The sequence below is a fragment of the Vulpes vulpes genome, chromosome 10 (genome assembly GCF_048418805.1).
Source record: "Vulpes vulpes isolate BD-2025 chromosome 10, VulVul3, whole genome shotgun sequence".
Taxonomy (NCBI): Eukaryota; Metazoa; Chordata; class Mammalia; order Carnivora; family Canidae; genus Vulpes; species Vulpes vulpes.
The window spans coordinates 83323747-83455496 of record NC_132789.1 but is presented as its reverse complement, the minus strand read 5'-3'; the positions used below and the strand labels follow the sequence as shown (position 1 = coordinate 83455496).

Genomic DNA, 131750 nt, shown 5'->3' with positions numbered 1-131750 from the left:
TGGGTCAGGTCGTGATCCTGGGGTCCTGGGATCAAGTCCTACAAGTAGGCTCCCTACAGGGAGCCTATTTCTCCTGCTCTCTCTCTGTCTCTCTCTATGTGTCTCTCAAGAATAAAAAATAAAATCTTTAAAAAAAATCAGGAAATGGTACAGTTTGGTGATATTTGTAGTTTTGTGTATGGTTTTTGCTTATGAATTCTCCCTATGAGCACCTGCCACAACAAAGGCTGTGCTATGGGCAACTAGTGTTGCCCAAAACCCAGCAATATGGTCTAGACAAGAATTCCTTTGCTCCTTTCTCCTCTACTACTTCCTTTCCCTTCCTCTGCCCCAGGAGATGATCTAGCAGCAGGAAGAAAGGATAAGTGAAAGAGCAAGATCATTCTGCCTTTCTTCACTGCTGCTCTGGGCTGAGCCAGGCCTGAACTGGAGAAGGGGGAAAAACTTTAATTAAGATGGATGAGGAGTGAAAATTTTGGTTTAAACTGGAGTAACATTTCAACATCTGAAAACAAAGCTTTTCTAATAAATATGGCTGGAAAGCCATGAGATCCATTTGGGATATTGGTTAAAGTATAAAGAGGGCAAATCTGATGAAACATAACTTTTAGATTGCTTGTAGGTTTCATTATTATTCAGATATAGCAAGGCAAACAGATCAAGAGGTGATTGCCATTGAAAAGATAATTTGTTATACTTACAGACCTGAGGAAGAGAGACCCTGCAGCACTGTGGGGGAGAACATAGAGAACCCAGGATCCATCAGGAGGCAGAGGGAGGGGGGAAAATGTGGGTAGAGCCTTTATTGTGGTGTCTGTGGGAAGGAAAGGGGGAGGAATGATAAGTAGGTTTAGAATTGGCTAGTTTAAATAATTTCTTTTATTTTTCAGTTATTGAGATATAATTGACACATTATGTAGGTTTAAGGTATAAAATGTGAGGATTTGATACACTTACATATTTTGAAATGGTTACCACAATAGGGTTAAATAATACTTCCAAACTCACTTCACATAATTACACTTCTTTTTTTGTGGTAAGAGCCTTTGAGATCTATACTCTCAGCAAATTTCAAGTATATAATACAATATTGTTAACTATAGTCACCATGCTGTACACCTGATCCCCAGAACTTATTCATCTTATAACTGGAAGTTTGTACCCTTTTACTGACATCACCTCATTTCCCCCAGCCTTCAACCTCTGGTCACTACCATCCTGCTGTTTCTGTAAATTTGATGTTTTTAGATTATACATGTGAGTGAGGTTGTATAGTACTTATCTTCTTCTGAGATATTTCACTTAGCACAATGTCTTCAAGGTTCATCACTGTCACAAATGGCAGGATTTTCTTCTTCCTCAGGCCTGGATAATAAGCCAATGTATATATATACTGCATCTTCTTAACCTACTCATCTGTTGATATACCCTTAGGTTGTTTCCATTTTTTTGACTATTGTGAATATGGGAGTGCAGATATCTCCTCCTATTTGGGTCCTCCCTATTTTAATTAGGGCTATTTGGGTCCTCCCTATTTTAATTAGGGTTATTTGGGTTTTGGCTATTGAGCCAGGAGTTCCTTATGTACTTGGGATTTTAACCCCTTAACAGGTATATGGCTTGGAAATATGTTTTCCCATTTCATAGTTTGCCTTTTCCTTTTGTTGATCATTTCTTTTGCTGTAAGAAGCTTTATAGTTTGGTCTAGTCCCACTCGTTTATTTTTGCTTTTGTTGTATGTGCTTTTGGAGACATATCCAAAAATGTTATTGCCAAGATCAGTATCAAGAACATTTTTACAATTTTTTTCTAGGAGTTTTGTGGTTTCAGGTGTTATGTTTAAGTCTAATTCATTTCAAATTAATTTTTGTGAGTGATATAAGATTGGGGTTCAATTTCATTCTTTTGCATGTGATTAACCAGTTTTCCCAACACTGTTTATTGAAGGGAGTATCATTTTGCCATTGAGTGTACTTGGTTCCTTTGTCAAACAATAGTTGACCATATATGTAAGGGTTTATTTCTAGGTTTTCAATTCTATTCGATTGGTCTATATGTTCATTTTTATACCATTACCATCCTGTTTTAATTACTATAGCTTTGTGATATACTTTGAAATCAGAAAGTGTGATGCCTCCAGCTTTGTTCATGCCTCCAGCTTTGTTCTCTCTTCAGGGTGGTTTTGGCTATTTGGAGTCCTTTTTTGGTTCCATATAAATTAAAAAATATTTTTTTCCATTTCTGTGAAAAATACCATTAAAATTATTATAGGGATCATACTGAATCTAGAGCGGCTTTGGGGAGTATGGACATGTTAACAATATTAATTCTTCTAATCCATGAGCATAAGATATTTTTCCATTTATTTGTGTCTTCATTAATTTCTCTAGTTAAAGTTTTACAGTTTTCAGTGTACAGGTCTTTCATCTTCTTGATTGAATTTATTAAGTATTTTTTTATGCTGTTGTGGATGGTACTGTTTCCTTTATTTCTTTTTCAGATATTTCATTGTAAGTATAAGTATAAAGTAACAAAATTGATTTCTATACGTTGATTTTGTATCCTGCAACTCATAGCATAGGGTTGGGTGTAGGATGTGGCAAGACTCCTAGATCCCTTAGCATATGGTCCTGAGTCCTGCAGCTCCCACAAAGGCAATTTTGGGAGCCATAGACACTGTGTATGGATGCCAGATTGTTGAGGTTGAGGAGATGCTAGTGGGGATGTCTTATTGGGTTATCTCTCTGGTATCACTCCTAATTTGAATAATTTTGAGAAGCTCTGGGGCGGAGGGACTGTGCCTCATTGTTTGGCACCTGGCCCTGGAGTGATTAGGGCAGGGGGATAGTGGCCCTAAGTGTGACAGTTGGATAAAGGAGGTAGTTGGGGTATGTGCTATGGATTCATTGGTTTGCTTATGAAACGTGCACTTGCAGACTAGTTGGCTATTTTAGGAATTAGCTAACCCTGAGAAGGGCAGTCCAAACGTGTTTGAAAGCAGTAGAAGAATAAAAAAACTATTCTCTTATTTTGCCCAATTAGATTTATTCTATTTAGTAAGTTGATGAATTCATATGGTGTCTTTGGATGCTGGGCCTTGGTTTGGGAAAGAAGATAGACTTTAATTTTTCCTTTTACATTTTTATAATTATTATCATATTTATATACTCCTTTTATAAATCAGCAAGTATCATATCCAGGGGAAAGAAAATCCTAAGAATAAGTATAAGAAAGAAAAGTAAAAGTTGCAGACCACATATTTTTGGGTTTCACAACACAAAATACTACAAAAATTGCTGCTGCATGTACTTAATGAAAATTTTGCATTTACTCTTTCACTACTGTTTAATTTAGTACTGATCAGTGTTTCTCCAGGGTGGCGAATAGATTTTCTTCCTTCTTTCTTTCTCTTGTCTGTTATTTCTCACATAAGCAGATTTTCAATGATCTGAGTACAACTGGAAGTAGATCTATCATAACTACAGTGATAATTAGGGTTATCATCTTAACCCTAGGGAAATGTGAAATGTGAATGTGAAAGTGAGCACTACTATAATCACACTGGGACAACAAGCATGAACTGGAATAGTCTTGGTCAAACTGGGAAACTTGCTCACCCCAAGCAAAGCTCTTCTTTACTAGATCCCCCTTACTTGAGGGATACATGTCAAATTCTTCAGAAAGGCGCCCAGCCGTATATGATCGGAACCCAGGCTACCTCTCATAGAACCCCATGCTCCATTGTATACTTGGGCCATATGTAACTGCTTGTAGAGTCACCCCCTCCCGCAAGCTACACTCAACTCTATGCTTGCTTTTAGGACTTTGTCCATGCTGCTCTCCACCTGGAATAAGCTCTTTTCCCCACAGATGATGCTTGCTTATCCCTACTTTAAGATTTTAAAATTTTCCTTCATAAAGCCTTGCATGTCCTCTTATGTAATCTTGTGCTATCATGTGCTTATTTTTATTACCCTCTGCCACTTTGTTATACTTACTAACTTAGTTCCTGGTCCTTCCACTAGAGTATGAGCTCTTCCAAGGAGCAAGAGCTGCCTTTGTCTGCTTCTGACATACTAGCAGACACTTAGATATTTGTGGAATGAATGAGCAAATGAGCAAATAATGCACTTCAGATATACCTTCTTAAAAGTACAGAGAGTCTTTAGATGATAAAATGACTTATTCTTGGGCAGAAATTCACTGTATCTACCTAGAACATCCTTTTTACTTTTTCTTTTGATCTTAATGATATCATTAATGTAGAAAATGCTAGTCAGATTAAAGAATTATTTTGGGATGATGGATTTTGGAAGCATTGTGTGTTTGAGACTTAGTTTTGAAGATCAGTTCTTTCTCTTATATTTCTGTATTCTTTACTGGTTTCATTTTTTTCTGAAACCCCTTTAGACTGGGTGACTCAGGTCTGGAGTTTTTAGTTTTAGTTTTTTTTTGTTTTGTTTTGTTTTTTTTTTCCTGACATCTAGCAGTTGGAGTTGCGGTCTGCTACCCAGAAGTTGAGTTAGCTATATATAGATTGTGGACACTTCCTGGATTTAGTAATTTTACTGATTCTAGAAATGCTTATGGAAGATGTGAAGACAGGAAATGAATTATCATAAGAATGATAGAAATAAATTCTATCAGTCTATAGTAGAAGAATAAAGCCAGATTGCCCAGTTTTTAATTTTATTACTCAAAGGGAATTTAGAAATGTGATTTGATAGAGTACATAGTCTCTAGAAAGGGAAATATCCATCAGTAAGGTGCTAGCTAAATAAATTATAGCAGATCCATATAGAAGAATATAATGTAGCCATTAAAATTAATAATCTAGACCTATAAATGCTGACTTGGAAATAGGTACCAAATATATTAAGTGGAAAAATGTAGGATAATATGTAAGGTATTAAGATTTTTTTGTTAAAAATAAATAAGCATGATAAGTTACAAACATTCAAGTTTTGAATTATTTTTTTAACTTTTCATTTTTAGATAACTGTGGAGTCTCATGTAAGAAATAATGTAGAGAGGGATACCTGGGTGGCTCAGTGGTTGAGCATCTGCCTTTGGCTCAGGGCCTGATCCCAGATTCCCGAGGTCGAGTCCTGTATCAGGCTCCTTGCATGGAGCCTGCTTCTCCTCCCTCTGCCTGTGTCTCTGCCTCTCTTTCTGTGTCTTTCATGAATTAATAAATAAAATCTTAAAAAAAAGAAATAATATAGAGAGACCCCCTCATATGCCCTTTATTCAGTTTTGCCCAAGGATAACATTTTGTATAATTATAATGCAATATTGCAACCATGAACTTGACCTCAGTATAATCCATTGAACTTCTTCAGGTCAAATTATTTTATTTTATTTTAATTTTTTAAAAAGGTATTATTTATTTATTCATTCAGAGAGAGAGGCAGAGAGGAGAAGCCTGCTCCCCATGGGGAGCCTGATGCAGGACTCAATGCCAGGACCCTGGGATCATGACCTGAGCTAAAGGCAGATACTCAACCACTGAGCCACCCAGGTGACTGTGGGTCAAACTATTTTAATTAATTTTTATTTTTATGAAAATTATGTATATACATATTAAGAATTTAGTACCAAAGACTTATTACTCTTGAAGACTAAAAGACTTAGTTTCCACTTATCTACTGCTGTATAACAAAGTACTCCAATATGTGGTGGCTTAAACCAACAATAATTTTATGTCACAAGATTTTCTAGGTCAGGAATTCAAGCAGGGCATGGCTGGGTGATTGTTCTGTTCCATACAGCACTAACTAGGTATATTTGGCTGGTCTGATGATTCAAAAACAGCTTCATTCCCATGTCTTCTGTCTTGGTGAGGTGGCTAGAAGGTTGGTCTCAGTTGGTATTTCTCTTTAATGCAGTCTAAAGGCCTCTCCATGTGGTCTCTCAAGGGAGGTGGTTGGTATTCTTACATGTTGGTTCAGGAATTCATGAGACCACAGTGGAAGCTTCTAAACCTCTAAAAAGCTAGAACTGGAAATAGTAGAATGTCACATCCATTGGTATATTATTTGTGAGCAGTTACAGGTCAACCCAAACTTGTTCATGAGCAAGGAAAATAGAGCCTCTGTGGGGAGTGTCAAAGAATTTATGGTTATCTTTAATTTACTATAGCTAATAATGAGAAAAGGAAGTCTCTTTCCTTTACCTTTCCTGATATCTGTTCTCCAGAGGCTAGCACTTTCAACTTTTAGGTTTTAACTTTTAGGTATTTAACTTTTCTGGGTAAATAAAGTCTTACCTCTTTCTCCTTCTCTTTCTCTCCCTCTCCTTCTCTCTCTCTCTCACACACACACACACACACACAGACATTTTCTCTTCTTTGATTACCCCATTGGAACAATGTCACAATTTTGACAGTATTAAATACTCCACTAATTCTATCTCAATATTCCCCTGCAGACAAACTCTTCTTTCTCAAGCTTTCTTTTCTCCTGCTTCTAGTTGCACTGGTTGCTCTAGGCCTGCTGCTGTTCCTTATTATTCTGGGGAATTTCTTTGCCTCTCTCTTGTGTTAGAGCCTCCATTTTAATTGGATCCTACATTTTCTGTTTTTTGGTTAGCCACCTTTTTTTACTTGAGTCAGTCACTTTGTCCCCAAAATTCATTTTGGGTTTGTCTTTTCTTTTTGGCATTTGTGTAAGTCATTTATCTTATGGGAATAGGAGGAAAGTAGTAATGAATATTTGGGCAACCTTCTCCAGCATGGAAAACAAAGCTCTTTTTTCCCCTTTTATGGGTGGGAGATCTGGAAATATATTTCTGGAGAAAGGTTTTCCTGCTCTTGAGGAAAAGGAACCAATGCCATGGGATAATGGTTTAATGGATAATCTTGGATCTACCTATCATCTCTTCTTAACAGCTACTTAGAAAAAGAGAAAACAGAACTTTTTTTGGTAGTGACAACAGAAGAGGTACATAGGTTTAATTGGGAGAGGTTGAGAGGGCAGGGGAAGTAGTGTATATCGGAATGTAGAGGTCAACACAAAGAGAGAATGATCACTTCCAGAGAAGTTCAAAGTCACATCATTGCTTGTCCAGGTTTTTACTAGGAGTTTTGTATTATTAGCTTCAAGTGTCCTGCCAATAAATCATATAGTCACTGTAGGTATGGAAGCAATACCTACTACCTAAGTTTTTTTTCTTTGGCTTGAAGGCAAATAGAGGAAGGTACTCTCTTACTTGTACCCTACCTTTGCCTCTAGGACAACTATAAGACCAAAGGTATCCTTGGATACTCAGGTTTGTCAATTGAACTGAGTGTACTTGAGCATCTCAAACACAATAGAAGTGGACACTTAAGTAATACAAAACAGAGTAGGATCAAAATTGAAACAATCTTAAGTATGTATTTCTGTAACTGACCTCATGTTCCTTGTGATTGTAGAAAATTCCTGGTGATTGTAGAAAATCATTATTTAAAGCTTATTATTAAAAGGTAATTTCATCTATTCTAGTGTATAGCTTCATTTTTATGGTTGTTTATGTTCAAGGAATTTAAAATTCATAAGATAAGCCCCACCAGAGTTGTTTCTCTTCTACAGAATCTCCCTTCCTTTTCCTTATGCCCAAGATGGCACCTGTGTGCAGGGAGAAGCTTATTTATCCTTATAGGTTTGGGAAAGGGTTTCTTGACCAGATGATATCATTCTCTGTTTTTCTGTTGATCACCAGTTGGATACATTCACACCTCTCCAGTGAGTGACTTTTGTCCTCACTGCATCCACTGCTGAAAAGTATAGTCTTGTCCTCGATTGGCTCTCTGCCCTACCTGTCTAGCCTATGGCCTTTGGTGTCATCTCACCTTTCTCTATAGTAACCCAAAGGCAAGCTCTCTGGATCTTAACTCTTGGCTGGCTTCCATGACCTTCTCCAGGAGCTGGTAGGAACATCTATATCTCTTCCACATTGCACGGAAAAGTATAGAAGGCTTGAGGATAGCCAATACAATTCTCCCTCTCTAACAATTTGTTCTTGTTTCTCAGTAGCTGCAGACACCCATATTAGTTTAGGTCAGCAGATGCTCCGTGAGATGGTCTGCTCATGTGTTACAAATAGAAACTGCAGTGTTCAAACCTTTTTCTACACAGGGCACAGTTTACCAGCCTGAGGTTTGTCTCTCTTTTCTACCTGATTTCTGTTTCCACAATCAACCCTTCCACTGGCTAAATCTTAGGGGTACAGGGTGTGAGCAGTGAAACCCAAGAGAACCTAGGTGATATGTGCATATTATTCCTTCTTAAACTTTCCCACTGCTCAGTAGGAAAGCATGTATTTTTCCTAATCTGGTGGAACTTCTCTTGTCATGTTTTCACTGGGAACTTTTATTTTAGTTGTTATCAGCTATTCTCTTCTCTTGGGTGGGTAAGCCTTAATGGTGGAAGGAGCTTCAAGGAAGAACAATTCTGGGTTACTGAAAAGGAACATGTTCTGGAAGCAGTGATTTCTCTCATTACCTCTTTGAAAATGATTTTTCTCATTACTTCTTTTAAACCCACTCTGTGGGTCCAGTCCTGTACCTGTTCTGTTGAAATCTTGGGCCAATCCCATAATTTTTTGGGTCATTCTTCAATAGTTATAAAGCCCTTTCTTCACAAGAACAGTCTCATATCAACAATAAAAATGTTCAGGCCAGTGTAATAGTCAAAACCTTATACTCTTTTCTAATTGTCATACAGATTTTGGCTCAAAAATCATCTCCTGGAAAGACTTTCTTTGACCATCCTATATTAAAAGTAGCTTCAAGGTAGCCTTTTAGCCATTTTTTTTCTATCGTATTGCCTTGATGTAATTAATTTAACATATTGAGGGCTAAGTATGTGCCATCCAACATTATTCCAGGCACTGGAAATATTACAAAAAACAAGATAGACCAGGTCCTTTATCTAATGGGAAGGGGCAGGCAGTAGACAAATAAACTTAAGTAAGTAAAATAAGTATCTCTTAGTAATACGCGTTGTGCAGAGAATTAAAACAGAATGATATGGTAGAGTGACTGGGTGACTAATTTACATTGTGTGGTCAGGAAAGGTCTCTCTGAGGATGTGACATTTAAGCTGAAATCAGAGTAAAAACCTTTTACTTGTTGCATACTGTGTAATCAACAGAGGCAAGAGCTTGTAAGATTGTGCATCATGCAACATAATTCCTAGATGAGAGTACTCGAGCGTAACCACGCACTGTTCCCTGGAGTCCTGGGACAACCTGGTGGAATGCTATGTGATCCCAAGCATGGTTAGAAATTACACCATTTTTTTTTTCCCTGAACCAATTCGTGGTTCAGTAGCATATTAAGTTCCCATGACCCTTCTACTTTTTGATTGAAAGAGATTCTGGATGCTGGGATGATGACAAAAGTGGATGACTATACCAGTAACCAAGCCCAAGGAGTTGTGCAATTTGTAGTGCATTTGCTGAATATCTGCAGATGATGTAGAATCTGAGAAACAGAGGGTCAACACGGAGGAAGTAATGAACTCAGGCTCCCTTCTTCCTGATAGATTTTAGGCCTAGGTATTTTTGGAAATGGAGCACTCAGTGGAAGGGGATGAGTTGGGAAACAGTCTACCATTTTATAGAATCTTTATGGAGACACAGAGGAAGGGAAGGGACACATGTTGGAGTGCTTCAGGGTTTACTCTCCACCAGTTAGCCTGCCTGAGAGATTTGAAACAGTGAGAAAGACTCTTTAATCTGGAACTGCTATGAGACTGGGAGATAAAATAAAGGCTTTAAGGCATAGTTATGTAGATGGTATGCATCTCCAGCTTATTGGAAATTTATTTTCCCCTCATAGGTTCTTTAAGAAAATACAAACATGTAATGAACTGATTTTGGTTTTTCTTCTGTAATTATTGTATAACTGTGATGATTAATTTTATGTGTCAATTTTGTTTTCACTTTTCTGGGCTAAGAGATACTCAGCTGATAAAACATTTCTGGGTGTGTCTATGAGACTGATTCTGGAAGAGATTAGCAATTTTAAAAAAAGGTTTTATTTATTTATTCCTGAGAGACAAAGAGAGAGGCAGAGACATAGGCAGAAGGAGAAGCAGGCTCCCTGCAGGGAGCCTGATGCGGGACTCTATTCCAGGACCCCCAGATCATGCTCTGAGCCAAAGGCAGACACTCCACCACTGAGCCACCCAGGTGTCCCACAGATTAGCATTTGAATGATAAAGAAGATTGCTCTCCCCATTGCAGTTGAACATCACCCAATTGTTGAGGGCTTGGAAAGCAAAAGAAAGTAGAAAGTAGACAAAGGGTGAATTTGTTCTCTCTGCTTGAGCTGAGAAATCTATCTTCTGCTCTTGACCATTAAAACTTCTGGTTCTCAGGTCTTCACCAGCAGACCAGGACTAGTGCAATTGGCCCCCTGATTCTAGGGTCTATTGACTTGGAGTGAGTGATCTCATTACCTTTCTTGGTTCTCTAGTCTGCAGATAGCAGATTGTGGGACTTCTCAGCCTCCATAATCATGTGAAGCAATTCCTGCAATAAATCTCTTACATATGACTAGATATGTGCTTTCTATTGGTTCTGTTTCTCTGGAGAACCCATTAACTAATTGTTAAACTAAAGAAGGTTTAACACTATCATCACAAAAAATCAAAGATAAGTTTTCTCTTTTTATGGATGTACTATTTCTACAGAGCAAGTTACATATGTTCACTACAAAAAAAATTGTGCAGGTATGGTTTTCACTGGCACCTATAGATAGCCTAAAGAGTGTGGATGAGATCCCTCTGACTCTAGCTAGAAGTCGTCTTCTCTGAGTCCCTCTAGCTAGGAGCTGACCAAAGTAAAGAGTTCATTCATATAGGTACACTTGGTATCTTTCCAGGATGTTCTTGTAAGGTCTAATTTATTTTTTATTATTATTTTTTTTTTTGTAAGGTCTAATTTAAAAATGACACTCTTCTACCCCATTGCGCAGGCGCCAAACCGCTGCGCCACCCAGGGATCCCTCCCTTCGCCTTTCTAAGGCATGTGGGTTTTCCTTTGGGAAGTTACCCTACCCTCCATCCCAGCCCATTTGACCCTGTTTTTCCTGAACTGGTCAGCAAAAATCCATCCCTCCCAACCAGGTGTTGATTGTAAATGAAGAACAGTGATCCAGGTCTAACTCCATTAGGTTTCATAAAGTAAAGACTGGATCTGAGAGACCAGTTTTTCATTATACATTAAAAAAATACATTTACGCACATGTTCCCTTCACCTGATCATATTCAGTAGATTTTCTCATTTCAAGATAATAAAAAAAAACCCAGAAGTATTTAACTGTAGTTAATCTCAATTGTCACACTTTGAGAGAACTAGAGCTGACATTCATAGAGAAATGGCTTTATTCTGTAAAAATTGCCTAAGTGGAGTAAGTCAGAGCTGTGCCCTTGGGCACTGGGGCCTGTGATTTGGCTGACCATATCAGACTGCTACGCAGTCCGGGCAGCAGACATTACTACATACTGTCTCCCTTCTGGGACAAATCTGTCACACAGCACCAAGTAGACAATTGTATCCATCATAGAATCAAGTTAAAATGAAAGATGGTAAGTTCCATGTAGATAAATTAAGAGAGGACTGTGGTTTAAGGCCAAAAAGGAAAAAATTGTGGAATACTCTATGTTCCCTCAGGAGATTCCATGATTCTTCTTCTTATACCTAGGTTTGGCAATGTTGTTCCTAATTTATTACCTATGAGGAAGAAACAAAGAAATCTACCAAATAACATTGATGCTAAAAGCTCGGGCGGGGGAAAGTATGGAATGTTAGGACTTCTAGCTTCATCAAATCAAAAGTGATCCATGCTAGTTTGCTTTATGGGGAAAGCCTAGCTTTCCAGTTACAGTGTTATTTTTGGTTCTCGATTATTCCCTGGTTCTAGGAACTGTGGCCTCTCCTTTCAGTTTTGGAAACAAAAAAAGTCAGAGTATCAGTGCTGACCAAATATAGACACTAGCTTGTCTTTGTAACTACTTAGAGGAAAGTGTGACAGAAGCTTCTCCAAAATGTAAGATTACTAAAAAACAAAACAAAACAAAACAAAAACAAACAAAAAAACCCCCCAAAACACAAAAAAACATGGAATGGTTTTCAATATGAAGACCCCACTGGAATTTCAGAGACAACTGCATATGGTGGACTTGTGCCCTGATTTAACTTTGCTTTTTTGAGATATAGAGAAAAAACGATAAATAGAGTGCTGTACTTGATTATGTTACAAATGAAGGAATCATAGTTTCAGAATTTCAGGCCTAGAGAGGCTTGGGAATACTGGTAGTATTGTATACTGGTATATATTGTTTAATACTATATTATAGACTAGTAATATCATTAAAAATAATGATATAGATAATAGGCTAGCAAAGACTCATATTTGTCTTGGCTATTTCCTGGCTTAATCTCCAATTTGTTTCATTACCTTAATAATTTTAAATGCACTGATATTAGGTTTATTTTTGAATGGAGAATAACATGTGTTTATAGGCTTAAACAAGTTCATAAGGTAGAGTCAATAGTATATTGCTTTTTATTATGCCATTCTCCAGGCAGTGACATATTTTTGCGTTAAAATAAGAATTGTAGAAGCAAGAACCGTCACACTGTGTTTGTTTACTAATGTCACCAGCTGAAGTTGAAAGAATTTTGACTACTTTGTCTTTGTGCCTTTATTGGCCCCTACGCTGACATCTACTGAGTCATCACTAAGCACTTCAGAGCATTTATTTATTTATACATCTTGTATTGTATTCCCAGCAACTCACACAGCATAATAATGGAGGATGTTCACTATATTTATATTGGGTGAAGAGATGAACCAAGAGGGAGAAGGAAGGAGGAAAGAAAAGGTAGAGCACAAGGGATTTTTAGGGCAGTGAAACTACTCTGAATGATGCTATAATGGTGGATAACTGTCACTATACATTTATCAAAATCCATACAATGTACAACACAGTGAACCCCAATGTAAACTATGCACTTTATTTAGTAATACTGTATGAATCCTGGTTCATCACATATATCACACTAACACAAAAGGGAAATAATAGGGAGAACTCTCTCTCTCTTTTAAAGATTTTATTTGGGTATTTGAGAGAGAGAGTGTGAGGAAGAGAAAGAATGTGAGCAAGAGGGCACAAACAGCGGGGAGGGGCAGAGGGAGAGGGAGAAGCAGACTCCCCATTGAGCAGGGAGCTCAATGGCGGGGCTCCATTCCAGACCCTGGGATCATGACCACAGCTCAAGGCAGATGCTTAATCAACTGAGCCACCCAGCAGCCCTGGAGAACTCTTTGTAGGGAAAGGGAAAATGAGGGCATATGGGAATTTTCTGTACTTTCCACTCAACTCTCATGAATAAATAAACTAAAACTCTAAAAAACATAAAGTCTCTTAATTTAAGCAACAAGGAAAGATAAATCAAGATAGTTTAGATGAGATGTTCTTAGAATGTATGTATTGGAAGCAATGAAAAACCAAGTTTAATTAGCATAGGAAGAAAGGTAAATATGTTAGTTCGCTTACTCAAACCATGGAATGCATCAGGGAAAACTGGCACCAGGAACTTATATGCCCTTTTCCATCTTTGTAACACTCTAGGTTTACTTTCCTCATAGTGGCCAAACCATGGTGGCCAACAGCTCCCACACTCATGTCCTACCCAGTGTGCCACAGTGGGAAAGGGCTCTTTCCTACTTTAGTTGTTATTGGAAAACTCCCCAGGAGAGCTGGTCAAGCTAGTTTGGAAATGTGAATACCTTTAGACCATTTATGGGGGTCAAGGGACAGGCTTCAAATTAGAGTATAGTATTTACAAGGCTGGAAACAAGTAGGCATAATAGAAGCCTATTGTGGTTATTCTGGCAAGAGGTGTTGGTAGCTCAGAATAGGGAGAGGTAGAGGCAGAGAGAGAGAAATGGTCAAATTAGGAATCTATTTTGGGGATCCCTGGGTGGCTCAGTGGTTTAGCATCTGTCTTTGGCTCAGGGTGTGATCCTGGAGTCCCGGGATTGAGTCTTGCATCGGACTCCCTGCGTGGAGCCTGCTTCTCCCTCTGCCTATGTCTCTGCCTCTCTCTCTGTGTCTCTCATGAATGAATAAATAAAATCTTAAAAAAAATTAGGAATCTATTTTGAAGACAGGGCTTTCAGGATATATTGAGGCATTGATTATAGGATATAAGAGAAAGAATGGACAATGACTTCAAGGGTTTTTTTTTTTTTTTTTAAGATTTTATTTATTCATGAGAGACAGAGAGAGGCAGAAACATAGGCAGAGGGAGAAACAGGCTCCTAACAGGGAGCCTGATGTGAGACTTGGTCCCAGATCCTGGGACCATGGCCTAAGCCGAAGGCAGACGTTCAACCACTGAGCCACCTGGGTGCCCCTCAAGGTTTTCATCTGGACAGCTCAAAGGATGGAGCTGTCTTTAACTGAACTTTGATGGTTAACGTTATGTGTCAACTTGACTGGCCCAAGAGACACCCAGAAAGAATGCTAGTAAGATATTACTTCTGGGTATGCCTATGAGGGTATTTCCAGAAGAGATTAACATTTGAATCAGGAGGCTGAGTAAAGCAAATCTATTCGGCATCATCTATTTATAGAGGGCCTGAAAAGAACAAAAGGGTGGAGAAAGGGTGACTTCTCTGTCTTTTCCTGACTTGTGACATCCATCTTTTCCTGCCCTTGGACTTTGGTGCTCCTAGTTCTTGGGCCTTTGGACTCTGGGACTTTACCAGCAGGCTGCTCCATGGTTCTCAGGATTTTGGCTTCAGACTGGGAGTTATACCATTGATTCCCCTGTTTTTCTCAAGTCTTTGGACTTGAACTGAATTATATCACTGTCTTTCCTGGTTCTCCAGCTTATAGATGGCAACTCATGGGATATTTTACCTCCATAATCATGTGAGCCAATTCCCATAATAAACTTCCTCTTCTTTCTATCTAGCCATCTAGCAAGCTAGCTACCATCTATCTATCTATATGTCCTGTTGGTTCTGCTTCTCTGGAGAACCTTGACTAATACACGAGCAGAGGAATAGTAGGGCAGTGCAGGTTAGAGAGATATGAGTAGCTTAGTTTTAGATATAGTATGTCTGTTAGCCATTCAGTTGGAGATGTCAAATAAGCACTTGGATATATATGAGTCTCTTCCTCCAGGTATCCACCTGATGCATTGTTTATTATCCAGCTCCCTCCTCTAGACTGCCAGCTCCATGAGAGCAGGAACTTTGCCTGTTTTGTTCATTGCTGTGTCCCCAATACCTAGAAGAATGGTGCAAAGCAGATGCTTAGTAAAATATACTGGAAAGGTGAATTAAGGAATGAATGAAAGCGTTAAGTGTTCAGTATAACAAAGTAGGTTGAGAATAGAATACAGTTAGGAAGTATCTGTTTGAAAGTAAAATTGCTTGCTGGGCTCTTACTAGGGAGAGGTTAGCAATAGGCATCACGTAATCAACATTTCCTGTGTAGAACTATGTAAAAATGAAGAGACACTTGCAAGGCTTCTGTAAACTTTTATTTCATACTTATGGGCCACTGCCAATGCAGGGGCCTTGGCTTCTGGCTCACTTCTACAGATTTACTTGGAAAGATGTGATAAAGGCAGAAATTGGAAATAATCCTTTTATAAACCATGGCTACTTACTGGTCCATAAACAAAATGTGCATTGAAGCCTGTGTGTTATTCAGAAACCTATGGCTTTCTGAACTTGTAAAATGCATTTTTCATATGCAGGAGACAAACTATCTTAAAAAAGAAGACAATTGTCTAAACAAAATGATGTGAACTATGGCTTAATATTATAGGTATATATCATTGTACGTGATGCACCAGTTAAGTTATGGTATTCAACTGCTAACACGTAAAGGAGCCCTGCAATTGGATCAACTGGAACCTGATATCACTTATATGTGACCATGCTAAAATATAGCCTAACAAATCAGCTTAGCTAATGTATCATTAGCAATCTTTCTGGTGAAGTCTGATAGGAAACATCAGACCTCTTGTCAGTCTCGTCAGCATATTGAGTTGAGGGACCAGGACAATATAATACTTCAACATTTAATGACTTTTGCTCTAGCACAGGAAAAAGTACAACCCCAAATGCTGTTTTATCAGACCAACCAACCAACCAGCTAAATAAACACTATTGTTAACCCATGGCTTATCCCATTCATGTTGCCTCCCATAGTCCATTTGTAATGGTGACATGTTCACAAGAATTATGAACACAGATTAAAACTGACTAAGGCCAGTTGTCCTGATAAACAACCACTTTAGAGTGTATGCTGTGGTATGACTACAGGGCATTATTATTAGATTATATTAAGTCCATACATACCATCACACCCATGCATCTATCACACACACAGGTACATTCCATAAAGACAATTACAGAAAAATTGGTTAAAAGAAATGTACAGTTGTTTATATATATTTATATACACACAGTTAAAGGTTTTCTGCTGTACTCACAGTCTGTAAACATCTTGGAACATGCCCAGCAAAAGTCATTGTGGGCCCTTTGAAATGGAGACCATGTGAGGAGTGGGGGTGGGAGAGGTGCTTAGAGTCATACTGGAAACCCAGAGAAGTGAAGAACTGTAAATTCATAGTGGCATTTGGGAGTAATTTTATCTCACTGACATGATAAACTCAGCTGGCCACTTTGAAATTGTTTCTTATATGGAAAAGGAAATGACCAAAAAAGTCTTAACGACAGCTAACATTTTAAGAGAAATCAAAAGAATATGAAATGATATGTATAACGTATATATGTGTGTACATATATACATACATGTATTTGTACATATATATATGCATATACACACATACATGTTAGTATTACAAAAAAAAAAACTCAATGAAAATTTCCAAATCTAGAAAGTATTTAGTCTTTTTATACTAGGTGTAAGTTACATGTCAATACATTCCACTGAAGTCTTGGGTATAGGTGAATGATACTTACATTTAAATTTTGGTGCCTGATACTGATTTTACATAAAATATCTAACTACATTAAAAAAGATTGGGCTTGTGAAAAATAGAACTATCTGATTCAAGCATTATTTTAAAATTTAACATAAAAATATGTTCCAGATCTCTATAATGAAACACTATTACAAAAGAAAATACAGGTTCTTAAAAATTCTTTGAATGGCAGCTATTAAACTGCCACATGTGGATATGAGTATGTTCTTTAAGTGCCTGTATTTGTTGCAGCTTGAGAACTGATGTTTTAAAAATAAAGTGACATGAAAAACATTAACGTAATTGCTCATGCTACCGTGTCTGGCCAATAAAAAAACATAGAAAACCTTGTCATAATCCCTAAATTTTCATGGTGACCAGTTCCCGTTGAACATTCTACAGAACTGCCATGGAAGCTGTTATGTACTCAAAGACTCTATTTTCATCCAAAACTAGTAAATATCCTTCTGATTTAATCGACCAGTCTTCTTTCCCTTACCAACTCCCACCATTTTTTAGTGTTGAATATAACATGAAGACTATGTAAATTAGATAAATTAAAGTAGTAAGATTCATTGAATTTGTGACTATAAACTGGTCCACCCTCCGATGTTTTGGAAAGAATTTTTCTGGGGTAGGGGTTGAGTCACGGGAGGACTGGAGAAAAGATTTCTGGAAACACAGTTGCTGTGTAAATTTTTTCTCCAATAGAATTTGAAGGAATATTGATTAATGTTTCTTAAGATGTCTAGTTTATACTGTCCTTATGGCTGCTCCTCTCTGTGTTGTGGTTGTTTTGTTCATGGTTCTTCCATTGTATGCTTGTTCCATTCATGGGGACCGAGGTCATCAGACTTTTGGACTGGTAACAGCAACAGCAGAGGCAAGACTGGAAGAAGGAACAGATTCTAAATAAAGGAGCCTACCAACCCATTTGGCTCCTGCCAACAAAATCTGAGGACAGAATGTGAACCTGAATGGTAATCTAAAGTATGGAGCCTGTATTCTCTAGGTAGAAGTTAAACTGTCCATTCTAGTGATGAGAAATAGATGCCTTATTTCTTGTTTAATTTATTCACCAAATCAAAGTAGAAGGGAAGGCACTGTTGGCCCAAGGGAGCATGTCCTATAACTTGGGGTGGTCATGCGTGGAGAAGGGTCCAGAGGGGCCTGGCATTTCTGCAGTGTGCATCAACTATGTGGCTCTCTGCATTGGGCAGCTCATCTGATGCTCGTTAGGTGGTAGGTGCTATTTTCCTCATTTTATTAATGAGGACAGAAAGTCTTAGAGGGCAAATAGGCAAAATTGGAATTAGATTCCAGGACCCTCTAGATTAAGCTCTGTTCTCCTGCATATGCTGCCTTTGAATGAAGATCAAAAGATATGTTTAATTTCTGAGAGTTTGTACCTTGATTTTCCCTTCCCCTGTAATTAATATGTAAATTAAATAAAATGATATTAACTCCAGATTATATGATTATGACCGGCATTTTAGTCAACCCTTCTTTGGGCAGAATCTTTGTTAGAGCACATCATGACTTGTAAACATTATCACGTAGACTTCAAAAGGGTAACAACTATAACTTCCATACCAAGATTCATCGATTTGTAAGATTTTTAGCTAATATACTGTCTCCTTCTAGATAGTCAGTTCCATGAGGGCAGCCACTGTGTTTTTCCTCTATTCTCTATCCCTCATAATAATAATAGTAAACTCATACTGAGAGCTTAGTATTGTCTCAAGTGCTTAACATACATTAACCCATTGAATCCTACCTATTACATACAGTGATTGTCTGATCTTACAGATGATCAAACTGAGGAGCCTGGAGGGGTACCAACTGGACCCGGGTTAGGCAGTGAGTACAGAGCTGTGATGTAAATCAAGATTGTTTGCTTCTAGATCCTGCATCCTTGACCTCTATACTATAATTCCTATTATGTGCCGTAAATTGAAGTGAAACATCCTGGCCAAAGATAACAAAATCCAGTTAGGATTAACTCCATAATCATCCCAGGAACTGGAGAGTTGATACTTCAGGAAGAAGTACATGGAGCTTCTAAGGGACATGGGTTGGTTTAGCTGTAAGGAAGTTTGAAGAACAGAAGGAAACTGATTTTAAATGAAAATACATTATTTCAGATTGCCAGGGCTATCAGCATTTACTTTCCTTGAAGAGGCTATTATTAAATATACTATTGTTTAGAAAGATCTCTTTTTAATGACACACTTTATGTTTTGTTGAGGCTGTGGTTAAAGTCTAAGATAATGTGAGGCATGACCAGGTTGTATGTATTCTCTGGAGCCTGGACTCCATAGTTGAGCACTTCTTTTTAAAGCAGCGTACTAAATGAACATAGTTCTTTTTATTGAACCTCTGAATATTGTGTTGTCTGAATTGGTATTGCTTTTCTGACATTTTTTTCTCATAATATAGCTTTATGCTGACAATCTGACCCTCTTTCTGGGTAACAAAATATGATTTTCACTTCTCTACTAGAATTAGCCATGCTCGTTGCCTACTTAATATATTCACTTGGTTGTCCTTAAAAAATATGTGCAAAGCAGTCTTACCTGGAAACAGTTTTTAAATTTCTTGCTTACAAAGTAGAGAGCTATTGGGTTTATACATGAATTCATGGTTGCCAAGTTAATACCGATGTAATCCATGAGCAGCAAGAAACTAGAACAAAAGAAAAGTGTGGAATAATTAGAAGACAATGTTTTTAAATCTGCTAACTAGCATTTATCCCTAGAAGAAGCATTTTACTTGCCCGGGAGCCATTTCTTATAGGTGGCAGTCAGAATTTTTTTAAAGTGCTTGTTTAAGTGGCAGTTTCACTTCTGCAGAACATTTACTGATATTCTTGCCACTTGGTTAGCTCAAACCATCATGCACAGCCTCAGGAGGGGAGCCACAAAATTACAGATAGGGCTTGCACAAACTTTAGGATCAGTCACGGGCTATGTCAGCTAAAGAAAAATAATCAACTTTGCAGTTTTAATTTTCAGGCCTAACGAGACTGTAGACTTAGGTGGTTTTGTAAAAGTAGTATCAGTATGACAATCAGAGAAACTCTGATGTCCTAACAAGTATACAGGACCGTACCTAAGTAATTCACATCGGTTCTTGTCCATCTCATCGTACACGGTTTTCTTCAAAATACGGCTTAAGTGAAGCGGGAACCAGCAAAGAGCAAAAATTACAACCAAGCAGAAAACTGTTTTTGCCACTTCTCGACGCTAAAGGAAAGTGAGAGGGGAAAAAAGTACAGTAAGTTTAGTGTTTTTCTACTAGAGGAAAGAACTATACAAAGGAAGTCGTAGATAGCAGAGAAAGAATTACTTTATAAAGAGCCAGAGCAGCATGCCTCATGGTGCCTCCATCTCTTCACAATTTGGAGTCCAACTTTCTAATCAAGGAGTTGCTAATGATTCTTTTGGGCAGCTGCCAGGAAGGATGGTGGCCTCAAGCTGGTAATTAGGGTCAGGACAGAAGTTCGAAGTCAGGAAAATGGGAACTGGCTGTTGCTGAGCCAACACTGGGGCTGAGTGTGTGTGTGTGTGTGTGTGTGTGTGTGTGTGTGTGTGTAAGGAGGAAAGGGGTAGCTAAAAGCCTCAATAATGCATAACTAGCATTAATGACAGCATGGCAGTCAAGGTGACTGAACCTAGCATAATAAAGAATGAACAAATCCACAAAGGTATTTGGAAAACAGAAGTAGAAAATAGAAGAGAAAAAGTCAATAGAATGTGTTTTCTCCATTTCTTGATGTTGAAGAAAGCTAGCATTGGGAGTTTTTTGCTTTTAAAATTCCTTTACTAATGACATGTAGCTTCCAAAGACATCTTGTTTGCAAACAGAGGGATGAGAGTAAAGCATTATCAGCAATGATGATTAGAAGAACTGGGACATGTTGACCCTGGACTGACTTCCATTTGAAGGTTTACATGCTTGAGAGTTTGTGTAGGACCAGAAAAATCATAGGTTAGGAATTATCTGCAACCAGACCAGTCATTTGTGTGCATCATGCTTGACTACTACAATGCATGCATTTGAAAGCCTAACTAGGAACATAAAATGCAACTTATCTGTAACTGGGATCAGTTAATGTCAAAATAAAATTGATTGAAAACAGGATTTGGAAGGGAAATGCTGGTTCAACCCAAAGCATATAGCATTAAGTATGGGAAGCCTGCAATAAACCCACATGATTAATAGAGCCATTTAAAAAGATTTCAAGGCAGTTGTCACAAATTGCCGCTCTAGCCCCAAGGACTGGATTTTTTATTTTAATCTTTCAGAGTTATTGGGTGGGATAGCTGGGCTATGGCTTCAGAGAACATACAAGCTGAGCAATGATTGAGAAAATAAAAAGTTCCAATCTGTAGGAACAGAGGATCATTTTAAAGGGTCCTTTTGTGCTGAAAGACACTGAAAAGACAATATGACCAGAAAAAGAGAAAAGGAGGGGACTGGGGGAGAGGTGATTCCCCTTGAGTACATCCTCAAAGAGGATGATCCTTCAAAAAGTAATATTAATATGTTGCCATGGTGGTCTGGTATTTGCCTAACCAATATCTATTCTCCTGTTTTCCTTACTATCAGTCAGATCCTTGATTTTGTTACTGCAGCAGGGGAGTTTAGGCTAATCATCTGTGCATGGCCACCTGACAGTCTGACCACTGAGATCAAGCAGAAATTGTTGTGTGAGGTTTCTGGAAAAGCTACTAAACAGTGGAGGATATTCCTCTGATGCACATACACTAATGTGTTCTATATTCTTTCCCTTTTTGCTGCCTGGAAATCTGATATAAAGGTAGAGCTGTAGCTTCTGTCTTCCAAAATTAAAGGACAAGTCAGCAAAACAGCAGAGCCCTAGCTTCTGGGTCCCTTGAGCACTGAACCAGTGACATCTGATTTTTTTTTGCTGTGAGAGAGAGAAGAAACCTCTACTTGTTTTACTCAATGTTATTTTGGGTTTTCCACTACCAGTATCCAAACACAAACCCTAACTGATAAAAGTTGTTGTCAGAATAATGAAGAGAAATTTGAGATAACCACTCAGAAAGCAAAACGGAGAGCCATATATATAGTCCACATAGAGCTGTATATAGTCCATATATGGTCCATATATACCATATATAGTCCATATATAGTCCATATAGAGCCATATAGTCCAAGGGTGGCAGGGCCTTTCCCTGTGAGCTTAAGTCCCCACAGCCCCAATGGAAGGCCATCCAGCCAGGCTTGCTCTCCTGCTGTTAGAATCTGTTACAGCTTTGGGTGTGACACTAGGCAATGCCTCATAGGATGAAGACTTCGGTTTTAATCTCCATTTCGATAATCAACTGTATAGGGACGCCTGTCCTGTCTATAAGACAGGGTACTTGGAGGAATCAAATAAGCAGATGATATGCTCTTCAGAGACTTAAAAAATGCAATGTAAATGTGAAGCAGCATCCTGTTATTATCGCGACCAGTCCCTATTTAATTATTTTCAGAGCAGGCAACTTTTATAGCTTAAACAGGCTCAATCATGGTACTAATGAAAAATTCAACACTGAAAAACATTAGTTTTATTTTTTGCAAATCTATTCTGACTAATTACCTCCCCTTTAGGAGAGGCAATAATTGCTTGATATATTTCACATCTGGAGCACTTGAAACATTCATGCCTGGACAAAGTCATACTAAATTTTCTCAGTATGATTTTTCAGTTAAATTTTAATAAAAGATAATAGCTATGATTTGTATGGCATGTTAGATTTTACAAAGTACACGTATGCACTTAATTCCTTTATTTCTGTGGTAATATCAATTCATATACTATTATGCCCAATTTACAGATAAGAAGCTGAAGCTCAGAAAAATTAGTACAGTATCTGAGAGGAGTCATGATGAAGAATGGTGCTTGTGTATGGCAATTGTATAGGGCAGATTTACAGGTGCCATCAACAACTCATTAACTTTTGGTGTGGTCGTGTGTTCTTATATACTCTGCTGAGACTGAGAACTTACCTGTAGTTCTAGTTTTACTCTTTGAATTCATACACGTCAAATATTTTCTGGGTACTTACTATGAGTTGGGCTCTAGGCACTAGAGGCACTGTACATGCATTAAGTAATTGGCTTGATGTATTATTTTATACATTTAATTTTGTAAGACTTAAAATTGAACCAATATTTGTACAGAAAGATGCAGGCATTATTATAGACATTTTATGAAGAACTAGAGAGAGAGATTCAGAGAGATTCAGAGAGATTCAGAGAGGTTCAGAGAGATTAAGCAATTTGCCCAACATCACAGAGCCAGCAAGTATAAGTGTAAAGATTTTTCCTCTAAAGCCACGGGTGTATCTGTTCTGTTTGCTACTTGGGAGGGGGGTGTGGGAACCAAGATCAGCTTCCTACTGATATGTACAATTTGGGGACTCTCCAAAATTTGACCTCTTTTTCTGTAGTCAATCCCATTTCCTATCATAAGTCTTACCTTAGATGTTTCTCTAATGAGTTTGATCTCTTTTTCCCACTCCCCAAATGCATGGTGCCTATGCCATGTCCTAACTGGACTCTTGTCCACCTGAAATGCCCTGTCTTCTTCTTCCCCATCAAACCCATTTATCCTTTATGAACAGTTCAGTCTCTCTGACAAGTGTCTCTGTGACTTTGTGTTACATTTTCCTTGGTTTTCCACGACATAGGCTACTGTTACCATACCCTGTGATTCTGTTTTCCAATTGTTTCATGTTCGTATTTTATTTGCACAGCAAGACTGCAAAGCCTGCTTGGGGAGAAAGTCATATGCCTCCTTGTATTATGGCACAGTTCCAAGCCCAATTCAATTCACAGACACACAAACACACATGTTTAATATACTCTTGGCAAACTAAGAGAATAGTTGATCTCTATTTAGCCCTGCCTCCAGGGCCACCTGTTAAACAAGCAGGCTCTCCACATTCATAAAAGAAATTTCTAATATTATAACTATAAAGAAAATGGTTATAAGACACTATTTTTATTTTTATTTTTATTTTTAGGAAACCACACTAAATCTGCCAAACCCAGTATTTAATATGGGCTTTCTGTTGTCTGGGACAAATCAGTCATGGCCAAATTTTCACGATCTTACTAGGTTTACCTGTTTAAGGTGTTCACTGAGTGCAATTCTCAAGCTGCCATTTCTTCTATTTAACATCTCACAGGTCATAAGGGTGTAGAAGATTGCAGTGCACACCAAAGGCATACAGAAATAGAACCCAAAGAGCCACCAGTCCTTTACATCTTGGTAAAACTGTAGGTGAAGAAAAGGGAGAGAAAAGAGGGGCATTAAAATCTAAATTTACTGGGCAGTGCCTCTAGTAGCTTCAAAATCTTCATGCTTGCAGGTCTGTTTCTATGTTCACGCTCTCTGGTTGTAGCAAAGGGTTTGCGGGTGATGCTCAAAACTCAGTTAATCTGGAAGCTCCAAAAATTATCCTGGATTTGTAAAAGCACCCAAAGGCATTGCACTTAAAAATAAATTATCCCGACAAAGATACTTTTTATAAACCAAAGCTGGTTTTAATTATACAATGGAAGAGCCCTAATCAAGAAAGAGAATTCCCTTCTAAAACTCATAAAGCAGGATTTTGAGATACACAGAATATGTATTTATCTTTTCTTATTGATGAGCCTCAAAATCTTGCTAGTGCCTGGTTTCCTTTGGACTCTTGTGGTTAAGCGTACTTTCTGTGAATTTTGTTTGGCAATAGCGAAGGTTATGAATGGCTTATCTGTGTAGCTTTGGTAACTGGGAGTTAACCCTTTGCCTGGTATGCCTGCTATGTGACCTCACACCCAGCCAGTTTGAGCCATCAATAACCATGCCCTTTCTCACTCTTTGAATACTTACCACCTGGAAACTATTGAAGCAGAGTATCTTATCTGCAGGCATAGTTAGCATTATCTCCCTGTGGGCAGGATTTGTAAATAGGAGGATTATTCAGTTTTATGTCTTTTTAAAGGAGAAAATTTAGTGCCCTATAAAAATGGAAATTATATCTACATTCTTCCTCCTGCTAAATTAATCACCAACTTAGAAATGCTTTCCTTATGCTTTTTCTCCAGATTGTTTATTTACGAAGGATAATGCAGTCTCCTGTATCATCTCAGTTCCCACAGTAAAAAATAATCATGCTGCTCTGTGAAAAACTGGACAGTTGCTGAATATAGAAAGAGGCCCAGTAGGCTACATTTGTAACATGTCTATTAAAATAATCTATAAATGGTTCCTGAAGAAAAAAAGTTCTAGGCAGAGGTTCTTAACTGCTCTTATGCCATGGATCCCTTTGGATGTCTGGACTGTAATCCTTCCTGCGAATAACACTTCTCTACGCATAAGATAAAATAAGATTACAGTGGTAACCAATTACACTGAAACACAGCTATTGAAATATTAAAAAGAAAATTCTGATATGGTAATATAGGTGTTTATTAACAAATTAAATTAAAAATTTAATGGAGGTTCTAATAACCATCATAAGTTGAAACAATGATGACCATAAATGATATTTCAAGATTATCCGATTTTTGTGATATGAAAATGTCTATTATTTCTATTAGTGGAAACAAAATGGTCCTGTTAAATATGATTGTGGTTTGTTGCCTACATTCATAATAGGAGGAAATGATAAATTTCAGTCAGAAGTTAATGAAAATAAATATGTAATTTCTTTTCCATTTAAGTTCATAGACCCCTGAATTCTATTCTAAGGTTAGTGCAGACTACTAAGGGAGTTGGTTTACTCAGATGTGTTCATATAAATTTCCCCCTCTCCGCATCACACTATAGAAAGATTTTAGTACTGAAGTCAAAAACTAAAAACCAAAAAACAGACAAAACCCAACTCTTTCTTTAAGTGCACACAAACACTCCTTTGAGCACTCCCTTCACTTGTACCCCTGTCTTCCAGATGCACTGCTGACCTGGTGTGAATGCCCCAGAAGCAGCTGCAGAGGGCCTGGAAGCTGACCCCCGAGGGGTCTTGCTGGAGTCCCCTGCCCCCTCCACGGCAGAGGCCTGTAGAGAAAGGGGTCACACATTTCTTTTGAACTAATGTCATCAGCCAGGGTATGGAGGGACCTCCCTCTCGTCTAAAGCTAGAGCAAAGCTGAGGAGGAAAGAATGGAACACAAACTGGGGAATAAAATGAGGGGAAAAAAAAGAACAGGAGGAGAAAAAGAATCTTAAAATTTCTGACTTGAAACTGAGTATAGAAAGTGATCAGTTTAAACTCACACCTTTTACTGAAACCGCCCACAGTAGCCAGCCCGCCTTTGCTTGCCCGCTCTGTAAGGGAGACTCAGTTTGCGAAAGAGCCCATTTCAGTTCATCTAGTTTGAATGATTAGTAAGCTCCTTTCCATATTGAGCCTCTTCTCTCCAACACTTCATTTAGTCAGGAGTATCCAGATTGATTATTCTCACTGTCCAAATTCTAATAATCTCCTATTATCTACTTTGTTTTTTTCACTATGGAGATTGACTTAATAAAAAGGTCAGTAGATAAACAGAATACCTTAATTTTAACATTGCCAGTGTGGCAGTTTTCATGAGCACTTTAAATTTTATTTTATTTTTTTAAAAGATTTTATTTATTTTTTCATGAGATAGAGAGAAAGAGAGAGAGAGAGAGAGAGGCAGAGACACAGACAGAGACGCAGGCTCCATGCAGGAAGCCCAATGTGGGACTCGACCCCATGACTCCAGGATCACGCCTTGAACTGAAGGCAGATGCACTTAACTACTAAGCCGCCAAGCCACCCAGGCATCCCAGCACTTTAAATTTTAAAATACGAATTTCCAAATAGGAAAACTGGTCAAATGTAAAACCACTAATTTTGTGAATTTTCCAAGTTAGGAAAACATACCTGAAAATGTCTGTAAATGATTAAATGTGGAATCTGAGCTGCATGAAACCTACATCAAAGCACTAAATTATGCTGATTTAAGAGAAGTAGTTATCCATTTGGTTTTTCTCCTCAGTCCACATTTGACTAGTTTGGCAAAGGAAATATGCATTTTCAACATGTTTTCCAATACACTTAGTTATATAATTAAACTTTACAGAGAAACATTAAGGTGATCCGGTGTATTAAACAATAACTGAGTTTTTAAAATTTATTTATTCATAGAGACAGAGAGAGAGGGAGAGAGAGAGAGAGAGAGAGAGAGCAGGCACCATGCAGAGAGCCTGACGTGGGACTGGAACCAGGGTCTCCAGGATCATGCCCTGGGCTGCAGGCAGCGCTAAACCGCTGTGCCACTGGGGCTGCCCAAACAATAGCTGATTTTGTTAAACTAAAACACCTTTTAAAAAGTTCTGCAAATTTATATTATTTGTATATTACATGTAGAATTTGTACTACTATAAGTACATATAATTATGGCTTCCTACTTAAAGTTAATAAATCTATCTTCTAAAAAAATGTGAGCAATGTGCATTTCACCAAGTAACATAAAATACATATCAGCATACCTGCCAGATGGAAATTGTTGTGCTTATTTATTTATTTATTTAAATTTAATTTTATTTAAAAAAAATTTTTTACAGATTTTATTTATTTATTCACGATAGACATAAAGAGAGAGAGAGAGAGAGAGAGAGAGGCAGAGACACAGGCAGAGCCCGACGCGTGACTCGATCCTGGGACTCCAGGATTGTGCCCTGGGCCAAAGGCAGGCGCCAAACTGCTGAGCCACCCAGGGATCCCCTGTATTATTTATTATAAAAACAAATAGCACATCTATCTTTTTTTCTGAGTAAGTTTGTTTCAGTATATGTGCTATTGAAGTGAACACTGAGTAGCTTGTTTCAGATTCTGAGTTGTTTGATGTAGAACAACAATTGTGTCTACAATTGTGCTATAAAAGTGAAAAATAGTTTTCTTTTTTTAAAGATATTATCTATTTATCCATAAGAGACAAACAGAGAGACGCAGAGACAGGCAGGGGGAGAAGCAGGCTTTCTGCAGGGAGTGTGATGCAGAACTCGATCCTGGGACCCTGTGATGACGACCTGAGCCAGAGGCAGATGCCGAACCACTGAGCCACCCAGTGGGGTCTTGTTTTATTCAAGAAGCTAAACTCTCCTGTAACATGTACTTTTCATGCAGCTAAAGATTACGTGCCTCAATTAAGAGGAGTAAACCCCATTGGGCATTGTCGAAATATCAAGTCTTGGTGATGGTAAAGTATAAATGAAGACCTCCTCTTCCCGCCATTTAATTCCCTTTATACTTTCCGTACCTCCATGAATTTTGATGTGGCATTGAGCATACAGGTTTTGTGCTGTTCACCCTTATATTCAAAGGGCACCATGACGAAACCGATAGCTTCAGGGATGGCCAGGATAAAAGAAAGGATCCAGATGGAGACTATCTCAATAGCAGTGATCAAGGGAATCCCAATTCCCTGGACACGACTCCAGGAGGCAACTGCTCTGTACCTGGAAAAAAAAAAAAAAGGATTGTGGTGGTGGAACACAGTCATTAGGAAATTTAAAATTTATTTCAATTAAAGAAATTAGAAATGCTGGGAAGATCTTCCCCTTGGGCAGTGACAAATCATTGGCTTTTTAGGAACTTTCTTTGAGTTCTGATATGAAAAATAAGTGGAACCGTTAAGAATTCTACCCCTTTGAGAATCAGTTGCCCAGCAGGCCTAAGTTTGGATCTTCAGTTGGAGTTCAGCAAAATCTGGTGACAGTTTATAATGTTGTAGTATCAGAGAGATTTGCTCGCGGTTTTTTTTTTTTTTTTTTTTTAAGCTGGGGGAAAAAACTGAATGATTGAAAGAGTAGTGAAAGCTTCTGTTACTTGTTAAAGTAATATCTTATTCTTCCTTTATATATTAAAAAGGAAACTTGAGGGAAGTAGATGGGGGATGGGCTAGATGGGTGATGGGTATTAAGAAGGGCACTTTTTGTGATGAGCACTGGATGTTGTACGTAAGTGATGAACCACTGAGTTCTACTCCAGAAACAACATTGCACTGTATGTACGTTAACTAACTAGAATTTAAATAAAAAAAAAAGAAAACTTGAAACATTATCTATGAGGTGGATCTAGATATCTTTAAGTGTATAGTAAGCATAGGTAACCCGTCATCTTCTCTTTTTTTCTACTCTCACTGTATACCTGGCAGAGTGGGCTTGTACCAGGTGACAGTTTTAGTAGGTAAATATTTCTGGTAAACATCAAAGAATGACTATATCTCTTCCATTATGGTCCTGTGCTAGAATAGATAAAATGGAGTTAAAGATACTTTGATTCCTAATCTTTAAGGTTTACAACCTAATAGAGAAGAACAGTTCATACAAAAATATAAAACATAAATGTAACAGAACAATTAGATCAAAAAACAAACTGGTTTAAGAAATTGTTTATTTTTTACTTCAATATTTTTGTGATACTAATCACATTTTGATGTTAAGTCTAAGTAAAGTTTGGTTTCAGAAATTCTGCTTTGACCTGATGTTATGGTCTGGTGCTAACTACTTTTAGATCTACTATTAAGATGGGACCTGTGACGTGGTATGGTATTTTTGTGGCTTCATTCTTGGAATGTTTTTTGCTGTTGTAATGGAAAGGAAACATTCTCCTTTTATAGCTTTCATTAGATAGTGCCAGAAGAAGACTGTAAAATAGACCAAGGTAGCGGGGAAAGGTGCACATGGGTTTGTAGGATGTGTGACTTAGTGTCAAAGATTTGTCAGGACAAAGCCAGGACAAGCTGTCCCTATCACTTCTATTTAGTGTTCGGTCTCAGTAAACCTATTAAAACACAAGTCTTAGGAATTATGCTACCTTGTTCTTTACTATAGGTTAGAACCTATAGTTTTGGTATGCACGATGATGCCACAGGGCATAGATATAGCATGATTTTCTGGAGAAATGTTTTTTGCAAAAGATTTTTAGGGTAAATAAGATTGTACAATAAGAATCTTTTTTTTTTTTACAATAAGAATCTTTAAAAAGAGTCCAGATGAGTTCAGAATAGAATAAAATACAGCTATGCAAACAGACCAAGAAAATCCTTTCACAATATACCCAAGGTTGCATTTGTAGATTTATGGTTATTTCCAGTGGGATAAAGATTGCTATTTATTTTGCTTTTCATTTCTGTTTACTTTTCTTTGTTGCCTTATTAGAATGGCAGCCTGATGTCCAGTAAAAGCTAAAAGGAATGGAGACAGGATGTCTATATCCTGAGGCTGTCAGTGAATTATATCTATTTCTTTTCCCTCTTCTCTTAGATCAACTATTAGGAAAGGTGATTTAAATAAAATGCTTTATCTCCTAAGGAAGTAAGAAAGCCAGATTTCTTAGGCAGGCCTGGAATAGATGGTGGTTTGAGTAAGAAAATGTGGTCAACATGTTCTTATAATGAATACATTCACAGAGCAGCTTCATTTTACAATGTGCCACGAGTTGCCAGAATACTACATATCTATAATCTAATGTAAATTAAACATTTCTAAATAAATAGAAGTGATTTTTAGTGTGTTGTATAGCAAACCCATATGACCGAGAATTATATTATTTTTCATTTGTAAGCACATTGATTTTGATAACATTTCCATGAGATGAGACAACAACCAAAAGAGCAATTAGAAACAATCATTTGTGATGATGGAGGTGGGGAAATGTATGGAAAATAAGAAATACTGGAATGTTCCAAAAATGATTTCTATTTCGAATATTATGATACAACACACATATATGCAAATATGTTATCCTTACTAGGTGTGATTAGAAACATCCTTCAATGGAGTTGGTGTATACATATGACATCCTCACTTGCCATAGAAATTCTGCAAGTGCAGAATCAACCACTAACAAATGATATTCCAGAAATGATGTCTCCTTTTTGAAATGCATTCTTCACTTGGCTTCTACTACATTCTCCTGGATTTTCTTCAGCTGATAAGACTGGCCACTCCATCTCATCTCCTTGGCTGGATCCTGCTCAAGTCTCAAATTCTTAGCATTGGATTGGATCTCTGGATTGGATTTATTTTGGATCTCTTTTCCATTCTATTGACACAGTTTCTTTTAGTGATCCATCCAGTCCATGGCTTCAGTATCATTTAAATTTTCTATATACCGATAATTAATTCCCAAATTTGTAACTCTAGTCTTGAACCTCATCTCTAGTTCCAGACTTGTCTATTCAACTGCTTAACTGAGGTGGCCACTTGATATCCAGTAGGCATTGGGACTCACCCAAGGCAGACTCCTGGTCCTCTTCCATGACCCCCTCTATCCTACCGTCTCTCCTGTCTTTACCATCTCAGACCCAGAATTTGAAGTTAGCTTTCACTCCTCTTTTTCTCTTCACTACCACAAATCCAATTCTTTAGCAAACCCTGTAACTTCTTCCTTTCACCATACATCCAAATGCAGCCACCTCTCACCATCTCTCCTGTGACCCTCCCACCTGGATTATTATAGTAGCTTCCTACTGGTCTCCCTGCATCCACGTTGTCCTACTGTACTCTACCCTAAACACAGCAGCCGGAGTGAGCCTGTTAGCTCGTTAAGTCCATCATGTCATCCCTCTGTTCAAATATCTCGGTGGCTTCCCACCACAGTGGGGATGCCTACTGGTGTCCTCAGAGCTGCTTCCTCGTCTCCTTCTTTGTTCAGTTATATCTTTCCACAGGGTCTTCCCTGAATGTGCTATTTGAAATTGCCAGAATCCCCTCCACTCTTACTTTGACCTGCTCACTCCAATTTATTTTTCTCCATAGTACTTACTACCATGTGACCAATAGAATATTTTATTTGTTTTGTTTATTGCCTATGTCCACCCTTTCTTTACAATGGAAGCTCCATGAGGGCAGATGTTTTACATGTTGGTCATAATACATAGAACAATAGGTGCCAAATCAGTATTTGTTGAAGTAAGTGTCTCTGCTTCCTGGCCCTGCATCGTTCAAGCATTATCTTATAGTTCAAGCTATCCCTGACTAGGCAACAGATAAAAAGCTAATACTTTTAGAATCCTGGCATCAAATAATTAAAAAAACATTGAGGGATCCTTGGGTGGCTCTTTCTCCCCTTCATGTTCTACTAGTTGGGAGCCTGATGATTGGAGTCGTACTTCTCAAATAAATAAATAAATCATTTAAAAAATGCCCTTATGCTTCTATAGAAGCATGGCATTTATTAACTTAATAGCTACACAATATAACTGGATATTGATATAGTTAACTTAAGTATTTCTCCTAAATTCACATCAATTCTAGGGTTTCAAGGATGTGAATAACACATCTATAAATATGTTTGTACACATAGTTTTTTTCTTTTTTTAAATGATTTTCCTAGAATAATTATCTTGAGTGGGATTATCGAATCAAGAGAACAAAAAGGTAACTGAAGTACTTTAAAAAAGTTTCTGTCAAGTGTCTACCAATACTTGCCTACATTGGAATTTATTATTTTTCCTTCAATTATGCCATTTCCATTAAGCAAAGCTGCTTGTATCCTTACCTATACACATTTTTAACTAACAGGAGATGCAATCATTTATAGTGTTTGTTTATGTCTCTTATGTGATAGACAAACCAACTGCCATACAGAGGTTTGGAAGCAAAATGCCAGCAGGAAGAATTTTACAGAGAAAGCAGGCATGGTGGATTGAAAGACAGTAGCGAGTCCCTTCACATTTCTTCAACTGAGTCTTTCAATTGGGCTGGCCTGTGACTACTTGGACCGACTCAGTAGAGCTGGAAAGACGCTTTATGGGTTTCAGTCCTGGCCTCTGAGCAGAGCGGCAGCTCCACCCTGGAGCCTTACGCCTGCCTCAGACAACATGTTGAGAGGTGCTAGACTCCAGAAGAGGGAGTTAGGCTCCGCAGAGCTCAGACTTACCGCTGTTCTTGCCAGTGGGATAGTCACGTGTCTTGGACTCAAGAGCCAAGCTTAGCCACCAGCTGAAATCCACCAAAACACCCACTCGAAGTGACAAGCTGCAGAAGAATTGCCCAAATTCCTACCCTACCATATGGTAAGATAATAAAATGGTGGTTGTTTTAAGCTGCTAAGTTTTGGGGTAGATTGGTATCAAAGAAAAATAAGGTAGCGAAATTAACCAGTCGCTTGATCTTGTCAATGGAATTAAGATAAAAGAACAGGTAACTATGTGCAATGGAGCACAGACCCCAAATGAGATCCCGAGTTGCCCTACAGTCATCAGCGTTTGGCTTTGTCTCTGTCCTGTCCCTGGGCTCTCTTTTCTGGCTCCGCTATTCTTTCATGTCTTCCTTATTGTCATGCAGCAAAAGGAAATCCTAACACTGGGAGAATAAGGAGAAACCAAGTCTGACTCTAAAAATGAAGTTTTCCAGAAAACCACTGTCATGTCTCTGGATTTAGGATAAACCTTTGAGAACATCGTTAGAGACCACTGAGCAATTATTTGAAATGCTGGGATGAACTGATACTGGCTTTTGAGTCTGAGGCTTATCAAACAAAACTGTCTTTTTAATGGGTCTCTGCAACTTTTCCAGGTATCTGATTATACATCATTGCTGGAGCAGTTGTTAAAAGAGTTTTATCTTTTTATAGCCTCCTTCCCCAGGCAGTTTTTAACTACAAGTTAGATCTGTACTCAGACCTTTTTTTTTTTTTACTGGTCTGACCCCGTCATTTTCCACTTTAAACATGACAGTTAACTTTACAAAGAACAGCACTGAATTCCCCTCCCATTCTGCCCCTTCTTTTTTTTTTTCCCCCCAAGAAAACCTAAAGTAACGTGAAGTGTGTCACTTATGGCATGCAAAAATAAGTATTTTAATTGTTGGTAATAGCGGATTATTCCTATTTTATTGGGAAAAATTCTTTATGTTAGAAGTGTATTGCTTTAGCATTTAAAAAAATGTCACTGATGAAGCTGAAATTTCACTGAATAGGGATCAAAATTGTTTATAAATTTCCTCAGTCTTTTCTGAAATTCCTGTTTTATCTTTTTCTTTCTCAAAGATTTTATTTATTTGAGACAGAGAGAGAGAGAGAGAGAGAGAACGCGTAGAGCAGAGGGAGAGTGAGAAGCAGACTCCCCTCGGAGCAGGGAGCCTGATCTGATGCAGGGCTCCATCCCAGGACCCCGGGATCATGACCTGAGCAGAAGGTAGACGCTTAACTGACTGAGCCACCCAGGTGCCCTGTTTTATTTTTTCCTTAAGTGACGATGCCGAGTCAAAAATCAGTAAAAGTTAGATTTGAGGAGGAATCAGTGAGAAGATAGAGCAGAGGCAGGTCCATAGTTGATTTAACAATGAAAGCTCCTTTTTTCCAGGACAAGTCATGGGCATCCTATTACTCTCTTGTTAACCTTATTCAGATTAAAAGCTGAAATGGGACAGTTAGATTTTTTGTTTCATTTTTCAGTATTCCATATTCATTGAATAACCAATAAAGTAATAAAGAAATTATATAGAACTTGGATATATAGTTTCTCTCATTATTTTCTCTTGAAAGTAACAACTCTGAAATGAGAGATAATTATATTTAAAATATATTTTAAAAAAATCATGGGAACTCTTCCTGAACCGTATTGATTCATCCAGCTCAGAAGAGGAAGGCAGGGATTCCCAAACTGCAAATTGTTTTGTAACAGGCTCCAATTTCCCTCTTTTTACTTCTTGTTTATTTTTATTTTTTTAAAGACTGGATTTTCTAAAATAAATAAGTAAATAAATAAAGAGGGATTGTCTTATTTTTAGTAGAATATAATGCAACCAAACCAAGACTCAAAGCAAATGGTATCTTATCTTCTGGAGTTAAGTGTTAATGATTCATTCTCTAGTGTGAAAGCTTTTTAAATAGAACTATGTCAAAATAGATTCCCTACATTCAGGTCCCAAAGTTCAGAGTCAGCACCAACTGAAATGTAAAAATAATAGAGAATGGACCCAGGCAACAAAGAATGTTGAGTTTATTACCAAGGAAAACCTTCTGAATTAAGGCAAATTTTTGTGGGAGTAGAATTTTAAAATGGCTCATCATCTTGATCTAAAACTGAGCCCAAGTCTTAATGAAATAGACACCTGATGCCATTTTTTCCTTTTTCAAAGGAAGAACATTTCATCAGATATATAACCGATAAATCATGATAAATCATGATTGAACATTTAGTTCATTTTTCTCCATGCATGAGACAGGAGTGGGGAGTGGTGGTGAGGTGAGGTGAGCATACACCTGACGTGGGAACCTATGACCAAATCCCTCCATCCCTTCCACGCCCAACCCACTCCATGACAGGTAGAGTTTCTACTGTGGAGAAATTGTGCAAAATGGTTCATTGAGATTCCTTCAAGGACGAAAGAGAGGGCAGAGGGTTTTGACAATTTAGATTATTTAGGAATCTCTAAATAGGTAGCCTAAATACCCTCATTATGTATTTCCTTCTCCCTTGTCCTCAGGTTGGTATCTTCACAAGTGTGAAGACTCCTAAGGGACAATAGCCAGGCCTAATTCTTAACATCTGTCCATCATCCCCTTCCTGCCTGAACCCCTGTGAAACTAAATTATGAATTATATTTCTCAATCTAGGGATAATTTATTATGAAGTATGTTACTAAGGAATAGGTGCCTTAAAATTTTTTTTGGCAAATAATTTAGTACATAGACTTATATAAAATATAAAAGGGACCACCATACCCAGGCCACACAATACAATTCACAAAATATATTCTGAATTTTGTAACAAGAAAATATATCACAAGGATGACAATTTGCCTACATTGCTTACCAAACCAAGCAAATTCTTTCTTCTCTCTTTTTAAAGCATTTATTTATTTATTTTTATTGGGGTATAATTGACACAAAACATTATATTAGTTTCAGGTGTACAACACAATGATTCAGTATTTGTGTATGTTGTGAAATGATCACCAAAATAATCATTAACATCCCTTACCACACATGGTTACAGAATTGTGTGTGTGATGAGGACTTTGGAGATTTACTTCCTTAGCAATTTTGAAATATGTATTACAGTATTAACTAGAGTCATCATGCTGTCCAACACATCCCATGACATTTATTTTAAAACTGGTAGTTTGTACCTTTTGACCTCCCCCACAGCCATTTTGCCCCCACCACCCTGCCTTTTGGCAACCACTAACCTGTATCTATGAGCTTGTTTTTTGCTTTGTTTTGCTTGTTTTGTTATTTAGATTCTACATATAAATGAGATCATAAGTATTTGTCTTTCTCTGTCTCACTACCTTAACATATGTCCTCAAAGACCATCCATGTTGTCACAAATGGCAAGATCCATTCTTTCTTACGCCTGAATAATATTCCATTGTTTATATATACCACATCTTCTCTATCCATTCATCCATGGATAGACACTTGAGTTTTTCCCACATTTTGGCTATTATGAATAATGCGGCAATAAACATAGGGCTGCATGTATCTTTTCAAATTAGTGTCTTCATTTTCTTTGGATAAATACCCAGAAGTGGGATGATTAGATCATATGGTAATTCTATTTTTAACTTTTTTGAGGAACTTTCTACTGTTTTCCACAGTGGCTACACCAGTTTGCATTCCCACCAACACTGCACAGGGTTCCTTTTTTTCTGCATCCTCGCCAATACCTGTTGTCTCTTGTTTTTTTGATACTAACCATCCTGACAGGTGTGAGGTGTTATTTCATCGTGGTTTTGATTTGCATTTCCCTGATGATGAGTTCTTTCTTCTCTTTTGGGTTCTCTTTTTATCAATGCCTCTCAGGGAATTATACTTGAATGTCTTAAAAATATTTTATTATTTATAGGGAACAAGAATTGTACTTGTCTCATTCTGTTTCTCATTCTTTTTTGTCATATCCTGATCTTACTTGGCTTATGGCTTTTGGCTGGATGTTTCCTCAGAGGTGTAATATTCTTTTAGGATGCTGGGTTCCTCTTTCCCAGAGCTCATTATCATCCTGGTTTTTAAAGCCTTTGGGCAAAGTTTAATTTTTTAATAAAGTGGTATTTTCTCAAATATGATGGTGTTATTGTAAAGGCAACAAAAGGGATAAGGGTAACTGTGGGCTGGGCATGTACATGTATTTCTCCATGTACACGAGCTTTTGTGCTCGTGTTTATGTGCCTGTATATGCCTGTGCTTTAGAGCTCCTGTCCATAGAAAATTAGTCTTGCTATGGAACACAGCTCATAGGAATGAGCTGCATAAATGAGAAAAATAAAATCTATAAAACGGCATAGAGTGAATAAGGAAAATGGTTAGTAGCTTAAAAAGGAAACATACTTTCAGAGTTTTTTTTTTCTACTCATAGGAGAACATTTTAAACACCCATCACCCCATCCCTAGATATAACTACTACTAATATTGGTCATGTTTCCTACAAGGAATTTTATATTCATATACCTACACATGTCAACTATATTTAACCTCCTGATCCACTGGCCTAATATGGGGCAATAATATTTTCCTATAAATAATCTTGTAAAGAACCTCTTTGTGCATGAAGTCTCTGTTCAAATTTTGGATTGTTTTCCTAGAATCAATCCTAAAAATTGTCATTACTGGGTCAGAAGGCAAAAAGCATTTGTAGCATTTTACCTTCCTGAAGGGCTGTTTAAATCTCTACTCCCACCAGATATTGAGAAACATGTTCTTAATTAGAATTTCTTTGATTATATGAACATCCTTCATATGTTAATTAGTCATTTAAATGTCTTCTTTGGTATTTTTATATTCATACTCTTTTTATGTGGAAGTCTTATGATTTTAATTATTATTTGTATGGCCTCTTTAATTACCAAGAATGTTAACATGTTGTAGCTTTTGTAACAGGTATTTGCTGCAAATATTTCCCCCAGCTTCTTACTTTATTTGTTTTTTTAAATTTATGAATGTTTGATCTTCATGTTTTAAAATATTATGTCCTGAAACCCTTTTATAATTATATTCAGAATTTCTATCATCCTTTTTAAGGATCACTTTTTAAGTGATCAAAGAGATATTAGTCTATTTTCTTCTAAATGGCTTGAGTTTTTACATGCTGGAGAATAGTGGTTTACAAGGCAGACCACTTACAATTGATTACTGGCTCCGACATTTGGTTGCCAAGTGGCCTTGGTTATCCTCTTCCAACCTTGGCTCCCTCATCTGTAAAACGAGGGTCATTACAGTACCATCACAAGGTGGTGTCATAAGGACTAAGGACAATAACTTCTGTAAAATATTTTTAACAGGGCTCAGTACATACTAAGACTCAATAAGTGGTAATTATTATAAATATTATTATTGATACTTAGTAAATGAAAAGACTTTAACATGCTTTTTCCCCAGATGGCTAAATGGCACTATTTATTGATGATCTTTCCTTTTCCCGTTATAGTCAAAGTGACTTGCCTATATTACATTCTCATATACTATAACACCTGTTTTTGGCTTTCCCATTTATTTCTCAGTATATTTATATGTATGTGCCATATATATATATATTTTTTTTCTTTAGATGAGGGAGAGGGAACAGAGAGAGGGGCAGAGGGAGAGAGAATCCCAAGCAGGCTCCATGCACTGCATAGAGCCCAGTGCAAGGCTCCACCCCATGAGATCATGACCTGAGCTGAAATCCAGAGTCAGGCACGTAACTGACTGAGCCACCCAGGTACCCCTGTGCCATACTGTTTAAAATACTATAGCTTTATAATATTTAACACTATTATATAGAAAGAGTATGCATTTAGGAAACATTTTTTTAACTATCATAATTATTTTATTTCTTTTCCCCACATGGATTTTAGAGTTATAATTAAAATTTTAATTGGATATTGTAATAAGAATACATAGCTACATCTCTAAATATACAACTTGATAAATACAGGAAAAATTTTACACATGGGACGCCTGGGTGGCTCAGTGGTATAGCGCCTACCTTTGGCCCAGGGCGAGATCCCAGGTCCTGGGATTGAGTCCCACATCGGGCTCCCGGCACGGAGCCTGCTTCTTCCTCTGCCTGTGTCTCTGCCTCTCACTCTGTCTTTCACGAATAAATAATAAAGTCTTTAAAAAAAAGTGTCTAAAAATTTTTACACATTATTAGTAATGTCACAGACATAATTTAAATGCTTTTTTTTTTTTTTTAAGATACTACAACACTTGAGTACATTTCCAAGATGAAATGGTGTTATTGGGATGCTGGGAATAAGAAGAGTAGAATGAGAATTCATTAGTGAATAAAATTCAGATTATAAATGCTTACTCAGTTTTTAAGGACATGTCCACAAGTAACATAGTCTATTATTTCATCAAATGGAAATGATAGTGGCCACTTACACTATGTAAGTGTGTTTAAACAGCATCCCTCACTGTCTGATATGATGCAGAAGAAAAGTATACAGACCACAGATTTTCCTTGGAACTACCGAGTATCCTACTACTAAGGGGGAAATGCTCTCTGATCTTTGTGTTTACCACTGCAGTGGCAGCATTTTTGTCAACAGTATCACTACATTTTAAACTGCTGAAGAAAGTTTTTGTGTGTTGTCATTTCAGCAATACACTTTTTTTTGCAATACACTTATTTTTAATAACACTGCTAAACATTTTGTTTTATGCTTCAGTTACTACAGGCATACATTCATGACAAGGATGCCATTATAATTTTCACCTACTAATGGAATGAATAGTTTTATGCTTTAACAATAACAATTTGGCTCCCAAATTATTTGCAGATGATAAATAACAGAATGTCTGTAAAGACTTCAATGTTCTTTAAGAAAGGGAGTCTTTTATTTCTATGATGATGGGACTCAGGTGTTTTGACAGAATGATTGCCAGAGTGTGAGAGAGAAAAGGGACACCTCTTCCAAAGGGTAGTAAATCAATTAAATAGGACATTAAAGAACAATTTGCATAGGACAATAGTCAATATAAAGGAACACCACAGAATGTGTTATAAAGATCCTAACTTCATTCTTTATAGTTCCTGCTGTCAAAGTTAGGAGGTGCAGAAAGTACCATCTAGAAGGACTCCTTTAGAGAAGACTTGACAGCCCTGTTGGGGGAGAATTCTAGAAAGACTTAGAGATACTTTTTTTTTTTTTTTTTTAAGATTTTATTTATTTGACGGAGAGAGAGCACAAGCAGAGGGAGTGGCAGAAGCAGGCTTCCCACTGAGCAGGGAGCCTGACATAGGGCTCGATCCTAAGACCCTGGGATCATGACCTGAGCTAAAGGCAGACGATTAACCGACTGAGCCACACAGGCACCCCAAAACTTAGTGATACTTGATGGGGTTTCCAGAATCTGATCAAGGAGTGCTTCTGTTGTTGCCTTCTTTTTAAAAATTATAAAAAGTTTCAGGCATTCAAAGACACATAGAGAAGAATATAACAATATTATATATTCACACTCAGTTCAGGTAATCAAGTATTATACATATAATTGAATGGTATTTTCTTTTTCCTAATGAGGAATCTATCATTGAAAATATAGGGCTTGCATGTCCTAAAATCTCCTTTTCCAAAGTTCTTTCCATCTAATATGTTCATTTTTCCTTTGTTGCCATTGGGTGCCAAATGGATATAACTGGCAAAATGCTCTAGATACAAATTACCTGAGCTAAAAGATGGTTGATGATTAGCAAATGTGTAAAGTGATTCTAAACAGAAGGGCTAGATTGTTAACATTTTAATTCACTTGAAACTAATTAACAACTGTCCTGGACACCAACTGTCCTGGACACCAACTCTCAAGGCTCCTTGACTTCTCTTTTTGAGAAAAATGCTTTTCTAAACCTAATAAGAGTAGAGGGAAAGAACCACGAGTTACCTGTCAACACTGAGAGCGCAGAGATTGAGGACGGTGATCCCCACCGAGGACTTTTGCAAAAAGGGGAACAGTTTGCAAAGAAATACGCCAAAGTCATTGTGATCAAAAGGCCAGCGCCCCGCCAGAAGCTGAAAAAAGGAGACATTGTGGTAAGAAACAACAGAGCTGGCATGGAATACATGGACACTTAAAATTCTAATTATCTTCTGAACTTCTAACTTGTTCATTATACTTTCCAGTTAGCATGGCAGCAATACAGCATTATTATCATTTTTAAAAATATTTTAAAGCCTTAGCAATTTTTTTTTAATCTGGAAAAATGTAAAGAATGATAAATATACTAACAGAAGAGATGAACCTTTGATCTTATGTGAAGTAGTGATACTGCCTACTTTTCAGAGAGCAGCAAAGGTTAGGGTTGGGGTGACAGCTTGACAGAGACACAGCAGTCATCTCTTATCTATTTTTACTAAACCATGAATAAAGCTAACTTTCAAGTAGCAGCATCAGAGGATTATATTATCTCCTGACAAGCAGCACAGGCTCTGAATGCGAGGTTATGATGAATCCTGGAAAAAGGAAGTGGTTTAGGAATGCACTGACTTAGGTGCTGAACATCCTAATTTTGAACTTAGCTTTTCCTCTGTGCATATGGGGCTGACTGCTTCACCAGGCGTGTCCTAAGTGGCCTTTCTTTATTTAGACTTAAACTTCCCTTTATCATACAGAAACATGGTTACTGTGTTCTGTTTGTAGCATTTGCAGGAAAATCTAGTCTTCCATGTTGATGATTTATAACCTTTACTGGAAGGAATGGATGGATACCCTCTAGTGGCTCCAGTAAGTAGCAGGAACACAAAGACCCCTGTGAGTTGCTGATATTTATCTAATTAGGTATTATACCTGGAGCATGGGCTTAAATAATAGCTCAGCTACCTAAAAGGGACATCCGTGCTGAATTCATAATGCCCTTTCAAGAGTAAAAATGGTATTGATTTCCTTTCTAAGTTTTGCTTAGTGACGAATTGAAACCTATTCCACTCAATAGGAAACACTATCCAACTAACTTGATGAACCTGTCTTTTTTTTCTTCTTCTGCAAAGTACCTATTGCCTGAGTAGATCTGAGTTGAGCTTTGAATTTCTGTTCTGACCTATCTAAAAGATTATGTGAGGTTTAATTTCATGGCTAATGTGGTCATCAACATAATACTCATTTTGAGAATTTAGTAGTGTAGGGCTCTCTAAAATTCTATTTTTATGGCTAAGACCTTGTATGGTTTATTTCAGAAATTCTCTTTGTAGTCTTCAGACATATTTCCCTTTGTTTTTTAAAAAAATGTTTACATTTAAATTCAATTTAATTAACATATAATGTATTATTCATTTCAGGGGTAGAATTTAGTGATTCATCAGCTGCAGACAAGATCCAGTGCTCATTCCAAGTGCTGTCTTTAATGCCGATCAGGCAATAACCCAATTCCTTACCCACCTCTCCTTTAGCAGCTTTCAGTTTGTTTCCTGTATATTTCCCATTCTTTTAAATAGTTTTCTGAAAGGACCTTTGAATTGAGGAATCCAGTTCTGCCTCTCATCTCTCTTTTTTTTTCCTTTGCACTCTGACGAGTCTTGGTTAGTATCTCCTCATAATTTCTGCATAAACTTTTGTCCAAGGACAATTGGTGGGTTTTTCACAGGAACCCTGCACTAAACTCCTGACAATTTTCATGAAACTAACAAATAATGATACCACTGCTGATTGCTGGTTGTTAATGCTTGATGCAAGTAAAGATATAAAACACTATTTCTGAGATGAATATCCCTCCATAAAGAGAAGAAAACCTGAAAACTACTTTTTATAGAATGAGAATTTAGTATTTTGTCCCACAAATGTAAGTTTCACAGAGAGGTGAATAAAATGCCTAAGGATTGTTGCAAGATATGCTTTGGAATGATTGAGCTGTTACAGTTGGTTCATTTCAGAAACAGAGGATCCTGAAATCCATGTGGATGGATTTCCTAATTCACACATACAATAATGAGAAAAAAAGATGTTTATTGCTTAATAAGGGAGACTCTGAAGTCTTATGAGGGTATAAATGACAAATGCTAAGAAAAATGATCCAGAAAAAACCACAACTGAGCATCTATTGTTTCAGGCCTTTCCAATTGCAATTGAATTTTTTTTTTCCTTTTTCATGCTTGCCAAAGCTTTCAACTAAGGTTAGATGTAGAGGAAGGACTAAAGGGAAAGATATCATAGAATTGGTGGGCACCAAAAAGATATTATGTAGAGTTTTGTTATTTTTTGACATAAGTAGAGTTTTGTTATTTTTCCTTTCCCCAGGAGCACGCATTGATTCTTCTTGGGAATTAAAGACAAAGGGAAAGGAAAGAAATCACTGGAGGGGCGTACCTGGGTGGCTCAGTTGGGGTTTTGAGATAAAGCCCTCAGTGGGGCTCCATACTCAGCACAGTCTACTTGAGATTCTCTCTCCTTGTCCCCTCTGCCCCTCCCACTGCTTGTATTCTCTGTTGCAAGTAAACAAATAAATCTTAAAAAAATAAAAAAATAAATCATTGGAGGAAATTTCTGGACAATCACAGTGAGACATTTCCAATCTATCCTCTTTATTTTGAAAGGATATATGGATAGTAACTGTCCTAATGCAGCCGGGGGAAATTAGGCCACTGCCTGGGGTAACTTCTTCCTAGCTCCCATCCAATCTCAGGTAGGTCCTGCTTGCTAATCTCTTTCTTCATAGAACCAGTGTAGGAGTAATTTTATATTCCAAGTCTCAGCATACTCCGTTTTAGCAATAAAACATATACAAAAGAAAGAGGGAATCAAAGAGGCATAGAGTGTTCACCTGTTTTTCTTTTATTTAGAAGAGATATTTTAGAACTTCTGAAAGACTACTGGGAATTCATCCTTTCTGTTCTTTACTAGCACTTAAAATTGAAAACAGTATTTAAAATGGTAAAAAATTAAGCTGTATAAAAACATATAATGAAAAGCAAATCTCCCTTCCAATCAAGGCCCCTAAACTCTCTTCCCAAAGGCAACCATTGTTAATTGTTAAATGTTTTCTTCCAGAAAACTTCCTTTGTACATAAAAGCATATGCCCTTAAAAAAAGTGGGAACATATGGAAATAATACCTTTTAACAGTCTTTTATGATCTTTTTTGCCTAGAGTACTTTTCTGGTAAGCAGTTCTAATGCCTAATTAAAAGGTTTTGATTTTTAAAGGCACATCAATGAAAGAATTTAGGCTGGCATAGGAAAAAATAAGGAGCTGTACAGGATAAATCTAGACCACAGCAAAGGAACTAGTTGATTTCATTAATGTTAACAAGCTACTATCAATTCAGTGAAAGAAAAACCAAACTACTCTGACAAACTGACAAGTTGGAATGGTTCAAAGGGTTAATCAGGCACCAGGTAATCATAGCTTCTTTTTGCCATAGAAGGCCCTATGCTATTATGAACCCTCATATTTATAACTTCCAAGGACATCACATGGTCCCTAGTACACAGTAGGTATTGAAAGAATTAATGATCCCAACTCATTAATTCAGGAAAATATTCTCATTTTGTGAATCATATACTGCCAATTTTGCCCTGAAAACACATTCATCTTGAAATTTACTTCTTATTTAAAAGTTGTTCATCAGTATCCCAGAGCAGTATTCCCATTTCCTATGTTGAAAGAAACCATGCACCTGCCAGTGGGTCATTTGACACAGTGAGAGAATACTGTTCTATTTAAGACGTCAGGTTAAAGAGGAGATGCCACACTCTTTGCTGTGAGACAGTCCAGCCTGGTAAGAACCACAGAGCGGACACTTGGCCATGATGCATGTTCTGTGGCCTAATCACATTCTCAAGTGGCTACAAGGAACAACACAGACTGCTTGCTGAGGCAGGAGAAGGCGATCTGCAGAGTACGGATTTTACTGAAGGATACTTTCCTTGATTCTAGACTAGGGGATTTCTCTATAGTTGAAATATAGTTCCTGATCATCACCTGAAAACTATGGTACCTCTAAATGGCAGAAATTAATGTAGAAATTATGTATGTGTGTGGCTGGTTTGGATTATGTCCAAACCAATATAAAATTGACAGGCTGCATTTTTTCACCTGTCAAGAGCAGAGTTAGTTACCTAAGGACTTTGTACTGCAGGGAACATTCATAAGCAACCTGTGTTTAGAATGACTGGATCCCAAAGCAGGATCTCTGACCACCACTATGTTTAGTACAAAGCAATGTCTACTTTTTGGAACCTTTCAGATATGTGCAGTGTACCTGGTTATGTCAGTTTTCTGGAACATAACAACCAGAAATAAGCAAAAATGTAATGAGCCAATCGTTGATGTAAAATTTCTGCCCCCAAGCTCATGTACTTTACTTAATGGGCAAACTACCTTAGTCTTCATCGCAGGATGACTTACTCTAACTTTACACCCAATGCTATAAAGTTGGGCCTTTAATTGTTTTTTTGGCCCGGTATACATCTGAAGCTGCTTGTTACTAGGAACCCTCCAGAGTCATAGCTCTCAGTCTTGCCTGTACATTGGAATGATTTAGGGAGCTTTTAAGAATCCCAGTCCCTGGGCCATGCCCCTACACTAGTACTTTTCATCTTGGGGCAATTTTGCTCCCAAGAGGACATTTCTCCAAATGCTTGGAGACATTTTTGGTTATTACATTTGGGTTAGGGGACAGAAGCTCTTAATGTCTAGCGGGTGGAGAGCAGGCCTCCCCAGTGAATAATTAGCAGCCCAGAATGTCTATAGCACTAAGGTTGAAAACCCTATAAGCCAGAATCTTTGGGGCTGGGATCCAAGCCTCACTAGTTTTTAAAGCTCTCAGGTGATTCCAAGGTACAGCCAAGGTTGAGAATCATTGCTCCATTGTTGTGGTTCTCAAGCTTTCCCAGCATCAGAATCACACGGAGGGTTCATGGAGCCAGATTGCTGGGCTACACTCCCAGAGTTTCTGATTTAGTAGATCTGAGGTGGGGGCTGTGAATTTATTTTATTATTGTATTAATTTTATTTATTTATCAAAGTAGAGTTTACACACAGCATTTGCATTTATAGGGAGTTCCCAGGTGATGCGGACAATGCTGGCTCATCAACTGTACCTGGAGAACCGCTGCTCTAGAAGCACCATGATCAACAAAATATGATAGCTGACAACCAGATAGTGCAGGAGGAGCAGAAATAGTGTGAAATATAGACATATGAAATAAAAAATCATAGTAGTTTAGGGCCTGCATCCCACAACCCCCTCGCCCCAGTAGTCCCTAAAGTCATCAGTACAGAAAAGTATAGTTAGATACTGGTTGACTTCACTGTTATGCAAGACCCAAATGTTATAGCCTAATGTGTCAGGCCTCACCAGCATGGCAGTACAGAACAAGACTGTTTTTCTCCCTAAATTCAACTTAGGTTGTGAACTCAGAAGACTAAGGTTGAAGTTACTATGTGACCTTGGGTAAATCTGTCTCATTTCTTTATTTGTTAAGTGGGGTGGTTCTCATACCTCCAACAATGGTATGATGACATTCTGGGGGGTTCAATCAGGAAAATGCATATGAAAGAGCTCTGCACACTGAATCTGTCCCACACAAGCATTAGTTATTTTGAACTGCTATAATTTGTAGTCATAAATGGAAATGTACCATTTATGTACAGCTTAAGGAAAATAAGATAATAGGAATGAATTTATCCCTCTTTATCTATTCCAGATGTCATCTTCTGCCATTTAATGCTATTACTTGGACATTACTTTTGTTATTGTCATGGCATCTTAATAATGGGATAAATAAAACCAGTGGCACATTTTTTGTGTGTGCTAATTTTCCTTCCAGCCCATCCGGTGCGGCTGAGGGATTCTTTTCCTTCCTTCATGCCACTCCACCCATCCTAGACAGGAATGAGGGATTTATGAATACAGTCTATAGTAGCTGTAAATCTCAGATTAAATGTTCTCCTCACCTCAACATTAATTATGGTAGTGTCACTTGGAATTGAAGATGATGGAACGGGTACCACTGTTCAAAAAGTGGGGTTCTAAGATTTTCTTTCTTGCTGACAGAAGGGCTGGGATGTAGAAGTTGAATAGTCAAATCAGTAGTAAACAAGAACAACTTCCAAAAGCACACATTGAGTTAATTATCATGCCTGTGATGCCCAGGACAGGCAGTTAATGAGAACATGCTCTCTGGCTATTGCAGATCTCAGATAGGATACAATAAAATAAATCACTGTGCGTGACTGAGAATGGATTTTGCTTTTATGTTTTAATTGCTTCAGGATTGAGGCAGAGTTTTAATAGAGATAAATGAAGTAAAAACCATGGCTTCTACTCTAGCCACACACATTTTCCTTCGACAGGCTCCTCTTGTCTCCTGACCAGCCCCAAATTTGGAGTGTATGACAAAAGGCAGAGCAGAAGCAGCAACCCCATAAATATTCTCAATTCTGGTACTGGGTGCCCTCAGTGACCCAGGGGGATGGAGAAGCACTTCTTTTTATTAAATCAAGTGGCTTGGCATGGCAGTTAATAGCTCTGCTATGTTTCTGTGTGATCTTGGCATGTTGATTAACCTCATTGCTTTTCAGTCCCCTCCTCCAGGAAATGAAGGCAGCTACCTCAGAGCAACAGATGAGAATAATCCTTCCAAACAGAAGGATTAGCAGAAGTAAGCATCTGGAAGAGTGAGCTATGTGTACAGCCTGTTGTTATCAGTCTCTACTTTTTGTCCTATTTTTCCATGAGAATGTGAAGGATGATCCCCCAGGTCAGGAGGTACAGGGCAGTAGAAGATGGCACAAACAATGAAAGGCCTCATTCCCAAGGAAATTGCTACCTGGAAGATGGATGACAGAACAGTTCCTAAAGAAGTTATAAGCAACGTACCACAGGAGTCAAAAGAAGGAGAGTGTGGTATGGTACAATGGCAAAGAGCATAGGATCCAGAATCACAGATGTCCATTGGCATAACTTAGACAGGTTAGCTGTACCTAAGAGAAAACTGGAGATGAAAAGAAACTCTATATCATATGGTGGATGCGGGTCTGAAGTGAATTAATCCATGCAAAGCACTTAGAACAGGGCCTAGCCCATCACAGACCTAAGTGTTAGCTCCTGTGGGGCACTGAACTCCCATGGGAAACATGGGATTGTTGCTACTTCTCGCTGTCTGTAGCTTACACTTTTGAATATTCAGTGTTTCAGTTTTTGCTTAGCTCTTAACTTTTTAAAATCTGAAATATATAGCTGTTAATAACAACCAAGTGGAGGACAGGGGGAAAAAAAGAGTAAAATAATTTTTGAAACCAGTGATCCAAAGCCAAGAAGGTTTCTTCCTTAGAAGAAAGATGGTTCACCCAAGATATGGGCTTATTATCCTCAACAGTCTCACTAACCTGAAGGCTGGGAATGGAAAACAACGTGTCTTTGGAGTAACTCTGTTTGCTGTAAGGATGCCAATCTAGAAGAAGGGTACCCGAGACTTTTTATTTTGCATGCATGAAACCAAAGGATCATTGAATGGAGAAGAAACATTAGAAGAACTCAATATTAAAATAACCAGGTCAGTGCCAAATATACATGTCAATACTTTAAGATTTCATTCCTAACAGAGAGAAGATCTATGTTGGAAAAATGAACCCTGGCTTTTCCCAGATGGAGAAAAGACTTTATATGTGTCATGACTGGAGACTTATATTTTCTTGTAACAAAGTGCAAGCATAGTTAATCAGAGAAAATAAGTGGTCTGACCTGGACACACAATAAGGCCCAAAACCTAATGAAAAAGTCTTATTGTTTCTTTTAATCAGCAGTTTATGGTAGTACATGCTGGTACTTATTCAAAAGAAACCTGTAGGCAAAACCAAAGCAGAACAAAGCAAAACAAAACAAACTGGTAGAAATTCCCCACATATAGATTTAGGGAGTAGCTACAAAAGACTTATCAAGAATTGTGATAAGTAGGCAAAAGGGAAATCCAATAGCATATTAGAAGGCATGCCACTTATTTAATGATTTAATACACAAAATCTTAAGAACTGGAGTTAGTTCCTCACTGTGAAGTATGTCATGAGGTCATAGGAAATTAATCATCCTATGTGTAATTATATAAAAAATAGTGAAAGGGAATAAATTGGAAAGGAGAAAAAAATGAGTGGGAAATATCAGAAAGGGAGACAGAATATGAAAGACTCCTAACTCTGGGAAACGAACTAGGGGTGGTGGAAGGGGAGGTGGGCGGGGGGTGGGGGTGACTGGGTGATGGGCACTGAGGTGGGCACTAAGGGGGGGGCACTTGATGGGATGAGCCCTGGGTGTTATTCTATATGTTGGCAAATTGAACACCAATAAAAAATAAATTTATATATAAAAAAAGAAACAATGACCCAACCAAGAAATGGTAGGCAGCATAAAGAAATGGTCCTGTATGTGTCTTGGTGGGGGAGGGGAGAATATAATTGATGCCGAAGCTGATGTATTATAGAACATAAGGTTGAGGTGATTTTGAATATTTAATAATAGAAAGTCATTAGACACTAAAACTTCAAGATTTCCAATAGTTGAGACATAAATTGAAATAAACAGACCTGATGTCTGAATTACCAGTCATGTAATGATACTTCACCTAAGAATGACATGCATTTTAACAATTTACCATGAAAGTTTTAGACTGGCTATCTTTTGGGGAAGTGCTATGTATGGTATACAGAGTATTAAAACCACAGAAGTTATAATTAATGGAAAGAGAGAAGAGTGGAACATCTTAAGGGGGAAGTTGGAAATCCTGACCTCCAGCTCCAGTCCTACCAGAAATCTTTGGGCCTTGCTTTCCTTCTCTAGTTCTGGCCCAGCATTTCTTATCTCTAAATTCTTTGCCAGCTCATAAATTACGTGATTTTTTTTTTCACATCAGAACTCCAGTCTATAACTGGTTTCTCTGAAACTATTATCAACTCCAATTATCCCTGATCTTACCTCAATCCTTCCCTTCATTTTATATGATTAATTTTTTCCAATTTCTTTTTTCCCATCTGTGACTGTTTTAGGTTTTTTTTTTTTTTTTTTTTTTTTTTTTGCGCTTTTTTCTACTCAAAAGGATTAAGGATGTCAAAACCTATGGAATCCCGTAGATTGAAGCATTGAGCCTATGAATTTACCTTGAATGAATCAACAGTATTTTATTACTCTCTAGGAAAAAGCTAAAATATTTAGTAAATTTGTCCAGTAAGTTATAAAGTATCATATTTAAAATGTAATCCTGACTATATATAAATGCAGGAAAAAAATAGTAGATAAGTAGCTATTTTAAGCTTCCAGTCAAGAGTCTGTTAGTATGATAGTGTAAAATTAAGGCCTTTAAAAGGATTTTGAAAAGGAGTTTGATATAACTTTGTCTTATTTTTGGTTATTTGGAAATGACATAACATTAAATTCTACTACTCAAGACATATACGTTACAACCTAGTTTTGCTTCTAAGCTTGATATTTGATATGTACCACATCTCTAGTGTAAGAATTTTGCTTATTTTTAGTGCAACCTAGAAAAGAAAACATACAAATTTGGAGTCTAATATAATTAGTCTACAGTGATGCCAGGGTTCCTTTTCTAGACACTCGATTACTTAGAGATACTTGTCCTTGCTAAGGAATATTAACTGCCATGAAAATCAGTCATTTAACCAAATATTATTAAGACAAGTTTGATAACCAATATTTACTTTAGATTTATAAAATCATATCATTTCAGATTTGGACAGGTGCTTAGAGATCTTCTAGATCTGTTTTTTTTTTTTTTTAAATTGCTGTCTGTGACTCCTGAGGATCCCTGAGAACCTTTCATGAGGTCTGCAAGATCAAGGTAATACTAGCAGATTACTGCCTTTTGCCCTGTTGTACAAAAGCAATGGTGGGTAAAACCACTGGTGCCTTAGCATGAATCAAACAGTGGCACCAAACTGTTTTAATAGTCATTGTATTCTTTACCATGGCACAATAGCAGAAAAAAATTGTTGCTGCAAGAGTAATGGTGAGGGGTTCAGCAGGGTCACAGGCTACAAGAGCAATATACAAATACCAGTTGCATTTCAATATATCAGCAATGGAAAATCCAAAAATCCAAAAATGAAGAGACAATTTTATTCAATATAGTGTCAAATATTTAGGAATACATTTGACACAATAATTGTATGATGTGTACTGAAAGGTACAAAATATTGGAGAAATCAGGTATTTAAATACATGTTTATGGATTGGAAGAATCAATACTGTTTAGATGACAGTTTTCTCCAAATTCATCTAAAGGGTCAATACAATTCCTGTCTAAAATCAAGGAAATGAATAAGTTCATCCTAAAGTTTATATATAAAGGTAAAGAACCTAGAATAAGCAAAACAATTTTGAAAAAAAGAACAAAGTATGACTTACAACATGTGTTTAAAAATTTACTATAAACTACAGTAAGTTATAAATATAGATAGGATGGCAGTGGAATAACAATAGACACATAGGTCAGAAAAGAAAGTCCAGAAATCATATCTTACATTGATCATCAAATGAGTTTTGACAAAGGTGCCAATGCAATTCAATGACAAGAGGGTAATCTTTTAAAAAATGGTGTTGGAACAATTGTATATGTCTATGCAAAAAAAAAAAATTGAACTTATATACTTACCTCATATCCTACACAAAAATTAATTGTGATCATACATCTAAATGTAAGAGCTAAAATGTAAAACTGTTAAAGAAAACATTGGATAATTTTTTGGGGATCTTGGCTTAGGAAATATTTCATAGATATGACACCAGAAACATGATCCATAAAAGAACATTTGATAAATTGTATTTAGTCAAAATTAAAAATGTTGTTCCTCAAAAGACACCATTAAGAAGATGAAGAGAAAAGCCAGAGAGTGGGAAAAATATTTGCAAATCATATATCTGATGAAGGTCTTCTGTCTAGAGTATATAAAAAACTCCTACAATTAAACCAATATAAAGACAAATAACAATTTAAGAGTGTAGGAGATTTAAATAGACATTTCGCCAAAGTAGATATACAAATAGCTAAGAAAACTAAAATGGAAAGTACTCATAATTATGAGTCTCTTAGGGAAACAGAAATTAAAACCACAATGAGATACCATTACACATCATTAGAATGACTACAATGAATAAGACTGATACTAAGTGTTGGTGAGCGTGTGGAGGAATTGGAACTGTTAGATAATGCTGGTGGGACTGTAAACTGGTACTACCATTTTTTATATTAATATGATCCAGAAATATTATTCATATTCCTCCAATGTTAGTAATTTGTTTATATTTAGTTCTACATAATTTTCTGATGTGTAGGTGTATATATCCATCACTAATCAAGATATGGAACAGGTCCTTCACCACAAGGATGCCTAATGACATTCTCTTATAACCACACTTCCTTTGCCTCCCCTTCCCCATTCCTAACTCCTAATTACCGCTGATCTGTCCTCAGTCTCTATTTCAAGAATGTTAGATAAATGGAATCATATAGTATATAATCTTTTGAGATTGGCTTTTTTCACTCAGCATGGTTCCTTTGCAGTTTATCCAAGTTGTTGTATATATCAATAGCTTGTTCCTTTTTAATCTTGAGTAGTATTTTATGAAATGTATGTACCATAGTTTGTTTAAACCACTCACCCACTGAACTATGTCTGAATTGTTTGTGGGTTCTGGTTATTACAAATAAGCTACTCTGAACATGCATGAAATAATTGCATGAACATAATTTCCATTTCTTTGGAATAAGTGCCCAAGGGTACAATTGCTGGATCTGACAGTAGTTGCATGTTTAGTTTTATAATAAATATCTAAACTCCTTGCTACAGTGATTCTACAATTCTTCATTCTCACCAGAAATGTATGTTTATTTTAGCCATTCTGATAGGTGTGTAGCGGTATCTCACTGTGGTTTCTATTTTGCATTTCCCTGATGGCTGATGATGTTGTACATCTTTTCATGTGTTTACTGGGTCATCGTATATGCTCTTCAGTAAAATTTCTGTTTATATCTTTTTCCCATTTTCTATTTCTGTTTTTTGTTGTTGAGTTTTGAGAGTTTTCTACATATTCTAGATATTAGCCTTTGTTGGATTTGTTGGTTGCAAATATTCTTTTCTGTTCTGTAGCTTTCTTTTCTTCCTCTTAAAAGGGTCCTTTACAGAGTAAAAGTTTTAAGTTTTGATGAAGTTATATTTATCAATTTTTTCTTTAATAGATTGTCCTTCAAGTACCAACTCTAAGAGCTCTTTACTTAGTCCTAGATCCCAAAGATTTTCTTTCTTTTGCCCCTAAAGTTTTATACTTTTACATTTTCATTTAGGTCCATAGTTTCAAACAAATTATTTTTAATAGTGGTAAAATATATATAAGATGAAATTTACCAAATTAGTCATTAGTTATGGGTCATGGATGTCTTTAGCAAAGAAGAAGTAGTTTCAACAGAATGAGGGGAGGCACTGAGGATCAAGGAACCTAACAAGGGATCTAGTGACAAATATTAAGCCCTAAGGCACTTACTTTCTCCACTCACTCATTTATCCAAAATTTCTGGCTAAGCAATAACAACTTATTAGATGTTATCAATTCTGTGCCAGCTTTGTTTTCTGGACCAATTCCACAACCTATTAAACGTTTATCATTTCATGAGAGTTAAGAGTTATTGAGTTAAGAGTTATAAGAGTTATTGCAAACAAGTAAAGAATATCAAAACCACAGTAGAGGTGGATCCTGGTCTATCAGCTGAGAGACTGCATGTATTATTTCAGCTTGAAAGCAGGACCAATTTGAATTAGCATCTCTGTAAGATTATAAATAGCTCAGTGTTCTGGTTCACACAATTGGAACTAAAGACGTTGACTCCTCACATTCTGAGAGTCTATGCTCCCTGCTTCTTTCCCTCCCTCCTTCCACCTCTTCTCTTCCTAAATATATATGAATTGTCTTCTGTGTACCTGATGAATTACACAGTACCTAAGAATTGAGTCCCAGGGATGAATGCATCATCCAACCCTGTCTTCTTTCTTCCATCCCCTGTAGCACCTCCTTCTTTCCCTCAACAACTGAGACATACACGAAAATATCTGATGCCACACAATTACATGTATACAAACACACACACACACACAGAGTGTATAAAAAATGAGCACAGTATTTCTTATCCTTTCCCCACTTCTCCTTTGTCTATGACATGGCCCTTTGGTCCACTATCAAAGAAACATTCCTTGAATTTTATAGCAGAGAGATAAAGAAATTCATTTATTTTAAATTATAACCATGTAATTTAATTGGCCTGTTGAAAAGATATAAAGTGTAGGGATTTTCTGATAAAATAATTTCAAATATGTAAAGGTTTTGTCTTTAAGAATTTTAGACAGTCCCCCCTTTTTTTTTCCCGTATGAAATTTTCCTGAAATAGATAGAAAAGTCTTATTTCTTCTTTTTCTTAACTGAAACATGAATGGCTGCCCAAAGATCTGGTCACCTTAATTGGTGAGCCAAAGATCTGGTCATCTTATTGCTCTTGTAATGCTATGACCATTTCTAATTTAAAACTTCTTCAATTTTAATCAGAAATGCATGATTTGTCTAATAGATTTTATGAATATCTGGTCACTAAGACCCTCAATGAGGCCAAAGTTCTGATGTGTGATAACTAAATGGCAAAGACAAAGAGACGGTAACAGCCCTTGGCTGTTCTTTTATTAGTAGTCACCTCAGGAACAAGCCTACTAGGTATCATTATGCCTAGTGGGACTTCATGAGCTGGAGGGCCCTTCATTATTTTTTCATATAAAAATAATGATTTGAGAGATCAAATGATTTTTTTTCAGGATCAGTCACAGACCATTTAAAAAAAAAGAAACATATTTTGATTTGTTGGGATTATGCCCATTTACTTTTTGGGGGTTGGAGGCCTAAGCCACTTAAAATAGCAAAGATTATGAAGATGCAGTAATATTTTTGAAGTTCAGGTCTTGAGCTTTGACTACTAGGGAACAAAATGAAGGAGAATGAGAGGCAGGGATGAAAAGTAGGTGCAGGGTAGTCAGTGAGATGCCACAAGGGTTGATAAACTTTTTTGGTAAATGGCCAGATAGCAAATATTTTAGCCTTGGCAGACCATATGGTGTCTGTCAAAACTATTTATGTAAGTAATGGGTATGGCTGCGTTCCAATAAAAGTTCATTTTTTTAAAAAAAGGCGTTGGGTCAGATTTGGCCCACTGGTTGTAGTTTTCCCACCCCAGGGTCAGACAATCAGTAGAAAGCAGAAGACTTGAGTACTCAGTGCTTGCAGATGAGGCCCTGGAATATCCCTTTTAGTGTATACTACTTCCAGATTCACTTTCCTTCCTTTATGATGGCCCAGGAGCTGGAGGCAATTTTAAGGTCACTCCATAACACCAATGAAAATATTATGTGAAGATAATTATTTCCTTGGAACAAAAGCAGGAAAAGTTTCAACAAATCACTAAGTTTAAATGCATATTCATAAGATTTCAAAACCCAGCGCTCACACATTTCATATACTTCTTGATCCCTTCTTAGAGTACATATTATATGCATTGTAAGACCACTGTAAGTTCCATTTGAAATTGAGCCAGTGGTTTTGATGAATAAAATTTCTTTTTAGGGATGTTCCACAAATTTTGTGGATGACATTAAGAAGGATTTTATTCTGTTTCAGAAGCAACCAACTTGGTAAATTTCTACAGCAACACTCCCTTACCAATCTTATTTTAGTATAAGGTAGTATATATAGTATATGTAGTATATATATATAATGTAGTAACCAGATTACAATTAAACCTCCAAGTTTTACCTAGCAACAAACACAAGGTATGTCATTTAACAAAATTAACCTCAGGGAGATTATGTGGAGAATTTCATCAATTCAACTTAAACTCTCATCACATTTACTGTCTGCAATCATGGTTTTTAAATCTGGTGTTTCATGGTGTATTTTAACATTTTAAAATAAATAACCATTTACTATAGCCATAATGGAAAATGCTGAAACCTAATTTTATTTATGTAGCTCTTGAAATTAATTTGAATAATTTTGTTTTAGCTGCATATATTATTTTGGGAGAAGGAGAAATGACAGTGTTTCTGTTTTCAAAGAAAATGTTAATGGGTGTTTCACATTCAAAATGTTTTTCATGTGTATGTGTTTGGTGCTCTCAAAAACTGCAACAAACACCAAAGTTTAAAATTACCCTGGCATTGGGCTAACTTGATTGTATATGTTTGTATTCTCAAACAGAATGTGTGCCACTCAAAGTCATGGTTATCCTAGACTCATGTTTTCTATAGACACTTAGCAAATGTATGAGTTGATTTGGGGATTATCCATTATGGAAGCAGTTAACAGATTTGCTTACAAGGCAAAGAATTACAATGAACAAAATTCACACATAATGCCACACAGGTCTTTACAGCATTTAGAATTAGAAAAAAATTCCTATTTAGGAAATCGTACTTAATTCCTAATACTGTGCCATGCCTTGGTAAATTGCCATGCCTCCAAAATTACTGATCAAAATTTATATTAAAGATTTATAATCAATATTCATGTTAGAATATATATTTTATAGATCTATGTTGATGTGTATTACATATATTTTATATACATATATAGGTCATATATGTATGTATATATATATTTCAGCATCTGTATGCATACAAAAATGTATATGAGAACATGCACTATTCTTATTAGCTCAAAATTAGAAACTATTTAAATGCCTACATACAGTAGAGTGGATAATAAATTGTGGCATATTCAGACAAGGAACTACTACACAATTATGAGAATGAATAAGGTACAACACAACAATGTGAGTTACTCTCACAAACATAATGTTGAGCAAAAGAAGCCATATGGAGAATATATATCATATGATTCCATTTATGTTAAATACAAAAATAGGCAAATTCATGCTATTAGGAGTCAGGAAAATGGTTGCCTTGGGATTTAGGGTGGTCAGTGACTGAGGGACTTCTGGGAGCAGGTAATCTTCTGTTTCTTGATTCTGGTTATACAGATGTGTTCATTTCGTGAAAGTTCATGGAGCTGACATGTACATTTTCCTGGATGTATATTATGTTTCAATAAAAATTTTAAAAACTTCACACAGTATTATGGCTCTTAAATTATGTAATATTCCCCTAATTTTCATAGGTTTTAGGTTTTAGGTTTTCCTAATTTTCAGAGGAAAAACAAATCTGGGAAAACAACAGAAATAAAACAGTGTTTATGACATAAATTACATTATTTTAAAGGAGAAATTTTGGAGTGTTCTAGACTTTTTTAATGGAATTAAGTTAAAGGTTCATAACAGTCAGAGATTTTTTTTTCTTTCTTGGTACAGACATTCTGCAGAATTGCTTCATGAGACAGAAAACCCATGTGGGATGAGACATAGTACAGTGTTCGGTATTTGGCAGAGATGTGTGCCCATTACCTTTCATACTTTGACAGGCAATGGTTGTGGACATTTTTAACATATTCAATAATTGCTTGCTTTACTTGTTGCTTTTATAATTAGGGGTATTAAAATTATTTACTTAAATAGTTACTTATTTGAGAGAGAGAGAGCACAAGAGAGCGGTGGGGAGAGGCAGAGGGAGAAGGAGAGACAGAATTTTTAGCAGGCTCCACATCCAGCTTGGAGTCCCAAGTGATGCTCCATCTCCCAACCCTGAGATCATGATCTGAGCTGAAATCAAGAGTTGGACGTTTAGCTGACTGAGCCCACCCAGGCGCCCCTATATAGTTTTACAGTCAATGGCATCAGTTCACAAAACATATAGTTCATATGTAAATTTTTAGAAATTGAGGATTTCTGACTTCTTTTTAAATATCATTTGAGGGCAGCCCAGGTGGCTCAGTGGTTTAGCGCTGCCTTCAGCCCAGGGCATGATCCTGGAGACCCGGGATTGAGTCCCATGTCGGGCTTCCTGCGTGGAGCCTGCTTCTCCCTCTGCCTGTGTCTCTGCCTCTCTCTCCCTCTATCTATCATCTATCTCTCCTCTCTGTGTATTCTCATAAATAAATAAATAAAAAAATAAATAAATAAATAAATATCAGTTGAGACATATTCCCAAATGTCCTCCATTGTGTTTCACACTCCCCTTCTAATTCTTGTGCACCCACTAAACTTAGGAAGGAAAGTCTAGGAATGCAGCATTTAGTTTCATCAATAAAATCTGATGTTTCCACGCCAAATAAAACTATGGGCTAGCCATAGACACTCATTTTCTGTCTCATGTTCACAGAAACATTGCCCAGCCTTCCCAGCAATAACTGAGTGCGACACCTATTTGGTAAAATGTGTCTCTCTGAGCAGGTAAGCAGATGCATGTTTCTAGGTAAGCAGTTCATCAGGAACTCAACCTTTCTTTTCAGTTTATTATTTTAGTCTCTGGCTCTTTTCTGTTGGTTGACCTCACTGACATGACAATGAGTATAGAATACAAAAGTCTGCTTACCAGATGTGCCAATGTAATCTGCAAGATTTACATCATAAATGCTATTCTGGAGAGCAATCTCTGTATTGCACACATTTTCCTTTATGATGTGTTACTTCTGTCTTAAATAAACAACTAAAGAAGCTGTTGAATTTAATGGGGGAGAGAAAAGGGTCTGACTTTATCTTTGAAGACAGTCTTTGAAAACATAGTTCTATACAAGGGATTGCATCTGGATGACTGCAAAGTTTGCCTTATGAGGTATATGAGATAGAAGCAGTATGGCTGTTTGTGTAACAGCATGGTCTCTGAGATCACAGTGGATCCAAATCCTGGCTCTGCCACTTGCCAGCTGTGTAACCCTGAGGAAATCCCTTAAACATCTCAGTTTCTTCATTTTTCAGGCCACAGCAGTGCTTCATAGGTTTATTGTGAGGATCGAATAAGTTAGCCTGGCACAAAGCAAACACTAGTTAAGCTGCAGGTAACACTATTCCTATGTTCTAATGTATTTTAAGATTTTATATTTTTCCCCTCGTTGATTCAGGACGTGCTACTCCATGCGTTAGCCAGAATGCCAAATCATGTCACTCATCTGTGCTTAACTGTCTAAAAGCTTTCCATTTCACTCAGAGGAAAAGGATAAGGGCTTTATAAAGATGTACAGGTAGGGTGACCATGTTCCCTGGTATTTTTAGGACAGTCTGGGTTTATGCCTGTTGTCCAGATGCAATGATTGACAGTATCTCCTTTCACTCTCAAAGTATCCTGGTTTGAAGGATATAATATATAGTTACCTTATTACTAGGCCCTATGTTATCTGCTTCCCCCCATCACATGCCCTACCTGCCTATCCCTGTGACCTCATGATACCACTTTCTCCCTTCTGCTTACCACAATAGCTTTCTTGCTGGGCCTTTAACCCTCCAGGCACTTTCCTGCCTCTGGGCCTTTGCACTTGCCATTTCCTCTGGCTGGAAGGCCCTTGCCTTAGACAGTGGCATAGTTTGGTCCTTTTAAGTTTTAGGTTTTTATTCAACTGTCACCTTGATTGAGGCATTCTTTAGCCACCCACTCTGAAATTAATATCTTCCCCCACTTCTTTCTATTTTTCTTTCCTATTTTAATTTTCTCTAGCAAGGGCAGCCCTGGTGACTAAGTGGTTTAGCGCCGCCTTCAGCCCAGGGTGTGATCCTGGAGACCCGGGGTCGAGTCCCATGTCAGGCTCCCTGCATGGAGCCTGTTTCTGTCTCTGCCTCTCACTCTCATAAATAAAAAAATAAAATCTTTAAAAATTTTCTCTAGCAGTTATCTCATATGCTGTATATTTACTTATTGCACTTGCTTATTGTCTTGTTCTTCTATTAGAATGTAAGCTCCATGAGGGCCAAGGATGATTTTCTTCATTGCTATTTTCTGAATGACTGGTATATAGTAGGAACTCAATAAATATCTATTGAATGAATAAAGGAAGAACATTTAAAGAAGAAAGATTTTTTTTTTTTTTGGAAGAAAGATCTGATGTCACTGAATAACCAACTGGCCAATCCACTGCCATCACCATTATCTTCTAGTATAAAATTTGATAAAAAAAATAATAGGGATCCTATGTTTAGGATTAGTGTTATGAGAAGCATGATCTGACCAACTTCCATTACTGATGCTCTCTTCTATAAGTAAATTGTTTTAAAAGTTGAGATGGCAAACATTGTCAACGAAACTCCTAGAGATATAAACTCTAAAAGTAACTTCTTTTTTGCACATAGAAGAATGGTATTAAATCTTCCTGAGGGCACACTTAATCTTTGCTTCCTGAGTCCAGGAACACTGGGGACTTCAAATCTTCCAAATTTAAGTAAACATGTCAGAGCACATGGTTTTATAAAATTTTTGATGTTCAAGCTTAAAAATAAGGCTACCAAAAATTAATACTGAGTGATATTTACATTTAGTCTTCTTACTGAATTCAATTTCAACCATTAACTTTATAATGTAGTAAAGTTTTTCCAAGAAAAGCTAGAGCTTGTTAAAAATAAAATTGTAGCTATAGAAAGCAGTTATTCTAACTCCCGGGAGAATATGGTAGCTCCAGAAAGCAGTTGTAGAATTTCTGGCAGTATATCACTTTTTTTTTCAGTATATCAAATTTATTTTGACAGAATTTCTTAGAACAGTCCTTACTTAAACACTCTAGTCTTAGAATCAACTTCAGAAACAGTAAAGTTGATTCCCCATCCTCTCATTTTAGTGCCCACACTGTTTCTACCAACTATATAAGCTTGTATGATAATAAAGAAATAACATTCATATCCTAGCAACTCATGAGATGAAGACACCATAGAAATATTTCAAAATGAAATCATCCAAATATCTTTTATCGATCCCAGTGCTTGAAGCTGTGCAACATTTACACATACACACAGATACACATAATTTATCATGTGAAAATTGTTTCTCAAAAGTAAAACTTTCATGCCTCCCTATTTTATGTTAAATTTAGAACACAGCAGCCTCTTCTATGAGCTGAAGTGTTTGATGGAGGAATATCATTGGCCATGATGCTTTACATCTCACCACCTTCCTAATGAGAACAGGACTGAAACCATCTCTCCTTCCTTAGCCATGGGAACAATCTTGCAGTTATGGATGGTTTCCATCTCCCATCCCCCTAAAGCAGGAATAACTGTGCTGTGAGCCAAATGCTGAGGGTTAGCAGGGTAACCTCACATGAGAATAATTACTTAATATGATCATGAGAGAAAGCAATGAGGTTCCCAGACACAGGAAACAAAAAGTCAGAATGGGAGGTAGAGTTGGAGAGGGCTCTGAAGCCTTTCCAGACAAGCAACTTCCTTGTAACAAACAGCAAATTGGGTAATAAATTTATCACTCTGTCATTTTATGTGTATGTACAGATACTCTAAAATCAGCTAGTTAGCATAACGAACTTTTGCAATGCACGTGTCTTAGCAATGCTATAAACTCAACCTATTTCCTGTTCTCTAAAGAGCGTAACATGAATGCTCATTTTGATATTCCAAATCACTTGTAGGTTTAATATTTCAATCCAAATCACAAATCCAAGTGTGCTCAAAGAATGCATATTGCTCAGAAACCTTGAAAAAAGACTTCAATTGATTGTATGTGCCAGACAGTGGAAGGTAAACAACACAATGTCCGGACAAAGGCAAAGTGGGAAAATGATCCTGTTGTTATGTGCTGCTCTGCTTTGCACACATTTCTCTCAGATTTATGGACACGAGACATTCCTGGTTTGTAGAAAAAAAGTAGAAATTCAATAAATTAAAGCTAGTCAGCTTTTAGATCTGGAATTGTATGGGAGGAAAAACATTCTCATAGAAGCAAGTAGTACATTTTCTTATTTTACTCATTCATCAAATACTTTTTAAGTTGGGTACAATGCTGGATACAGGAGATACAATGATAAATGAGAATGATGGCAGCTTGCCTCAACAGTCTTGCAGTCTCGTGGGGCAGACAGGCAAGTGAACTGGCAAAGACAGTGAAGTATATGTTAAATGCTCTTTCAGAGTTAATAGAAGGTGTCATGGGAGCACGTCAGAAAGGCAATAACCCAGTTTGGGTCATAGATACTTGCCAGACAAAGAGATAAACGTTTAGGTGGAGATCTGAAGAATCAAGTGGAATAAGTTGGAAGAGGCATGAGGAAAAATATGCCAGGTAGAAAGATCATCTTGGTATTTATTCTCAGACAGGCGAGGTTAAGCTAGAGTGAATGGAGGGAAAGTGTGCAGAGAAGTGCCAGGAGGGAAGGCAGGGTCAGAGCCACCCCATAGGAAATGTTTAGCTGGGATGCAATGCACCAGCAACGGGCAGAGATCTTAGTCAAGGGACACATTTTTCTTTTGCCAAATTCAGGGAATACAGTTTTTATTCCTAATTTTATGGTTATAGCACTATTACTGGAGTGCATGAGAAAGATCTGCTTTTATTTGTTTGATGAGGAGTAAAAGGAAAACACCACTGTTATCATATATGCAATAATTTGGTGAGTAATTTGATCAATTTGGGGGAATATTACCATGGGTAATATCCTGTATCTTGTACATAAATGGAGATTTCCTGTGACAAATTATCATCATCATCATCACCATCAATATTTTAACTTGAAGATCTCTGATAAATCTGATTAGAAGTTAATTTTAACAGTAAAGACCCTAATAAATCAAATCATATCAATAAGCACTTAATGAACAACTAACTACTTTGTTTGAGACACACAATCCATAAGTTGTGGCCATTTACTTTTGAGACAGGAGTTGCCTTGGTGATCTGATGTGTCAAGAAACAACTTTTGTATGGCTGCCCCAAAAAAGAATGGATTCCAGTTGCACAAGATGTCAAAGGCTGTGTGAACATGGAGATAACTGGCTCCAAGTGAACATCTCTGGTTTCCACATTGCTCAGATCCTCTGCCAGAGCAACATATTGAGTCTTGATTTTCCATTGCAAAATATTCCTGATAATTTCAAACAGAAATTGTATTTGTTTATTTTTCATTGTTGTCCTCAATAAGAGGTGGATTCTTAGAGTGGACCAAATTAGTAACCAACAATCATTTATTGGAGTCTGTCACTGGCTAGTTAGCTTTTACCCCACATTGAAATGGAGACCTCATTCACCTACAGTATTATCTACGACATCACTGGTTTCAACTCCCAGCTATGCACATCGGAGATTTCTATGCTAGCCTTTGGGCTTACCTTCTTCCCTCTTTCATGGGCCATCATTCTAACCTTCTCCAATCTACTTCTGTCATAAACATGTTTCCCCACATTCCTGTTCCTATTGATTGGGCTGAGGTACAGTGGTTTATGGGCATATCCATGTGCACGTATGGGTGAACTGTTATCCTAAAAGTACATGATGGCAAACTTTGGCTTACCCATGCACAAACATCATTTTTAGGGTTTTCACTGTATTCAAAATTATAATCCATCTTCCTATAGATAACACTCCAGGGCATTAACAGAATCTCATGAATCATTAAAGAGTACAGTTATTGGATTCTGTACTTCTAATATATTTTGGCATTTAGTAATTGGAGGTTGAGACCCTAAACACAGATACAATATTTGAATTGTTTTTGCCATTATAGTGAATGTAAACAACTTATATACAGATTAATTTACTGGCTAAGTTTGTGCATTTCTTGAAAATTCACGTATGAGATAATTCAACTTCTTGACAAATCAAATCCATCATCAGTTTAGGTTACAAGTGTGTATATTTGAAGGAGTCTGTAACTCCCTCCTCTCTCCTGTTTTTGTTAGTCTTCTCATATAATTACTGATGTTCTGCTTTTTGCATAACTAAAAATTAGAGTTAATCCTTTGATAAACTTAGCAATCTTTTCTTCAGCACTGCCATTTGGAAGGCCCTTGTATGCTCCAAAACCAACAAGGCAAGTGACATTTATTTGCTTCCTTTGATTCCTTCTGCTTTACATTTTATTGTCTCACACTTTCTGATTGTATTACCAGGGAGCTTACCTGTGTGTGCAGGTATAAGCCAGGGCCAGAGGAGTCTCTCTCTACTTTTTGGCTTATTTCTTCTCTCTGCAACGTATATATCTCCAGGCTCATTTTTTTTTCCCATTTAGGATCTATATATGCTTCAGCAGCAGTCATTCAGTGACTAGATGTAGCCTCTCTGAGAATGTTATTTACTTTGGGGTAGTGATGGCATTTTGACCAGAGCTGTGTATACATATTGGGAGCTGGTAAGAAGTAGGTGAAGTGTGGTCAGAGTAGGGAAGATCTTGAATACATGTGAACTTTTTGGTGTTTTTTATTAAAGCAACACTCAGTAGTAGGTGGAAGTGAAGACCAGTAGAGGCTGGTCTGAAGATAGATCAATTAGGAAACTTTTGGAAATCAGGTGTAGAATGACCCCTTCTTCCCTGTTCACAGACCATCAAGAGCCACTCAGTACCAAACAAAATGGTAAAGTGAGATGGATAGCTGCTACTTTGTCCTGCAACACAGGGCAGCTTGCCATGGTCAGAGGAATCCACAGGTCTGATATGTGAGGCTCCAAAGCATTAGAATCTTAAAGTAGGAGCAGCTGCCGACAAAAGGCATGAGGGCCCAGAGCTCATATTGCTTGGAAGGATTTCCCTGGACTGTCCTGGGCAGAAATCAGGGAAACTGCATCATCTTATGGTCTCCTAACTTAGAGAAGAGACTGATAGAATGAGTAGGAATAACCCCCCAATACTGTGAGGCTTTCTAGCTTACTCGCATGTTTTCTTCTTTTCCTCTGGAAGAAGATTAAAATAACTAAAGCTTATATATATATTTTTAACTCAAAAGATTTACTTCCTAAAATGAATATTGGTTAAATGACTCATTACATGAGTTTTAGAAAACCAGAAACTACACAAAATTACTCCTGTGGTGTAAAAACTGTCAAAGTGTCCACATTATTTAGAACTACCATAAAAATATATTAAGCATTGGATTCCCAAGAAGGAAGAATCATATGGTCAAATGAGGACGTCTAAGTTATTATCCATTGTTATATGAAGGTAAAACAAAGTTTTATTTGATTTTTTCACCAATTGGAGATATTCCAGATGATCTGATTTCAAATGTTGCTATGGAATACAAATGACATTTATTCTAGTGATTGGCAGGTGGCACCTCAAAGAGATAAGGAAGTCTCCTGCCCAGCAGTTGTAGATAATGAACTTTCCCAAAAGTTTCTTTGCAAATGGTCAAATGGGAATAGTTAATTCATAGTTAACTATTCTCCTGAGCCCTGCTGGGTTGGATAACTAGTGTATATGTGTGAATAATCAACATTTAATACTCTACAGTGTATATTTTGTATTTTTTGTATTTTATATTTTTGACTGGAGCCAAATTTTGAATAAGAGTCATATAAAGATTTTAAATCTATTATTAAAGAAAGATGTCATGAGGAAGTCAAGTATTTACATGTAATATTTCATAAAGAAAAAATGAATAACCTTCAAAAATTAAAGTTCTGTAGCATGTGCTAAACATTTTAAGTTACTTACACATTTTCATTTTGCATCATAGTTCAGTTCTAAAATCCCGTTTTAAGTTCAAATAGAAAATGTATGTTTTCGGGGCACCTGGGTGGCTCAGTGGTTGAGCATCTGCCTTTGGTTCAGGTTGTGATCCCAGGGTCCTGGGATTGAGTCCCACCTTGGGTTCCCCGCAGGGAGCCTGCCTCTCCCTCTGCCTGTGTCTCTTGCTCTTTCTGCATCTCTCATGAATAAATAAATACAATCTTAAAAAAAAAAAGGAAACAAAACATGTTTTCATGCTATTCTGTGAAAAGATATGGTATATTTTTTAAAATCATTTTTGTCTAACTTCCCCAATTTTGCAAACAGTATATTGGAGTAATTCTGGAATGTTTTTTATGTGTAATATTCAAGATTGTAATCATTGTTTTTGGCTATATGTTAGGACTTCATTGCATGGCTGCTTTTCCTGATAGGCAGGCAAGTATAATTTTGCCATTTAAGTGTAACTATTGGAAACTGCAAGACTTACTTAAAATTTATCAGGTCTTCAGACAAAATTTGCCATTTAAAGTCATATTGCAGAACATTATTGCTCAGAATAGCTTTGTTGTTATGGATAATACATAGAAGAAAAAAAAATAAAGGCTGGGCTTAGAATAAAGACATTTTGTAACATCTGGCACAGACCACATGATTTCATTTGAATTTTAGGTTATTTGGATTCCTACAACCATTTTCCCTCATAACCGCTAGACCAAATATGAAATACCTAACTCCTTCTGGCTTGAGTTTTTCTTTGATACTAAGCAGTCCCTGAAGTGAGGTGATCACAGCGACAGTGGGTTATCTACCTCTCCCGCTGAAGCCCCAACCTTGTCTTATTTGTCTCAGAATCCTTCCTTCCTCACTCAGGGTTGGACACACAGTGGTTCCTTCATAAAAACTGCATATACCAAAGAAAACGAAGGGGGTGACAATAAACAGATGCCTGTTTTAAAGAGCTTTAGTGACACTGTTCAACAAGGTTAGCACTAGCCCGCGAACATGTGGACCCCGTCGTCTCTAAGTCACCCAGGTAACTGAGGTAAGCTAGCATGACCTTTGGCTTCCATCATCAATCCAGATAGTCAAAAGAAAATAGGTACTTTTCACTTCAAGATGTATCATGGATATTTGGCTGCTGAATGGCAGCACCTTACAAAGGTAATGACAACTGAAGAGATACTCATTGTAAGTACTCCCTGGGCTCAGTAGATCTCACCCTGCAAACCAAATCTCAGAAAAATCCAGTTGCTTCCCAAGATTGCCCATCCACTCAGCAAGCTGAGGGCTGGCATAAGAATCTGCTTCATTAAAGACCATGACTTTGAATAGTCATCCCAGAAATTTTGTTAACTGAGTTACCAAGTGAATGTAACATTTAACGAATAATAAAAATTTCAAATGCCACAGAGTTTGAAGGTTGCAGAAATCATTTTCAGTAAAAACACGGACTAAAATTCCAAAGGTCTGCAGCAACTCTCTTACTGTGGAATCAGAGCATATGTTCAAACCTGCAAATATATTCATGGTTACTTCCTACCTTAAACACATTGATAGGGAGATCAATGACCACATAGATAAGGTCTCCAAGGGCAAGGCTGGCTATCAGTGCGTTGGGGCCATTCCTCATACACTTGTTCTGGTAAATGATCCTGAGCAGAGTTGCATTCCCCACCATTCCCACGATGAAAATAGTACAAGATATCACAGTGTTAATGTATTTGAAAGCTGAAGTAATCTTAGTCTGCTGTGGGCAATAGCTGTGCATTGAGCCATTGCTAGGTAGGGCCAAATTAGTGGGTCGATGAGTGGTGACCAGGAAGCTGAGTTCTGTCCCATGAAAAGTGGTGAAATCCACTGGAGTGCTTAGGTTTGTGCTGTAGCTCTCAGGATGATCACCGATTACATATCCAACCAGCGCTATCCAAAAGGTCACCTTGAGGCAAAAGGTTTCCATCGTGATGCAAATCTGAGGAAAGGGTTCTTATTGCCTTGCCTTTATACCCACACTTTTTTTTTCACCTGAAAAAGAAGGAGGAAAAATAATCTTGGTTACAAAATCCAGCTGCCAATAAAATTATAGTCAATGATTATTTACTACTTCAAGTAAAAAGTAGTATATATTTGGTAATTAAATAAAATAATCTGTGTCAGGTTATCTCATGGCAGGAAAAAAAAAATGAGAGAGAAGACAAAAGCTCCATTATGGCAAATTCTCTATCTCAGTCTCTGTCCCTCTGCCTCTCTGCCTTCTCCTCTTTCCCTCCCTCATCTCCATCCATAGCTATACTTTTATCTAGATTATGATATGGATGAGGATATGCCAGTTTTTCCTTTAGTAGATAAAAGTTACTTTTTTCTCTCTGTTTCAACTAGGCTGGTAAGAACCTGAGTTACAAAAATCTTCAAGAGTTACAAAATGTCACTTATTAATGGAAGAGAAAAGGCATTATTTGCCAAGTAGAAGGCACATGGTATTAAGACTAAAAATTAATCAATTCTGTAATTAACAATTTAATATTCCAAAATGTGTTCCGTTTGGCACATGATAATGAACGTGAGAATAAAATGTAGCACACGTAGCCAAGTTTAAAGTGTTATAAAATGCTCTATTAAAAATCAGAACTGTGGTTAACTCTATCAATACCTTTAACAATATCTTAGTTTCAATGAAAAATTACATAATTGACAAAGACAAGATATTTATTTTACTGAAAATCTTGGTGTTTGATGTGTATACTCCACCTCTCTGACTGGAACTTTTTTCCTTTTCCATTCCTCAGAGATTATTATCATGATATTTGCCAATGAGTGAAACTGGGAGTAATGGCTTTCTCAGGCCAGGTACAGTATTCGGCTTTCCAAGGGACATCTGTCCCATGCACTCTTTTAAACATCCTATACAGCTACATTTATAACTCCCACTGCACTGAGTGCTTCACATGCAAGATGCTCTCTAATGTATACCATGGTCCTGTGATACACGGTTAGTTCCCTTATAAACATTGGGAACCAGAGGCTCAGTAAAGGCAAGTAGCCTGTTAAGTCCACAGCTGGTAGTGGCAATGCTGATTATAAGGCAGGTTAGTCTGACTCTGATCCTGAGCATTTAGCCACTGGACCACACCATCACTCATTCTTAGCAGTCTTAGCGCCCAAAATGTTTCAGCGGAAGTTCCAGAGCTTTGATGAAGCAAGAGACTCGAGAGGGTGATTACATGTTTTCAAAAGATCATTTGTTGTTCCTGCTTAAGTGACTTGCAGAGAGCCAAGTAGCCCTTCTTGTTCAGAAAGTCTAGATTTCTACTTCAATCCTTAAAGTAAAGATGCTGGGGTAATTGAGGGAGTTGCTGGTCACATAGCAATCGAAGGTAAATTAAAAAAAAAATGGCTCTTCCCCTTTAAATATTTTGTGAATTTTCTTCTCTGTGAGTTTTTAATGATTCTTTAAATGAAGACCATAAGATCCTTAATGCAATGGCATGTGTCTATGATGTATATGCCCAGGCCATAATTTACTTTTTAAAAATTGTGTCCCATTTTTTGATCTATTTATGGTTGGTATTGACCACTTTTAAGAATTTGGACAATTATCTTGGGAAACCAACAGAGCTTAGGTTTCGACAATAAGTAGATGAAATAAGATTTATTCAGGTCGTACGGAATGTCTGAAGTAAGTACAAGGTGCAAATACCATATACTTTTGCCTTCCCCTGAGGTTTTTCAAAGGAACCTGAAACAATAATGACATCGTATGTATATTAATAGCTTATTATGTATGCACCTGTTATCTGACTTGAGCTTTACAACTCTAGGTAGGCAGGGGCAATATTCCCATTTTAACTGTGAGGAAAATGAGTCTTGAAGAAGTTATGGCTTCGTGATCAAGTAGTGGCAGGACAGGTATAATGCCTCTCTTTGCTCTGCCTAATTATAAGTAGTTTGCAGTTGTTTCCTGCTTTTTACAGTTTGGAGTAAATATCTGATTGAATGTTGTCAGACCTACCAAGTGCCACTACTTGCATTCCACAGTGGAGACCAGGACTCTAAGAACAAAGCATATCATCATTCTCTGTTTCAGATCACAGATATGGGAGAAAAATCCTTCAATACCTTGTGCTATTTGATGGCTAAAGCCTCCCAGTTTTCAGGTTGGAATGGACCCTTCAGCAATGTTTCCTTAAAAAATAAGAGAAAGAAGGCCTTTCCTGGAAACGAAGTGGCTCTTTGCCCAGCAGAGTCCACTAGGAGAGTATTTAGTGAACTGATCTGGCTATCATGGGCGGTATGACACTGCGGAAAGGTACTACTAGTGGTTGAACATTAGCATGCTGGTTTGCTTGGTCGGCTGCTGATGTAGGAGCTAAGGAGGCCAAGGCTGTGGGTTCTCATCAAGGTGTGAGGTGAGCTAGTGACCATCAAAACCATCAAAACCACTTTCCTTCCTTTGCGATCACATCATTTCTGATGACATCTCCATCAGCTCTCTACATGTATTTATTTTATTTTATTTTTTTTCATGATAGAGAGAGAGGAGAGAGGAGAGAGGCAGAGGGACAGGCGGAGGGACAAGTGGAGGGATTGTGCCCTGGGCCAAAGGCAGGCGCTAAACCGCTGAGCCACCCAGGGATTCCCCTCTACCTGTATTAAGCAGTAGGGCTAAGGGATACTTGGCAAAGATGCATGGATCATGTTATCATTGGGTGAAAAATACAACAAAATAAACAACAACAAAAAAGGCCTCTCAAATACATGTTACTCCAGGGATGAATCTGTAGCCCAACCCATGGATCTAAGTCATGCTGTGCTTGAAACCCTCAGTCACTAGACCCAGCTCTAGTGAAGCTTCTTAGGTTCAGCCCAAGGGCTGTAGATTCAGCCTTCTTCATATTGGGGGGCTAAGAATTTGGTGGAGTTCAAAAGCTGTTACTGAGGAAGAGGACTGAATCCTTACGCTTACACTGTAAGCATTTAACATCTTGGATTTTTAGGATTAAAGTTCGCCTGTAATTAGTAATTTGGAAATTCCGATCTTACCGAAATGGCATAAATTTAAATCAAGTAATTTACTGAAACGATTGCCAAGGTGTTTCTCCATAGTTAACGCGGGGGGGGGGGGGGGGGCTACGAGGTGGGGGGAAAGACGTGAACAGCAACACGAGGAGGGGGGGGGGAGGCAAACGAATAAACTAGGAACTTTTTACTAGTTTGCCGCGGGCTCTGCTCTGGCCTTCCTGGCGACGCCCGGCTTTGATATGCCCCCACCCCGCCGGCCGCCAACTCGGTCCGGGGACTCCCCCGGGGTGGTGTCAGCAGAGGCTGGTGGTCTACACGCAGCCCGGGGTTTCCGCACGTGAAACGCAACAAGTGCCCTGTGAAGGGGAGCGTCCCCCGACCTCGGCGGGCGGGCTTCCGAGCCGGGGCTCCCCCGACCTCCGCGCGCCCCTCCCCGCGCCCTCCTGCCCCCCTGCCCTCCCCGCGCCCTCCCCGCGCCCTCCTGTCCCCCTGCCCTCCCCACGCCCGCCTGCCCCCCTGCCCCCCCCACGCCCCCCTGCCCCCCTGCCCTCCCCACGCCCGCCTGCCCCCCTGCCCTCCCCACGCCCCCCTGCCCGCCTGCCCTCCCCACGCCCCCCTGCCCGCCTGCCCTCCCCACGCCCTCCCCGCGCCCTCCTGCCCCCCTGCCCTCCCCGCGCCCCCCTGCCCCCCTGCCCTCCCCACGCCCGCCTGCCCCCCTGCCCCCCCCACGCCCCCCTGCCCCCCTGCCCTCCCCGCGCCCCCCTGCCCCCCTGCCCTCCCCACGCCCCCCTGCCCGCCTGCCCTCCCCCTGCCCTCCCCACGCCCGCCTGCCCGCCTGCCCTCGGCGCGGAGCGAGCAAAGGCTCCGAGGGAGCCTCACCAGCCGCCGCGGGGCCGCCGCCGAGGGCGTGAGGTTGCTCAACGCTCTCGCAGCCTCGGGGACGGGGAGCCCCAGGCAGAGCCCTGAGGCCGAATCCCGCCTGCGGAGGCCGCCCCGCCGCGCGCCGCGGGCAGGTGGGGGGCAGCCCCGGGGCGGGGGCGCCAGGCTGCGGGGCGCCGGGCTGTCCTCCGGCAGGCCCCCCCGCTCCCCGACGGGAAGAGGTGCACCGACCGTGGGGCTCGGCGGGGCGACAGCCGCCCGGTCCGCGCGCCGCCGACGAAGCGCCGCCGAGCGCTGGTGCTGCACGGCCCGGCTCCCACGCCGCCCCGCTCCCGCGGGAGCTCCCGGAGCCGCAGCGGCCGCCGGCGGACCGAGCCTCTCGCCCGTGTGCGCGGCCGCCGGACCACGGGGACGACTGCGCGCGCGCCGAGCTCGCGGGAGACTCCAGGGGACACGCCCCCGCGCGGCCGGCCCCCTGCGCGCCGCGCTCCCGACGGTCGGCCCGGCCCCGGGGCTGCAGGAGCGCCCCCCCCCCCCCCCGCCTGCCCCCTAGACCGCCCCCTCCAGGCCCCGGGGCGAGAGTCTTAACTCTTTCGCTCCCGAAGACCCAGAGCCGAGGGAGGCCCTGCGGAAACCCTTCCCTTCCCGCGGGCGCAGGCCGGTTAGATCCGAGGGGGAAGGACTACAGATGGAGCCCGAGGGGAAGGGTGCTGCTGGGGGGGGGGGGGCCCTCCACGTCCCCGCCCCTTGGCTTGCCTTGTCTGCCCCCCTTCTTAAGCTTGTGGCAAGTGAAAGAGCCAACTTAGCAGTGGACTGATCAAGTGTTGCTTTGATCTCATTCCTAGAAGCCTGCACCCCAAGGCTCCACACCACTCCAGGGCAAGGCCGGAGAGTCTGTGGAAGGGTCCAGTGTGTGGCTCAGAGAAACTTTGGATTCCTCAAGAAATCCAAACACTGAGGGGTGCAGACACTGCAGAAGGTAGGTCTCAGAATCTTTCTATGATAGAGAGTTTTATCCTAAATTGCGGAGTGGGAGAGGCAGTGAGTGAGGGACAAAGGCCATGGCCCGTGACATTCGAGAAAAACTTGAGGGCTCCTTAGAGAAAGTTCTCCCTTGGAGTCACTTAATGTGCTGCTGGTATGAGACATATTATGGAAACGTGCGTTTGGAGTGCTGGTAACATTACATGCAGACTGTTCTGCTTATCTATTACAGCTAAAGAAAATCACCCCAAGACAGTAGTGGCTTCAGACAACAGCAGTCATTTACTTTACTCATCATTCTGCAATTTGAGCAGGGCTTGGCAGGGACAGCTCATCTTTGCTGGGGCTGGAGGCTCCAACTTGCAAGGCAGTTCACTCACTTGGTGATGAGTGTTGGTTTTCCTCCATGTTTGTGTCTCTACAAGGTGGTTCAGGCTTCCTCACAGCATGGTGGCCCGGTTCCAAGAAGGAGTGTCCAAAGAGTTGGGATGTGAAGCTGCCAGTTTCTTAAGGTCTGGCCTGGAAATTGGTACAGTGTCACTTCTGTAGAACTCTATTATGAAGCAGTCACTGGTCCCAGATTCAAGGTGAGGGGATATTGCCTCCACCTGTCAATGCAAGGCGTGCAAAGAAGTTTAAGAGGGGACCTTGTAAAATAATCAGAGAGATGCACAGAATATCATCATTGAATGAGGCCTTAACAGTCATGTAGTCCAACTGGACTAGGTATTATCCTGTGCATTAATCTATTCTATCTACAGCTTTCTCATGACAGAGGGGTCAGTCAGTCAAGGTAACTGATAGCTTCCATAAATGGATGCCTTAGTTTTCATGGAAAAAAAGGTACCCTTTCAAGCATATGGCTTGGCAAGCTGGCAGTATTTCCAGAGAAGAAAAAATTATTGCTTCCTTCCAGAAGAGGCAGTTCTACACCAGGGTTCACACCTTGGAATATGAAACATGTGCTGGATTTTAGTCCCTACTCACCCTGCAACCAGACACACTTGGACAGTGCACAACTTGCATAACTGAACATGTTAGTCTATCCAGTCTTTGGTAGAGCACATTAATCAGTCCCTACATCCTGGTAACAGCTCATCCCACGGTGGCACAGGTCTAGTTATTAAAAGTTCCTTCTCTGGCTGTGCCTTGGTGGTTCAGTTGGTTAAGCATCTACCTTCAGCTCAGGGAATGGAAAATAGTGCAGTAGCTTGGCACTGCACAGTAGTATGGCAGTTCCTCAAACAATTGAACATAAAATTACTGTATTAATGATGTACGTATGTATGATGTATTGTATGATCCAACAAATTCTATTTCTGGGTATATACCCAGTGTGAATAAAACCAGGTATGTGCATACCTATGTTCATAGCAGCATTATTCACAGTAGTCAAAAGATGGAAATAACCCAAATGTCCATCTATGGATGAATGGATAAACAAAATGTAGCATACACACATGCATAAAATGAAATATTATTCAGTCTTAAAAAAGAGTAAAATTCTGATACATGCTACAATGTAGATGAAACTTGAAGACATTATGTTAAGTGAACCATGCCAGATGCAAAAGGACAGCTATTGTGTGATTTTCCTTATATGAAGTGCTTTAGAGTAGTAGTCAAAATCAGACACAGTAAATGGTACGGTGGTAGCCATGGACTGGTCTTGGGGGAGACCTGAGGATGTACTATTTAATGTGTTTCAGAGTGTCAGTTTGGGATGGAAATGTTCTGGAGGTAGATGGTGGTGGTGGTGATGGTTGCACAACAATGTGAATGTACTTAATGCCACAGCTGCTAGCTTAAAAATGGTTAAAGTGATAAATTTATATTATATATAGTTTGCCATACAAAAAATTCTTCCTGACATTGATATGAAATCTGCCTCTATATATTACCTGTTTATCTACCCTACACGTTCATAGAATAAATTTACTGCTTCTTCTAACAAAGATCTTTTTATGTGGATCACCAGCATAGATCTGCCTTTGTAAGGGATTGGGATTGCCTCATTTTAGGTGAGAACAACACAAACTTTCCTTAGTTTTTAGAGATTTATATTCTTGTCTTCTCTGCTTTGGGGAAAATGACTTCAATAGATTTAAATCTGTTTTCATTTAAATTAACTACTTCCACTAACCCCTCTCCCCATGTACAGGACTTTATATACTTACTGCACTTCTATATTCCCTGCTTTGCACTTTTTTTTTCTTTGTACTTTTTAAGTTTTTAAAAAGATTTATTTATTTATTTTAGAGAGAGATCGGGGGGCACGGGTAGGGGTGGAGAGAGAGAGAGAGAGAGAGAGAGAGAATCTCAAGCGGACGTCCTGCTGAGCATGGAGCCTGATGTGAGACTCCATCTCATGACCCTGAGATCATGACCTGAGCTGAAACCAGGAGTCAGATGCTCAACGGACTGAGCCACCCAGGCGTCCGCCACTGCTTTGTACTTTTAATGAAAATACAATTAGTATATTGACTAAGTTTCTCAATTCTACTTCCAAGGATTATTTCTTTCCCCTGGAAGGTAGGTTGAAAGCAGATTTTTGGGTCTTTGGAATTTCCAGATTTTCTTAACCGCACTTAACTTCAAGCAGCTCATAAGTGGAGCATTACTATAATGGTAATTACACTGACTTTTCTCAGCATCATATTATCATTATTGATTTCCTGAATAATTGCTGAAGATCTAGAAGTACTCAAGATAGCACTTAAAAGCCCAGTTCTCATGTGTCTTTCGGATAAAAGTTCTTATGAATTTAAGTTTTTGATTGAAATTTGCAAATCCATTTCTCAATTGCTAATTCTTAAGATCCTCAAACTTGAAGTGCTATAAAGGATTTGTGTCTCACAGCATTTGCTAAAAATGTTGTGTTCACTTCAGTGCCCCCTGGGGGATAGGAAACATGAAGGGGTCAGAGAGGAACCACAAAGATAAAGAAAGGCTGGAAAGCTGGTTGTGAATGGAGAGGGGGAGAAACTGGGGACTTGCACATCAGAGACCTGGACCTGTCACCGTAGCCTTCATACTGGGCAGTGCCATGGTCAGGGCTTGCTGTTGACAACATACATCACAGGCCTGGAGAAGAAAAAGCAAGCCCATTGAGTTTAAGTATCATTTTTTTAAAGTTTTAAAAATTTATTTATTCATGAGATACACAGAAAGAGAGAGGCAGAGACACAGGCAGAGGGAAAGCAGGCTCCCTGTGGGGAGCCCGATGTGGGACTTGATCCCAGGACCCTGGGATCATGATCTGAGCCAAAGGCAGATACTCAACTGCTGAGCCACCCAGGTGCCCTTAAGTTCCATTTATAATTAAACTTCACTACAGGCAGTTTGTTTTTAAAATAAAATGTTTCCAAATGTTAGCCTGTGATGGGTTGCTAAGGATTCTAAAGTGTTTTTTCACTGCAATAATGTTGCTCATGGTGGTCAAGACTGCAGGTTACCTCATTGAAACCTACTTAAGGCCTAATGTAGCCCAGTGTTTTGTAGACCACTGGTAGTCTCACTGGAGGGCTGAGAAACTGTTCTATCTTAGCATCACTAATGGTTAGGCAAGCAGATATTAGTTGTCCTCTGATGACATATTCTATCTGGCCACAGATGTTTAACTTAAGGCTTTAGCTATACAAGTTTCCAGGAAAGATAGGAGACAGACATACAAGTTAAACAAATGCTATGAGGAAACAAATAGACAAATCCAGAAAGTGTGACATTTTACAGGACAATTGGCCCCAGCTCCTTAACAAGTCAGTCGATGAAAAAGGGGTATTTTTCTAGATTAAAAGAGACATAAAGGAGCACGACAACCAGGTGAACTGTCCTGGATTGGGTTCTGGTTTGGAGAAACCAACTGTGGGGGACATTTTTGGACAACTGGGAAAATTTAGATTTGGATTGGATATTGGATGCAGTGAAGGATTTACTAAATTTATCAAATGTGAAATGAACTTTATTAAATGCGATTCTTTTGGCATATAGGAGAACAGTCTTATATTTTAGAAATGCTGTTTCGGGGATATATAATTTACCTTTAACTACCAAAGCAGAAACAAAAATGATATGAGTTAAGAGAAAGAAAAGAATATAAAGTACCTGGGCTTGGCACATAATAGGAGCTCAATAAGCCTTAGCTCTTTTTATTTTCATTTGTTCCTTCCTTGGTTGTCCATGAGAATGGTAGAACAGAATAAGCAGCTTCACATGGCACCTTGAGTGACCTTAGGAAAGTGACATAGTAGCAGTGATGAGGGCCAAGGTGATCAATGGCATCTAAGGAGCTAGAACATAAAAGCTGGGAGGTTATCTGGTGTCTTGAAGTGGCTGTAAGGAGAACAATTATCCATAGCAGAGTTTATGCAACATGGCCCCAGGGATCCCTTTAATGACACAGGAGGGGTCTGAGGGTTCAAGATTTTGCTGGTGAGGACTAGAGGCCAGGATGGGTGCTATGAGGACATCACTGTGACTCTGACTTTTGAGTGTTCCTTTAGGTTGCTATGGGCTTGGGAACTGCAGGTTGCACTTGTAATATAAGATGACAAACAAAATATGCATAAGCTTGAATAAACAGACTTAATTGAAAGAGGTGACAGCAGGTGTTCCATGGAATAAGTTCGGATGAATAGAGGTAAGGACCAATAGCTTACAGTCTCTGCTTTAGATATGTCAGGAAAACTTTATGATAGCTTTTGAAATTGGCAGAGAAGATCACTAGGTGTCCTATCTAGTGCATTTTTCTGTGTTATCTGTGCCTTCCATCAACTTTGAGCTCTTTTACAACTCTGTAGGTTGCAGAAAACTGGTAGCAATACAAGAGATTCTTGAATATAGAAATAACATTTTCGATTGGTAGAGATGCAAGAGATTCTTGCCTTGTGGATATTGACCACTTGTCTTAGCTCAAACTGCCATAGTAAAATACCACAGACTAGATGGTTCAAACAACAGATATTTATTTTCTCATCGTTCTGGAGGCTGGAAGTCCAATATCTGGGCACCAGCTGCTCAGATTCTCTTCCTGGTTTCTTGCTGGGTCCTCACATGGCAAAGGGAAAGAAAGTGAGAGAGAGAGAAAAGATATGTACCCTGGTATCGCTTTTTAAAAGGGTACTATTCCCATCATGAAGTCACCACTGTCATGACCTCATCAAGTCCTAGTTATCTCCCAAGGCCCCATTTCCAAATACCATCACATAGGAGATTAAGACTTAATGGGTTCTTTTTTTTAAATTTTTTTAAATTTTTATTTATTTATGATAGTCACAGAGAGAGAGAGAGAGAGAGAGAGAGAGAGGCAGAGACATAGGCAGAGGGAGAAGCAGGCTCCACGCACCGGGAGCCTGATGTGGGATTCGATCCCGGGTCTCCAGGATCGTGCCCTGGGCCAAAGGCAGGCGCCAAACCGCTGCGCCACCCAGGGATCCCAACTTAATGGGTTCTGATCAACAGTTCTAATGTGTGGAGGGGCATATTTGAGGGGGGCAGTTTTCCACACCACCAACTAGTTCTCGATGTTTACAATTCAACTTAATTCTGACACTATCTTTCCAGAAATAGCATCAGATTCTCCAACTGAAGGGCTCGGTCCCAAGAGATTGCACTCCATTTAAGAGGCCAATCACAAACCCAGGTTGTTGTCTGTGCTTCTGACTGACTGGCTGTAAATCAGAGGTTCATACACCCTCCTCCTTGGGTTTGATTAATTTGCTAGAGTAGCTCACAGAACTCAGGAAAGTTGTTTACTTACTGGATTACTGATTTATGACAAAGGCTATCAAAGGATACTAACCAATAGCCCAGTAAAAAGATACACAGGGTGAAGTCCTGAACAAATTAGCTTTTGTCTTTGTGGAGTTTGGGGCCTGGCATGGTGGTACATGGAAGCCATCTGGTTCCCCAAACTGAAAGCTCTCCAAACCTTCTCTTTTTTGTTTTTTTGATGGAGGCTTCATTACATAGGCATCATTGATTAAATCATTGGCCATTGATCATTGATACAGTCTCAAGAAATCAGGGCATGAGTTTGAAAATTCCAACCCTCTATTCATGGTTGGTTCCCCTGACAATTAGCCCCCATCCTTACTTGCTTTCCAGAAGTCATCTCATTAACATAGTCCCGTTGTGTTGGAAAGGGGCTTGTCATGAATAAGACATTCATTTCACCTTTATGGTTCTGAAGTGTTTTTTCTGCACTGAGGTCAAGAGACTAAATATTTTAACCAAAGATGCTCTTATTGCTCAGGAGATTCCAAGAGTGTTGGGATCTGTGACCCAGGAATTGTTGATGAAAATGAAATACATGTGAGACATATACTCTGTTCATTAGAATGACCAAATATATATTCCTTATAAATCACAATATAGGTTTCAATATATGAATTTGAGAGGGAAACATTCAGTTTATAACATTTTGTCCCTACATTTCTTAAATTCATGTCTTTCTTGCATGAAAAATTCATTCATTCTAGCCCAACAGCCCCCAAAAGTCTTAACTCATTCCAACATTAACTCTAAAGTCAAAGGTCCAAAGTCTCATCTAAATATCATCTAAATCAGATATGAGTGAGACTGGCGGTATGATTCATCCCTAAGGCAAAATTCATCTCCAGCCATGAACCTGTAAAAAATGTGCTTCCAAAATATAATGGTGGGACATACATAGAATAGACAATTTGCTTGTATATAAGAGGAAATTGTTAAGATCACATCATCTTTAGGATATCAAAGGATATCAAAGGATATTATGGATCTGTGATGAATTTCTTCTGGAGCTTATAATTTACATATCTAAAAAGAAACTAGAAGCAGGAAGACGGGTTAGTGTTGAAGGAGGTAGGAACAAGTCTCCCCCAAATGTGCCACTTTGGCAGGTAGACTACTTTCAGCTGAAGGCAATTAAGACCCAACAGATTCAAGAGAAACTATTACCTCTCCCTCAAACTGCCTAAAAAATTTTAGATGGGGGGCTGGCCAGGAAACAGAGCTACTACCGAGAGATACCTTGCATGCTTGCTTGCTTTCTTTCTTCTTCTTTTTTAAATCAGAATGAACTATCTGAATGGCAAGAGGAACATAATTACCAAACATCTGCTTTTCTTATCCTCTTGTGAATCATCCTCCTCCTCCTTGAAGCCCCAGGCCCTTATCCCATTCCTTAGCTCAAGATGGCATATAAGCCTCAATTGTCTGATTTGTCCTGGGGTCTCATTGTTTTTGTGGGGCCCCCATATGAACGTAATTGAAATTGTTTTCTCTAGTTATTCTATTTTTTTTAGTTTTTTATTTAAATTCAATTTTCCAACATATAGAATCTATTTGTTAATTTGATTATTCAACCAGCCAGAGAACTTAGAAGAAAGATAGATGGAAAATTTTTTCTTCCTCTCCTACATGGTGTTACCTTAGTATAAAGCGTAAGTGTAGAGAGTAAAGTGGCGGTAGACACAGCTTCGGTTTGGTGGTCAATTTAAGGCACAAATCCTAGAGATATTTAAAATGAGGAAGACCAAAATAGCAGGAAGTATATTCCATATAACAAACCCCTCCACCAAAAGAACATATTGGATTAAAACAACAATAGTTTATTAGCTCATGACATTGTAAGTCAGCAGTTTTGGTTAGATTCATCTGGGTGGTTCTTTTGCTGGTCTTGGGCAGGCTCATTTATGTAGTAGAGTTTCCTTATGTGTGTGTAGTCAGCCAGCATTTGATGGCCTCACTCACATATCTGGCTCTTGGCTGGAGCAAGGGATTCTCAAGGCCATGTGTCTTCCATTATCCAGCAGGCTAGCCTGGCTCATTGATCTGGTGGTGTCAGGGTTCCAAGTGCAGAAGCAAGGGCAAGCCCCGATAACCAAGTAGTCTTCAAGTGTCATCTTGCACCATGTTTGTTGTCATCCCATTGATCAGGGCCAGAGCCAGTATTAGAGGAGACTAACCAAGAGCATGGAAATAGAGAATTATTGTAGCCATTTTTGCAAACAATCTAGTGAAACCAAGAGTTTAAAAAAAAAATATTTATTTATTTATTTATTTATTTATTTATGTATTTATTTATTTATTTATTATTTATTTATTTATTCATGAGACACACACACACACAGAGGCAAAGAGATAGACAGAGGGAGAAATAGGCTCCTCTCAGGGAGCCCAATGAGGGACTCAATTTCTGGACCAGGATTATACCCCAAGCCAAAGGCTCAAAACTGCTGAGCCACCCAGCTGTCCCTAAACCAAGAGTTATTTTGTGGGAAAGAGTGCAGAGTAGATCTAGAGGAAGAAGCAGGAAGAATAAAAAAATAACTCCATACCAATATTTATTGATTAAAACTATGTACCAGGTTCTGTGCTAGGAAGACAGATTTTAAAAACCAACAGTGATGCCTGAGTGGCTCAGGGTGTGATCCCAGACCTGAGATCAAGTCTCACATTGGGCTTCCTGCAGGGAGCCTGCTTCTGTCTCTGCCTCTCTCTGTCTCTCATGAATAAATAAATAAAATCTTAAAAAAAAAAAAAAAACGATCAAGATGTAACTCTATTCCAAAGAAGTCTAGAGTCTAATGGGGGAAAATACATAAACAGCTTAAAAACAACTCACCAAGGGTTAGGATAGAGCTATGCTAGCTAGCGGTTCAGGGAACATTTTTTATAAAGGGTTATCTAGTAAATACTTTGGCTTTGACAGTTACTGGACTTTGCTTTTATCTCAGAATGTGAGCAAAATGGCCAGATGAGGAAGATGGACAGTGAATCCATTAGGGTAATAGGAAAAGGAAGCCAGTTTTGAGGGGTCAAGAGAGGTTTTATATAAGTGGGAAGAAGAGGAATTAAGTTTTTAAACAGTTTGGAAACTGTTAAGCATCAGATCCATTCAAGTGGATGTGATGGATATCTAAGGGCCTGTGGAACAATAGGCCTGGGCCTAGGTGAGGCCTTTGGTCATGAACGAGGGTAGTAAGCAGTAACTGAAGCCATGAACTGGAAGCATTTCATTTGGAGACTGAATGTGAAAAAAGGAAAGGGCTAAGAAGCCAGGATGAGCCTTGTACAAAGCATTCAGTTTAGGGTAAGCAGGTCTGCTTGTCAAACAGAGAGAGAAGCATCAGAGAAAGAACCAGGGAAGGGCCACATCTGTGACAGGAAGAAAGAAGAGAGTTATGGCAATGAGTGAGTGGTCAAGAGAGGTCAAAGGGAATGAAGACTGAGAATGGGACGAGGAGATGGTCAATAAGGGGGATATTGTTCTAAGAATGTCAGGTTGGGCCTTTAGGCAAACTCCTGCTTTACACACATTCAAAATAACTTTGTAATTAGAAACAGCACAAAAAGATATGCAGGAACATTGCTAAGTAGTGAGTATAAATCTTTCTGCTAAATTTACTTTTGTAATATGTGGAAGAAAAGTCAACACCATCTACAATTAGCTTATACTACATTGGGCTTTTTTTCAAGACTTCTTGGTAAGTCTGGAAAAAGAATTTTATTGGGGAAATAATTCTACCTAGATTATTTAGGTAGAGGTGAACAAGAGACAAGGAAGCTGGCATGTAAGGTGAACGTTGAGGCAAAGCCTCTTCCTAATCTCTTTAATTTATATTTTTAAAATGCTAAGATATTTTTCATGACCTCATCTGAATTCTGAGTTAAGGAAACAGAGATTGAGACTTCCAGCTTTCCATATATGATTATTGATTTAATTTTGTAGCAAAGTGTTCAAATTTTTTCATCTTAATTTGTCAACCAGAGCTTTAAAACTGCTATTCTGAAATTGATATCCAAAACTGGTTGATGGGTTTGTGCTGTGAAAAATCTAACATTTGCACCCCATGGCTTGAAATGCCTCGATTTTGTAGACATGGTGAGCACATACACTACACTCCAGGCTCCATAGCTCTGCTCCAACTTGCCACTTCAGGTTTGCATGACTTAAAAAAAGTGTTCAGTTTGCTTAATGTGCTTTTCAAATGTACATATTTCTGTGGAAGTATTTTAAAGTAAGTTATGAACATCATAGCATTTGCTTCTAGATATTTGATCATCTCTAAAATATAAGAAGATTTTTCTATTGAATATATTGATGATTTTATTAAATACTTATTTTTATTGAATTTGTGATTTCATTATGTGTTTATTTCTTCTCAAGCATACGAATTCAATTTTGATGTTTTCCTGAAGCACTTATTTTTTGCTGTTCTCTTTTAATCAAGTGTGCATAATATCTTCTATCAAAATGTTGGTATTCCATCAACATTTCATAATTCATAAAGCGTCCTGTGGTTACGTAACATTAGGGAATGGTGATGTAGGTGTCTCAAGGAAGTGGTTATGTGTCATTATTCCTAACTTTAGTAATACTATGTTGATATTAGTCATTTCATGTAAAACTTATTCATGCTATAGTTTTGTAATTTCTATCTATGTGAGACTTAGAAAAAAATAGACTCATGCCTTGAATCTATTAAGTTTTAGAGATTGTTTTAAATAACATTTTAAGCTCTTTTGCTTTGAGCCCTTACCTACTTTAATCCTTGGAGACGTTCTTTAATGTTCTTTTTTTCCATTTCTGGTCTGTGGTAATAGTTTTCTAGAACATTTCTTTTCTTTATCCTTAGTGGCTGGTAAGAAGCTAACTTGAGTTCATATAAAAGACTTTGTCTTGTCCCCTCTATCTATTTTTATTCAGAGCTAGTTCTAGAATACTGAGAATGTGTCGTTTGCTCGCATCTACGCTCCCATCCCAGGGTTCTTCAAGGATCTTCACTGTCTTCTACCCAAACTACAGGAAACTGAAACTCCAGAGTGTCTTGTCTGTCCATCCTCAGCATTATTAATGGAATCTGACTAGTATGTGTTTATCATCCGTACAGGCAAGGATAGTCAGACAAATACATTTGATGACTCTCAAGCAAGTGCTATCCAGTTTCACCCTTTCTGCCAGCAAGCCTTCCATATGTGCCACTCACTCCGACCAGAGTACCCTCCCAGTTCCTTTTCAGAAATACCCTCTCATTGTCCTTCTATCAGAGCCTCTGATGCACCTGGCAGGTGCATCACTCAGCTTATCAGACTCAGCCAGCTGAGACCACTCAGCTTATCACTCCAGGGGTTAGAATGCATCCATTTTCTCTTTTAGACTCCTTAAATGCTTGTTTAATTTTATCCCTTTTTAAAATTGTCCTTATTTAGGCTTTGTAATGGAAGAGAATTTAAAAGATATAGACCCTGGTCCCACAAAATTCAAAAATAAAAGGATGACTGTGGGTAGTAATCATGCGGGCCACCCTAGGATAGAATATTTCTGTGATTAGAACTGGATTTAAAAAAAAAAAAAAAGAACTGGATTTTTTTTTTTTCGATAATAGTTTACATTTAACTTACTTACCTTTTTCAAATTGCATTTATAGCCAACATTTTTTTAAGCTTCAGCGTATTCCCGTGAACAAAGTAGGGCAGGTATAGGCAAATTTCATTTCCTTACCAGTTTCTTTGGAAATTGCATCATAAGGTAAATTGTTCTAAGGAGATCCCATTTTCCCCAAAGGAACAATGTTACATTTGGAGGTTACATACCTTACTAAAGACTCTCACTTATCTTAGAGTTATTCTAAAAAGTGTAGTAGCTGTTCAATAAAAAACCTGACAAATCTTTTCACACTTTTTTTCTCGTCGACAATGTTCTTAAAAAAATAAAAACCAAGATTAATCTTTACTCTCTTCAACATCCTCAATTTGCCCAATATTATGAATATGGTTACTTGATACTAGATATTTGAAAGCTTCCCTCCTTCAAAGACATTGGACTTCTGAATACTTTGTTGACAGATATTCGATATCAGTATTCTCCTGCTTCACTGGTACCTATAAATATTGTAAACAGGCTACAAGCTCAGAATTTTAAAAATGGAACAATATCACAGTAGTGCTATGATTGGAATAAGATAGGATCTTAATTTAACTACATATCCTTTTGATGGTGACAAATACGAATTACTAAAGGCTATAGAATTAATGTGTGTATTAATTATCATTCCATGAATATAGCTAGGAGCAGGGAGGGACTGCTCATTGTTCAGGAAAAATGGAATATAGAGTTACAGTAGTCCCCCCTCACCTGTGGCATTATTGGCATTTCCACTTACTGTGGTCAACTGGAAGCAGCTGACCATCCTTCCGAAGAATCATCAGAAGGTCATTAGTAGCCTTTGATGCTACACTGTGTCAAAATGCCTATGCCTTTTACCTCACTTCATCTCATCACTCAGGCATTTTGTTATCTCACATCATCACAGGAAAAAAGGGTGAGTACAGTAATAAGATATTTTGAAAAAGACACAGAGACCACATTCACATATGTTTTATTACAGGACATTTTTTATAATTGTTCTATTTTTAGTTATTGTTAATTTCTTACTGTGCGTAATTTATAAGTTAAACTTTATCAAGGTTTGTATGTATAGGAAAAACTGGTATATACAAGGTTTGGTGCTACCCACGGTTTCAGGTAGCCACTGGGGGATCTTTGAACGCATCCAAGAATAAGCGGGAATGATGTGCAGCCATATGAATGCTGGCAGAATTTGTGATAAAAAGGTGAGAAAGCTATTTTCAGATTGCTTCTATTTTCTCAGTGAAATAGGAAGTAAAACCATTAGTTGAAAGTAACAACAGAGAGAATAAAATGGAGTAAGCTTCCTTAAGAGGGTTAATTTAAAATGGAGCTGGATGGACATTGAGCATGTAGGGCTTATGCACGTCTTCATCTCAAATTCTCAGAATTTTTGCTGAACTTAGCTGAAAGCCTAGGCATCTGTTATATGTTAAAATGGACACAAACGAACTTTCTGCCTAACACTAGCCCTAGCATCCAATCATGCATAGATTAGTATAACTATACCAGCGCCAATCACATTTTGTCTGAAACAACTTATGTAAATTCTCTCTTTCCTCTTTAAAAGCTCTAACCTCCCTTGTCTCTCTGGAGCATGCTTTTGATTTTGGTGGGGTCTGTGTCTCCCAACTGCAATCTCTAAGACCCTAAATAAATGCACATATTTTATTTTAGAGCCTGTGTCTTTTGTCTTGGTGGTTCACAAGAGTGAGGATTGAGGATGAATTGAGGGAAAGGGCTGAAATTATGGTCTCTTGTCCTAGACTCTTGGGAAGTGATCTACTAGGGTGTAATGCAAGGATGCCAGGCAATACAGAAGCCTTGTCAGAGCTTTGTGTTAGCAATATCAAAATGGGGCTGCACACTGTTGAGTACTCTTTAGGCTCAGAGGAGGCAGAGGCTAGACCTCAGGGGGGAGGGTGGGCGTGGGTCTGTGTGATACATTCTTCTGGCAGCCAGATTAGTAGAGAATATGGATTTCATTGTAAGTTGTTGGGAAGTCATTGGAGAATTTTGAATAAGGGGGAGAGATGATCCGATCTCTTTATAAAAATGTCACTCTGGCCTAGCTAGAAGCCAGGGATGCTGCTAACCATCTTATAGGGCACAGGGAAATACCCCACAGCTGGGGATTAGACATTTCCATATTCCAGCAGTTCAGATGAGAAGTTCAGGTTTATAGTGCCAGCATTTTCTGTTTTTTGACCCTTGATACTAGATCATAATTCTTGTGTTTCTATAGAATAAAGCCAACTGTGACCCAGGATTAAAAATAAAATGCTCACCCTTAGCCAGATTATTACTATTAAGTTTATAGGTAAAATTACTTACAGGTTATGGGCATTTGGTCTTTATAAATACAATGCACTTAAAGTGTGAACTGCACAGTTGTTTTTTTTTTTTTTTAGATTTTATTTATTTAAGAGAGAGAGAGAGAGAGAGAGAACACAAACAGGCAGAACTGCAGGCAGAGGGAGAAGCAGATTCCCCGCTGAGCACGGAGCCTGATGAGGTGCTCAAATCCCAGGACCCCAGGATCATGAACTGAGCAGAAGGCAGACTCTTAACCAACTGAGCCAACCAGGTGGCCCAGAGCTGCACATTTTAATAGACATTTAGCTTCTAATGTTTACTCTGGCTCATGGTGGTACACTAAGGATCCAAAACTCTGGAACACTCATTTATTTCCTTCTTTCATATATTTCCTTCATTCTTGTTGATTCTGGATGTACCCTGGAGGTGTGTTGTGTGTGTGTATATATGTGTATATGTATCTCTATCTTTGTGTATACCTATAAATCTATATTTTTAATGTGAATTCTTGGTTTTAATTAATATGGCTTTATACTTTGTTTTGATATTTGCAAGGGAAAAATTTCCATCTGCATTATTTTTCAATTTTTAAGCCCTTTTTTTCTGGGCATATTTACTATTACAAGTAAACTTTAGAATCAACTTTTCAAATTCCATTGAAGATACTTTGAGAACTACAATAAAAAATATTAAAAAAAATAAAAGGAGATACTTTAGATTTTTGTCAGAATCATATTCAATTTGAAACTATCAACTTGGCAAAAACTGATACTTTTAGCAATGGAATCTTCCAATATAAAAACGAATAACAGGGATCCCTGGGTGGCACAGCGGTTTAGTGCCTGCCTTTGGCCCAGGGCGCGATCCTGGAGACCCGGGATTGAATCCCACATCGGGCTCCCGGGAGCCTGCTTCTCCCTCTGCCTATGTCTCTGCCTCTCTCTCTCTCTCTCTCTCTCACTGTGTGCCTATCATTAAAAAAAATAATAAATAAAATAAAATAAAATAAAAACGAATAACATATTTTGATATTTACTGAAGCTTAAAAAGGTTTTTTTCTAAAATATTTAATACTTTTCTTACACTTTTCTGGTTTGACTATTCTAAAATATATGAATATATAAAAATTTTAATCATTACCAATATGATTTTTATTGCATTTAATGGGTTATTGTTGATTTATAGCAATGTCATTATTTCGGAATACTTACCTTGTATCTTGATCTTTCAGAAAACCCATTAGTTATAATAATTTTCCGTTGATTATCTTGATAATTTTCCATTGATTATTAAAAACATTTGTCTATTTTCATTCTAATAATTTATGCTTCCTTTGGTTTCTTGTCTTATTACATTATCTAGTAACTCAGAATAATTTTTTTAAAAGATTTATTTATTTATTCATGAGAGACACAGAGAGAGAGAGAGGCAAAGATGCAGGCAGAGGGAGAAGCAGGCTCCACACAGGGAGCCCGACGTGGGACTCGATCCCAGGTCTCCAGGATCAGGCCCTGGGCTGAAGGCGGTGCTAAACCGCTGAGCCATCTGGGCTGCCCAGAATAATTTTTAATAATAGTGATGATTTGTCTTTTTCTTAATTCTTTCTTACCTTTTACCCTTAAGAATGTCATTTGTTCTATGTTTTAGATACATTCTCTTTGTCAAATTAAGGAAGTTGTCTTCTATTCTTAGCTTACTAAGAGTTATAAAAGAATCAAGAATGGTTATAAAATTTTCAAGTGTTTGTGTTATGTCCATCTACCAAATGGTTCTTTAATATATTAATATAGTGAATTCTGTGAATTAATTTTCTAATGATGAACCAGTCCCTATAAAAGCTCCATTTAGTTATAATGCTTTGTTCTTTTACTCTATGCTAGATTTGCTTTGTGAATATTTTGGTAAGGATTTTAAAATTCACATTTATAAGTGAAACTGGTCTATGGTAAGTATTGTGAGCTCACATGCCTAAAAGAGTCAAAATTGTTTAAAAAATTGAGTACAGTAGGTGAGGTTCATAAAGAGAGAAGCAGAGATTGTGATAATAGAAAAAGGATGTTGGATCTCATGATATTTCTACTCAACATTTAAAAATGCTGTGTACACAGAATCATCGGCAAGGTAGATGTAGCCCATAGAGCCCATCTAGAAGCATCTTGTATGTGTGTATGTGTTTGTCTTTTTTTTTTTTTAATAACTAGGGACAGTTTAAATAAATAGAGATTATTGGTTTTATTGAGACAAATTTACCCATAAAACAGTCTGGGTCCTTTGCCCTTTTGGGCATGCATTTACTCTACCCCACCCCCGCCATGTATTTAATTTATCCTATGGTTATTATCCAGTTTTGGCTTGCGGCTTTTTCTGGAACTGTGAATATTTATGTTTTCTAGGAGCATAACATTTTGTCTAGAATTTAAATTTTTCTATGTAAGTAGATATACTTTCTTTTAGAGTATGTTAGCTAGGAGCAGTTGTGCAGACTGAGAGACCCCCGAGGATTGCCAGTAGGACTGTCTGGGTGTGAAAGTTGGTTCTGTGTGTGTATGTGTGTGTGTCCATTGTGGATGTTGGGAGTTACCTTAGACTCTGCTGTGCTTCCATTTTTTGCCCGCTGCTAGGAACTCTGCCTAGTTAGATCTGCTGGAAGAAAATATCCTGGCCAGAAGATTTCCATAGACAGGAAGAAGGGACACAGCTGGCTCAGCATTTTTATAGGTATTTCCTTAATTTATCATCTTCTACTCTGCCTTCCACATTTGTTGATTCAGAGCTTACAGTTTCTCTCTGATGGAATCCTTAGAGATGAATGTCTCTCACAGCTGTCTTTTCCACACCTATTGTGTGTTCCAGTTTTCTCTGGTTTGGATTTTTTATCCATCTGGTTTCATCTGCTTTTTATTTCCACAAGATTTCTGTTCTACTGATTATATTTTTTCTTCTTTCTAGTGCTGTTAGGGATTTATTCCTTACATATATAGATATATATTTATATTTATGGATATATATATTTATTTATGGAATATAAAGAATGAAAAGTAAACATATGTTTAGTCTGACCAATTGAAAGCTTTATGAGCTCTGTATAGCAATTGTTACTACTTTGTTAGAGTTCTGCTTGGTCTCTTTTCTAACAAATATACTTTTTTCCCCCTCTCTGTTTATAAGTTAATATTAGAGGTTTGTTGTTGTTGTTTTTAGTTAACATTACAGTACTAATGCAATATTGGTGAGAAATATTTCTTAAACATTTCTAAATCTTTAGAATCCTTTTTTTTTTTTTGAACCATGAGTTATTTGACCATTGAAAGGTTTTATTTTTTTTTTTAAAGGTTGGTTTTTATTTTAGCAAAAATTCTATGGTACTTTTGGTAGTTCCTTCAGTAAAGCCAGTCTAAAACTCAATCACTAAGTCAACTGAGAAAGGATTGATATATAACCTCTAGGAAATGGACAGTACAGGTAGATCCATTGTCTTCTCAAATGGAACATAAGTAATGTCAAGAGAGGACTGATGGATTTGGAATTTGGAGTACTGTAATTGAGTTTTGCCTTTAGCACTTACTAGCTGGTATACCTTGAGCCAAGTCCCTTAAATTTCTGAATCTCATATACAAGATGGCAGTGATAACATCTTCCCTGTCCCTGTCTCACAGATACTGAAAGAATGAATGTGAAAGTCCTTTAAGAAATCAAATTTAGGTAAGTATAAGTTAACATTAAGTATTCTCAGACTTTACCAATGACTATCTTCAAAGATTAGATTTAAAAAGTGAATAGAATTCTTGACTTCTTTAGAGAGATGACAACTCGAATTCAAATGTTTATTTTTTAAATTATTAAAATGACAACTTTCTGTATGAGGAAAAGGCAAATGCAGAATAGTAAGTTCTTTGTTTGATAAAGTAGAACAATTCATTAGATCTGGTGAAAAATAGAGTTTTTTTTCATCAGTGTTTCACAATTATGCTGCCCAAAAGGAGCCAATTTGGAGATGTTTTCATAGAAACATCTGAATAGTGGATTAGAAATGTTTAGAATTTCCTGGTCTAAGGATTTAATTTATTTTGGCTGGTTAAGCCTTCTTTCTAAAATAGATACTTAGGACTCACCTTTCCTTGGTTAGTTCCTTACAGTAACTGGTGTCAGCTGAAGAGACTCATTCTTTTATTCAGAATTTCCGATCTAGCCGTCTGCATGAGTTAGTCTTCAGTTTAAGAATTCTAGTAGGCAGGGAATTGTAAAAGAAAAACATTTGAAGTCAGACCATGAAAACTCAGAATTCATTTGTGCCCAGCCAATTCCCCAGGGAAAAGAATCTGGGATATATTTATTATAGAAGAAAATCAGGCATTCTAATGATCAGGATTAAGCCTTTGGAAAAAGAGAAGGATTCATTAACAAAAAGCCATTCTCCCTTATCCAACCTTCCTGTGAACTGAAATTATGGAAACAAAATGCTCCAAAGGTCAAATACTGTTGAAAGTTTGTTTGTGATGGTTGCAGGGGAATGGCATTCCACAGAAGTGGAACAGAGTAAGTGGTGCGGAATGGAAGACCCATGACCCTTCTGTGTTTTGGTGGCTAAACTGTTAAAAATTTAAAAACTGATTCTATTGGTTTAAATTTATTTACTAATTTGCCAGACTCTTTGAGAAGATAATAGATTACACATGTGCACATTGAAACGTAGACCATAACAGATTAAAGATGTGAATTAACTTAAAACACTTTAAGGTTTTTTTGAGCATCACTAGCTCTCAGTTTTTTTCTCTATGATACGTTCAATGTATTGGGGGAATATTTTTTTTTAAAAAAGGAAAAATGATAGAAATACTGCTTTACTGACTGTTCAGAACAAACGCAATAATCCTTTTCGATTTTGCCCCTGCCCACACTAATCACGCCCCTATATTTCTGTTCCCATTTATAAAATTACTTGAAAGAATTGTCCATACTCATTGTCTCCAATTTCTCTTTTCCCATTCTTATTTAAGTCCACCTAATGTGAACTAGCCCACATTATGTTCACGTAATGTGAACATACTAGTCATACTAGACTATGTATGACCATGAGATTCTTTTTGGTAGATACTGGTAGCCATCAAGACAGACAAATAGGGGTTTCCTCCACCATCTCGCTACCAGGTTATAATGAAAGCTAGTCCCAGAGCAAATTCTCATGTGTATATATTAGCAGTCAGGCACAAAACATATATAAAAACCTCAATCTTTGCCCTTTTAGGTGTTCTGATCACAGCTTGTCTGGAAATGTCTTATCAAACATAACAATATCCTAGAGGTACCATTCAGACAACTAGAATTCCCTGAATTTAAAGCTGGACATGGGACCCATTAGAGATCTTCATTAGGGTGCCATCCAAAGTGCTTAGCCGGCTACTTTTATATAGAGCAGACTTCTATATCATCTTCATGCAAAACGGAAGTGAAATGTTTTAGGCATTCCACATCATGGTGACTCTAATTTCACCTATGAAAACCCATTCGAATCTTCACAATGATTATAAGCAAGTTAATCAGAGATAAAAGTCACTGAAATGATTTTAGTGGTTTCCTTTGTAGAGTAGGCTTTATTGTTTTAGTTCACTAGAATCAGAGAGGAATTGTTAAAACACACATTGCTAGGCCCCATCCCTAGAGTTTCTGATCCAGTTGGTATGTGGGAGCCTGGAGAATTTGCATTTCTAACAAGTACTCACATAATATTATTTCTGGCCTGGGTTCTCAATTTGAGAACCCTTGATAGTATGATTGCAAGTGTATTCATGTTCAGTATTTCTTCTTGAGTTAATTTTGATAAATTTAGTAAATGGCATATTTCATCTATGTTTAGAACCTTAATTCATTAATTTTTGATCTTGATCTCTTCTAAAGTACATATTTAAGATTATAATTGCCCCCTTAAGTCTTACTTTATTGTCATTGTGGAAGTTTTATACATAGTATTTTTGTTGACATTTACTTCTGAGGATTTTATAATTTTCAGTATAATATTTATTTCTTCAATGATTATTTAGAAGTATAGTTTTTAGTTTCTAACTATTTTTTTACAGACTTTTGTTATTGATTTCTATTTTTGTTGTGTTGCTGTCAGAGAATACTATCTATATAATATTAATCCTTTAGTAGTTGGTGAAACTTCCCTTGTGTAGCATAGGGCATGGTTAAAAGATTTCCATAGGATGGCTGGAAACATTTTAAGGCTTCTGGAATCCTCTTCTCTATTTATGTCCTCTCCTTCTGTCCATTCTCTGATATTCTTGACCAGTGGTTCCCAAAATTTATGGTACATCACCACCACTTGGAGGAATTGTTAGATCACACATTGCTGGGCCCCACCACCAGAGTTTTAGATTCAGTAGGTCAGGTCTGGTTGAGGGATTTTGCATTTTTAAGTTTCCAGGTGATGCTGAAGTGGGTTGGTCTGGGGAAATCACACTCACAGAACTGCTGGTTCAAACAGTAACTAACATATCCTCTATTTCTCATGACTTTGTTGTCTAATGCCCCCAGTTTTGACTTAAGACCCATTTCTGATCTTTGCTATCCTAACACCTCTACAAGTGTGCTGGGGTTGTTTCATGTAAGAAACTGAACTCTATTCTATAACCTAATTCTAACTTCTAATTGTTCCATTTCCTTTTTTCCAGATGTTGAGCTGTACTTCTACTGATCAGTCATTTTATTGGTTAGTAATTTCCAAACTGTATTCCACAATAGGAAGACCTGTGGAGGTTTTCAGACATACATGTTCATGACCCTCTGCCAGAGATTCTGGGATATGAAGCTATTACGTGTGGATTTTAAATGTTCTGTAATTGATTCTAATGCATAGCAAGGATCAAGATCTATTGACCATATGGGTTAATAGTTAAGGTTGCCTTTTTAGCTTTGGTTGCCTGCTCTGCCATTACTTCACTTATTTGAGAACATGTTAATATGAGATAGTGGATGTATCTCCAAGTGGAAGGCTTAGTACAGTAGAGTAGATTTTGAACTCAGGAGCTAAGCTGGATATAGATGTGGAATTAAGAATTGTAAACATACAAATTAATATTGAAACTATAAGGATGAATGGCACTCTCTGGAGGGGAAAGGATGGGGAAGAAGAAAAGAGCATCAAATACTAAGCCTTGGAAAATACAAAAATGGATTGTTGGAGAAAGCAGTAATACAGTGAAGAATCATTTGTATAGGAAAACTAATGGCTTGGAAAAAATTATCAATTTAATTCATTATTGTCTTTGTAAAATCGACTCTCCAATTTCTGTCAATAGGGATATCATGTGGCTATCTATTTGTCCAGGTTCAGAGCCATCTTTGATTCTTCATTTTTTCCAATCCTGCAGGCAAGTTCAATGATTGAAATGACACATTTTTGTGATGTTTCTCATTCATCTCTTCCTTCCCCCTTACTACTTGTTTGAGTCTTTGTATCTGCAAATCTCACTTGTCATGAAGGTCTATAACTAGTGCTCTAGCTATTTGAATCCATCATGCACATTATTGTCAGGTTCATTTTCCTAAAATAGCATTTTGATATATCTACTTCTTGCTTTAAAGTCTCAGTGGTTTTTTTGTCATTGTTAGCAATAGCCAATCTTTCTGATCTTGTATTTCTCTACTCCAGGCAAATTTATTTTTCTCACCTTTTTTCTTTTGCTATTACCTTTTCCCACTAATCTCCTCTACATTTAGTGAAATCTTATCCATCCTTCAAGACCTAGACTAAATCTCAGTTCTTTAGACCTCCTTTGGGTTCATACTCTGAAGCCAGAATGTGTGGATTCAAGCCTCAGCTCTGTTACTTACTAATTGTGTGATCTTGGATAAATCATTTCACGTTTCTGAGCTTCAATTTCCTCATCTGTAAATGAGGGTACTTATCTCACAGGTTGTTGTAAAAATTAAATGAGTTAATAGATATACAGTACTTAAACTATCCCCTGGCACATGATAAGCACTTTATACACATTAGACATAATGGTAGTAGTGGTGGTGGTGGTGGTGGTGGTGGTGATGATGATGACAATGATGTAGATTTAAGTCTTCCTTGACCATCTTATATCCCTTCTCTCAACTCAGTATTTATTCACTAAGTTACTCATTTAGTAACTGGTGGAATGATGTCTTTTCTTGTGTTGGTAATTATCTTTTTAAACTATTTAAGTATCATCTCCTCTTTTAGATGCTGAACTTCTTCAGAATCAGTAAATCCGACATTTCTCTCTGTAAGAGCTTAAAAGAGCCTAGAAACATCTGATTGCTAGTGTTTGCAGATTAAAATTAGATTGATGGTAACCAAGTGAAAAGTCCAGAAATCTAGTTAAAAAAACAGAGCCAAATACTTCTTCCATTTTCCTAAAGTGAAGTTACTTGAGTAGTGTTGTGCCATATACTGATGTAAAAAATAAACATAAACCAAAATCCCATTCCAAGTATTTTTTAGTTATGTGGACTTTGAAACATATTCTTATACTCTATAAATATTCAACAATAGTCTTCATTGGCTGGAATACATAATTTCTTCCTCAGAAACAAAGTTCTTTTTTCTTTCCTTTGAGAAATACTCTTTCTGGCTACAGTTTTAAAATAATAACAAGGTTATATGGTTATGAAAGAATCTCTGTGATTATAGTTTCTAGAGCTTGGCTAGAATAGGGAAAAGGTATCAAGAAGCACTGGAAGCCAAGAACTAATGATTCTGGAATTAATTGACATGTCTGGGCTAAATTGTCTTCGGAGACAGTGGTTAAAGTAACAAAGAGGTAATAATTATTTACTCCAAAGAACTGCATGTTCAGTCTTGGCAGTTTTAAAATGAATAAAATGTTCAATATATCCTTTAGGTTTAGATTTAAGTAGAATATGAAACAGTATTCATTAAATTGAAGAGAAGAAATGTTCAAGTGCATAGGCCAAAAGAAAGTCAAATATTTAGGCTATAGATTTTGGAAATTTAAGCCAGCCAAGGCTAATGCTCATCCCCTACTTATGGCCATAAATAAGTCAGCCAACCTTGTCTGACATTAATTTTCTTTTCTAAAATAACTGTAATACATATACATTTTTTTTTCTGGAGAAGACATCTGTTGCAAACTTGCCATGTGACCTTGAGTTAATATGACTTTGGGCTTCAGTTTAACTACCTTTAAATTGGGGTTGAACTCCATAATCTCTAAGAGGCATTTCTACTCTAATATATCTAATAGTATATAACAGCATGGGCTTCCTCCCCTAATTTATTTGGATATTTGTATTTCTTTGAAGTCTCTCTAATTTGGGATTTCTTTTTTCCTTCTTTCCTCTTCCTCACTCTCCCTCCCTTCCTTTCTTCTCTCATTCACTCTCTGTTCCCCCACCCACCCAACTAATCCCTATACATATATCGATAATCTTTGTGGAAGGCACTGTGCTACGTGTTTTTCACACTATTCCATTTATTGTTCCTCATAATGCTTTTTTAAAAAAATTTTTATTTATTCATAGGAGACATAAAGAGAGGCAGAGACATAGGCAGAGGGAGAAGCAGGTTCCCTGTGGGGAGCCAGATGTGGGACTCAATCCCAGGACCCTGGGATCATGCCCTGAGGTGAAGGTAGATGCTCAACCACTGAGCCACTCGTCCCTGCTTTCTTCATAATTCTGTTGTTACTCTTACTTTGCAAACTAGGAAACTGAAGCTTGAATTTTGTCACTTGTCCCATATCACAGAATCAGTAAGTGGTGAGAAGGGGTTCACATGCACCTGAGCCCATTTCCAAGTACAGGCTTTTCTTACCTGTGCCATTGCTTTTCACCTTGTTTCCTTCTTTTCTTTCTTATTTCTGCACAGAATCACCTATAGTATTTATTTCTTTTCTTTTTGCTTTGTTTGGCTATGGCAGCAATAGTCACAAGGCTTGAAATCCTTATGTGAATGTAATTATTCCCGTTCTTTTATAACATCAACTTGATATGTTATATATTCCAGAATCATATACCTTAAACTCTAAGTAACCCCTTGGATCTCCAGAATCTCTGTTGTCTCTAAAAGTTGTTTTTCCCATTTGTCCTTGAGTTCTGCTTTTAAAGCAGGATGTTCAGCAATTTTCAATAATTTCTTTCTAAAATTCACCTTTTCCTGAAAAATCCACTTGGATCTCTCTCTTGTGTCCTCCATAAATGCCTTTGGCACACTTTCCTTAATATCTGCATTCCCTTGCTCTGTGTCTTGATATAATCCTTTATCTTTCATTTCTTAATCTTGCCATAGTTTTTTTTTTCATGTGCCTGTGTTATGCTTTTATAGAGACTCTTCTATCATTCAACAGAAGAGAAATAAATTCATTCCCCTACCTCACATTAAAATAGAAATAAACCGACTGCAGTCTGAAAAGCTTTGACTACAATAAAATATCTAAGGTATCTTAAAATCTATTTTTTAAAGATTTTTTATTTATTCATTTTAGAGCAGGGAGAAGGAAAGAGGGAGAGAATCTTCAAGCAAACTCACCACTGAGTGCAAAGCCCCATGCGGGCCTCGATCTCACGACCCATGAAACCATGACCTAAGCCGAAACCAAGAGTTGAATGCTCAGTCACCTGAGCCACCAAAGTGCCCCCCCGCCCCCACATTGGCACTATTCTTATTATATTCTCTCATTCTTTGGAGAATGCTCACTTATTTATGATATAGTTCTTTGTATTCCTTAGTACATATGAGGATACAAACCAATTCTACTGGATGCTGTCATGAACTGGCATCTGGCTTTGATTAAAATGATAAAGTTTGCTTATGAATAACTGACAGAAAGTAAGACTTTAGCAGACTGTCCATATTCTTATATATTTTTCTACAAGAATACATACGCAGCATCACCAGCATACATATTGACCTCTCATAGGTAAGAACAAATTAATACATTTATGGCAAGATAAAAAATAGCAACCTTTAAGAAATACAAATGCAAGTTTCTTCCATGAGATCTCAACTGTTATCAATTATTGTTTAATCTAGTAATGAATGCTTTTTGGAAAATTTATTACCAGAAACAAAGGTTTTCTCCCTTGAAGTATTTGTATGCTTTCTTTCATTGGCATTATATAACTCTGTGTGTTTTCCTTTTGGTCTTGACTGCCAAGAAGCTTGGGGCCAAGCATAGAGCTCAGTCACAGTAACTGTATTATCCTTTGTGGTTAAGCATTTGTTTCTTTCTTCTTTTCTGTTTTTAATTTCTATTCCAACAGTATTTATGCCCAATTTTAACAAAAAGCTGCATCACATTCTCTTTTTGTCTCTCTTTCAAATAGGCAATAAGCAATAATAAATAATAATGGATTTATTACTTCAGATAAAATATAATTCATTTTGATTTTTTTCAAAGTAAAACATTTGCTTCTGGGTTCTACCTGACGGTAATTTAGAACTTGTAGAATATACACCGCACACACACTTTATACAACAACCTTGTAACTAAGTCTTTAATTTCTTCCTCTTTATCAGAAAGGGTGTGGTAATTTAGAACTTGTAGAATATACACCGCACACACACTTTATACAACAACCTTGTAACTAAGTCTTTAATTTCTTCCTCTTTATCAGAAAGGGTGTGGTGGTTTTTCTATTTGACTCTTTTAATTAGCTATGGCCTACAGCTTTCCAAAGCCTCCCCTTTCAAATCAAAGGGGTTGGCTTTTTCCTGCTGCACTTCCTAGTGCTGACATCTGGGGGTGGTGGGTGTGGGAGTGAGGCAGACAAGGTACCTCTTCCAGGAGCTCCCCTATATCTGTTTTCTTGGACCAGCCAGGAGAAAATTTGCATAGCAACCCAGTCATTTATTCTTCTCATCAGTGTGTTTCTTTAGCTAAATTATTATTCTATTTTGCCCAGTGAACCTATAGTTCATTCACAACCTGGATATGCTTAAGATATCTCTTTGCCAGTATTCTTAAAGAAAAGGATATATATATGTGTGTATGTATAAGAAAAGTATATATTTTTACATTTTATTATTTTATATTATATATTATATATATTACACACATTCACATATATACTCACACATACCTTTTCAAACAATATTAGAATTATCTAACCTTAAAAAATGTTCGCTGTCTCAGTAAATTATACATTTTAATGTTTCCCACTTAAAAAGCCAAACTCTTTTGTATATTATAAACCAATGGAAGCAAAATGGAGTAACATTTAAAATAAATGTATGAAATGCTGCTTTTTTTGTATTTTTTTTAATTGGAGTTCGATTTGCCAACATATAGCACCCAGTGTTCATCCCATCAAGTGCCCCCTTCAGTGCCTGTCACCCAGTCACCCCAACCCTTGCCCACCTCCCCTCCCACTACTCCTTGTTCATTTCCCAGAGTTAGGAGTCTCTCATGTTCTGTCACCCTCACTGGTATTTCGCGCTCATTTCCTTTCCTTTCCCCTTTATTCCCTATCACTATTTTTATATTCCCTAAATGGATGACCATATACTGTATGTCCTTCTCTGATTGACTTATTTCACTCAGCATAATACCCTCCAGGTCCCTCCATGTCGAAGCAAATGGTGGGTATTCGTCATTTCTAATGGCTGAGTAATATTCTACTGTATACATAGACCACATCTTCTTTATCCATTCATCTTTCGATGGACACCGAGGCTCCTTCCACAGTTTGGCTATTGTGGACATTGCTACTATAAACATTGGGGTGCAGGTGTCCTGGCGTTTCATTGCATCTGTATCTTTGGGGTAAATCCCCAGCAGTGCAACTGCTGGCTCGTAGGGCAGGTCTATTTTTAAGTCTTTGAGGAACCTCCACACAGTTTTCCAGAGTGGCTGTACCAGTTCACATTCCCACCAACAGTGTAAGAGGGTTCCCTTTTCTCCGCATCCTCTCCAACATTTGTTGTTTCCTGCCTTGTTAATTTTCCCCATTCTCACTGGTGTGAGGTGGTATCTCATTGTGGTTTTGATTTGTATTTCCCTGATGGCAAGTGATGCGGATCATTTTCTCATGTGCTTGTTGGCCATGTCTATGTCTTCCTCTGTGAAATTTCTGTTCATGTCTTTTGCCCATTTCATGATTGGATTGTTTGTTTCTTTGGTGTTGAGTTTAATAAGTTCTTTATAGATCTTGGATACTAGCCCTTTATCTGATAGGTCATTTGCAAATATCTTCTCCCATCCTGTAGGTTGTCTTTTAGTTTTGTTGACTGTTTCTTTTGCTGTGCAGAAGCTTTTTATCTTGAAGTCCCAATAATTCATTTTTGCTTTTGTTTCCCTTGTCTTCATAGATGTATCTTGCAAGAAGTTGCTGTGGCCAAGTTATAAAAGGGTTTGCCTGTGTTCTCCTCTAGGATTTGGATGGATTCTTGTCTCACATTTAGATTTTTCATCCATTTTGAGTTTATCTTTGTGTATGGTGTAAGACAATGGTCTAGTTTCGTTCTTCTGCACATGGCTGTCCAATTTTCCTAGCACCATTTATTGAAGAGACTGTCCTTTTTCCAGTGGATAGTCTTTCCTGCTTTGCTGAATATTAGTTGACCATAGAGTTGAGGTCCCATTTCTGGATTCTCTATTCTGTTCCATTGATCTATGTGTCTGTTTCTGTGCCAGTATCACACTGTCTTGATAATCACAGCTTTGTAGTACAACCTGAGATCTGGCATTGTGATGCCCCCAGCTCTGGTTTTCTTTTACCCCTGGCTATTCGGGGTCTTTTCTGATTCCACACAAATCTTAAGATGATTTGTTCCAACTCTCTGAAGAAAGTCCATGGTATTTTGATAGGGATTGCATCAAATGTGTAAATTGCCCTGGTAGCATTGACATTTTCACAATATTAATTCTTCCAATCCATGAGCATGGAGTATTTTTCCATCTCTTTGTGTCTTCCTCAATTTCTTTCAGAAGTGTTCTGTAGTTTTTAGGGTATAGATCCTTTACCTCTTTGGTTAGGTTTATTGCTGGATATCTTATGCTTTTGGGTGCAATTGTAAATGGGATTGACTCCTTAATTTCTCTTTCTTCAGTCTCGTTGTTAGTGTATAGAAATGCCACTGACTTCTGGGCATTGATTATGTATCCTGCCCCACTGCCGAATTGCTGTATGTGTTCTAGCAATCTTGGGATGGAGTCTTTTGGGTTTTCTAGTACAGTGTCATGTAATCTGCGAAGAGGGTGAGTTTGACTTCTTCTTTGCCAGTTTGAATGCCTTTTATTTCTTTTTGTTGCCTGATTGCCGAGGCTAGGACTTCTAGTACTATGTTGAATAGCAGTGGTGAGAGTGGACATCCCTGTCGTGTTCCTGATCTTAGGGGAAAGGCTCCAGAGTTTCCCCATTGAGAATGATATTTGCTGTGGGCTTTTTGCAGATGGTTGAAATGCTACTCTTACAACATAGGTTAAAAAAGTCTTTTTATGATGAGCAGATACTCAAATTTGCAAAGCCTGCTTTTTTCTCCTCTTTCAGTTTTCATTGATTTCCTTTTCCATCATTTGGTTTGGTTTTCTCTTTTCCTTTCAACCTTGGGTTCTTCATCCTGTTTATATTCAGCATTGTAAAAATCTTACATGGAAATAACTTGCGTTTTGTCTTTTGTTATCAGATGTGTCATTTACACCTGTTACATGTTGGCTAATGTGTGGGCTCCCCTTCCGCTTTTCATACAGATGCTAAAGAGTCAAAAAGTTTTTGGGAACAACCTTACCTTGCATTTTGGAACAGCTTTTTTTCCCCAGCCTGTCACTTGCATATAACCACAGTATTTCAGTAATTCCCATAAAATGTCACAACATTGAATTAGCCTACTTGTCAGTAGATCTTATCCATGAAAAGAGGCTGCTGCCTGTGGTAGGACATCCTGGACTTTGGTCAAGGAGGTACTTGTACTTTCTCTCAAGATCAAATGTCTCAAGACTGTGTATTTTCAGAGCACAAAATACCCTGCCTTTTTCTTTTTCTTCTGGAGAATGGACGACTAGTCCCTTGCCCCCCTACATGGACCAATGACTCCTGCCTAGGTTCCAGGAGCTCCAGCATCCCTGCATGCTAGTGTGGAGTCCTTTACTTTTTACCTGACTTGGAAAATTATAGTTACTGATCATCTCTGAAGGGTTTGTCTGAAAAGGGCAAAGTTTCTGCTTCTAGGGGAAAAGATTCTATGGAAATCTGAATTTCCCTGACACAATAAATGCCACACTCAGAGCTCACTCTCTCCCCACTTCCCCCACCCTTTGCCTGAGCTTTCTGTTTCCACATCTGGAGCTACTTGCTGCCCTCCCACCCCAACCCCAGAATGTCTGGAGTGGAAATAGTATATGGTAGTCAAGGCTTGGAAGTCTGACAAAGTGGGAGTGTGGCCAGCACCACCACTTCTAAATCAGGAATGACAAAGACCCGAGTTACAGTTACAGTTCTGCCACAAGCTGTCTAAGTGACCTTAGGAAAATGGTTTAATTTCTGACATTCCTTTTCTTCATCTATAAAATGAGGTAAAACAGGATACATAAGAATGGAATATGCTAATGTATATGGAAGAGCTTTAAACATGGCTTATTCTTTTATAGTACACGATGGGGGCTGGGTAGTCAGAGTTTATCACTTTGCATTTGTCTGGGAAAGATGCAGTGGCAAAGTTAGATTCTTCTAAGAATGGGAAGTTTGAGGCAACTCTGGGTGAGTGAGCACATGCTGGTGCTTGTGAAAGTGTCTCCTTAACTGGACACCCTATCCTTTTCTACTTCTCTAAGTCATTTCTCTAAGGACATTCCTCCCCTGCCTTTGGGGTCCTGTGGGCCAAAGTCATGATGCCACTTTACAGAATCACTCGGCTTTCAGAGAAGCCATATCAGCAGCTGAACCTGGGTCTGCAAAACTGTCCCTCTTTGAAGCTACTTCCATCACCTTCCACCCCATTTCATTTTAAACATTTACTTGGTGTGTTAGGTGCTAGGAGATAAAAATGATACACATTAAACTTTTGAATCAGAGCTCACAAGTAACCCTAACCTGAAATGTGGTGAAGGCTCTAATTCTGGTAAGGACCATGTATTCTGAAAGTATGGAGGAGGAAAGATTAATTCTAGCTCTGAGAAGGCTTATCAAAGACAGGGAACTTGATGGTAAGTACCTAGAAGATAGGCTTTTGGTGGGTCTATAAATGGGAATGGTTTGGATTAATTAAAAAAGAGGGGTGAATTTGAGAAGGTGGGATGCAAGACAGGGTAGGTGAGAGTAGTAGAATATAAGTCTAGAATGTGATAAGATGAGATTGGGAGGGTAGAAGGGGCATATTCTCATATGAATGAATTTACTAGTGTAATTTCCTGAATTTACACTGACTCTTGGAAACTAAGTCACTTTAATTATACATAATTCTTATACTTCCTGTGAAACCCAATTATGATGGGATTTGATCCATGGAATCTTTTGAAGTCTGGATCAGGATTGGAAATAAACCAGTATATTTGGATTTAAATAACAGCTGAGAGTAACTGGTAATTATGGAGTTTAGTGGTATCTTATGGAATAAACAGATGCAGAGAGTGTTGCTTGTAACCTTATGAGCAGGACTCGGTTTCTGACTGTGCTTAGAAAAAGTGCCCCAACGACTATGCCAAGAGGAAGGCAAAAAGCTGCAGTTGGATATTAGTGCCTGTGACTCACAAAGTTTATGGTTAGACTTTGAAATAAGTAATAAAGGAAATCAGTCCAGAAACCTGCGACCTGAATATCTAACTAATATCACTGGGGGAGAAAGGATTTCTATGGATTTATAACTTAATTTCTTCTTGCTTAGATAGTACCACTGCAGGCTATATATTCATCAGTTATGAATGTAAAATCAGGAATAGTTAAGGACAGAAGGAATTTTCTAGTGGAAATATAAACTTATATCTCTCGTAGACCCATGAAGCCCATGGGCTGCAAGAATTTTTTTTTCCCTAGAAGTCAAGCAAATTTCCTTCTTTTCTACGTACCAAACTCACAGAAAAATTCAAGCTGGATTTGGAAGCCTGGAAAGGCTCTTTTGTTTTTTATTTTTTTACTTAAAAAAAAAGATTTTATTTATTTATTCATGAGAGACACAGAGAGAGAGAAAGAAGCAGAGACACAGGCAGAGGGAGAAGCAGGCTCCATGCAGGGAGCTCGACGTGGGACTCGATCCTGGGTCTCCAGGATCAGGCCCTGGGCTGAAGGCAGCGCTAAACTGCTGAGCCACCTGGACTGCCCTATTTTTATTTTTTTATTTTTTATTTTTATTTTTTTACTCTTTAAAAAGGATTTTATTTATTTATTTGAGAGAGCACAAATGGGGAGAGGGAGGAGCAGGTTCCCCACTGAGTGCAGGGCCCCACGAGGGGCTCAATGTGAGGCTGAATTCTAGGTCCCTGAGATTGTGACCTGAGCACAAGTCAGATGCTTAACTGACTGAGCCACCCAGGTGCCCTTGGAAAGGCTTTTTTAATGAAAATCATTTTTCCCCTCTAGCCAAGCTTGGTGTTTGAGGTGCTCAAAGTAGTGACAAATATCTTGTTTATTTTCTAGATTTCCAAAGTGGTCATATGATCTGCAAAATGTAATTCCAAATTTTAGTGTCTTGGGCAGGCTTTGGCAGGGGACAATTTGGGGAAAAAGAGAAAGGCCAGTGCTTCTCTTACCCTATGTCCTAAAGCAATCCTCAGTGTGGACATCAGGCATCCTGCTTTGAAAGCTCATGGAGACTTTGCTGTTGTCAACAAATTGATGTGGGACAGGTGACAGGTGGCCACCACAGCCAGGTCTGCCTTTATTACAGCGTCACTAACATTAGTGTCTCCACTGGTGATGTTGTTGAATTTGAGGAAAGTAGACAGAAAGGGAACTGGTAGGGAGGCCCCAAATAGGAGGAACCTGGAGCTTAGGATTTCAGTCTCTATCCCCTTGTGATGGTTAACTGTGTCAAGTTGGCTAGGCTTTGGTCCCCAGTTGTTTGGTCAAACCCCAGTCTAGATATTGCCATGGAGGTATTTTTCAGATATGATTTAGATATGATTAACGTTTAAACCAGTGGACGTTCAGTAAAACAGAATACCATCCATAATGTAGATGAGCCTCATCAGATCAGTTAAAGGTCTTAAAAGTCCAAGGCTTCCAAAGGAAGAAGGAGTTTTGCTCCCAGACTGCCTTCATACTCAAAACCACATAAGCTCTTCCTTGAATTTCCAGCCTTCTGGCCTGCATTACAGATTCTGACATGTCAGCCCTTGCAATCACATGAGCCAATTTCTTAAGTAAATCTCTATTTGTCTGTCTGTCTGTCTGTCTATCTAATCCATGACTAATACATCCTGTTTCTTTGTTTCATTTGTGGTGGTTGTTGCTTTCATTGGATAGTGAGAATTGAGTATTCCAGATGGAGCTGAATGTGACACTCTGATCCACACCACCTATACTTCTGTCTCACTGGTATTAGCTTCCCTATCAGGGTAGAGATTGACTGATGAAGCTTAAGGCTAATGAATATGGCTGAGGAATGAAGCATGCCCAGCGTGGAGCCTGTTCTGTTTAGCTTCAGCTGCTCTGTTACTGGGTTTTCCCTGTTAGTTCCTTAATGTCATGTTCCATTTGAGGTTAAACTGTACTGCGCTTTGCTGGGGAGAAGGAATGTAAGCTTTTCATTAATAGGTATCATGTTGTCCTGACCTATCCTTGGCTTTTTTTTTTTTTTTTCCAGAGCAGACATGGCTGGGGTTTTACTGATAGCAGTTTAAGATGTCTTTCTTTCTTTTCTTTCTTCTTTCTTTCTTTCTTTCTTTCTTTCTTTCTTTCTTTCTTTCTTCTCTTTTTTATGTGGAGTAAACCTTATATTATTTACATTTTTGTTTGGTAACTGAACCATCTCCAGTTCAGCACCATTCAATAGAATTTTCTGTGATAATGGAAATGTACTTCCATACTGTCCGTTATGGTAGCCACTGGCCACATATGGCTATTGGCACTTAAAATGTGGCTAATGTAACTGAGAAACTAAATTTTACATTTTATATTATTTAAAATCATTTAATGTAAATAGCCACACAAGGCTAGAAGTTATCATATTGCATATTGCAAACTGAATTGAGTCTCCAAACCTCCATTTATAGTTCATTTTTACTCAGGAGTATTAGTTAGTGTTGAAACAGAAGCAATAGGATATATACACAATATATACAAGAGGAGATTTTTATAGGAATTGGCTTAAGTGGTTATGAAGATTGAGGAGTCTCATGATCTGCTGTCTGCAAGCTGGAGAATCAAAAAAGCTAGTGATGTAAGTCAGTCCAAGTCCAAAGACCTAAGAATCAATTAGGTTGGACGGGGGGGGGGGGGGGGGGGGGGAGATGGTATAGTCCCCACCTGAGTCTAAAAGCCTGAGACCCAGGAGAGCTGATGTCTGAGGGAAGGAGAAGGTGGGTGTCTGAGCTTACATAGAGAGAGTGAATTTATTCTTCCTCCACTTCTTTGTTCTATTCAGGCCTTCAAGGATGAATGTTGCCCCCCTGCAGTGGTGAGGATGATCTTCACTCAGCCTACTGATTGAAATGATAATCTCTTCTGGAAGAATCCCCACAGACACATCCAGAAGCAATGTTTCACTAGCTATCAGGACATCCCTCAGTCTAGTCAAGCTGACACATGACATTAACCATTCTACTGAGTAAAGACAAATCTCTTTTCATAGATCAACTTAGTGATAAAAAATATAATAAAAACCCCTTACTACTTGTAATTGAGGCCCTCAGCCCAGCAGCAATAGCATCATCTATGAGCTTCTTACATGAATAAAATCTTAGGTCCCAGCTTACACCTACTGAATTAGAGTCTGCATTTTAAAGAGATCCTTATTTATATGCTCATTAAAATTTGAAAATTACTGATATAAACGAACCATGCAGTCTTAATTCATAGATGGAGATAGGAGAAAGCAGTGAGGATTTGTTCTAATTGCTCATGTGACTTCTTCTGAGTACCCTCCCCACGTGCCTCCAACCTTGGTTCTGGCATAACCTTTCTAAAGGAAGTATTAGAATCTCTCAGTGCATGTTTTTGATTTTTCAAGATACAATACCTGTGGCTCACAAACTTCTAATTTTTTTTCTCTGTTGAAATGGGGGGTAGCATGTCTGGAATATTAGGGTTCTCTTAAAGCGAAAAACCATTGTTCCTGAATAAGTATATAGTTGAGCTTCGTGATAGCTTATGTGATATAGTTCGTTGATAAAATCTCTCCAAAGTACAAAACATATCTATACTGGTTTCCTGTCATCAGTCAAATCAATCATATCATATTAATAGCATTAAATACAATAAATGTTGAATGCTTTACAATATTTGTGACTACCATATAGCTAGCACTATTGTACCATTAATTGGGGAAATAAAAATTCTAGCATATGATAGAGACTAGAGGTGGTAAGGTTTACTTTACTTTACTTTACATTTACTTTATTTTATTTTTATTTTTTAAAAAAGATTTTATTTATTTATTCATGAGAGACACAGGCAGAGGGGGAAGCAGGTTCCTGTAGGGAGTCTGATGCGGCACTTGATCCCAGGCAGGACTCAGGGATCACGACCTGAGCCAAAGGCAGACACTCAACCACTGAGCCACCTAGGGGCCCCCACTGAGCCACCTAAGTGTCTCAACATTTACTTGATTTTAAATTACATCTTTAGTTCCTCTAGGCATTGGTAACCACAACCAGTATGATGGAAAACTTAGATAACTGCTGTTATGTGTCTCAAGGTTTTTTAGGTCACAATCTATGGTCATGTATTCACTAGGTTCTAAAACCAATTCTAAACTACTAAACTTTTCTGCTACTATCATGGGTGTCATGTAAAGCAACATGCAACAGAGTTGTCCTGTCTTTATAGGACATAACTGGGTAGTAGGTAGTAAATCATACTAACTTAGAGTTTACTGGCACAACTCTAAAATGCTGTTTAAGTTTATAAAAGACCTAATACTGAGTGCATAGAAGGACATTGTGACATGTGATTTTATATTAGCCTCAATGCCAGCACCTTTTTTGTGTTCCTACCATTCACTGTATTCACTTTTCCTTCTCACCTACATCTAATTCGTATTATTTTACTACGCTATGCATCTCTGTATGCCACTTTTTGGTAACAAAGTGGGGCTATAAAGTAAAAAATAATAGTTTCGATTAAAAGTCAAGATTTAGTTAATTTGGATCAAAATTAGGAAATGCCATCAGACCCATGGGTTCATTCATTTGGTTATTTATTTAAGCACACCTTATATGCAAATATTGGGGGTTGCCTGGGTGGCTCAGTTGGTTAAGCCTCAGACTCTTGGTTTTGGGTCAGGTCATGATCTCAGGGTCCTGAGATTGAGCCCTGTATAGGGCTCCCTGCTCAGCAGTGTCTGCTTCCCCTCTGTCTTGCCACATACCAACTCCCCCCTCCCACCCAGCTAGTGCACTCTCTCTCTCTCTCAAATAAATAAATCAATCTTTATTATATGTGAATATCAGTACACTGTTCTCACCCTTTAGGAAGTAGATGGGGAAAAGATGGAATTCTTTACATTCAGAGGCCACAGGTTAAAATTTGCCTTAGGCTTTGCAGTCTGATAGGTTTGAATCCTGGCTTGGTCATGTATTTGTATAAATGAGATAAAACTACTTGGAGGTAACCCTGACTCTCAGAAAGCATATGAGGCCTTCTGTGCTCCTTCTAGAAGGTGACCTTGGCAGGCTAGAAATAACTGGAAAGGGGAGGAAAAAAGAAAAAAAGAAAGAAAGAAAGAAAGAAAGAAAGAAAGAAAGAAAGAAAGAAAGAAAGAAAGAAAGAAAGAAAAGAAAGGAAGCACCTGGGGGATCCCTGGGTGGCGCAGCGGTTTGGCGCGTGCCTTTGGCCCGGGGCGCGATCCTGGAGACCCGGGATCGAATCCCACGTCGGGCTCCCGGTGCATGGAGCCTGCTTCTCCCTCTGCCTATGTCTCTGCTTCTCTCTCTCTCACTGTGTCCTTATCATAAATAAATAAAATTTAAAAAAAAAAAAAAAAAAAAAAAGAAAGGAAGCACCTGGAATGTAAGATTGTGGTTACTGAAGCCACATTCAAGGTGTGATATTATGATTTTGGGGAGATCTAGCCCCAGATTTTTTTAAAAAAATTTTATTTTAAATTCACATTTAATTAACGTGTAGTATATTATTAATTTCAGAAGTAGAATTTAGTGGTTTGTTATGTATAACACCCAGTGCTCATTCCATCATGTGCTCTCCTTAATGGTCATCACGCAGTTACTCCATCCACGTACCCCTCCCCTCCAGCAACCTTCAGTTTATTTCCTATAATTAAATGTCTCTTATGGTTTGTCTCCCTCTCTGTTTTCATCTTATCTTTCCTTCCTTTCCCCTATGTTCATTTGCTTTGTTTCTTATATTCCACAAATGAGTGAAATAATATGGTACTTTTCTTTCTCTGACTGATTTTTTTTTCCATCTGCTGTCTTTATTTTATTTTTTTTTAAATTATGTCACTTAGCATAATACCCTCTAGTTCCATCCATGTCATTACAAATGGCAAGATTTCATTCTTGCAGATGACACAATAATATTCCATTATATATATGTTCCATACCTTTATCCACTCATCTGTTGATGGGCATCTGGGCTCTTTCCCAGTTTGGCTATTATGGACATTGCTGCTATAAACATTGGGATGCAGGTGCCCCTTCAGATCACTATGTTTGTATCCTTTGGGGTAAATACTTAGTAGTGCAATTGCTGGGTCATAGGGTAGCTCTATTTTTTAACTTTTTGAAGAACCTCCATAGAGGTTCTAGAGTGTTCTAGAATGGCTGCACCAGTTTGCATTCTTGCCAAAGGTGTAAGAGGGTTCCCCTTTCTTCACTTCCTTGACAACATTTGTTGTTTCCTGAGTTGTTAAATTTAGCTATTCTGACCTGTGTGACATGGTATCTCATTGTGGTTTTGATTTATATTTCCCTGATGCTGAGTGATATTGAGCATTTTTTTCATGTGTCTGTTGCAGGCCCCAGATGTTTTATATGTTTCATATAAACACATATTAGTGACAGGTGCTGTGGTTGATACTCTTTCATAGGTTCAGTTTCAAATTGACTTACATGCTGAAGACACTTAAAAAGCTGCTCATGTGCTCTGGTTGAGGACCAAGCATATATTTGACTCTCCTGAGGTATCTGCAGCTTTGTGAGATCCTTTTTGTGAGAATTGCAGGAATATAAGTTCTTCATCTGTACTGTAGTTCTAATCATACACAGCAAAACTCTGGCACTTGCACCTGTGATGGTCTTGAGTGTGCCACGATTGACATGTGCACTAGCTATTCCGACGAAGAGATGGGGTAGAGATCCTGACTTGTATGCCCCTTAGCATCATCTGATTTCAACATGGACTTGTCCTTGGGACTTGACAACCATTCAGTAGAAAATTAAAGTTACCTAAAATGCCACTCCTCAGACAATGATTTAAATTTTGTGTATTTAATTTCAGGGTTTTTTTTTTGGAGGCCACATTTACACATTCATTGACATTTTCAATTGTGTATGAATTTTATTGGTATTTACCAATATTCTGCTTTTTAAGTAATAGGAGAAATAAAGTATAGGGAATAGTGAATGTTATTAAATATTTTATGAAAACAGGATTTTTAATGACTATATTCTTTCTGATTATACAGATGTTATATTGCTCACTGAACCATTTTCTTATTGTTGGACTTAAGGTTTTTCAATTTGTTGAAATTTTTATTATAAATATAACTTTTTATGTGTTATTTAATTTTTTCCCATTTCTTTATTTTATTATTTCATTTTTTTCATCATGATAAGTGTACTCCTCCATTCCCATCACCTATCTTACCCATCCCCTCTGATAACCATCAGTTTGTTCTCTATATTTGAGTCTGTTTTTTTATTTGTCTCTCTTTTTTTAAACTTTGCTTGTTTGTTTTGTTTCTTAAATTCCACATATGAGTAAGATCATGTGATATTTGTCTTTCTCTGACTTATTTCACTTAGTATTATACTCTTTATCTCCATTTATGTTGTTGCAAGTGGCAAGATTTCATTCTTTTGTATGGCACAGTAATATTACTATATATATATATATGTATAATTACCACATCTTCTTTATCTATTCATCTATTGATTGACACATGGGCTGCTTCCATAGTTTGGCTATTATAAATAATACTGCTATAAACATAGGGTGCATGTATCCCTTTTAATTTGTGTTTTTGTGTTTTGGGGGGTAAGTACCCAGTAGTGTGATTAATGGATTGTAAGATAGTTTTATCTTTAATTTAAAAAATTTTTAAAAATCTGTCTTCTAGAGTGGCTACACCAGTTTGCATTCCTACTAACAGTGTATAAGGGTTTCCTTTTCTCCACATCCTGGCCAACAGGTGTTGTGATATTAATTCTTTCTTAATACATATTGCTAACTTCAATTTCAGAGAGGTTGTGGCAATTATGTTCCCAGTGGCAATGGCTAAAAATATGTATCCCCCTAGACTCTTGCAAGCACTGAGAATTAACATTTAAAAGTTGTCATTTGAGAGAAAGATTGTTATAACTGATAAGTTGTTTTAATTAGCTTTTAATTTGTACTTTTTTGTGTTTCAATTTAGGTATAATGGACACATAACATTATATTAGTTTCAGGTGTACAACATGAGGATTAGTGATTTGTATATATTGCAAAATGATCACCACAGTAAGTCTAGTTAACACCTGTCACTATACATAGTTAAAAAGTCATCTGTACTTTTTTATATGATCACATGGAACTTTGTTTATTCTGCAAATTTTAAAATCTATTTTATAATGTTTAAATATTGAAGTGTTAAGGTTTTCTTTTCAAAAAGTTGCAAATCCCCATATTCAGAGTTGCAAACTCTCATTGCAAAAAATCAGAAAATGCATAAGAATATATAGAAGAAAAGTCATTCATAATCATATCAAGATTAACTACGGTTGATAGTGTATACTTAGAAGAAACCCCTCCATATTCTTTCCTATGCCTATATAAACACATGCCACACAACCACCCGCACTTTCTTTTCTGTTACCAAAATGGAAACACATATTGTTTTTATAATCTGATCTTTCTCAACTAAAAATATATTGTGGGAAAAACAGACAACATGATGTTGTGGTTAGGAATATGTTCCTCTTGGAAGTCAGGCTCCCGGGGTTTGCCACTCAGCTTTGCCACTTATCAACCTTGAGCAAGTTGTTCAATTGCTCTGCACTCATTTTCCTTATTTGTAAGGAAATGAGAATAATTGAGAGAAATAATAAATGAGAACATTTTGCAATCTATTCACAGAGCTGTTGTGAATAGCAAATGAAATAAAGCACATGAAAGACTAAGAGTATTGCATGACACATAGTGACACCCAGCAAAAGTGAACTTTTATTATCTTCTCATATCAACAATGGATTTATATTGTTGGGAGGATAATTGCATTATATTCTATTATTAGTGGTAGTTTATTATATCATCTCTTGTATCTATTTGTAACATAATTTGCTGAAACAAATCCATTTCAAATAATTTTTTAGTTACTTTACTAAGACAAATTGTCGGTGGGGTAGCATAGAGTTGAAGAATGTTTTCTTAAAATTTTTAGCTATATCCCTGTGAATCCTGGCTCTGCCACTTACTAAACAGACTATTTAAGTCTAGGATTCCTCATGTATAAATTAGACGTAACAAAACTCTCATAGGGTTGTCTTATAGTTATTTATTGCTGCAAAACAAGCTTAGTCCAAAACTTAGTGGTTTAAAACAACCATTTTATAGTTCATGAGTCTGTGAGCCCAACATACTGAGCTTGGCTCAGCGTGGTAGGTCTTCTGCTTCTCTCACCTGGAGTAATTCCTGTGGCTAAAGTCATCTAAGAGCTCAACTATGGCTGGGTTATCTGGAATAGCTACCCTCCCCTGTCTGATGCTTGATTCTGGCTGTTAACTGATCTTGAGTCTTAGCAGGCTAGGGGTTCTTCACATTGTGGCAAGATTTCAAAAGCAGAAAGAGAAAGGGAAATCCTTTATTTGTGACATTTGCTTATATCTTACTGGACAAAACAAGTGGCATGACCAAACCCAGAGTCACTGTGGGAGGGGATTATGCTAAGACACAGATACAGGGAAGAATGATTCATTGGAGGAGGCCATTACTATGATAAATGTTCTAGTTGTTATAAAGTTTACAATTTAGTTTTATTTTCCTTAAAATATAGGTGATGATAATAGTATCTATCATATAGGATTATCATCAGAGTCAAAAGATCTAATACATTTGTACTATTTTCCACATATTTTAAGTTGTTCAGTATATGCTAGTTATTATATTGAGTACTTATTTGGTTATTTCCTTGGGAAATAAATTGAGGTATGTACTTGATAAAGACATTAGATGCCAGTGGCAAACTAAAATATTTTCCCACACCTTTTTAGAAACAGTGGATATGATCACTTTTGAAAATCATTGTCACTCTGGTGGGTTAAAAATAACTCATTGTTATCATTTAAATTTCTTTGATTACTTGTGTTTGTTCATAATTTGCATGGATTTTTGACCATCTGCATTTTTTTTTATGATTTGCCTATTCATTCTCCTTGCCTGTCTGAAAGAAAATAAATGTTTATTTTGGATACACTTTAGGTTTATAAAACAAATTACAAAGAGTACAGAAAGTTCTTGTATATCCTACATAATATTTTGCATTACTGTGGTATATTTGTCATAACCAAGAAGCCAACATTAGTGTATTACTGTTAACTAACTTTAGATTTCAGATTTTAGTACTTTTTCCACTACTCTCCTTATTCTGTTCTAGAATCTAGTCTGTAGTACCACATTGCATTTAATCTTCATGTTTCCTTAGTCTCCCCTAGTATGGGACAGTTTCAGTCTTTGTTTTATTTTTTTATGACCTTGGACAGTTTTGAGGAGTACTGGTCAGATATTTGTGGAATATCTCTCATTTTGGATTTGTCGATGTTTTCTCTTGATTTGACTGGGATGATGGATTTTTTGGGACTATCATGGAGGTATAATGCCTTTCCCATCATATCCTATTGGGAAGCACATGCTGTCAACATGACTTAGCACTGATGACATTAACCTTGATCATTTTGTTCTGGTGGTGTTTGCCAGATTTCTCCACTGTAAATTTATTATTCTTTACTTTCCATACTCTGTTCTTTGGAAACAAGTCACTAAGTTCAGCCCACACTGAAGATGAGGGTGGGAGTAAAGTGCCACCTCTGAAAAGGGAGGTGTATTGGTTTGCTAGTGTTGCCATAACAAGATACTGTAGGTCAAGATGCTGGAGATACAGCCATGAGTAAAACAAAGGCCCTGCCTTTTATGGAGATTATACTCTAGAGAAGGCAATCAGTCAATGAACAAATAGGGAAATGAAAATAATAATATAATGTCATAGCATAAGACCTATGAAGAAAAGTAAAGCAGAGTAAGTGCTAGAGAGCAAGAGGGGATGAAAATCTTAAGCCAGCTATGGAAGGGTTCTTGGATGAGGTGACATTTGAATAGAGACCTGAATGAGAAAAGTGAGCTCTGGAGATGGCTGAGGGGTAGAGCATTCCAGCTAGAAGAAATAGGCAGTACAAAGGCCCTGAGGTGCCTGCATGCTGGCTATATTGTAGGAATAGCAGAGATGCCAGTGCAGCTGGAGACAAATGAGGGAGGCAGTAATAAAAGATGATATCAGATGTTGTGAGGGGCCAGATCATGTGGGGTCTCATAGGTCATGAGAAGAATTATGGCCTTATTCTGAATGTGATGGGGAGCCATGAAAGGGTTCTGAGCAGAGGTGTAACTTGGTCAGATTTGTGTTTTAAAAGATGTACCTTTGCCTATTGTGTGAACATTTGGCTAGACAGCTGACAGTGGAAGCAGGCATCCCAGTCAAGAGGCTGCTGTAGTGATCCATATAGAGGTGTTGTGGATTAGACCAGCATCATAATGGTGGAGTCAGAGAGAAGTGGTAGGACTCAGGATATATTTTGAAGCAGAACCAACAAGATTTATTGACTAGATGTAAGGTGAAAGAAGGAAAGGAATCAAGAATAACTTTAAGATCTGCACCTTAGCCATTGAGTGAATTAATGATTCTTTTTATTGAAAAGGAAAGCTCTGAAGAGAACTGGGTTCTCTTTTGGACATTGGATGCATATTGACATTTAAGGGGAGATGTCCAATTGGAAGATGGAAGAAAAATGAGTCTGGCATTCAGGAGAGTTGGCATAAATTTGCAAGTCAGTGACGTATATACACACACACACCCACACTCACACTTTTAGAGATTACATTAGGTTTAAATATGCACATTTAATTTCTATGTAATATTAGCATTTCTGAAGCTGACAATATCAGAGCCTTTCTCGCTTATTATTGATTTTTATTTTTTATATATTTTAAATAAAGAGAGAGAGGGAGTGGGGGAAGGGGTAGAGGAGGAGGGCAAGCAACAAGCAGACTCTGTGCTGGGTGTAGAGCCCAACGTGGGGCTCGATCCCATTACCCTGAGATCATAACCTGAGCTGAAATCATGAGTCTAATGCTTAACCTACTGAGCCACGCAGGCTCCCTGTTTATTATTTAAATTAACCCAACATATTATTGTAATTTTTTATATCTCCAGTTTCATTTCATATGGCTAATACATGAAAAATTATGGATTATATATATATATATATACATATATATATATATATATATTTTAAGAGAATAGGTACTATATTTCATGCTTCCATCACTCTCTCAACAATTAAAAGCAGATTGAAAAAGGGACTCCTGGGTGGCTCAGTGGATGAGCGTCTGCCTTCGGCCCAGGGTGTGATCCTGGAGTCCTGGGATGGAGTCCCGCATCTGGCATTCTGCATGGAGCCTGCTTCTCCCTCTGCCTATGTCTCTGCCTCTCTCTCTCTGTGTCTCTCATGAATAAATAAAAAAATAAAAAATAAAGGCAGATTAAAAGAACTAAGAAAGAAATGGACATCAATTGACATTGTAATGTCCACTGTGTTGGTTAAGACTGTATGTTGCAAGTGACCAAAAATCCCATACAACCAAATATATAAGGGAATATTTTGGTTTACTTAACTGGGTCCTTTAAGTAGTAGGTCTGCTTTCAGACATAGTTGGGTCTAGGAGTTCAAACAATCTCATCAGCTTTCTGTCTGTCCGTTGTTGTCACTGTCTCTCTCTGTCTCCTTGTCTTTCAGGATTACTTACCACTACTTTGTTTTACTCTTAGGCTCTCTCTATGGAACCAGGTCTATCCCTGGTGGACACAAGCACAGGAATACTTATAGTTGGGAATCAAAGCACAAAAAAATCCATGTTAATCCCTCAGAAAGGACTTGGATGAACCCTTTTTGGTTTTTTGTATAGGGATGATGAATTATTCTCATTGGTCAGCCTGAATGATGTGTCTACAGGGGATAAAGAGCTTCTTGATGGATGGGTTCAATAGAATCTCACGGAAAGTAGGAGACATTTCCCAAAAGAAAACCAGGCCACACTGGCTGCCTGCCCATAGCTATAAAAGTGTCCATTAGAGAAGAGACTAGATGTATTTATAATATAGATGGCAAGGGCAGAGAGTTGAGTTGAGCGAGATAATTTTTAGATCCCCAGAGTGAGCCTAAACTCCTAGGATTTTTCATTATTTGGTCAATTTGCTTTAGTAATTACTTAAGTATTTTTATGCCCAAATTAGATTTTTTTTTTGCTTGAAATATCTCCATCGGTGATATGAGCAGCCTCGGTGGCTCAGTGGTTTAGTGCTGCCTTCAGCTCAGGTCGTGATCCTGGGGTCCTGGGATGGAGTCCTGCGTCAGGCTCCCTGCATGGATCCTGCTTCTCCCTCTACCTGTACGTCTGCCTATCTCTCTCTCTCTGTGTCTCTCATGAATAAATAAATAAAATCTTTTTTTAAAAAAAGAAATATCTCCATGAAGTAAATGCACATGCCCGTGTGCACACATACACAAACACACACACACATGCAGAACCACAACCACAGAAATAAACAGAATTATAAAAGTCTAGGGAAGTAGTTAGTGACAGACAGAAGACCAGAAAACAAGCCTTATTCCCTGCCCTTTGCTCTTATCCCCAGAGGAGAGCTAACCCTGAGGACTAAGGAGCAGGAAGTCACATTTAAACATTGGATGCAAAACTTCTTGGTGAATCCAAGCCTTGGGAACCTTGGGGACTCCTTCAGGAGTGAAAGCTACAGACCTAAGCAAACTGCATATGCAGGTGGCAGGAAGAGAGAGTGACCAAGGACTAACATGGTTTCTGAGCACTTCACTTTGCCCAAAACACTTCATAGAAGTCATGTTGGTTCAGCAGTGAGGATAACAAGCAACCCTGGAATGTATCAAGTTACACAATGCTCAGTGCAGAATAGTGGTTCAGCTCATAGGCTCTGGGATCAGGGCAATTGTTCATATACTACATTTACTAGTCCTGTGACCCCTGGAAAATTATTTAATCTCACAAAGTCTTAGTTCAAATGGTGGACAGTCATCATATTAACCTCAGAAGTTTGTGGAGAGGATTAAATGTGTAACACACATCAAGTGCATGGTACAGTGCCTGGAACACAGTAAATGCTCAATGAGTGTTTGCATTTCTTACCTCATTACTAGCACTGCTGCTGCTATGTTACTGCTTTACACCATCATTGTGGCAAGCAAACTTGAGTCATTTAGGCTTCTGTCCCAGAATTACAACATTTCTCCTAAACAAAACTTATGATTTAGGACCTTTGAGTTTTTCTGGTTTTAGGAATTGTGACTCAGTGACTCTCTGAGGCCCGTGCTTTGAATTTTTTGCATCTGTTAGATAGATCTTGGTATATAGCTCTGAGCTCTCATATTTCTTGGACAGATGCAGAATATGATCATTACAACTGTTCTAAAATCATATAGATGCACAGTGGACAGTCATTTCTCCACTGTCAGGGTTGAATTCCTCCTATATACCAGCAGGCTGTCAGGAAAGGCTAGCTCAAGGGACTTATGGAAAATAGAATGAATTTTCCCAAACTTCAGAAAAAGAGACCCCAGCTTTGATGTATTTTCAGGAAAAAAAAAAAAAAAACAAAACGATAGCTTTCTGCCCTGTGTTTGGATCATGCCCATCATGATTTCTAGTAATTGTAGAAAAGCAAAATCTTAAATAGCAATAGGCTTTCAAAGGAACTTGGGGACAACTTGTAGCAGGCAATAATTATGAACTAGAATTGTCATGATCATGTTAAATAAGTTAAAGATGAGTTGTAATTATATCTCCTTGCAGGAGGACGATGGATTAGGTTGGAAAGAAGCTAAATTTCTTTTATTTCCTTTTTAAATTTTTTATGAATGGAAATCTCTCCTTAAAGAGAATCAGTAGTTAACTTTAGGCCAAAATGTAATTTTGAAGGTGTTTTGGATGTTCCCTCTGTAAGAATGTTTGGTTATTGAAGGGCAAGTTGGCCTATGAGAAATTAAGGTTAACTACTATTGCAAGCAACTATAGCCCAGGCAAAGGAGGTTTGTAAAGCTATTATGCTTAAGGATTTTCAGAAAATGTAACTAAATATTGGTTAAAAATTGGCATATTATGACATCTGTTATTTCTATTTAAAGCAACATTACATTTATTCAATAGACGTTGATTACCCATTTCTGTACATTCGAGGCATGATGTTAATCTAGCTCATAATGCATTTAATGTAATATTTGTGGAAAGCATGAATGGTTTATGCAGTCTATTTTCATTATTCCCAGTAGTGATGGCCTATACAGTTACCATGGAGTGAGCAAGTTTTGAATCATTGCTCCTGGGAGAAATGATAGTGTTAGGTTCCTGTGAGCCTCTGGTTGCAAAGTTTTTGTCAACTAATCAATATGTCATTTTGTTTTATGTATGTTCCTGTTTAAAGACACCTTATTTAACATATGGTGTTGAGTTATTAACCTTGAACTCACAGTCAGCAGCACTAGAACTTATGCCTGAATGAAGCTTGTCTAACACATATATTTTTCCTGTAAGGCACATCACAGCCTTCTTGCACTCAGGAACACTAGACAGGACTAATATCACATTAGGTAGCCATTTCAAACAGTGAAATCGCTAACAAAGGTACAAAAATGGTGAAAAACATAGCATTAAATAGACTGTGGGAAGAACACTTGTTTACTTTATGAGAATTGAAACATAGCAGAGTATTGCTTGTTCAGCCTTAGCTGGAAATGTGTGGGTTATGTCTCAAAATTTTCCTTGCTCTGAGTATATTTGTAAGTGACCATGAAAACTCTGTATTGATTTTGAGGTTACAAATAGATTTTACCAGGTAGGCAAATTCACAAATATGGAATCCATGAGTGATAAGAATCAACTGATTTCTATATCCACACTGTGTGAAGTAAGAGTTGTCCTTATTTCACAAATTAAAAATCCCTAAGGTTTTAAGGGTCTGAGTCACTTCCCCAAGGCTAGCCAGCTAGTTAGGGGGGTAGATAGAAGGTAAATGATGCTCTTTTAACTCCAAAGGCAAGGCTTCTATGTACTATGTATCTCACTGCAATTGAGAAAGCTAAGCTATCTCTTGGAAAATTCTGGAGTCAGCCAGATGCTGTTATCTTACCTATATTAAGTTGTGATAAGATGAAACATCTCCACTTAAATGTCTGTCCCAATACTAACCTGAAAAAGGATTTAAAGTCTATTTAATCAAATAATATACTCCTTCTGAAACATATTTTGTATCTGGAATAGTCTCAGTGTATGGATGCTACAGGAGTTACAAGTTAGTATTCTAGGAGAATGGTTACTATATCAACTTTATATATATGACCTCTCTTTTTGGAGGTTTTTTCCCCTAAAAAGATTATTTTCCCTCATTATAAAAGTAATTCATGCTATTTTAGTGAATTTTGAAAATATAGAAAAACCCAAAGAGAAAAATACAAATTATCCATATTTCTTACACAAAGAAGGCATCACTATTAACACTGGGTGTAACTTCTTTCCATTTTTCCATTCTTGTTTTCTACATATATATATGTTTGTTCAAATATATGTACAAATATTAAGCTCTATTTGCTATTTTTCACTTTTTCATGAAGTAATACATTCTAGAGATTTTAAAATGTTATATGGATGTGCTATTGTTTACTGAGGTTTTTAGATTGCTTTTGACTTTTAGCTATTTTAATGCATTTTAATTGAGCATTAAGATGAATATTAGCACATATTCCTAATTATATGGAAACAGAATTGTTGTATCAAAATGCATAGACATTATAAAGACTTTTTTTTTTTAAGATTTTATTTATTTATTCATGGTTGACAACAGAGAGATAGGCAGAGACATGGACAGTGGGACAAGTAGGCTCCCTGTGGGGAGCCTGATGTGGGACTTGATCCCAGGACCCGGGATCGCGACCTGAGCCAAAGGCAGATGCTCAACACTGAGCCACTCAGACTTCCTCATAAAGACTTTTTGATAATTCTTGCTAAATTGCTTTCAGGCAGACTACAGCAATTTAATTTTCCCTCTAGTCTGTCTCCCTGTCTTCTTGTAAACAGAGCATGATTTAGAGACTTTATCTTAAGTTGCTTTATTTTAGGCATATAAATACCTTTGAAATTATATGAGCTTATATTTTATTTCAAACGTAAGATTGAAGTTTTTATGATGTTCTCTCACTGAATGTTGAAATTTTTCAGATTCCCCTTCTCCTAGTGGTAGGCTGTATGTGCCATGTGGTTATATGTACCATATAGTGAGAGGAGATGGGCATTGAGGTGGCCTCCCTGGGAACACGTATAGTATAAGTGGGGAGCACGGGGGAAGATGGACCTATGAAGGGACAGGGAGATGCCAAAATAACCTGGGGAACAGGATGTCACCAGAACTGGGATGAAGCATTTTCCATAAGGCTGTAAATTTTCCATTACACAACAGTATAAATGATTCAGAAAGTATTCAAAAAGTCAAGTAAGACAAGAGCTAAAAATTGTCCATTTAATTGAGCAAAAAAGGAAGACAGAAATCTGGATTACTGTGGGCTGAGGTGCATGCGTCAGAGACCTGTTTTTTACATGTGCCTGTTTCTGTTTAGTTCCTGCCGATTTTTTTTTTTTTTTTGTAGTGTGTGTGTGGGGAGTGAACGTACAAACACGGATAATTCTGGAAGCAGCTGGCACAGTTTGCTTCAGGCCACCTGCTTTGGGGGAACAGCAATTCCATAAATGCAAAGAAGCAAATAATTGCAGATATTATCTGTCTGCTTTTGAATCACCATAAAAGGCCAATTCCAATTTTGTTCCAAAAATGGGCAGAAGTTTTCAACTGACCCATCATTGATGAAACATCTTAAAGATGAATTTTTATCTGTGCAGTAGCAATGTAAATTCTTAGCAGGAGGCAGGCAGTTATTTTAGCAATGAGTCTACTCCTGACCTGTGGCACCAATTGTAATGGCATTTTTTTGTTTCAGCAAGTGGTGTGAGTTTTCATTTGGAATTGAATGCCATTTTCACAAGGCAATTTAGAAAGAACTACAGAGGCTTGTGTTTGAGCCATTATACAGCAGACATTGCCAAGGTTAAGAGCAATGCACTGAAGCCTAGTGTCCATGGAGATGCTTCCTGGTAGCAGGGACACTTTTAGGTGAAAGGAGCAACTTACATGCTGAAGTGGCTCTTGGGACTACCTGGGACAAGCTGACTCTGAGTTCTTCCCATTCTGAATTTTTTTCTCACTTTGCCCAAGAAGAGAATGTGAGATGATGGAGCAGGAACAACAGTACCAATGATAGTCCTGCTATTAATAGCTAATATTCACTCAGCAGTTACTCTGTTCTAGGCTTTGTGCAGAGCACTTGACAAGTGCTATCTAATGCAATCCTCCTCACAGGCTTATAACATGTGAGCTGTGAGCTATTAGATTTTACAGATGAAATAAGTGAGGTGCGGAGCAGTTAAGTGGCCAGGTGAAGTCACTTGGCTGGTGAGAAGGGACGTTGAACATCAAACCTTGGTTTCCCTGACCCCAGGACCCTTCTCTCATTCATTGCTGCTTCTTATGTCTGTACAGTACTAGTATGGTGCCTGGCACATTGTAGGCACTCACCGGATGCTCATTTCCTTCTTTGCTGGGTAGTGGTGGGCTGGGACAGCGGGCCTGTTATCTTGTCAGAGAGGATGGCCACACACCAAGAACACCGCCTGGACACTGGTTAGTCTGGGCTGGAATGACAAGCATGAGGAGGGCAAAGGTTTCAGGGATCTCTGGACCCTCTGGGGGATTCAAGAACATTATATAACCTTCTGAGTCATTCTTTGTCATGTTGTGGTAATTCTTGCTTACATCCTTAGCAGTGGTTCATGATTTTTGCTATTAATACTGTCTTAAAATTTTTTAAAAAACCTGTTTTTTTTTTTCTAGCAGTTAAAAACTGATAAAGAAAAGTTCTGCAGGGATGAGGAGGTGTTTTAAAGGACGATTCTATTGCATCTGAACTCCTAAGAAAATACGGTGAGGTTAATGGAGGAGTTTCTATCAGTTGGGAGCTTAATCGGGAGCTGCGGATCAGGAACTAAGTTTAGAGTTCCAGAGGTAGAGGAGAAATTGGCTTTTTTTTCTCCTTACACAGAGACACGAAATTTCATTGCTACTTCCAGTGTTCAGAGGCCTGAGGGAGAATGGAGAGGGCCCAAAGAGGAAGGCTAAAGGTTATGGCTTCCTACTTTTCTGCTCAGATTTTGCCTTTGCTTCTGGGAATGGTTTGGTCAGCCAAATCCTTGCTGGATGGTGGGGTGGAATGGCGCCCCGTACAGGTCTCTGAGGGAGTGGCATAACAAGTAGCAGGAGGCCACCTTAGGCATCCCTTTCCCACCCACCTGGGATAGAGGGTACTTGATCCTTCCTGAGAGTGGACGTGCATTCAAGGGCACATATAGCAGCAGTCCTTTTAAAACAAAGAGCTAAAAGCCTAATGACACGTTTATATTTTAAATGTAATATGGGTGTCTAGTTTTGAACTTATGTGCTGGAATTAAGTTATACTACCTAGCTTTATCTCTATAAGGCCTACTGGGCCTCAACCATTTTAGGGTACAGTCTGGCAAAGATAAAAAAATTAGCTCTAGAGTCAGACTGGCTGGGTATGAATCAAAGCTTCAGTACTTACTGGTTGGAGACCTTGGGCAAATCACTTGAAATCTTAATGCCCCAGTATCCTTGTCTGTAAAGTGGAGCCAACCATACTCACCTCATAGAGTTGTAGTCAAGGTTAAATTAATAATAATAATAATAATAATAATAATAATAATAATTCTATTAGTAAGCAATAAGCATCATGTGTTAGCTATTATCATTTTTATTATTATTGTTAAATGTTACAAATTATATGCCTTTAGAGGGGACTCCTTACCAAGGCAGCAACAAAAGTTAATTGTTCAGGAAATTAGTTGGTGGACTTCTCTGTTTTCAAGCTTTGTGTAACGGTAATGGAAAGTCCACAATACCACTTCACATCCACCATGATAGCTATAAATAAAAGCGAAAAAACAAATGGAAAAGAAAAAGTGTTGGCAAGGATGTGGAGAAATTGGAAGCCTCTTACATTGGTGGTGGGAATATAAAATGGTGCAGCGGCTGTGGAAAGTAGGTGGTGTTTTCTCAAAAAGTTAAACATATCACCCAGCAATTCTACTTCTAGTTTCATATCCAAAAGAATGAAAAGCAATTACTCAAACAAATACTTGTGTCCCATTTTCACAGCAGCATTACTTACAATAGCCAAAAGAGGAAACCATCCAAATGTCCATCAGTTGAATAGGTGAACAAATAATGGCATATACACACAATAGAATATTTTTCAACCATAAAAAGGAATTAGGTACTGGGGCGCCTGGCTGAGCGTTGGTAGAGCCTATGATTCTTAATTTCGGGGTTGTGGGGATCCCTGGGTGGCGCAGTGGTTTGGCGCCTGCCTTTGGCCCAGGGCGCGATCCTGGAGACCCGGATCGAATCCCACATTGGGCTCCCGGTGCATGGAGCCTGCTTCTCCCTCTGCCTGTGTCTCTGCCTCTCTCCCTCTCTCTCTGTGACTATCATAAAAAAAAAAAAAAAAAAAAAAAAAAAAAAGATTGTCTTCTTTAGAAAAAAAAAATAAAAAAAAAAATTTCGGGGTTGTGAATTCAAGCCCCTCAGTGGGTGTAGAGCTTACTTAAAAATAAAATCTTAAAATAAAAAAAGGAATTAGGTACTGATTTGTGCTACGCTATGGATGAACTTTGAAAACATTATGCTAAATGAAATAAGCCAGAAACAAAATTGTCCATATATGATTCCATTTATATGAAATATTTAGAATATGTAAATACATTGAGGCAGAAAGTAGATTGGTGGTTGCCAAGGGCTGGGGGAGGAGAGAGTAGGGAGTAAATGTTTAATGGGTACAGGGTTTTATTTTGGGATGATGGTAATTTTTTGGAACTAGGTTGTACAACATTGTGAATGTACTAAATGACACTTTAAAATGATTTTTTGTTATATACATTTTGCCTCAATAAAAAAAGCAGAATGAGATAATCTGTTCCTTATTATAGAAGATAATTATTTGGGTTGTAACCCAAAAATAGTGTACTATTTTTAAAGTTATTATTAAAATTTATTTCTCTGATACATCTTTAAAGTTCCTGGGTGGCTTAATAGGTTAAGTGTCTGCCTTGGACTCACGTTATGATCCCGAGGTCATGGGATTGAGCCCTGTGTGGGGCTCCCTCCCTGCTCAGTGAGGAGTCTTCTTATCCCTCTCCCTCTGCTCTCTTCTCCCCCTCATGCTCTCTCTAACTCTCTCTCAAATAAATAAAAGGAAACCTTTAAACAAATGAAATTCCACTTTATTGTATTATAATTTACTTAGAATAGAACGACTTAGAATATAGTCATTGCCAGACTATACCATAAAATGGTTGGGGCCCTGTAGGCCTTATAGAGATAAAGCTAGGTAGTATAACTTAATTACTCAGTCCAGTAAGTTTTAACAAACGTATATTTATATGTAACTATTAGTTGAACCAAGAAATACGATATTCCCATCATCCTAGAGAGTTTACTTATACCCTATTCCAATAATTAATCTAATTTTGATTATCAAAGAATAGAGTTATCTACTCTAGAAATAGAATCCATAAATGGAATTAATATTATGTACTCTTTGGTATCTGGCTTTTTAAAAATTATACTGTTTTTGAGATTCATTCATAGAGTTCTGTGTGTTAATATTTCATCATGTTTCATTGCTAAAATATTCCATTATAATATTATACCATGATTTGCTTATCCAGTTATTTGTTGATGGACATTTGGATTATTTCCAATTTGGGGCTATTTTAAAAAACCTATTATAAATATTCTTTTATAATTCCTTTTGTAGAAATATGCTTTCTTTTTTCTTGAGTAAAAATTTAGGAGTGAAAGTGTTGGGTTAAAAGGTAAGTGTATATTGACTTTTAAAGAAATTGTTTATTTTCCCAAATGTACCATGTTGTACTGCCTGACATACTGTATTTCTGATTGTCCCATGACACTTGTCAACACTTAGTATTGTTAGTCTTTCTAGTTTTAACGATTTTAGTTGGAATGAAGTAATATTTCATTGTGACTTTAATTTGCATTCCCCTTATGACTAATGATACTGAGTATTTTTTCAGATACTAATTGACCACTCATATGACTTAAAAATTTTTTCTTCAAGTATACTTGACATACAATGTTCTATTAGTTTCTTGTACAATATAGTGATTTGACAATTCTATGCATTACATATCACAGTAAATATCATTACCATCTGTCACCACTTAACATTATTACAATATTATTGACTGTATTTCCAATACTGTATTTTTCATCTCTGTGACTAATTTATTTTATAATTGAAAGACTGTATCTCTTAATCTCCTTCACCTATTTCACCCATCCTTTCATTCTCCTCCCCTCTGGTGACCACCAATTTGTTTTCTCTATTTATGAGTCGGTTTCTATTTTGTTTGCTTGTTTGTTTCTTTGTCCATTCATTTGTAGTTGGACACTTAGGTTCCGTATCTTGACTATTGTAAATAATGCTGTAATAACATAGGAGTGCATATATCTTTTCAAATTAGTGGTTTTGTTTGATTTGGGAAAATACCTAGTAGTGGAATTACTGGATCATATGGTATTTATATTTTTAATTTTTTGAAAAAACTCCAAACCATTTTCAACAGTGGTTATTACATCAATATACAGAATCTTATTTTATGTCTTCTTTTCAAATATTTGAGGATTTTCTATTATCTTATTTTTGTTGATTTCTGATTCAGTTCTGCTGCAGTTAGAGGACAATTCTTTGAAATTTCTTGAAATATCTTAGTGAATGTGCCATGTGCACTTTAAAAGGATGTGGGTTCTGTTGTTGGGTATGGCACTATATAATTGCCAGTTTGGTCATATTGGTCAAAGTTTTGTATTCTGAGTTTTTTTTCCTACTTTTATGAACTATGAAAGATGGGCAATAAAATGCCCCACCCAACAGAATGTTTAAAATGAAAAACAACAGGGGCACCTGGGTGGCTCAGATGGTCAAGCATCTGCTTTCGGCTTAGGTCATGATCTCCAGGTCCTGGGATGGGGTCCCATGGAAGGCTCCTCACTCGGCAGGAAGTCTGCTTCTCCCTCCCCCTCTGCCTCTCCCCCCTATTCATGCTCTCCCTCTGTCTCTCTGTCTCAAATGAATAAATAAAATCTTTAAAAAATGAAATGAAAAACAACAAAACAAAACCTCTCATATACAGCTGGTAGGGATGTAACTAGTACAAACATTTTGCAAAATAGTAGGCAATATTTTCTAAAATTTAAAGTATTATGATCTCTATGACTTGCCAGTTCCACTTCTATTGAAATGCAGGCATACATACCCTTGAATACACGTCCAAGAATGCTCATAGCTGGTTTCATTATAGCCCCAATAACAGGAAGCATCCCAAGTTCCTGTTAACAGAAGAAAGGACACAGAAATAGTGTATATTTATGCAATATTATATTATTCATTACAGAAAGTATAGTCTATAGCTGAATGGGATATCATGGACAAATTATATCAATGGTAAGCTGCAGAATCTATACTCACAAAAGAATACATACTGTATGATACCATCCTTATGAAGTTCAAAAACTATGGTATTTAGGGATGTATGCTGGATAAGACTTTAAAGAAAAGTGAGAAAAAAATTTCCACAAAAATCAGGAAAATGTTTCATTTAGGTGAGTGGTGGAATTGATTTGGAATGAAATTTTAACTATGTGGTAGGTAGGCAGGTTTGCTTTATAATGATTTGTTAAGATTTGTTTTATGCACTTCTCTTTATGTGTTATATTTTTCAGAACAAAGTAAAAAACAGACTTGGTTAGGCTGTTCTCTGAAGGATAACAATGAAACTTTTCCATCCATTATTGAATAGATCCCTTACTTCATAAACTCATTAGCCAGTATAAATATAGGCTTCTTCTCAGTGTATATTAAAGAGATAGTTTAAAACCCAAGCAGTGGACCTTTTTAAGACATAATGTTCATCTGAAGAACTTTGAGTTTGGCCTAGTGATAAAAATTTTGTTGTCTCAATAATGAATTAATGAATGGGAAAGTGGCCAAGTAAAAACACAGAAGGAAGAGAAAGAAGAGAGTAGAATGTCTGATGAGTTGCTAATACTTTGTTTATTTCAATCGGGATAATTGGAATTCCATGCTGTCTTCTTCAATTTTTCTATGTTTAGAAAAGTAATTACAAAATTTCAAAAAGCATTCATTGGCAAAAAAAGTCCTGACAACCCAAGTCACATGGCTGTCTACCTTACAAGCACCGCCTTTGAGGCAGTTCATTTCTTTGGACAGCTTTTGATATTTCCATATTCTTTTTGACAAATAGCTGTGGTCTATCCTCAGATTTTCAACCAAAAGCAATTTTGAAGATAAAAGGAAAAATACCCTTATGATGAAAATGTATTTAGGAAAAGGTATAAGGCTTTTCTTTTAGCATTAAAAAAAAATAAGCCCTATAAATGTAAGGACCCTGAATAACTTGCTCATCATTGTGTGAGCAATGCAAAATATCAAATGCTCAATAGAACTGAATTCCAAATTCTTAATTTCAGTAGAAATATAGATTGTAGCATTGATATGTACCTTCCTATTATCCTAATATTTTAGTAAAATCCATAAGATTTAGTAGAGTGGCTTACCTGAGGGGAAGGGTAGTTTGTAATTAAACCCAGACACACATACATGTAAAGAGGTGGCAAGGCGCCAAATACATTCCTATAGGTTGAGGGGATGTCCTTCCTGCAGGAAAGTGCAGCCAGGGGTACAGAGGCTTCTGTTCTATTGCTCAATCAGATTGAATTCAAGACAGCAAATCCCCAACAGCGCACACACGTAAACACATTCATATCCACCCCTTCCGAGCCAGTGTGCCATCTAACCCCATAATGCAATGAGTGGTGATCTAAATTAATGGTGTTTTAATGATGACTGCTCATGAGGTTGGCCTGTTAGAGAAGAAGAACAGCTGTCAGTTTCTTTTTTCTTTCTTAGCAGTAAATCAAGTGAACTTGGATTAAATTTCCAAAAAACAAACTTTCATGAAGTATTGAAAAGATTTTGCATATTACCCCTGTAAACTACATGTGTTTTAACATTAGAACCTGAGCCCTCCCTTTAAAAAAATAATAATATAAAAACTTTTCATTGGGAATTTATTTATAGCACAGTAGTCTGACAGCTCTTTTTACCAATATGTTCTGTTAATACATTCTATTATTAAAGTGATAGCCAGGAAGTTTCACATTATTGCCAGCCTCAGTGAAATTGAAACTATTCAAGAAAGTTTATTCTACTTTCAGAAAAATGTTTTCTTCTCTCTCTTTAGAGGCTAGTCAACAATAGAAGTTAATATCTGAGAAATTCTCCCTAGACTACAGCCAAAAGCAGTTTCTAGGGTTTTGACTGTTTTTCCTTTTTAGTTTTTTATTTTATGTAAATTCCCAGACAAATATAGATCAACAGTCTATGTAGCATAGCAGTCCCCTCCCCGCCCCTTGTCGTTTCTCTTTCCCTGGTTTCAGTCAGCTGCGGTCATCTGGTCCCAAAGCAGATGTTTCTCCTTCTGAAGTATCCTCAGGTCCTTCTCAAGTGAATAGTAGCCTAGGGCTGTGTCACAATGCCTATGTTACCCCGCCTCACTTCATCTTATCATGTAGGCCTTTTATCATCACACATCATCAAGAGAAGGATGAGTACAGTATAGTAAGGTATTTTGAAGAGGGGCCATAGTCACATAGCTTTGATTACAGGATATTGTTATAATTATTCTATTAGTATTGCTGCTAAATTCTGACTATGCCTAATTTATAAATTAAACATTATCATAGCTCTGTATTTGTAAGAAAACACATAGTATATATAGGGTTTGGTATGAACCATGGTTTCAGGCATTCACTGGGAATCTTGGAACATATCCCCCACACGTCAGGGGTGATGACTGTATGCAAGAAAAGACACTTTATGGGCTTACATGGGATGGGACTCATTATTGCCACAGGTAGGCCCCATCTGATTAGTTGTTAGACTAAAATGACAATGGCTGACCTAGTCTTAAAATATCTGTGATGGTTGCACTTTTGAATGAAAATAGGGCACAGAAGACATTCTTGTGGTGGGAGGTGGTCATCATGTCATTTTCTCAATACAGTTTTTAAAGCAGCAAAAACCCAGCTATATGCATTTAAGATTAGGTTGAAAAGGTCAGTCAGCACACAGAGGCTTTTGCCTGCCAAAGGTGAAAGCTACTGGAAGATCAATTTGAGTCATCAAATTGCCTCATTTTATCTGAATATTAGCTTAGGGGCAGGTTATGGTATTAGCTTTTAAATGGGGCATAAAGCCTGTTGTGAAGCCAGAGAAATTCATTCTGTAGAGGAAATGCTAGGTAAGTAAAATGTTGACTCCTTGCCCATAGTATATATGTATTTTTAAAATTTTTAATCAATGTACTGACTAAACATTTTTCGTGTGGCAATTTGTCAAAACTGCCTAAATGTGAAGACACTTACATCAGTAGAAATTATTTCTCTTTTATTTATTTTATCACTGCTATTACTACTTATTAAATGTCGGTCATTAAATCTCAAATGTTTTAAATTCTAGATAAAAAGAAATTTTATTTTTTGGGTGGTTATTTTCATGCATTTTTAACATGGCGAATAGACATTTGAGATAAATGGTAAATATTCCATTTTTTTGCCTCAAAAACAGTAAAATGTATTATATATATGAATATAACAGTTTGAGTGATAAACAACAAAAATGATAATCAGTGTTTAGTAGGATGGCATATGTTTTGAGTTATTAAATTTCTATATATAGTATTAAATAAAAAGAAGTATTTTTGTCTCCATAATTAAAAAAAAATAGAGTCAGACAGTCACTATGAGTGGCTTTTCAGTTTTCAAACATTTTGTTATAGAAATATGGTTGTTTTCTTTGTCTCTCTGACTGCAGAGATGACTTAAGATATACCCATGCTGTGGCCCATGAATCCTTCCTTTTATCTTCAACTTAGACACACCTTCTCAGGAAGAGAAAAGGTTGAGGCAGAGGAGAGAGAGGGAGAATGTGCAAATGGAAATGTCCAGAAATTAAACAGGATTAAGTAGAACCAAAGAATGTGAACTGCTTACTTTCAATTTTTATACCTGGAGAATGGCAAAAATAGTGTTTGGAATACATTATTAAATTGAAAAAACTCAGAATTGTTTGCTTATGGAGGAATCCCTTTAATTATGAAGAAAGTACATAGTTTCTATATGATAGGGTTCTATTTGTTGGTTTCTATTTAGGAAAATCATCTTTTGGCACAGGGGGAGAAGCCTAGACATGGCAATAAAAAGAACTGCCTCTTTTGCATTGTTTGGAGTTCATCTAAGCATAAGGAGGAATATCAAAGACAGAATCTTTTTCCCAAAGTCATTCTTCTCCGCTGTAGGAGACTGCTGCCTTTTCATAACTCCTGGATATGTTTAGTGTTAGTGGATTTGCTACAACTTTCATAGAAATCATTCATTCATTCATTCATTCATTTATATATTTATTCATTTGTTAATTCATACAGCAATTATTAATTGAGCAGTCTGTGAGGCAAATGTCCTATTCTCTGGAGATATACTGGTAAACAGGACAGACAAGGACCTTGCTCTTAGGTTGCTTATATTAGATGGGAGACAGACAGAATTCAGCTAAACAAACAAATGAACAAGCTACTTCAGATAGTGAAGAAAAAAGAGCTGCAAAGAGAGAGAGATTGCCTCGTCGTTGTATATGTGTGTGGGGTGGGGGGAGGGAGAATGGTGACCTGGGAAAGCAGGTCTGAGGGTGATGCATAAAGTGAGTCATGAGTGACAAGTAAAAGCAAACCATGTATCGAACCTGGGAGTGGAGTGTTCTGGGCTGAGGGAGCCACAACGTGAAGACCCCAGTAGAACAGGCTCGTTTTCTTTGAGGAACAGAGAGAAGGTTGGTGTGGTTGGAGAAGAGGGATCATAAAATGGAGTGCTGGGAAGCAGGGTTCAAAGGAAGGCATGGCCTTATCACCTATCATGTCGGAGGCTAGGCTTTATTTTATGTTATACATATACACTGTCTATTTTGTGTTTTGTCATTTTAGCATCAACACAAACAGTTGTAGTATGAAAAATCTGCTGTGTTGGTAGTTTCTTCTATTCCATGAAAAAATAATCCATTTAATCAATTTTTCTCTTACTGAATTGATTTAAAAAATTATTGATCAGGTAGGCAAAGCCTTTGGTTTTGACTGATGCTGAAGAACATAAGAAAAAAAGGAAGTATATGTGTATTTTAAAACTTAATGCAACACCACAAGGAAACCATAAGGCTAGGAGGTGGCTCTTCTTTAGCTCCATTGAACTTTAGGCGTGCCCTTTAGCCAACTCACATGAGCCAAATAAAACATGAGGCTTAGCACACCTTGCACAAGAATATTGGAGAATCTATAACTTCAACATGTGTGATTCATATTCTCATGATGGAATTGCCATTAAACTTTGAGGCAAGTGAAATATGGACGAAAGCCCAAGAAAGCTCGAGTATGGACATGTCCTAAGAAAGCATGTTCTCACTAGTCATAGAGAAGTTCAGAGGAGGAGCTGAGGTCAGCCTACTATATGCTAATCAGTTAACAGCATAAGCCCAGAGCTGATCAGGGGACAGGCTTTTGGGGATTAAAAAAAAAAGTACCTTATTTTTTATAAAATCTTATTATAAAATCTCTCTGACTACAAAGGCTTAGAGAGCAAGGTGTGATGACTTTATTTGAGGGTGATGTGAAATTTTATCTTCATTTTCCTCAAAGTAGATTATATTCCTCTTTTTTCTTTCTTGTTGACAATTTATGAAAAATCCAGGGAGTTTGTAGGGTTTAGTAAAAGGATGTATCTCACACTTTGAGAGAGGCAAAAGTAATCT

At 37.8% G+C, this 131750-nt stretch overlaps 1 protein-coding gene and 1 long non-coding RNA gene across 2 annotated transcripts; one reads left to right on the top strand and one right to left on the bottom strand.

Moving 5' to 3' along the window:
- Positions 1–15531: 15531 nt before the first annotated feature.
- EDNRA (endothelin receptor type A) lies at positions 15532–71879 on the bottom strand. The gene is made up of 8 exons (XM_072724784.1): positions 71619–71879; positions 67033–67514; positions 40854–40981; positions 28297–28495; positions 24149–24301; positions 20116–20249; positions 19581–19689; positions 15532–17893 (listed from the first exon to the last, which is right to left on the bottom strand). The coding sequence occupies exons 2-8, from the start codon at positions 67447–67449 to the stop codon at positions 17753–17755; spliced, it is 1281 nt and encodes a 426-aa protein (XP_072580885.1). The 5' UTR covers positions 67450–67514; positions 71619–71879; the 3' UTR covers positions 15532–17752.
- Positions 71880–72162: 283 nt separating this feature from the next.
- Positions 72163–89785, top strand: LOC112934697 (uncharacterized). The gene is made up of 3 exons (XR_011994972.1): positions 72163–72366; positions 88704–88800; positions 89739–89785. It is a non-coding gene; the product is annotated as an uncharacterized lncRNA (long non-coding RNA).
- The last annotated feature ends 41965 nt before the right edge of the window (positions 89786–131750 follow it).

Excerpts from the sequence above, each read along its gene's own strand:
- EDNRA (XM_072724784.1), bottom strand. The coding sequence starts at position 67,449 with ATGGAAACCTTTTGCCTCAAGGTGACCTTTTGGATAGCGCTGGTTGGA. Across the intron at positions 40,982-67,032 it reads TCCCTATCAATGTGTTTAAG|CTTCTGGCGGGGCGCTGGCC; the intron begins GTAGGAAGTAAC and ends TCCTTTTTTCAG. Across the intron at positions 24,302-28,296 it reads CCACATCAAAATTCATGGAG|TTTTACCAAGATGTAAAGGA; the intron begins GTACGGAAAGTA and ends CTTCACCTACAG.